At 42.5% G+C, this 144,179-nt stretch overlaps 3 protein-coding genes and 1 long non-coding RNA gene across 5 annotated transcripts; 2 read left to right on the top strand and 2 right to left on the bottom strand.

The window, feature by feature from the left end:
• Positions 1 to 5,496: 5,496 nt before the first annotated feature.
• Positions 5,497 to 55,210, bottom strand: Mccc1 (methylcrotonyl-CoA carboxylase subunit 1). Its single transcript, XM_087899557.1, has 19 exons — positions 55,048 to 55,210; positions 51,927 to 51,973; positions 50,447 to 50,583; positions 47,238 to 47,333; positions 45,326 to 45,447; positions 44,685 to 44,832; positions 44,480 to 44,601; positions 38,184 to 38,295; positions 36,483 to 36,564; positions 26,185 to 26,312; positions 24,066 to 24,249; positions 23,240 to 23,349; positions 20,971 to 21,187; positions 18,460 to 18,546; positions 14,361 to 14,410; positions 11,027 to 11,164; positions 9,830 to 9,937; positions 7,370 to 7,441; positions 5,497 to 6,631 (listed from the first exon to the last, which is right to left on the bottom strand). Exons 1-19 carry the CDS (start codon positions 55,122 to 55,124, stop codon positions 6,518 to 6,520), a joined length of 2,151 nt encoding a protein of 716 aa, XP_087755683.1. The 5' UTR covers positions 55,125 to 55,210; the 3' UTR covers positions 5,497 to 6,517.
• Positions 53,396 to 55,139, top strand: LOC148118836 (uncharacterized). The gene is made up of 2 exons (XR_015735785.1): positions 53,396 to 53,659; positions 54,731 to 55,139. It is a non-coding gene; the product is annotated as an uncharacterized LOC148118836 (long non-coding RNA).
• A 9,974-nt stretch (positions 55,211 to 65,184) lies between the features above and the next one.
• LOC125397489 (ankyrin repeat domain-containing protein 26-like) lies at positions 65,185 to 102,871 on the bottom strand. The gene is made up of 12 exons (XM_048429896.3): positions 102,782 to 102,871; positions 100,052 to 100,195; positions 97,422 to 97,614; positions 91,333 to 91,516; positions 89,321 to 89,458; positions 84,467 to 84,537; positions 83,920 to 84,013; positions 79,746 to 80,036; positions 78,475 to 78,689; positions 76,743 to 76,971; positions 69,450 to 69,495; positions 65,185 to 65,634 (listed from the first exon to the last, which is right to left on the bottom strand). The coding sequence occupies exons 2-12, from the start codon at positions 100,170 to 100,172 to the stop codon at positions 65,579 to 65,581; spliced, it is 1,638 nt and encodes a 545-aa protein (XP_048285853.1). The 5' UTR covers positions 100,173 to 100,195; positions 102,782 to 102,871; the 3' UTR covers positions 65,185 to 65,578.
• Positions 102,872 to 116,023: 13,152 nt separating this feature from the next.
• Positions 116,024 to 139,522, top strand: Acad9 (acyl-CoA dehydrogenase family member 9). 2 transcript variants are annotated; one of them, XM_087899555.1, is made up of 18 exons: positions 116,024 to 116,232; positions 120,594 to 120,687; positions 121,964 to 122,065; positions 123,789 to 123,895; positions 124,657 to 124,757; positions 125,534 to 125,612; positions 126,494 to 126,668; positions 128,270 to 128,343; positions 130,221 to 130,296; positions 131,113 to 131,183; positions 131,379 to 131,498; positions 133,944 to 134,072; positions 135,381 to 135,460; positions 136,169 to 136,295; positions 136,517 to 136,594; positions 137,358 to 137,486; positions 138,098 to 138,170; positions 138,896 to 139,522. In XM_087899555.1, exons 1-18 carry the CDS (start codon positions 116,062 to 116,064, stop codon positions 138,994 to 138,996), a joined length of 1,887 nt encoding a protein of 628 aa, XP_087755681.1. In that variant the 5' UTR covers positions 116,024 to 116,061; the 3' UTR covers positions 138,997 to 139,522. The 2 variants fall into 2 exon arrangements, with proteins under 2 accessions (XP_087755681.1, XP_087755682.1); XM_087899556.1 differs by lacking the exon at positions 116,024 to 116,232 and adding an exon at positions 121,095 to 121,181.
• The last annotated feature ends 4,657 nt before the right edge of the window (positions 139,523 to 144,179 follow it).

Raw genomic sequence — 144,179 nt, 5'->3', positions numbered from 1 at the left:
AGGGGGAAGCATGGTAGCATGCAGGCAGACATGGTGCTGGAGAGGGAGCTGAGAATTTTATATCTGGAACTACAGTAAGCAGAGACATACACTGGGACTGGCTTGGGCCTTTGAAACCTCAGAAACTACCCCCAATGACTCACTTCCTCCAACAAGGCCACACCTCCTGATCCTCCTCAAATAGTGCCACTCCCTGATGACCAAGCATTCAAGTATGAGCCTATGGGGTCACTCTTATTCAAACCACCACAGCTGGGCTTCTGATTCTTTCCATCCACATAGTCTAAAGAGATCCCTTTGCTACCCTGAAAGATCTAAACAGTCTTATTTGAAAGGGGTAAATAGCAAGTAGAAATTTCCATCACAGACTTTGCAGTCCTTCCTCCAGAGATGGGAAGTTTGGGGCCTGGAGGCACAAGCCAGTGTCAGAGCACTTGCCTGTGGGTGCGAGGTCCTGGGTTTGCTCTCCATCGCCAAAAATAAGTAAATAAAGAGTGGTGAAGCCATAGTTTGAAAAGTCATGGTTCCGATGGTCTGAAGGCTGTCATCTCATGCTTGTGGATCTTAGGAGTAACTAACTCTCTAACTGCCTCCTCCCTTCCCATCACTCCTTCTCCCCAGCTTGGGTGCTGTTGTAAAATACAGTTTCTTCAAGTATGTCTTAATGTAACATTTGATTATAAAAGGTTTGACTGTCACTCCTTATGAAGTATATCTAATTTCATAACAAAGGTAGCAGAATTACCACCTAGACACACTGGACCATATGTACTTCAGCCAGCTCAGGCTGTGTGTCTGGGACCCAGAGCTAACCACCGCTGTGTCTGCAGCTGGGAAGTCTGTATCACATCTGAAAGGGTGGAGCTTCACTACTTCTCTAGATGAGCTAAACGCTATGTCAGGTCCCTGACTTTGGAAGTCTGAGTAGTACACTGTGCTAGGGTTCAGGCATTGGGCTGGCCCGTCACCTGGCAGGATGAGCCCAGGCAGTACTCATCCAGCCCAGGGCCCTCTGGCTGCTGCATCAGTGTGTAGTCTCTATGCAGGTGCAAAAGGTCCCTTTAAGAGACAAGCGCCACCATTCCTACTCTCTTCTTGCTGTTCTTCTCAAGAGGCAAGTTGGTCTCTCTCTCTCTCTCTCTCTCTCTCTCTCTCTCTCTCTCTTCCCTCCTCTTCCTTTTATCTCAATAAAACTCTTCACTTAAGGTTTGCTCATATGGCATATTTGTCTGCCCATCGCCTGCTGTGGCTCTCACCCACCACCCAGGTCCCTCTCAGGCAGAAATCATTACACACTGTATGTTAGCACAGAATGGCTTATTTCTCTAACCAATGACTCCACTTGCTTCGTTTGTTGTGTCCAATGTGTGCCCAAACCATATTCTCCCTTTTCTTGACAATTGATTGTATGGCTATGAATTTGTGTGTGTGTGTGTGTGTGTGTGTTGACTGTGTACATATTAGGCAAGTGTTCTACCAATGAATTTCAGTTTACTGTGAGTATGCCTATTGCAGAAGTATATTTGGAGCTTTTTACGAGTAGAATGTTAGATTACAGGGCATGGGAATATTTAATCTTGGAAATGATGTCTGTTTCTCCAAGGGGCTCTAAATGCAAGACAGATTCTCCCCTCAAATATCACCATATTCTGTTAATCCTAATGGTGAGAATAAGATCACTACCACAATTTGATCCAAATTTGAAGCAAGTTTGATTTTTATTGGGGTGCACCAAAGAGCTAGTCAATGACTGCCTTCTAAGTCAGTTAAAGAGAGCAAAGCCCTGAATCTACCTCTTGGGCCCCTTAGAAGTGGTAAAATCAAAAGTAGCTTTACAGAAGGGAGGCAGTGGGGCAACAAGGAAATACAAAAAAGTCTAAAATACAGCATGTGGTCACCTGGCATGTGATTATGGAGGGGTCAGAGAGAATCAGGGAGGGTCATAGAAGTTAGGGTGTTCTTAAGAACAAATCAAGGTCATGGGTTAAGGAAGGAAGGAAGGTCAGGTTCTAGGAAATAGAAAGCAACTCAACTCCTACTAAATAGAAACTTATTTTGTAAAATATAGTATAATGGCCCCTGCCTTCAAAATGGACTCAGGCAGGTTCCTCAGTTCCTTGCTTAAAAAGTAATTCTATATGATCACTGTAATGGTCTGTCCTGTCCCTTTAAGAGGCAAGCCCTGCCTACTCCCCTCCCCCCACTGAGACAAGCAGATCTTCCAGCCTGAGTTCTAGCAGGTAACTGCTGCTGGGCTCCTCTCCTCTCCTCTCTCCTCCTTCAGTTCTCTCTCTGCCTCTTTCTGCTGTTCCCCTCTCCCCTTACCCTTCCATAACCCACTAAATAAATACCCACTCTCTCTGCATGATGTGTCTATCCATGTCTCTGTCTTTCACCCACCATGTGGCTCCCTGTCTGGGACCAGCTGCCTTCATGGCTAGCTGTGGTGTGGCCCACTGTCCACTGCCACTACTAGGGCACCTGCAGCGTTTGCAGCCACTTGGAGAATGGTGCCATTTTATTTTTACCATAACAATCACCACTTGCCCCTCATCCATTTTTCACCTCCTGGCAGGACTTTTCCTCAGCCTCCGTTACACACTTTTCTCGTGTAGCCTGGCCAGCTTGGCGTCTCTCCTCCAGCTGTGCAAACCTGCGCAGACACAGGACACTGGCTCTCTGTCCAGTGTGGTTCTGCTGCTGCCTGACTTCTTAGTCTAAATCCTCCAGCCCTGGGTTTTCCTTAGTGAATCTTACCCCGGTCACATCTGTCACGGAAATGCCCATTTTCATACCAGCCAGCTTCCACCTTAGGTGGCTGTGTGGGTATCCTAACTAGGATGTGCGCTCAGACGTGGAGACCCACACTCTGACTCTCTGGCACCGCGGTCACTACTGTCTTTGGAATCGCTTCCCTGCAGCAGCCTGCTTGCAGGTGCCGCTCCTCCTCCTGCCCAAACTCCACTCCCCGAGGGCTCCACAGAAACTTTCTGCACTCCAGTCTTCCTCCAGGCCCTCGCAGCCCTCTTCCTAGCCCATCCCCATTTCTTTATGTCAGCCACCGTGGAGATGCCTGAGGTTGAGGTCCATAACCTTCCTCAATTGTGCTCCCACCTTACTGTGAGGCAGGCACTCTTATCGAGGATCCAGTCTCTGCCTTCTGAGGGTGGAATTGCAGGCAAGTTGCTCTGCTTACCTGGCATTTTCATGGGCTCCAGGAATCAAAATTCCAGCCCTCTTGTTTTTGCGTAGGCGCTTTAAACACTCTGCCATCTCCTCGGCCCTTTTGTCTATTCTCTATGCAGAACTATTTTTTTTTTAATTTATCCAAATTGAAGGTAAATAACATTCTAGCATGATACAAACACTTTTTAAACTGCACACTGCAGACCTGACTGGGGTGGCTAGGGAGTGAAGACAAGACTGGGCTTAGATAGATGGGACTCTCTGATGAAGAAATCACAGCACTTTGGATACGCAATGTTTATTACATAGAGTTGAACAAGGAGGTGAGATTAGGGTACAAACAAGGAGGCAGTGTTTATGGTATACAGGGGGATGGGGACCAAAAGGTTAGCTAATCTTGGTGGGGGTGGTCTCTGCAGGAGAGCAGGCTGTAAACATCCGGGCTTGGTACCTTTCTCATAGAGGCAGTCACATCTTGCTTCTTCTGTGGCTGGGTCAGGACTGCAAAATAAGCTTTTCTCTTCCCAGAATTTTCCTGTTCTCATTGATCCGCCTCTACTTCCTGTCTGGTTGTCCTGCCTATACTTCCTGCCTGGCTACAGGCCAATCAGTATTTATTTAAAATATAATTGACAGACTACAGACCATTGTCCTACAGCACTTCCCCCTCTTACAAGAACTCTGAATCTAATATATTTTGTTTAGCTTTTTTCCCGACCATTAGCCATAAAAACTTGTAACCAACATTCTAAACAAAGGAAAATATCCATAATCCATTTTTGGGGAATGTGGGCATAGTTTTCCAGGCTACTTCCTGCTGGTTAGGGGTGCTGATAATCTTATGGGGACCTAAAGAAAATTTAGAATTATGATCAAGTCCTGATTGGAGTATCCTGTGAGGCTTGATCATCTCAGGCAGCATCTTGAATCTGTTCTGGATGTAGAACTCAGACATCAGGGCCATCTGTTCCTACTAGAGATTTCTCAGGTGGTCTTCCTTGATCAAACATGATTTCTCTTAACTCAGAATAAATCTATAGCCTCTCATTTTCTGTGGAAACAAAAGCAAAACCTCTTCTCCAAAGTAACATATCTTTTGACTTCAATTTTGAAGTCAAGGTATTTTCAAAATACCTATCTTAGACTAATTCAGCAACATTTATAAGCAAATATCTCTTAGCAGCTGTTGCTCCTTCCTCAGCATTCAAACAATTCAAAGAGAACATTCAAACAATTGAAAGAGAGCATAATAACATACAGTATCTAGACCCTCTTTGTACTTTTCATCTTTACATGGCTTTATTTTAACCTCTATTTCTTTTATTTTTAATTTTTGGCTTTTTGAGACAGTGTTTCTCTGTATATCTTTGGCTGTCCTGGAACTCCCTCTGTAGACCAGGCTGTCCTTGAAGTCACAGAGGTTTGCCTGCCTCTGTCTTCCAAGTATTGGGATTAAAGGAGTGTGCCACCACACCCAACTACTCTCTCTTTTTTTTATCTTAAGGATTCTAAACTTTTTCTTTTCTCTCCCAAAGAGAGAATATTTCTCTCTTTGCATATATTTTCAACACACTGTAAAACATCTAGAGGTTTTCTTTGTCTTTGAATCTCACTTTACTGTATAGCTCTCTTTTTTTGACCATGTGAGTCTTTAATTTGCTAAGCAATATGGAGAGGATTAAAGTCGTGACTTTGGCAGCTGGACCCTGCCCCTTAGCTTTCTGAGATTTCAGCCTCATGGCTGAGGTACTGGCTATAGCCACGTTTATTGCCACAACTCTATGGCATCTCAAAATCCCTGCCAGCAAGCAAGCTGCAGAAGTACTCACAAACCACACTCAAATGCTCTGTAGCCAGACCGCCTGCCTGAAAGAGTCAGAGTTTGCACTGGCAGGACAGCCCAGGAAGCCAACATTTTAAAATGGCGAGGCTTTTTTCCTGCTACAGCTGAAACCAAAAAGCATGCGGTCAGCTTTTCAGCAACACCATTTAAGTGTTTCATGGCAGGACCTCTTAAAAGAGCTGCAAGGTTTTGCAGCTAAAGCTGTGTCAGGAAATCTCTATTAAATGAGAGCGCTTGGCTCCAGCAAGCAGAGCCCACCTGAGAAGCCATGCTTAACTCTATTATTTTATGTCTAGAATTACTTTCCATCTCTCAGGCTTTATGTGGATGCAGTTGTTCACGTGGATACCATTTGTTGACTAAGTTTGTTGTAAGGAGAGGCCCACTTGTGCCTCTGAGCTGCTTGGAAGGCTGCTGGTTTGTCCCGGCCACCCAGCTAGCTTAGCCCCGAAATAACCACACAGAAATTGTATTAATTAAATCACTGCTTGGCCATTATCTCTAGCCTCTTATTGGCTAACTCTCACATCTTGATTTAACCCATTTCTATTAATCTGTATGTCGCCACGTGGCAGTGGCTTACCGGGAAAGATTCTAACCAGTGTCTGTCTCAGGTGGAGCATCCATGGTGACTCTCTCACTCTGCTTTCTTTCTCCCAGCATTCAGTTCTGTTTTCCCCGACTACCTAAGTTCTGCCCTATCAAAAGGCCAAGGCAGTTTCTTTATTCATTAACCAATGAAAGCAACACATAAACAGAAGGGCTTCCTACACCAGGTAGAAGGCTATGGTGGATGGTTTTTGCACACAGGATCAATATACTGCACAGGAAACAAATTCCTTTGAGTCTCACCCCCCCAACCCCTGAAAGGGGAATCTCAATATGGGGGGGGGTGCCATTTTCCTTGAGTCTAACGCTAAGGTCCTTGACCTGGCTGTGCCCAGGTCAACAGCACACATTTAGTCAAGACTTCAGTCACTCGGGTTTCCCAGGCTCCCCACAAATACAATAAAGGCAGAAGACTCTAAAGAGAAATGTTCCAAACACAAGGTCTAGAAACACATAATGCTCATGTCTTAAACTACTTAAGTTACCTTTGGTAGAGTTCAGCTCGGGACCCCTGCCTCTGAAGGGTGTTTCTGTATTTTCATCAGGGTGACTGGAAAGCCATTCCTTTACATGACATTTCCTTCTGACTCCTCTTTTGGTCATGCTGCCCTCTACCCTATTCTTAAAAGAGTAAACATGTAAGATTTAAGGCAAACATTAGTTTCCAAAATAAAAAAAAAAAATACAGCCAAGCTTTATTTCTAAGAAATCTTTTGAGATAACTTGTGAGTAGGAAACGGCTTTCATCCAATCCCATCATCTTATTTAATAGAGTTCCTCTTTCCGGGATCTAGATTGAAGAGGCACTTGCTGTATCCAGGCAGCTTAGACGCTGTGCAGCCGGCTCTCTGTGATGGACACAGTTCATTATGGCGTGCGTTAATCTGATTCCTCTTCCTCGAACTCCACTAACGGTGCATGTCTGTTGGCTTGGGCCCCTTCTCTGAAGAACACCTTTCTTATCTTGCCGTCCTTTGGAGCTTTTATGGTATGCTGCAGAGATACAAAGAGCCATGGTAGTCATGTCAGCAGGGGCCAGGAGAGGCAGAAAAAATGAAAACACAGCTAATACCTTCCATGCTGTGTAGTTTCTCTGTTTATACACATCTCCATCCACAGAGAAGATGTAAACACTTAGAGTTGATCAGAGTCAATACTGCGCAGTAACACCATCAAGGATGTGGCCCGGAATCTCTTGTCTAATGAGCAATCTCAGCCAGATTATACACCATACTTTCATGTGGGAAGCTTACATGAAGTACTAGGACACGGGGCGCCACTGAGTGTACCCCACTAGCTGCAGAGCCCTGGGACCAATCCCAGAGTTACAACTAGGCCTTCCTGTTGGAGGTCCCAGTTCAGTTTTTCTCCGGAAGCAGGTCTACAAAGCTTCCAAAGTGAATGTAATATTTGCCTAGGGCCAGGAGTTGCTGGTCTACGGTCTAACTAAACTAACACTTGTCATCTGTAATTTAACTAGAGAAACAGCGGCAGGGAGTGTTCAGCGGGGATACTGCTGATAACTTCAGTAAGTTTACAAAGGCAGGGATGGCTTCACAAGACAAAAATGTATTAACAGAAGGATGGTTGCTTTAGCTTCTTGAGATTAATGCTTAGCCAGTTCCTGACATTTACTATTTAAAATGTTGTTGCCCATCGAATAAAGCAAAGAACATCTAGGCTGGGCTGCTCTCAAGGCTTACTTAGTCCCTGGACTTGGATTCCACCTACCTCCATCTTCATGGCGATCATAACCATCAGGGAGTCTCCGGCTTTTACTCTGTCTCCAGCTTTCACAAACACCTAGAGATTGAGGGATGCATTAGAACACAGGTCCTTCTTGCTCTTCAGAATCGGGATGTGAACAAATGAAACAGAAGCACATGCCTACATGTCCGTGTCATTTGCCAAGGGCAGATGTAGCAGGTAAACTGGAGACCAGCAGGTCCACCCAGCATTGCTAGCGCCATTGGCTGTACATGCTTAGTCTCTTTAGGTTATGACCTAGCTTTGTCTGATTCAGATGAATGGTTGGTGCTGCTGTTGTGTTTTTCATAAATATAATCAGGACAGACACAGATGTCTGATAGGAAAATGTACGCATAAACGACACAGGCAAGGACGGATACCTGTAAGTGTCTCACAGAGGGGAGAGGGTGAGGCTCTTGACTAGTTCTCTAGTTTGGGAGTTGTTGAGTCTGTGTTACAAATGTATAAATAGTTTTCACATGAGAACTGAATAATTAGCAACACCAAAAGACACCCTTCTCTCCAGTTCTACAAGACTAATGAGCGTGTGTAGGCCAAGTGCTCCTTAGTTAACAGTTACCAAACAGTCTGTAAAGGCATCGCCGGGAAAGTTAGATCTCACCATAGGCAACAAGCATCTCTGAATGCTCCAAAGAACACCCAGTCATTGGTGTTCTTCTTCAGTACAGCCTCACAAAGCCACTGTGTGCCCATCTTCAGATGGCATCCATCACTGTAGGAGGCTTGAGTGAACTGAGGTTGATCTAAGTCTGTCAGCTCACACAGTGAAAAACAATGGGAGACTAAATAACTATTTTCTCTCTCTCTCTCTCTCTCTCTCTCTCTCTCTCTCTCTCTTTCTTTCTTTCCAAGAATGTACAGCTGAACTTTGTTTTTGCAGTCTGATGAATGAACCCAGGACTTCAACCTGTGTGAGGAAGGTTTTACTCTCTCAGCCATGTCTTCAGTCACAGTGGGATTGCTATGACTTAATGTACTGGGGAGACCAGATATCTATCCCCATAGAAATTAGATTGTCTTGTGCTACCATTTGAAGTCTGAATCCTGTTGAAATTCATGTTGAAATATTAAACCCAAGGTTTGGAGCTAGGGTTTCTCGAGAGTGATTAATTAGGTCACCAGGGGTCTGTACCCTCACAGAGAAAGCCCAAGAGAGGTCATGTGCCCTTCAACCATGTGGGGACACTGGGAGGAGATGGTGTGTCCACTGTAACACCAAGAAGCAGGCTTCTCACCAGCTAGTGATCTGAGATTTTTCCAACCCCCAGAACCTTGAAGAATAAACTTACGTAGTTTCAATTCCTCAGAGTATGGAAGTCGGTGCTGGCAGTCAAATGGGCTAAGAGAGCGAATGCCCCTGCACTATCCTTAGACTGCTCAGACCACGTGGTTTGCTGGCTGTGGAGGTGCGTGCTTGTGCAAGACAAGTGCTCCAATCTGAGTGCAGCCCGGCTACATAATGAAACCCTGTCTCAAAACCACAAAAACAAACAGCTTCCTCTCCAAGCTGTACCCCACCCTGAGCCACGTGGATTCCCCAATACCAGCCTTCCAAACTCATTTTAACACATAGGCATTATGTCATTATTTCATGACAAAACTGTATGATGTTACACTTCATATTACAACACCGACTTTAGATAATCTTTGGTGAGTGCTCCATTTTCCTTCTTAAAACTACATTCCGAGTCGGGTGTGGTGGCACCTGAGCAGGTGAGGGAGGAGGATCACCTTGGCCCAGGAGTTCAAGAGCAGCCTGGGACATGTGACACCGTGAAAAGGAAAACTGTGCTTTCATTCACCCTCCTAGCTCTCTTCCTTTTCCTTAGCCCCGGAGACTGGAGCCGAGTGCCCGAGAGGCTGAGCGCCTGCTCTGCCTGAGCTATACTCCTCAGACAGCATTAACTGCACTTATGTTGTGACAGAGCCCGCTATGTTTGCTGTGCAGGCTGGACTCAAATTCAGGTGACCCTTATGCCTCAATGTGCCGTTGCGGAAACCTTCTCCTGGCCTCTGTGAGCACTGCACACATGTGGTGCACAGACACGCATACACCCCCACACATGAATAAAATTAAAATTAGGAAACAAATAAACAACCCTCCCCCAGAAGTCGTGGGGTGGAGCGTGGGTATAGAGTTCTCAACATGTCTGAGGCTCTAGATTTGAACTCAGGCCCATACATGTAGCACACACATGGACACACCCCCCAGAACAAAACAACAGTAATCTTTAACAAAGAAATAGGTACTCGACAATTGAACCACTACATTTCAGTCTTCTTATTTTCTTTAAGTGAATGCTTTTCAATGAGCAGAATTTAGGAGGGTAAAGAATAGACAAAGAAAGGAAACACCAAACTCCAAAAAGACATTTACTAGCCATTTCTGGCATCACTTTATAGATGTGCCCTGATTATTACCTTTTCAATGGTTCCAGTCATAGGAGCAATGGCACCTCCCTGAGTCCCTTCTGAGCTCACTGAAGACAAGTACTTGGGTACTGGGATGCCAATTTCAATGCTGCCTTCCTATATAAAACAATGAACATAGAATCAAGGTCTCATCTCTTTATTTTTCCTAGTACACCTGAGGGATTGACAGCTTTCAAGCTATTAGTGAGAATTAGGTGCCATCAACACCTGGGTTCTAATGAAGCCTAGTAACCTAAGGCTACTAAGTCTCACTCAGTCTCATCTTCCATGACACAGAGGTAATGGCAGAGATGCCTAGCCAGGGACTGAGAATTAAAGGACAGGACTGTAGATGACATAATGGATACTTCTAGAAGTGATTTTTAGTAGCATGCTTACTATGGGGAAGATACTCTACAGTAAGAACTGAAGTCAATTTGCCATAAACATTGTAGTCTTGATATGGCCCCATCTCTCTGATGATGGACGGTCTACTCTCCATCTTGTTGTGACCCTGTCTCTCTGATGGACGGTCTACTCTCCATCTTGTTGTGACCCTGTCTCTCTGATGGACAGTCTACTCTCCATCTTGATGTGGCCCCGTCTCTCTGATGGACAGTCTACTCTCTATCGCCCAGAAGCTGAGGACTCACTGGTCATCAGGCACCAAACCAAAGCCAAGCCAAGCTCGCTCTGGCTCTCTTCTGAATGCCAAGTCATCACCACTACCCATTCACTTTCCTATTACCAGAAGCATCTGGTCCAGACTGATTTCCCAGTTGTCACCTCTCCCCCACCCCAGACTCCAAGCGTCAGGGAGAGGAGTCTGGGTAAAGTTTGAGAGAACGCTAGCACTGAGGCAGAGCCTCTCAAGGAGAGTGCAAGCTCCATTTCTGAATTCAGAGAAGAAAACTGTTGTGTCTAACAGTGAGACCCTGTGGGAACAAAACAGATAAATGGAACTAGAAATGTAGGACCGTGGCAAAGAAATACGGAGGGGGAAACATGATCTCAGTGCTGGTGTGAAATGCTTCTGGTTAATCAATTCTATCCCAACTCCGAGAGGAACATTATCAAGCCCAGACATGGTAATCTACACCTAATCTTACACTTGGGAAACTACGGCAGGAGGATTGCCATGAGTCCTAGCCCAGCTTGGACTGCAGGCTGAAACCTCATCAAAACAAGACAAGAGTGAAACATCACCATGGAAAACAGATAGATGGTGTTGTCCAGGACGATGAACTTGGATTTACTGGCTACTCCGTTAACAAAAGACTTCAAGTAGGTGCAGCCTCCCTCACTGCAAAGATCACCAAGGACTCGGAAGGTCTGATCTCCAATCTGGGGGGAAAGAAAGTCTTTAAAATAAATGACCATGCAGAGCTAATAAAAGCAAGTGTCTTTATTATTAGCAGCTTCAAAGGCGCATTTTTCAAGGGACCATGCAGAACCCCACCCCGAGATTCCTACCCAGAACATTTAGATACAAACAGCAGTAAGATAATTAAAAGAAAAAAAAACTATATATGTTATCCATATCAGCATAATGCTACAGAAAAAGTTCATTTAAGAATGGAAGGAGCAGCATAAAAATGTCCAATAAAAGTACACATCGAAGGGCTACAGAGATGGCTTAGCAGTGCCGAGCGTGTGTAGCTCATACGGGACCTGAGTTCAGTTCCCTGCACCAATGTCATCAGCTCAGTTCCCTGTAACTCCAGCTCCAGGGGCTTCCATGCCCTCTTCTATTCTCGTCAGGTAACGCCACCCAGTTGCACATACCCCTACCCTCTACACATATATAATTCAAAATACAAATAAATAAGTAGAAACTAAACAAAATTATCCAACTCCCCTGGCTATACTACATGCTGGGATTCATTTCTGAGTTCTTAAGTTCATACGGTTTTCCTGTGCCAAGGTCAGCAATGACAGAAAGCAAAGCTAGACGGCAGAGAGGGCATTCCTCTGCACACAGGCTGATTCCACGGGCTTTGGCTGTGAGGTGAAGGGACAGGAACTGGTTACAGCTGTCTTGCTCACAGAGGCTGTGTCAGAAGAGAACTTAGGTCTCAAGGCAGCTGGCAAAGGGATACATTTTCCTATTTCCAAGAGTGTTCTCTTGAATATACATGCAAGAGAAAACTCCCCCCCACACACACAGAATATCCATTTAAATCCATGTTTTCCTTTTCAATTCCTATCATATTAGAATAGGGTCTGTGTCTATTCTTTGTAAATATGCTGTTTGGGCTAAAGTGAAGTAGGTCACATAGCAGAATTTGTATTAATTCTCATCTTCCTGAAGATAAACATGACATTTACTCCACCCTGCAAGCTACTAAAACAGCTATTTGAATATCTGTGAAATCTCAGGGTATAAAAGTTTTGTCTAAAAATTCACAAATGTACATTTAGTCCCATCAGCCAACAGGACAACTGTCAATTTACTAATCAAGGAACAAGAAAGGGTTCCAAACCAGAGGCGCCAATATGGAGGAGGCATTGTGCATGCCTCCAACGTGGGTGACTTCTCGCAGCTGACCTGGTGCGGGACAAAGAAAACTGCTGGGAGATCTAACACATGTAACTGGGAAATTCATTCCGAATTTGAAATCATTCAGTTCATATGAAACGTGATATATTTACTGAACTTGTAGCTCAGTTCCAACTTTTAACACCTTCTTAAGGAGCTAGGCAAGAAGGTCCAGTGTGCAGCACCTGCTACCAAGTCTGAAGACCTGAGTTTCATGTTCGGTTCCCAGGAATCACAGGAAACAGAGAACCAACTCCTGTGAATTGTTCTCTGAATTCTACATGGGCTCTATTTTCATGAGTGAGGCCCACATAAAAGAATAAATAACAATAAGAACCTCCTTAGCATTTCATTTTGCAAATAGACTTATTTTAATTAAGGGCTAGCCTAAGCTTTACCCTGGAGCGACGTGATTTAGATTCCTTGCGTTTTCCAACAGCCATTTAGAGAAACTGCAAAATGAACCTTTTCATAATAGGACAAAGATGCTATCTGACTTTTAAATCATTTTCCCCCTCTTGAGTATGGAGCAGAATTCTCTAGAAGCCATTGGACTTGTGAGAATGTAAAACTTACAATGGTTAATGATGGTTAATGCATTGAGTACTTGTATGATATTAGATTTTATATTTTTTCTAGTTTTCCCACAACGCAACAGCAACAATAAAATAACTGCATTAAAATATAGATACGCAAAGGTCACAGAGAGAAATTTCTCCCAAGAAGACATACCAATGGCCAGCAAAAAAAAAAAAAAAAAATCCATCCTCCTTAAGTCATCTACAAATCAGAGCTCCAACACCTGACCACCTGTACCCATGAGGATGGCTGTTAGTAAACAAGGTGGGGTGAAAGCCCACAAGTACTGTGGCCAGAAAACGCCATGTGCACTCTGGTGAGAATGCAGAATGCCACTGCTGCTCCAGGGAACATGTGGTAGTTCCCCAAAAAATGAAAAACAGAATTAGTGCATGATGCAGCAATTCTACTTTTAGACATATATGCAAAAAATTAGGTGACTTTGCAGAACTACTGTGCAGTCGTTCCTGGTGGCAGTTTTGCAACCGCTGCACCTGCACAAGGCCCGCATAAGACTGGTCTCTTCAACATTTTGTCATGGATGGGGAGAAACCCACGAGTCCCCAGGCCTTCTGGGGAGGAAGAGAAGGAAGAGCAAGGGGATAGTTAATGGTTGCTGGGAAAGGGGCATCATTTTCTTAAGTGATGTAAGCAGTGGTGAGTTGCCTATGGGCAGGCAAATAGCTCTCTACCCATGCTTTCATAAGCAAGCCTAACTAACTCAGTGGATTGAAACCAAGTCAGGACAGTTGGAGGGGGCTAGTTGGGGAAAAGAAAGTCTTGTGGATGGGGGAGGGATAAGAAAGGGCAATGGAAGGGGTATTCACAATACACTGTATTTATGATGGAAATTGTCAAAAAAAATAAAGGAACGAGATAGGGAAGTTTTTGGTTTTACCTGTTGCTGGGTGGTGGCAATGGCTCCACAACAACACGCAGGTATCTGTGCCACTACACTGTACACCTAATTTTCTTAAGTTTTCTAATAGTTCTTTGCACATCTGACCTATCAATAATTTTTAAGTGTGTATAGGATTTCTAAGCCCAAAAATCTGAGCACTGCTATTTTGGTAAAATGTGTGCACATACCTGAAGGGCTTATGAGCCATTTAATTCAAGGCTATTCTTATATTTTTGGTTGTGAGCCTAGCCTTTAATGGCTGAGCCATCTCTCCAGCCCCAAGGCTGTTCCTTTTGCTAGGTTTTTATGCTTAAGGAAATCATAGACAAACCTCGTAAACAAGTCGGAAACAATACAGGGTGAGTCCCTCAAACTGCTCTGAAATAAAAGCACACTACATTCTCATTACAGTTACAATGGTCAAAGGCTTAAGGGGAATTTGAGAATGAAAATCAACCCTATTTAGAATGAGAAAGATAGGATTTGGCTCTGAGCTACAGACCAGAACCAACAAGGCTTACCTGCATGTCATATGACCCATCATGGTTATACGTCACAGCTATGACTGTATCTTTATGGAACAAGGGGGAAATTGAAGAAAAAAAAGACATTATTTCCATGTAAACAATGGAAAAAAAACTCTCCCTCTCAGCTCTAAGTTACTTAGCTAGTTCAAGAAAAGGCAACATCTTAACTCCAGGGGATACAATGTTTTTCTTAGCACAGTCTCTGATCGGGTTCAGCACAGGTGGATTGGCAAACCTTTCTCTTTTGAAAATGGACTTTGAATATTTGACATATTTTCACCTGCACAAAAAGCTGCAGTGATAGTCAGAAAATGTCGTCAACCAGCATCAAACCAGAGAAGGTCTGCTTTGAGACCCAAGTCTCCCATCTGACTTCCTCTGTGGTCTTGGCTCAGCTACCCTTTCAATGTTCCTTCACCATCTGCCACTAAGTGGGTATGGGAACGACTAAGTAAAGGTAAAAGTGCTTTAAAACTGTACCAGACCATAAGAATGTAAGGAATTATTCAGGCTGTACATGAATATGGGATTGGGTGACGACTGTTTTCCAAGTTGGAAATCAGTTTTATGTGGGAGTTTTGGTGCAGTATCTACAAGGCCCTAGGTTCAAGTCCCAGGAACAAGCATTTTTGTGATCAGAACTGTACACATTAACACCATTTCATGGACTGTATGTCCTGGCCATCATCGGATGTTTCCAATTTGGGTGTTTTCATCTTGATGTCCTCTAGAACCCTGATCAGTTATGCCCAGCTGGGTGCCGCTGGCACGGAAATGAACGTCTTTGTTCCAGCACTGACCCTCCCGACTCATAAGCTCCAGACGGGCCCAGCTGATCTGTCACCTGGTTTGAAGCTTTTCACGCTTGCCTTATGCTATGCCTTCTATGTCCAGTGGGCAGTACTTGGCTGTCAAGTTCTTTCCTTCCAGAATCTGTCCTGAGTCTCCTCCTTGCCTTCCTGATACTCTTCCTGACCTGGGCTGACTGGCTCTGAAGACATCTTGGCGCCCTCGCTGCTTCCCATCTCAACCCTCTCATTTCCATACTCAAAGTTACTTTCCTGGTAATTTGCAATTACCAGAAATTTTGAATTACAAAAATAATTCAAGCCAGAGTTAGGCTCCACACACTGAGGAATGTATGCTAATATAACACTATTCCCTGCTAAATTGCCATGACTTATTAAATGTGTAACAAGCTGTTTAAGATTCTCTGGTAGGAAATACAATAACTGGGGGAGGGAATAACAATTGACTCTGTGAAATTATAACCAAGCCTTTACTATAATTCTGCTTGCACCCAGGACACTTAAACACTTTCAATGTTTTGTAATGGAAGAAAATTGATCTGGTGTAATCGGAGGCATTTTCTTTAAAAAATTTAAATTCATAATATGTAAGCTCTCAGCTTTGTTTTCTTCCTATCCCCTATGTGTGGCTCAGCTCTGAGCAAAGGGGAAAATGGTCCAGTTGATATTTCCAGATGCCTCTTGGCTCAGGGTTGCTCCTTCCCCATACTCCTATTTATACCAGCTTCACAGTCCTTGGGGAGCGTCTGCATAGGTCTCTGAACTCAGTCTTTTGAACATAAATAGACTTCTACTATAAAGTATAAAACACCTATGATTCTCTCTTTACCCCAATTTATGAGAAACTCTTCTCTCAAAACAAACAAACAAAAAACTCCAAAAAACAAAAAATAAATAAAACACTGAAAAACTGAAACTGCTCACAAAACCACTATGGCCTCACCTTCAAGTGCTACAACACCCACATTCCAACCATATACAGTCCTAATAGCAGATTCTTACACACACACACACACACACACACACACACGCACGCACGCACGCACACACGCACGCATGCACGCACGTGCTGGACACAAAAACCATGTTACTCTTCTCAACATCTATCAACATAACTGCTTTCAAAATCTTTACACTGGGTAGGTAAAAATTCTCCACCCTATGTATTATAAACAGGCCTCACATTTGTTATTCCCTCCCCCAGTTATTGTGTTTCCTACCAGAGAATCTTAAACAGCTTGTTACACATTTAACAAGGCATGGCAATTTAGCAGGGGGTAGCATTACTTAAGTACGCATCCCTCAGGGCATGGAGTCGAACCCTGGCTTGAATTATTTTTCTATGACCTTTGGAAAATTACTGATATCCGAGCTTTGCCCTTGGTCAAGAAAGAGTAGTTACTGATAATAAAGGTGGCATTGTTAATAGCAAGAATCTTATTGGCCTGTTCTGAAAAATGCAAATGAGATAATCTCTGAAAAATGTATAACACTGTATTAGAGAACATTCAATAAATTTGAGCTATTATTATCACTGAGAACCAACATGGGGCTCTGTGAAACACGGCCAATAGTAACAAGTTAATATATAAAAATTCAAGTCATAAACATAGCATTGAAACACTTGGTCATTTTCACTGAGAAAACTGAAAATTGGTTTTCTTTTAGACTCGTAAGTATGCTGGGGCTTCCTGCCTGGGATCCTGTCCCGGTCACTGCTCATCAGCAGTTTCTGAAGACTCCTCAGAACCCTTCCAGTGACCACCATCAGAATCAGACGTCTTTGTGGAACAGAGCTAAAAGTACAGAGCGAACAGCAATCATGCTGGCTTTCCAGCTACATAGTGACTCATTTATAACTTAAAACATTTTTAATTCGAATAAAACTCAGCACAATTCAAAATACCCCTCCGTGGTTTGATGTAGACCCATGCCAAACAGCACAGTTGCCTCATCTGAGTTACAGGAGACCATGGGATTTGTCTGTTTAATTTAGGTTGCAAAGGCCACTGCAATTTTTCTGACTGCTCCGTGCATTCAGCATGCAGGAGTTGCTAATAAGACATCCTCAGATTCTGGAGGCTGCTTTACAGGGTAATATGAGTAAACACTCCCACCCAGGACGCACGGGCAACCAGTTATGCTACGGAGTAGAGCCGTGCCTGCAAACATCCTTTGTGGAGGCTCGGAGATCACCCAGTGTGGTTCTAGCAATGCCCATCTAGGCTGAGGGTGGCACGATATCACAATGCAATCACTCTGTGATATCACTCAATAGTGAGGTCTGTGACATCTAGAGTCAAAAGGTCATGCTCTCCTCAGAGACTACTGGTCTGCGGGCAGGGAGCTACTCCAACTAGAATGCCTGCTTTTTATGTGAGCTGCCATAGCTCAAGGCCATCTCACGTCCTATATCCAGCCCACTTCACCTACTCTGGCTTCTCACGCTGACTGTCCTGCAGCAGAAGGGACGGTCCCTGGCTGTCACAGGATATGACCCTCTGTGTCCTGCCTGGTCATGATTTATTAACCACTTTCTGCCTTAGGTGCTACCGGCTTCTAACTTTAAAGTGAGTTAGTCTTTACTTTGAGCCTTCCCTAAGTAGTACAGTTAAAAAAATTAAAAACAAAACTACCCAACTGCAAAGTATTAGAAAAAACATGGAGTCGGTATCAAAAGGAGCGGGCATCTGTAACGCCGTGCCCTGGCTGGCTTTCCCTGCTTTAGCTTCAGCATCTGAACATGTGCAGTGATGCCCTAGTTCCTTATTAACTGTTGAGAAGACAGATGCTCATGTGATGAGACACACACTAAATGACAGCTCTGATGACCCATTCCACATGGATCTCAAGGCACAGCCTGAGCAATGGGTGACCCTCTGCCCCCGACAGTTTTGAACACTGTTTTCTTATCTAAAAGCAGCGTTCTTAGAGCAGAAAATCTGCAAGGCAATACAGAGACCAAAGAGCCAAGGAGAAAGGCCTTGCCCCGGGCTCCTCAGGAAGCCTGTGCCTTGGGTTATGCCCCGGGCTCTTCAGAATACTTTGTCATATTCTGCTTCAGTTGTTTGCTAGGTATGTCTTACAGAATATTTTCAGAACACTTAACAGCACAGAACTGGGGAGAAAATATACACTATTAACCCGTGACCTGAGCCGATCAACTCCAACTCGGCCCTCTAAACACTAAGATCTGACTGAGCGTGACCAGGCTGGAGGCGGTTTTGGTTTAATGTGCTGTGTTTCTACACTCTGCATTTCTCTTGTGACGGAACGCTACTCACCAGCTTTACCAGCTCTCAGAGTCATGTTTCTGGTGTAAGAGATATTCAGTCTTCTCCCACTGCTGAATGAAAACGGAGAGAATTGATCTAGAAAAAATTTAAAATGCAACAACAAAATTACAAGTATCGAGCCCCCAAAAATGCATACTTTACAAAAGTGAAGATAAACCCTGGGTCCTTGCTTGGCAGCTCAGCTCTGACTGTTTTAAATTTAAGGAAGACACCCTGACATATATCTTAGGAACTTATGCATGAGAAGTCCCAGCTTCTAAGGATGAATCTGAGTGTTTATAAACCAGCTCTCGCCCTGCCCCAGTCTCTACCGTTCTCCGGATCTCTGTGTCACCGGCCCAGCGCTATGTGCTGAGGTGGACATGTTCTGCTGGATACACCCAGAGGCTGGAACTAAACTGAAGCCTTCTGGCATGGAGCCTGTGACTATGACACTTATAAATTTAAAGAGTAAAGGAACAAAGTTGAAATAGAGCAAGCAAATGTAAAGATATAGTCGTAGGGGGCTAGAGAGATGGCTCAGAGGTTAAGAGCTTTGCCTGCTCTTCCAAAGGTCCTTCCAAAGGTCCTTCCAAAGGTCCTGAGTTCAATTCCCAGTAACCACATGGTGGCCCACAACCATCTGTAACGGGGTCTGGTGCCCTCTTCTGGCCTGCAGGCATACGCACAGACAGAATATTGTATACATAATAAGTAAGTAAGTAAATAAATAAATAAATATTTTTTAAAAAAAGATATAGTTGTATTCTTTAATCTTTCAATACAATGATCTTGAAAAAAATCTAAAATCAAAGATGCTAACAACAATACTACAGTAGGCAGGTACATAGAATGACCCTGGGGCTAAAGAAATGGCTTAGTGGTTAACAACAGCAGCCACTGCTCTTCCACAGGGCCCAGGCTTGATTCCCAGATAAAGGGAGGTTTACCATTAAGTCTGGTCCTAGGGTATCTGATGCCCTCTTCTGGCCCTGATGAACACTGCATGCATATGGAGCACAGACCCAGATATAGGCAAAACACCCATATACATAAAACACAAATAAACTAAACACAAAAAATTAATATAATAATTCTAACAATAAAAGACAAATAAATTTAAGATTATGTTTAATCTGCCATGCGGTAGTGGCGCACACCTTTAATCTCAGCATTTGGGAGGCAGAGGCAGATGGATCTTCTCTGAGTTTGAGGCCAGTCTGTCCTGTTCCTTTAAGAGACAAGCCCTGCCCACTCCCCTCCCCTTCCCCCAAGGCAAGCAGATCTTCCTTCCATTTCCAGCCTGCGAGCTTTCCTTTCCATCCCTCCAGAAGAGGTACCTTCTCTTCTCCTCTCATCTCCCCTCATCTCTCTCTCTCTCTCTCTCTCTCTCTCTCTCTCCCCCTCCCCTCCCTCTCTCTCCCCCCTCCCCCCGTATCTGTATCCCCCTTCTCCCTCCCTCTCTTCTTTTCCCTTCCCTTCCATAACCCACTAAGTAAATACCCACTTTCTCTGCATGGTGTGACTATGGGTCTCTGTCTCTCACCCAGTCCTTGTGGGACTGGCTGACCCCGCCGAGGTCTCTCACCCACCTTGCGGCTCCCTACCTGGGACCCACAGCCCCTCGTGGCTTGTTGCCTGCTGCTGCCTCTTGAGGAATGGTGCTGTTTTATTTTTACCATTACAATTACGTTTAATTCAATGTTTAACATCCTGAGTAAATAATACTGGGGGGGGGCAAGTTTGAGAATGCAGATTTTGTATTAGGTTTTTTTGTGTGGGGGAAACCTTTCAATGCAGAGCTGACTAAGGCTACAATATGCCTGTGAGGTAAGCAGTTGCCAGGAAGAGGTTGGACAAGCACCTACAGCATGCTGGAGGAGAAAAGCTTGTGTGGTAACCAGAACAGACCCTTCCATAGTGCATTCTCTGACAGCCTCAAGGACCCAAATCTCTATCCGGACAGAAACTGAATTACAGGACAGGAAAAACCCCACAATAATGAAATATGGCTAGCGGAAAGGGCTCTGAGTCTCCCATGGCGTAGTCTCTGGGCAACAAGGGCACTGTCGTAGGTGCGGCGGGCACAAAGGGCACTGCCATAGGTATGGTGGGCACAAGGGCACTGCTGTAGGTGCGATGGGCACACGGGCACTGCCGTATGTGCGGTGGGCACACGGGCACTGCTGTAGGTATGGTGGGCACAATGACGCAAGCCACAAGGGGTGGTGGATGTACAAAGTCAACAGGGATCAGCATAAGACAGAAAGAACTAGCATTTGGTAGAAAGAGACCAGTTTCTACAGTGTTAAATGGGCATTAGTTGAGCTACATTCACTGCACTCAACAGTGCTAATGTGTGCACTTGGGATATACGAAGAGTTATTTTCTACACTGAAAAACATCTGCAGTACTTGGATCAGTCATTGGCAGCAGACAAGGCAAGAATGAAACACAGAAAGAGAGGCACGGTGCCTGCTGGTTCACAGAACACAGCAAGGGAAGAGGTGTGCTCTGTACCTTGGGTGTGCAGCTTGAAAGCGCTGGTCATAGCTTTCTCTTTGAGGATGAGCCCCAGAGCTGCCTGGCACACAGCCTCTTTGGCTATGACACTGTGAGTGGGCAGCAGTGTCGTGTGGTGTTGAGGGATGAAGTCAGTGTGCACATTTCCAGCTTCGAACTCTGGGTGACCAGACAGCCGGAGCAGGAAGTCCACATTGGTGCGCAAGCCGACAATCTATGGAGAGAACAAACCCAGGTCCTGCTGAATATGGAAAGAACATATTCAGAAAAGTATCTGCTCGGTGACCCAGTAAGGTGTCATGTGGAGAAGGGTCACACTCACTGTCCCCAGATTTATCACTGTACATCTGGACTTACACTTCAAAATCCAGCTAAAGAAGAGAAACAAGATGTAGGACGTGGTATAGCAAGGGTGTCTAATTGGCTCGGGTTAAACATTTAACTGATTCAGGTTAGGAAAATGATGAATGTTTAAAAACAGACACAAATGTATTTTCAAGAGATAGGAGTTGTTATTTAGAACATTCCACAGAATAGGATGACGGCAAATTCAGGCGCGAGTGTGATACTGGAGAATAACAGGCTGGAAAGAACTTCCTTCCACCACTAAAATCCAAAGTTTACACATGGATAGAAAAATTTTAAAAAAGGAATAACATCAACCCTAGTTTACCGCTCCTCAGAAACAAACAAACAAACAAAAAACCAGATACATAAAGGATTAAAGATAAAGGTTAACTATGGCTTTGGGTTCAAGAATGCATTCCCTCAATCATCCATTCCTTATTTCATTTACTGAGCAGTTTTAGGTGCCAGGATCTGACACAGGCTCTGGGGACAGGGAGAGGCAAAACAGACGCGGCCCCTGCCTTCCAAAGGCAGTGTCAGAGACTGAGGCTGGCCAAGGTGACAGAGAACATCAAAGTGTCCTTTTCTAAATGGGACAACTAGAAATAGAGTCAGGAAGTAAGCAGGGCTGAGGACAGTCAGCAGGTAAAGACGCTCTACAGGGGAGGTAAGAGCATGTCCCTACGTGGGGGCCCTGAAGGGATTGCAAGTAGAACCACAGTGCTGAGAGCCACAGAAATTGCCGCAGGTTAATAACACAATAATTTTAAAATCATGTGTTATAAATCCTTCTATGAAGGGAAATTAAGGTGTTTGGAATTTCTGTACCAAGAAAATTAAGGTGATGGGGGGACAGGGAGAGGGGAAAGAGGGGGGGGGGGAAGAAGTGGAGAGGGGAGGAGAACATGAGGAATTGGAAGTTCAAGTTGGGGGAAGAACAGAGAGGGAGAGATATCTTGACAGAGGGAGCCATTATGGGGTTGGTGAGATACCTGGCACTAGGGAAATTTCCCGGGAATTTACAAGGACTATCCCAGCGAAGAATCTAGGCAATAGTGAGTAGGGTGCCTGAACTGCCCTTCCTCTATAATCAGACTGATGACTGCCTTGTCATCATAGAACCTTCATCCAGTAACTGATGGAAGCAGATGCAGAGATCCCCAGGTCTGGGCCAAGCTCCTGGAGTCCAGTCGTACAGAGGGAGGAGCAATAATATAAGCAAAGGGGTCAAGATTGTGATGGGGATACCCACAGAAACAGCTGACTCTGGACTGACAGCAGGGGAATCAACATAGGACTGAACTAGACTCTCTGAATGTGGGTGACGGTTGTGTGGCTTGGGCAGTATGTGGAGCCACTGGCAGTGGAACCAGTATTGATCTCTAGTGCATAAACTGGTTTTTTGGAGCCCACTCTCTATTGAAGAATACCTTGCTCAGCCTAGATACAGGGAGGAGGGTCTTGGTCCTGCCTCAAAGCGACGTGATCAACTTTGCTGATTCCCCATGGGAGGCCTCACCCTCTCTGAGGAATGGATGGGGAATGTGGTGGGGGAAAGTAGAGGGAGCGGGAACTGGGATTGGTATTTAAAGTAAAAAAGATTGCTTAAAAAATAAAATAATTTAAAAAGGAAATTAGTGTGATACAGAAAAAACTGGATGAAAATGAAGAATAATTTTTTATTCTGAATAAATGAAGACTATAATGAAGAAAACTGCGCTCACTCGTACAGCTGGCCTGATTTCACTAGACTGTGTACTGATGGGAACAGTTTATCTCTGCAATCCTTTCCCTTCTGACAGAAACAAAGCTCACTCAAACCTACACTTGGCCTTGGGGGGAAGGAACTGTTTTGTGTCTGCTAGCGCGAGCCTCTGGGGACGACAAAGGGTGTTGGTATTGACCTCAGCTCACTCACGTTGTACTGATGAAGGCTGTACCTCAGTTTCGACAGGGCTGAGGGGCGATCTGCAGCCCATACCACGAGTTTTGCGATCATGGGGTCATAATGCACCGAGACTTCATCTCCTAGAATTGAGAGACACTGTCACTCGCCAACACCAAAACCCTGAGGGATGAAACAGGCAGAGCAAGGTGTTCTGCCACTTCAGGCACATCCTCACCAACCCTGCGCGCCAGGCACCCCAAGCAGTTTTATATTCCCAGAAACCAAGGCTTAGATGGACTTAAAAACTTGCCCATCTTGTCCTTAAAAGGATCAGTCACAGAGAGTACCAGGTTTTATCACGTGATTCAGTGACACCTGGCTGGTTTTCTCGGGTCTATCTTCCTTTCCTTTCTCTCTTTGAAGGTCAAGGCAAAGCCCTACTCCCTCACGTGAAACCTAGTTTCACTCTTAGCTCCCAAGCTTTCAGTCTCCCGGGCCCATAAGGTAAGAGGACCCATTCCTGTATGTTGTCCTGGGGCCTCCACAGGCACATGTGCACCAAACCACCAAACCCACAAGATAGTTAAATAAAGTGTAAAACAGCAGCAGCAGCAGCAACAACAACAACAACAACAACACACACACACACACACACACACACACACAATGATAATGCAGACTAATCTGGGTATTATGGTGAGATATATTATTCTAGCTTATTGGCAGGCAAAAACAGGATACTCACAAGCCCAGGAGTTAAACCCAGTCTGGGCAACTCAGTCTGGCCTCATCAGAGAAAAAAATAACTTATTGTGAGTTTAATTAGACTGATAGCTTTGATCTCATTTAATGTTACCTTGCCGTACTCCAGTTTCAATCCTCGTAGACATGTCTGCCTGAGGGGTGGAGAGGTGAACCAACGGTCCAGCCCCGGGCATGAAGTTATTATCAGGGTCTTCTGCATATATTCTAGCCTCAAAGGCGTGGCCCCGCAGAGGGATTTCTTCCTGGCTCAAGGGAATCTTCTCTCCTGCTGCAATCTGGTAACAAAATAGTGCTCCTCATGAAAATGAGCGTAGACAATCACTAGCCGACTCCTATGTCCTAGGATATAATCTGAATTCTTATTATACAGACCACTTTCAAACTGGCTTATCTTTACTGTCCCCCCTTTTTTCTGAGGTGACTGGCTTTCATCTGAGTTCAAGAGAGTGGCCCTAGCTACACCTTCAGGCTGAGAGATCTGTGCCATTTTCCCTCTCAGAGAGAACGAAGCATCCGAAAGCCTTGAGGATTTCCTTAGTATCCCGAGCCTTGCTGGCCCTGCACTGTAACCCCATCTCAGCTGTGTGAGCCACTGAACCCTTGTTTTAAGAAGTGTTTGATTCTAGAGGCAGGCCTGAGGCTCAAATTCTTGACTCATCAACTGTCAAGGTCCCCTACTTTTCATATGCATGATTCCAGGGCACCTCGTGCCTACGTCAGGCCCCAGTTCCTTCATTCCTGCAATGTGTCCTTGGATGATTAAAGCTAGCTTCCTTTTCAGAAGCTCCTGCAATTTCCTGAGATCCAGAAACGAAAACATCCCTGGTTTTCTTTCTCATTCCTAAAGGCTCAGGAACACAATTCCTCCACGATTTAAAAGTCCTATCAGGTGTCCAGCATTTTCACAGTGTGACATGATGCTGTCACCTACAAAGTTCATGCCTGAGAACTCCACAACAATGTTAGAATAAAAACAGCAGCACCAACAACCCCTCACGATACTTTAAGTAACTACAATTCTTTGTTGGGCCACACTCATAAGTGTCTTCAGTTGCAAGGAGCCAATGGGATCACTTTGTTATTGCTTCAGGGGGAAAAAAAATCCCTTTTCTTGATTCTAGAAACAAACACACTTGCAAGTTTTCTCTGATACTATTAACGCTTAGTAGCTCACTGTGCCTGGTTTTCTCTAGCTTCCAAGGTCCCTAAGAGTCTTTTGGTTCAATCTGAACCACCAATCATTCACCTGAGAAACGTGACAATATTGTCCACAGAAGTTTTGAAAAGACAAAGTTATCCAAATGTCATGAGTTCATCATCAAAGTATGGAAAAAATAACTTAGACTCGGTACATAAAATGAACCAAGAATCCTACAGAAATCAAGAATATTCATATTAAATACTTTCATATTTTTACAATAGTTACAGATCATGTGTGTGTGTGTGTCGTGTGTGTGTGTATGGTGTGTAGTAGACACATCAACAGTGTCAAAAACTACAACGCTGGCTGTGAATGGCTACTTCAAATTAACACCTACTCATGGGCTGACAGCAGTCTGGAAATGAACTTTATAATGGATTACTCTATTGCTAGAAGACCATGCCCCCAGCTCTTCATTCCCAGCTCCCTAGGTCATTTCATTTTGGCTAGCAAGTCTCGCCTCTAAACTCTAACAGTGGCATGGTCCAGAATGTTGTACCCTTAGGTAGACTGCAAGGCTTGGTCACGGGATCAGGATAAGACACAGCTCACTTGCCTGCAGCCCAAGGTCTATGGGGTCAGTTACCTAAGATGAAGGGAACTGATAATTTGGGGTCTGTGTTTCTACAGTGCCAATAATATTGCAGACTCAGATGCAGTTTCTTTGTTTCGTTTTCAAGACAGGGTTTTTCTGTGCAGTCACGGCTGACCCCGAACTTGCTCTGTAGATCAGGCTGGCCTTGAACTCAGATCTGTCTGCCTCTGCCTCCTGGAAGTAAAGGTGTGCACCACCACTGCCCAGCCAGTTTTTGTTTTCTTTTAATCTTACATTTTCCTGTTCTTATCCCAACCCCAAAAGTGAGTGATACCCTAAGTAGCTTAAAAGTAGTTCCCGACATAATGTCTTCTCAACACTGACCTTATTTCTGGTACTCATGCTGGGCAACAACTCTACCACTGAGCTCCACCCATAGCCCACGACTGCTCGTCACTAGGCAAACCTTCTCACCCTGAACTGCCACTCCACCAAGTCAGTTCCGGTGATCATCTCGGTGACAGGATGCTCCACTTGTAGCCTTGTGTTCATCTCCATGAAATAAAAATTGTGCTCTGCGTCCATAATGAATTCCACCGTTCCTAGCGGGTAAGATGCAATTGTCACACGTAGGCGGTACCGAAGCAGCAGCAAGTCAAGACTTCCTAGGGTGGGGGCTGGGAAGAGCTGAGTACCGAGGAGCACTGGGTGTCCTCCACAGGCTCAGGTCCCAGCACCACCCGGGGACTAACTGACATTTGATTGCATTCTTCTGGCCTCCACAGGAAAGGTACACAGGCACACACACAGGTAAAACACCCACATACACAGAAAAATAAAAATATAATTTGAAAATTCATTAAAAAGATTTTCTATGGTGCAGCACATTGTGTTTTACTGCTGCAGACTTCATTCATGGTATAGGATTTGTATTTCGGGAGGAAAATGCCATATTTTGCAGCACAAATGAGTCTTACTTTAAAATAGAGAACTTTATGAAATGTAGCAATAGAAAATATTTTTGGAATTCTGAGCATATGCTAAGCCCAAATTACGCACGAGTCTTATCTGCTGTACTAATGAGAACGTGTTTGGACTATGAGTTACTGCTCTAACATACCTTCCCCCAGGAGCCTCATGCCGTGACATCCCACTTCATGTGAACTCTGGGTAAGGCATAACTTTCCCCCCTTGATTCCCATGGTTTCCTCTTAAAGTCCTCGTGAGGAACAGGGCTGTAGCTGCATGGTAGATCATGCATCTCAGATGCACTAGGCCCTAAATTCAGTCTTCAATACTGTCCCTTACTCCCGCTTAGAAAAGTCCTTGCTAGGGACACACTGAAAGGCTTTTTAACTGCTCAATATCTAAGCTGCAGGCCACTCTAAGACTACTGGTAATCTATCAAGATCTACAATACTTCCCCAAGTTTTTTCTTAGCAGTTCTGGGAAAGGGCCCCAGACCCTAGTGCATGGTAAGCAAACCTCCCTCAGGTTTATTAGGCTTAATTTTATACAATACTTTAATTATCTTAAGTACAGGTGAGCTGATTTTTGTCACATGAATACAATCATTATGCCAGATTTGTAAGAAATACGTGTCTATATAAAGGAAGACCATCAGAAAATAAATAGGAAAGTAGAATGAACTCCTAATTTTGCTTTAATTGCTTGTTAATTGATTTAATGAACAGTTTAAAATAACAGAAACAGTGAATGTGATTATTTCTCCATATATGTGCTTATATAAAAATGAAGAGTATGATAGCAATAACAGAAGGGATAAAGAAATATTAGAGATATATAATTATTATTATAAAGTACCTGTACTTATGACATGAAACTATAATACTTTTTTAGAAGTTTTCAAGCTTTATTTGTGTGTGTCTATGAGTGGGCGCACATACATGTCATGGCGCACATGGGGAGGTCAGAGGGCAACTTCTGGTAGTTGGTTCTCCCCTTCCACTGTAGATTCTGGGGACTGAGCTCGGATAGTCAGATGTACATGACAAGTGCATCTCACTGGCCCAGGGCTGTCATTTGAGAGATGACTAGAGTTAATCTGAATTAATAATCTGAATGCATATTATGAGTCTTGGGGCTACTAACTGCTGTGTGAACGGAAAAATGGGAATCATATAAAATGCTCAATTAAAACCATGAAAGTAACAGAACTGAGCAGGAAAAATATGAATGGAAGAAAATGAGTAACAGACAAAAATAAGAATGAAGAACAGAAGGGACAAATGGAGACAATGACAGGCGTGGTAGACATCTGAACTACAGCAGCAATCAGTTTAAATTTCTATAGTTCTACACCAAATAAGACAGAAATTGTGTAAGATTCAGAAATAGACCACAACTGTCTATTGTCTACAAGAAACTCAATTTTAGTTTAAAGACTTAACTGATTTAAATGATACTTCATACAAACGATAAAGAGAGAAGCAGCTATTTCAGACACAGAATGTTATCATGGATGAATAATAACATAAGGATGATAATATAAACATGATAAGGAGGTCAATTCTGCAAAAATGCACAACTATAAAACATATGCAGCAAAAACTGAGAACAAGGAGAAATAGATGAATTGACCACAGTTGTTGAAAGATGATAGTATTCTATCAGATTAGGCAGGCAGATAATTAGTAAGGATGTACTTAGCTCAATTGCACCATTAACCAACTAGATTGTTGTCCACGGACCATAACAGTAGAATACATTCTCAAACTTGCAATGATCAGTCACCTAGAATGGCCATGTTCTGGGCAGACCAAGAAAGCAGAGGCACACAGGCCTCAGCACTGGGAGGGAAGGCAGCCTCCACACACTTGAGACTTAGAATGGCAGGAGACAGGAAAATTCCACAGCGCGGTTTCACTAGGGCTATCTGGAGAATATCTTGTCTGAGTTTCCTGGCTTAAAAGTCGAAGGTTCTAACATCTTTCTGTATGAAGGAACCCACAGCAAGGCTTGTGTACATACACTGGGCACAGCCTTCAGAGCTACCTTGAGAATAGAGGAACAATTCGGAAGGGAAATTGCTGAGAGCTCTGTGCTGGGGAAAGCTGGTCTGGACTGGAAGGGAACAAAGGTGGGGAGAGAGGCAGGATGAAAAATGGGAGCTGCGTTTATTATATCAGAGCTGGGTGAGAGCGGGGTGAATCCCCGCTCAGCCCTCACTCCCATCAGGCAAGGCTGACTGACCCAATCCCACCCCAGCATGGAGTCCCCCACCCCATCTGTACCAATTACCGACAAAACACCGTGACCAAGGACCTTACAAAGAAAGGGCTCATCAGGTTTATGGTTCTAGAGGGCGACTGCAGCAGGAAGCCGAAGGCTCACATCTGGAACCACAGCATGAAACATGGAGTGCACATGCAATGGCCCAAGGCTTCCGCACTTGAAAGCTTGGCCTCCGTGACACACTTCCTCCAGCAAGGTCGACTAGGAACCAAACATCTGAGCCTATGGGAGGCAGTCTCATTCAAATGCTCAAAGGAGCCAGACAGGTCAGTGCTGCCTTAAGATGAACTGAGAAAATAAGATTGATCACTAACTACACCACTTCGCAAATCAGTCTGTGATTGTAGGGGGAGGTGGTGGTGAGCAAAACTCAGGAAAGGGCCTGTGCTTTTCCCAGGGGTCACTAAAAGTCTGCTCAGCAAAGGCTGAAAACACTTACTTTACTTCTGACTTCTCAGTTGACTACTTGGGAATCTTATTAGAGAGAGAGAGAGAGAGAGAGAGAGAGAGAGAGCGCGAGAGAGAGAGCGAGAGCAAATTCTCTCTCTCCCGCCCCCCCACCCCTACTGCTTACCAGAAAGAATCTAGAATCACCAGGGAGACAGGGCCTCTGGGTATGCCTGTGGGGATTACCTTGGCTATAATTAATTGAGGTGGGAAGGCTTGCCCATTGTATGTGGCAGCATTCCATGCCTGGCATCCTAAACCACGTAAGCAGAGAAAGGGAACTGCCTGACAGTATGCATTCATCATTGTCTGCTTCCTGTTTGTATATTTAAAGTGACCAGCTGGACTCCTGCTCCTGTAACTTCCAGGCCAAGTGGATGGTACTCTTGAAGTGTGAGCCAGAATAAATCATTTCTTAAGTAACTTTTGTTAGGTTCTGTCACAGTAACAGGGAAAGAAACGATGGTATCCCTGTTTGGTTTGGTATATAAATTATATTAAATATAAGCAAAGACACGCTATGTGGACTACACGAACACTCATGTAGAATATTCTCCTACTGTACAGTTATTAAGAAACCAACCTCTATAGGTGGTGAAACCCAGGCTCTGGGGGTTAGCGACACTGCATTCTGGGCTTTCTCATCACAGTTACTGTCACGGTCCTGGCCTCAGCCGGAACTCCAGCTCTTAAAGCCTCCATCCATCCCTGCACTGCTATTTCTTGAAATGCCAAGGTCAGCAGTGTGGGAGAGAAACCTTGGAGAGAAGGTGGCGTGGCCTGTGTGATAAGAACTCAATGTTCTGGGTTACAGACAGCAACCCCACGCCACAGGCAGGCTTGGGCCTGCGCAGGCTTCCATTCTGCTCACTCTTCTCTCTCTCTTTAGCATGTAATTTTGCCTCTAAAATGTTTTACCTGGATCTTTCCTTCTTATTTACCTTTTATTATTGTCTTTCCTTCTCTCTGGGATGCTAAGGCTTAGGCCAAGATAAACACACATCTGCAGTGTTTATACTTAATTTGATCTTCTTTCTCTCTCTTTTTTCAATTAGGACAAATTTTATTTTCTAAATTCTGAGATCTTATTTTCTAGCCTTGTATACCTTTAATCCCAGCATCTGGGAGGCAGGGGTAGGCAGATCTCTGTGAGTTGGAGGTTAGCCTGGTCTACTTTAGTCTTAGTTAGGGTTTCTATTACTTGAAGAAACACCATGACAACTCTTATAAGGAAAACATTTAATCATGGTGGCTTACTGTTCAGAGGCTTAGTTCTAATCTGGCAGGAAGCAAGTCAGCATGCAGGCAGACATGGTGCTGGAAGGTAGCTGAGAGTTCTATATCTGACTCACAGGCAATAGGAAGTGGGTTGTCTCACTGGGTGTGGATAAAGCATATACGGGACCTCAAAGCCCGCCTCCACAGTGACACACTTCCACTCCAACAAAGCCACACCTCCTAATAGTGCCACTCCCTCTAGGTATTATTTTATTTCAAACCATAACAACACAGTAAGCTCCAGGCCAGTCAGAGCTACACTTTTCCTACATTTTTCATTCCCTTTTAAATATTTTGATTTATTATTCTTTTGTTATTCCTCTTTTGTTACTAGTATTGTGCTAGTACAAGTTTTTAATTAGTTGTTGCAGTGTTTCTGTATCTGGAGGTAATACATTGTTGCTGTTACTATTGTTTTCTTCTCTCTCAATGGTGAAAGCTATACCCTGGTGCCTTAAGTATGATGAATGGATGTTATGATACAGAGCTATATCCCAGTCCAGTTTTAAGAAACTGTGCCTCAACCCAACCTGAATCTTGATGTGTTCATTACTTTCCTTCTTGCTGTGACAAAATCCTTCATCAAACCATCAAAGGGTTTATTTGGGCTCAGGGATCAGGGGATAGTCTGTCATGGCAATAAGGTAGGAGGCAGGAAGAAGAGAACAATGAACGCTGGTACGTTGACCTGAATCCTCCCACTTCAAGGAACTTTATCTAGATACTCCATAGGCACAGCCAGCTAGTCTCTCTGGTGACTCTAGAGCCTGTCAAATTGACAATACTTTAACTTAACAAGGGATTGGTCATACACCAAACCCCAACTGATGACCAAGCCACAGTGAGATACACACAGACACAGACAGACAGACAGACAGACAGACAGACAGACACACACACACACACACACACACACACACACACACACGTCAGAAATATACCTGAAAACTAAAGAAAACTTTTTATTTTATATTAAATTAAAATACAATTAAAATGAATGGATGTAGCAGGCGTGTATGAAAGGAAATGTGTACATGGCAAATGTGTAAGAAAGGAAGAAGAGAATATCAAATTTAATTCAATAATCCAGTAACAGACGTTGATGTGGGATGTCCATCTGTATATGTGTTGCTTTTGTTGGTTGGCTGTTCTGGCCAATGGCTTAGCAAAGTAAAGCTAGGCAGGAAGTTCAAACAAAGATACAGAGAAAGCATAGGCAGACTTAAGGAGATGCCATGTAGCCGCCAAAGGAGAAAGAGGTCGGAACGTTATTGGCAAGCCACAACCCTCAAAGAAAAATATAAACTATTCGAAATGGGTTAGCTTATAGTTAGAGCTAGCCAGTAAGAGACCTAAGCCATTGACCAAACAATTATATTTAATATTTTAGCCTCTGAGTGATTATTCCATAAGCGGTTGTAGGGAGCCGGCAGACAGGAAAGAAACTGGCCCAGTGGGACTGGGCGAGCAGCTACCCAGTTATAGATGTCAAAAACCCCAGCTAAGACTCCAAACAATAGTGGAGAGAGTGTCCAAACTGGCCTTGCCCTTTAGTCAGATCGATGACTCTCTTAAATGTCACCACAGAACCTTCATCCAGCAGCTGATGGAAACAAAGGCAGAAACCCACAGTGGAGCACGGGACTGAACTCCCAAAGTCCAGCTGAAGAGTCGAAGGAGTGAGAATATGAGCAAAGAGGTCACGACCATGATGGGCACACCCACTGAAACAGTCTACCTGAGCTAATGGGAGCTCACCAACTCCAGCCAGAAGGGAAGGAACCAGCATAGGACCAACTGGACCCTCTGAATGTGGTGACAGTTGCATGGCTGGGGCAGACTGTGGGACCACTGACAGCGGCACCAGGATTTATTCCTACTGCGTGTACTAGCTTTTTGGAAACCCATTCTCTTTGGATGGATACTTTGCTCAGCTTAGATATAGTAGGAAGGGCCTTGGACCTTTCCCCAAAGAAATGTGCCTTACTGTCTCTGAGGAGCAGATGGGGGGTGGTGTGGAGAGGAGAAGGTGGTGGGAATGGGAAGAGGGGAGGGAGTGGGGACTGGTATTAGTATGTAAAGTGAAAAAGGAGAGTTTGTGCTCAAGCGTGCCACAAGGACATGTGCTCAACTATGTTCATAGCAGCTTTGTTTGTCAAAGCCAGAACCTGGAAACAACCTAAATGCCCCTCGACTGAAGAATGGATAAGGAAAATGTGGTACATTTACACAATGGAGTACTACATAGCAGAAAAAAATAACAACAGCTTGAATTTTGCAGGAAAATGGATGGAGCTAGAAAACATCATTTTGACTGAGGTAACCCAGACACAGAAAGACAATTATCACATGTACTCACTCATAGGTGGGTTTTAAACATAAAGCAAAGAAAGCCAGCCTACAAATCACAATCCCAGAGAACTTAGACAACAATGTGGACAATAAGAGGGACTTACATAGATCTAATCTACATGGGAAGTAGAAAGTAGAAAAAGACAAGATCTCCTGAGTAAATTATTGGGAGCATGGGGACCTTGGGGTAGGATTGAAGTGGGGAGGGGAGAGGCAGGGAGGGAAGCAGAGAAAAATGTAGAGCTCAATAAATATCAATAAAAAAGTATAAAAAAATAAATAAAGAAAATAAATAAATAAATAAAAATTAATACATCACTCAATAGTACAACAAAGGACTGGAGAGATGGCTCAGAAGGCTTGCTGCCAAGTGTGACAACCCTAGTTCAATCCCATGGTGGAAGAGAGAACTGACTCCCAAACGCCATCCCCTGATCTGTGTGCTGTGGCACACGTGTGTGCGTGTAAGCACACAGGTACAACTATCTGCTTAGCTATGCTCACAACAGCCAAGCTAAGGAATCAGATGAGCAGCTAAGGAAAAGACTGAGACTGGGAAAAGGGAAATCCAAACATGATAGGGTTTCTAGTTCACCCCAGCTAGATGTCTAAGGAAAAAACAAAAACAAAAAAAGGGCACACACGTACACAGAGAATAAATAAGCGACAAAAGACCTGCATGGCAGATCATGGCCACCTGTAACCCGGATCCAGAGGATTAACATGATCTTCTGGCCCCTGCAAGCACCACACACACACACACACTGTGCACACATACATGCAGGCAAACTATTCATGTACATAAAAATAAATCTTAAAAAATTGTAAAAAACCCAAATCGATTGTTGAGTTAACAATACAGAAAAATAGCAAAGATGGAATGAATAACAGTACTTGACTTTAAGACTTACTATAAAGGGTAAACTTAAACCAAGAGTATATGGTATTGCAAAATGAGGATGAATGAATCAATGGACTAGCAAAACAAGCCTAAACGTAGACCCATATAAATATACTAACCTATGGCAAAGGGGCACAGGCAATACAATTGCACAGTCTCTCTATATTGTTGAGTTGGCTATTTGGGGTCCTTTGCCTCTTAATATAAACTTTAGAGTCAGTTTACTGAGAGTCACAAATAACTTGCTGGGATGATGATACTGGAACAAAAACATTCTGAAGAAAAACAAGGAACCTCGACACAGATTGTATATTTTTCATAAGCATTAATTCAAAACAGATAGTATGTCTAAACGTAAACTGCAAAACCACAGCCCTAGAAAAGAACCTACAAGATAAGCTGGATACAGCTCGGCAAACTGGGGAACGCAATGAAACACACACACACACACACACACACACACACACACACACACACACACACACACACACCAAAGGTGCAGCCAATGGAAGAGCTGACAGGTAAGATTTCATCAAAATTGAAAACACACACTCTCAAGAAGATGTTCTGAATAAAGTGAGAGGCCAAGTACAGACTGAGTATCTATAAAACAAATATAAAAAAAGACTAAAAACAGCAAAAAAAAAAAAAAGACTAAAAAATGGATGAAAGACTCTGGAACTTTATCAAAGTAGATATAGAGATGGCAAATAACGATGAGATGCTTCATAAATAACTCAGGAGGGAAATAAAAATTAAAACAATAAGGGATGAGACGTAGTTCACTGGTTCAGCACCTGCCTAGCATGCTCAAGGCTCTGGTCTATCGTCAGAATGCAAGATGAACGAATGAACAAATAAACAACGGGATAGCAGGTGGTCGGCAATCCACAGCACTGATACCCTAGTTTGCTCAAATGTAGCTTGGGGAAGGGTTTAATTCATCTTACAGCTTACAGTCCATCACCAAGGGAAGCCAGGACAGCAGCTCCAGGCAGGAACCCAGAGGCGGGAAATCAAGCAGTGGAGCTTACCAGCTCACGCATGGCTGGCTCACTGGCTTTTTTATATAACCCAAGGATGGCTTGCTCTGGGACGGCACCACCCACAGAGGGCTGGGCCCACCTACATCAATCATTAATCCAGAAAATGTCCACAGACTGCCCCTGGGACAATCCGACGGAGGCCAGTCCCTCAGCTGAGGTTCCGTTTTTCCAGGTGACTCTAGTCTGTGACACCACTGACCAGTACCACTGACGACACAAATGCTGCAGGAGATCTGAAGCAGGAGCCGCTCACTGTTAACGGGAATGCAAGGACGGTACATTTTGCAAGACAGCTTGGCAGTTTCTTTCAGAATAAATATACTCCAACAATTATGATCCTTTCTGTTTATACAAATGAAATGAACATTTATGTCTACACAAAATTCTGTGTATGGATGCTCATAGTAACTTCAGCGGTAATTGCCAAAAGTTGGAAGCAATCAAGCTTATCAATGGACACGTTACACAGACATGGAACGACATTTAGAACGATAGGAAATGCGTATCAAACTGTGAGGTGGCAGGGAGGCAAGTGAAACACAGAGCACCAGGAGGAAGGCGCTATCTGAAGAGGCTTCGCGCTGGATGATTTCACTACGGAAACTCTCACAGAGGCGAGCCATGAGGGCAGCACAAAGAACGATGGTTGCCAGGACTTAAGGCCAAGGAACAGCAGAGAGGATATTATGTTGGTTAAACTATTCTGTAGCATGGCATTAATGCAAGAGTACCTATATATCATTACACATTCATCAAAACTCATAGATGGGTAATACCAGGACTAAGTCCTAAACCAGTTGTTCTCAACCTGTGAGTCATGACCCCTTTGGGGTTGGAATGGCCCTTTCACAGGAGTCCCATATCAGTTGTCCTGCACAACATACATTTATATTATTATCCATAACACTAGCAAAATTACAGTTATGAAGTAACAACGAAATGCTGGCCCAACACAACATGAAGGGGTATTAAGGGGTTACAGCATTAGGAAGATCGAGGACCACTGCCCTAAACTATGACCGGTAGACTAGAGTAGGATGTGAGCCCTGCAGGATCATACAACAAGGTATGATGCTACACCCGTGGAGGCTGGGCGGGCAGGCAGTGTAGAGGTACAACTCTGGCTTTCGGCTCAGCTGTGCTGTGACCTGAGAAATGCTCTTAAAGACTTTTGGGTGTATCTCCATGGTAAAGCTATTGCCTGGCACATGTGAGGCCTTGGCAAAGTTTTTAGCCCTGTAAAGAAACAAATATGAAATATGCTCTAAAAATAAAACATAATCATTTTGAAAGAGAAACAGAATTTATTCATTTTATTTTGAAATAGAAGTACAAGACTTCCACATATCTGATTAAGCCAAGTACTGGTTCGGAAATGTTTGTTCCTTAAGAGTGTATTTCTTACTGCAGATACGGTAAAACATCTAGGAGCCTGATGCAATCCTTCTTGTCTCCTGACACGAGCTAATTTTTGCGAGGAAGTTTTGACATACCTGCTCCCACGTACTTGACAGCCTGAGCAGCCCTGACCGCAGCCTCTCCCAGCCTTCTTCTTACTTCAGGATTAATACCAGGCTACAGGAAGATAGTAAAAATAATTTCCACTAGTACTTGGTCTCTACACATTTTCACCAGAATGTAAAAACAATTAAAATGTATGTTATATAATAGTGTATATTAAATAACTGCATTAAAAGCTAATATACCAATCTGTCTGTCAATATACCAAAACTGAATGCTTCTGCTAGTAATGTCTATGAACCACACATATTACTCAGTACAATTACATATCCTTATCCTGGTGTTTGCATAACAACCTTCATAGCTGTATATAAGATGACAAGGACTGAGCTGGAAAGATGGGTCAGCAGTTAAGAGTATGTATTGTTCCTGCAGAGGGTTAGAGTCTGATTTCCAGAACAAGCATCTCACAACCTGTAGGGGAGTCCAATGGAATCTGACGCCACCTACTTCTACAGGCACTGTTTCCAACAATGTTCTGCACACAGACATTCAAGTAATCACTGCTTAAAAACTAAGCCTTCCTGAAGCTTTTGACACATGACTCAAATATATAATATATTCCACAACAAAAATTCTATTTTGAATAGGGTAAGAGCTGGTTAACTAGAAAGAGCTGATGTTTCAGCAATACAGACAACACATATCTCATCAATGGCAGCTGTAAGCTCCACAGAAATATAAACCTCAAAATAGGAAGCCCTGGCTTTGACCCTCTTGGCAACCTGAACCAGCTAAGGGATAGAAACAGCCCTGGGAAGTTGTCAAATAGAGACTACATTTCCTCCAATGTAACTGTTGGGCAAGAAGCTGACTAACACAGTGGGGAACATGCTGAAACGGGTTAAAAGAAGAGTCTTCTCCATGAAAATGATGTGCAACTGACCAGATCATTCCATTTTATTCATGCAATCAGTCCTAATTAATTACAGTTTAAACTGCTTGCTCACATCACTGTCCAGTTGCTAACTCTTGGTCATATACTTGCACCGAGGTAGATCTTTCTGGACTGTGTCCACAAGGAGCAGGGCTCACCTGTGTCTGACCCCAGAGCAGTAACCCAACCTCACTCCCCAACCCTATGGATCCCAGAACCTATGACCCCAGAACACTAACCCACACATCACTCCTAACCTACGGATCCCAGAACCTATGACCCCAGAGCACTAACCCACACATCACTCCTAACCTACGGATCCCAGAACCTATGACTCCAGAACACTAACCCACACATCACTCCTAACCTACGGATCCCAGAACCTATGACCCCAGAGCACTAACCCCCACATCACTCCTAACCTACGGATCCCAGAACCTATGACCCCAGAACACTAACCCACACATCACTCCCCAACCCTATGGATCCCAGAACCTATGACCCCAGAGCACTAACCCCCACATCACTCCTAACCTACGGATCCCAGAACCTATGACCCCAGAGCAGTAATTCACACATCACTCCTAACCTACGGATCCCAGAACCTATGACCCCAGAGCACTAACCCACACATCACTCCCTAACCTATGGATCCTCAGCTTTGCACCAAAGTCCTATCATTGCCTCACTAGTCAGATGCTAGAGATGAGAGACATTGTCTTTACAGACATGAAAATAAGACTGAACAAGGTTTGCGGTCCAGAGAACCCCGGAAATGTCCTTTCAGATTCCTTACCGCTGGAGCCTCCTCAATAATCTTCTGATGGCGTCGCTGCACACTGCAGTCTCTTTCAAACAAGTACACTGCATTGCCATGGTGATCACCAAACACCTGGACTTCCACGTGCCTATTTCAAAAAGAAACCAATGTGTTACCATACTTCACTAAGGTTTCAGAGATTTTACATTTATCGACCCAAACTGTTGACCAAAATGATCAAGATTTGCTCATCTTCTCTGAGAAAGATATGATCTTCTAGACTCCATGTTGAGGTTATTGATTTAGAAATAGCTACAATGTTGCAGAGTTCAAGTGATACGGTTTCTACGTGTACTACAGACACTACAGAAAATAAATGTATGTATATGAAATGACTGGTAGGTAAGAAGAGTGAAAATTCAGGAGATCCAAAATAGGCATTAACTACAAAGGGGAAAAAAACAAAGACTGATGAAACTGTTTACAAAAATTTACTACAAACTATAGTTCACAAAAAAGTCAATAATAACCAAATTTAAAAATACAAAAAAAACTTTTACAGTCAGATTTTATAAACAATTAAAGACTGAAATCAAAACATCTCATTTATAAAAGAGCTAAAAATAATTAAAAATAAATATAAATCATTAGTATTTCAAGAACATGCTGACATTGAATCATGAAAAACTCAAAAAGGCACTTTAATAATGAGTTTAAAAAAACTATCAAAATTCTGACAAGTCATACTGAGAGTGAACATACGCAATGCCTACACAAATGAGGCTCACACATCACTTGGGCCTAGCTAACAACCCAGGGCTGGTGAAGTCATGGGTCTTGAAGAAGAACCTACAAGCACTGCTTTACTAAACCAGCACGATCCCTAACAACAAACTAAAGACTGGCCTTCAATCCACAGGTAAGTGTAGTCTTGACCCTTCATCAAGGAAACTTCTCTTTGCAACAGATGGAGACCACAACCAACCCATATACAGACTTGTGGAGCCTATTCCCAACGGATACATCTACAAAGCATCCTTGCATCTAAGGCTCAGGCAATACTGTAGAAATGGGGTAGGGATGATTGTAGCTTGCATCTCCTAGTAACGTCAGAAGCTACACCCATAAAGTCTCACAATCTGACTGCCTAAGCATGAGCTGACAATGGCAACAGACAACAGGCAACAGGGGTGGTGGAAAGGACACAAGGCCCCAACTCTACACAGGAACTATGGGAAACTAAAGAATGCTGAGAAAGGGAGACATAGTCTTCCCCAGAGAATAATAGACCAGTTGGTTATCCAACACCAAATGGTTGGCTCTGAGAACATACATAGAAGTAACGTTATACAGAATGACCATATTTAGGTGTATATATACATATGTATATGTACACACACACATATATATGCATGTAATAACAATTAAAAAGAGGCCATGAATTTGAAAGAGAACAGGGGGTACGTAGGAGGGTTTGGAGAGACAAAAGTGAATAGAGAAATGTTGTAATTATATTATAATATCAAAACTTAAAAACAATAATTTAAAAAATAGACACTTAAGAGAAAGAGAGAGAGAGTATTGTCACTGTTTGTGGTCCATGATAGTTGGTGTTTAATCCATAACCAATTGGCCTTGCTACCCTGGGCCTTTGACAACTCAGCAAGATGGCAGGGCATGACAGAGTCAAGTACATCTCAAAGCTAAGAAAGGAAAGTAAGGGGTAGGTACCATTGTCTCTCCCAAGGGCACATCCTCCAGGACTGAAATATCTCAGACCAGGCGTCTCTTCCTCCAGTAAATGTCAAACTGGGGACTAGGCCTTCACACACAGGTCTTTGGGGGGCAGGCATTTCAGACCCAAACTCTAGCAGCTTTCCGCCCATGGCTTCTATTTGCCTTTCGTGTTAAATTTCACAGACACGCGTAAATGCGTTTAGCTATTTATCCAGATAGTTGGTCATTTGTTCTATTACTTCATTTTTTACTTTTTGGATTTTCGAGACAGGGTTTCTCTGTGTAAGAGCTCTAACTGTCCTGGAACTCACAGACATCCACCTGCCTCTGCCTCCCAAGAGCTGGGATTAAAGACGTGTGTCACCACCGCACAACCTATTTGTCCTACTTCTATGGCTGGGTGACTGTCACTAATTTTGGAAAATCCTTAGCAATATCTACTTCAAATTATTTCTTCTTCCTTTCTGTAGTGAAATAACATAGACTATCTTTAAAATACTTCGGTTGTGGGTTTTATTTTTTAATTTTTCCTTGTGACATTTGTGCCTGGGGAATGTCACTGCCATATGTTCCGATCAGTATCTCTTTGATTTGCTGCCCATAATCCAGGCTGCTGAAAACCCACCCAATGTGTTCACTTTACTACAGTGTTTTAGTGTTTAGTATTTTCTGTGTATTCGCTTTCTCCACATCTCTGATTCTCATTCTCCTTTGATCTGCCATGTTTTCTGTTTGCCAGATAAAAGCCTGTAATGAATTAATAAGTTACTTTAAATTTCCTATTTGGTAGAGCTTAAATTGAGACTCAGTTGTTCTGCTGGGTCGCTTACTTTGTTTCTTCAGGAAAAGCTTTTTCTGGCTTCAGAATCCTTTTTTTTTTTGGTCAGAAATAGGACATGATGCATCGATGATAGGTCTGAGGTAAAAAGAACTTCACTGAGGTCTTAGATCAGCCCAGGGGCGATGGAGACCATGTCAAAGTCGCGGGCACCACAGCTGTGTTTTCCTCTCGTGTCTTCCTGGGGTTTCCCAGCCTTCTCTAACTGAGCCTGCACTGCCGCCCCCCGCCCCCTCCCTCCCCCCCCCCCCCCCCCCCCGGGCAATGCACTGTCACTACACTGAAGCTGGAGACATGCCCTGGTCGTTTCTGGCTGATACTGCAAAATATTTTATGCTAAGAAATTTATAGACGACAAAAATTTATTTTTTACAGCACCAAAGGGTGAGAAGCAAAGATGGACACAACTTCAGCTCCCGAGTCCGGTGAGAGCTGCTCTTCATAGTCATGTCTTTATGTAGACACTGCTATCTTATGTGGTAGAGTAATATGGAGATGGGCTCCCTGAAGCCCTTCTACATGAACACTAATTCCATTCGGGGCAAAACCCTCATGACCTAACACACCCACAAGGCCCCAACCTCTCTAAAATGCTTTCTTAGTCCTGGGAGTTTGACCCAAAGCCTTGCAAAGAGCAGGCAAGTGCTCTACCACTGAGCTACAACCAAAATTTTGTCGCCATTCTGGCTGCTTAACTTTCACAGACACACTTGACCATAGCTACATGACAGAAAGCTACTACAGCATTCAATTAAATCAGTTAGCCTACAATCTGTGCTTTTGCTGTGACCTTCATGGGCATCTTCCTTGTTCTTTTCTTCCCTTAGGTAAAAAGGCGGACTAGCTGGCACCTCTCATTGTCTGGGCTTGAGCATGGTTTCTCGGGAAGATACGTTTGTTAAAGAGACTAGAATATTCTAGGCCTGTTATAAAATATGTCGCCACCCCACCCCCCGTTCCTCCAAATCACAAGGTAGATTTTGGTTTCCCATGAATGGTGGTGCATACACCCCAGGGGAGCTGTTCTTTCAAGCTGGTTGATGCTTAAGTCGCCCAACGTTTGTCGAAATCCCTACCAAGACTCGGCTTCAGCAGCTGCTGCTTCAGGTGAGGGGACCCCAGGAGAACTTGAGTTCCCCGGCCAGCCCAGATTTCAGTGTGGTCTGTTCTGTGGCCTCAGCCCTCTGATGAGCCTAAATGGGTCCTTCATGTTCAGTTTTTGTTTGTTTTTCCTGCTTCCTTTGGTATCCAACCTCTTTACATAACAGACATGAAATGCGTTTATCAAGCTCACTGCCTCGCTCATGTCTTCACTGCTCCATGGAAGGAGACACTCTAGCACAGACCCTGAGTTACGAAGCGAACATGGGGGTTCAAGCCACCCACAGCAGCTCTTCTCTGAGTCCCAGAGTGGGAAATACCTTTCCTGTGGTACTTAAAATATAAGGGAAGCTCAAAAAGAAACAGGTTCTGCTATGGTTTCTGCAGTCACCTGGTGGCTCTCCCTTTCTTCTTTCTCAGTGACCTTCCCTTGTGCTAATGTAGAGGTGCTAGAGCCCACTGCAAGGATGCATCTCATCAGAGGCTTCAATTTAACCACTGTGAAGTCTGGTTAGAAAAGAGAGAAATACACACTGTTGGATAGTACAGGAACGCCAGGGTATCGTCAAAGAACACAAAAATACTATTATGTATGTTTATAAGCTATCTAGAATATGTGTTGGGTATAAATGAAGAAGGAATCTGTTTTTTTCTCTCTCTAAAATAATACACTTCAGAGATGGTTTACCATCCTAGTCTCTCAGAAAAACAATAATTCTGATCAGATTTATAAGGACTCTCATGAATTCTCTGGAACTCTATTCAGCAGGTTCTAAAAACACACTGATGACTAAAATAGTCAAGGATCCAAGTATTTTCACTAGAAACCACTGAACAGAAATGCTAATCTTACTTGATGAAGCTGGTGTGGTAGTGCCTGCTGGTAATCCCAGCACTGGGGAGGCAGAGGCGGGAGAACCATTCAAGGGCTCTACATAGTGAGCTCCATGTCAGCGTGTGGCTAGGGCTACATGGGGAGGCCCTGAATCAGATAATCGGTGTTTCCTGTATTGAGTCACACTCACTGGGATGTCCAGCAAGTGCTCCTAGAGTTCTCACAGCAGAGGATGCTGATTCTTCTATTTTATTTTGAAAGCTATTACAAAAAGAAACACTTAGAATCTTCTTTGTGTCTGCCTTCCCACTAATACGAAGCATTATAATATATATTATAATAATATATAATATATTATAATATATTATTATATTATATATAATTAATAAATATTAATTAATATATTATTATATATTTATATATTATATATAATATATAATATTATATATTATAATAACATATTATAATAATAGTACAGCATATGCTGTGCTCTCCTAATTATTGACCTGTTTTAAATGGATTTATTTTTTAACTATCAAACTGCAATTTCATGTATCACATTCAGGTATGGTTCCACTAATTTTTTTAAAAAGATTTACTTATTTTTGTTTTATGTGTATGGGCACTTTGCCTGTGTGTATGTCTATGCATCACATGCATGCCTGATGTCTGGCCCACAGAAGCCAGAAGAGGTCTGGAACTGGAGTTACAGATGGGCTGCTGGGTGGATGCTGGGAATTACACCTAGATCCTCTGCAAGAGCGGTCAGTGCTCTTACCTGCTGAGACTGCTCCCTCCAGCCCTACAGTTCCACCTTTTATACAGCATAAAACAAACCCAAAAACAACTCAGGACCCTCTTTAAAGAGGACACAGTGTTAAAGACAGTCCTTCCTGGGCTCTTTTTAAGGAAAGAACTTAGTGCTTCAAGTTCATTGTGTGCAGGGTAAAGCCTTTCTATGCATGGTTCACAAATGAATTGTTCTTTCCACTTGACTTAAAGGTTTTACATATGTATATTTATATCTAATATATGTATATATTTGTGTGTATATTAAAAATATATGAACTGTGAACTCAAATTCCAGATTTACAACATAGTAGCTAGGCGACCACAGGCAGCAACAGTCACTCTACTGTTTGGTGCCCTGATGCACAAACTGAAAGTAGGGGTACATACCTGAGGGGAGGGGCTTTCGAATTAGGACGATAAGACTACCTAGAATATGAAAACATAGAATCTGGCACATGTTAGAGTCCCCTGTTAACCAGGAGGGCTACTACTTGCTAATATAAAACGATGACAAAAATCTTCATAACTGGCTCTAGTTAACTAACGAATTCCATTGTTTTAAATCACTCAACTAATGCTTGCGGCTCTATAACTACACTGATTCTTAGAATATGCTTATACTGGAAGAAAATCCTCGGTTTCACCGGTAATAGACGGACTCTGGTACAACACTGTCCCAGGGCCATTCCACCTCAAACAAAGGCACTAAGGCAGAGTTAGTGTTTACTGATGCGGGAAGATGCCTGGAAGTTAATATCACTGAACAACATTATGTTATAAATTATTCTATCCAGTTATTTTGAGCATATTTTGATTCTTATGTGTTTACACTTGAGTTTTCTAATAACATAGAAGAAAATATTTAATTCATAGAATACTTAACCCAAGAAAATAATCTAAACCATGACTACAGAGGTAGAACTGGGGAACTTCAAGAACATATACAGTATTACAACATCATAGCTTACAGACTACACATGCATTGCACACATACACCCCAAAGCCAAAAAACCCAAACCAGCAGTTGACCTTGGTGTGTCCACGAACTTCTCGATCAGCATAGCATCATCATTGAACGACTTCTTAGCTTCTCTCCTGGCTGATTCTAACTGTTCTTGAAATTCTTTTTCGGATCTAATGATCCTCATGCCCTAAGAAAGAAAGAATTGTGTGACCACAACATAAACACAGACCTCTAGCCAGAAACGGCAAGGACAGGTGAACACAACCTTACTTTTCCTCCTCCACCACGGACGGCTTTGATCATAACAGGGTACCCGATTTTCCCAGCATGCTCTTTCAGGCACTGGTCAGATTGATCCTCGCCATGGTAACCTTCCACAACAGGAACTCCAGCAGCTGCCATGATGGACTTGGATGTGCTTTAGAGTAAAGGTACAAAGATGTCCCAATTCCGTGGTATCAGTAAATCACAGCTGTTTAAAGAGTCATCACACAAGTAAAGGAAGGACTTCAGGCTGAGACCAATATTACAGCACACACTGAAAGTCCTTGTTACACACTGGCCCTGACTTCATGTGGTAGCTCATCCCACCATCTTCTAACCCTGGACAGCTAATATATATCTTAAAACACTAACTACTTATATATTTTCCACAGTTCAGTGGAGTTTTCCTACATGCCAGAAGAGCAGCAACGAGAGTATAGTTTAGAATGCCTATTAATGGAGCTGGCCAGATGGCTCAGGGGGCAAAATGCTTGACCTGTGAGCCTTAAATTTGGCCTCAGAACCCATGTAAAGGTGGAATGTTTGCATGTGCACGCGCACACACACAAACACACACAAGTAACAATAAATTTAAAAATACCTGTTGTAATAAAATAGACTACTTCAATTTGTCTTATAATGCTTACCTCTTTATACCCATATCTCTAATTGCAGATGAAGGAGGACCTATAAAAATAATTCCCTCTTGCTTACAGAGTTCAGCAAATTCCATGTTTTCTGAAAGAAACCCGTATCCTGGATGGATGGCCTACAAAGGAGAGAAAGCTCAACTTACTGGCTAGCAGAGCTTTGGTGCTGCCGGCGCGCCCTCCTCTGTGGGGATCCAGATGTGGCCAACAAGACACAAGGCCTCTATCATGACATGCTCCCACAGAGATGTCTAGGACATTCACACTGAAATTTGGAAGTCTGTTTTACACCACGAAAGCTTATTCCTTTTCTCACTTGATGCTGCCTCACGTGTGCTAGGCAAGTTGTCTACTGTGGAGTTTCCCTCAGCCTTGCGCCTTTTATTACAGAAATAAGTCACAGCTTACAAGGCACCAGCTCGAGCAGTTCTAAGCACAGGATTCACAGCGAGGATGCCCTCCTTCTATCATCGTCACCTGTCTCCAAAGTCTCACCACCGTCCCAGACTAATGAACGAGCAGCCGCTATTTTTCTTTGTATTTCTGTGAACTTACAAGTCTAGATATCTTCTGTCCATGGAGTTCTTGTCTGTCTATGGCTTATTTAACTTAGCTGGTTTCACATCCATGTGGCAACTTGTACCAGAGTTTCAACATTTTTACTGCTAATATTTCATTACATGTATATTCCAGATTTGGTCATCCACAAATCTGTTCACAGACATGTAAATTGTTTCTACTTTTTTATTATTTATAAATAATATGACTGTGAACCTGGGTGTACAAGTATGAACCCCTAGTATAAATTCTTCGATATATACCTAGAAGTACTAATATTAATATTAGTTATTATTGATATTAGTTGATATTAATATTAACTAATTAATATTAAGTATTAATAGGGTAGTGAGATATTTCAGTGAGTAAAGTGCCCAGTGAAAGCCAGACAACTTGAGTTTGAGACTGGAAGCCATAAAACAGTAGGAAGAAACTGACTCCACAAAGTTGTTCTCTGACCATCACATTCACAAGTTTCCAAGCCCTACATCAGACACACACACACATTTACAGGCATATTATACATACATATATACACAAACACACATAAATAAAAATTTAAAGTGGAATTAATGAATTGTGCGGTCATCTCTACAACAATCTATCTTTACATACACAATAAATGTTTTTTACCTTTACACAAACTTTTTTAAAGTTTTAAAAATTGAACTTTAAAAATATTTAAATCAGAAAGTGGCTATTACTCAATATACATTAAATTTAAAAACACACTTAAGACATAATTTTCCTTTTTTAATTTAAGGCATATATTTGGTTAAAAGAGTAATAGTTATTGAACAGTTGTTATTACATCTTTTGCTGTGTGTGTGTGTGTGTGTGTGAGTGTGTGTGTGTGGTGAGGCACTCATGTGGAGGTCAGAGGACAATTTGGAGGAATCAGTTCTGTCCTTCCCCTTTACCTGCTGAGCCACGTCATCCACCCTAGAACAACCCACACTTTGATTGAGAACAGCAGTGCTATTACAGACAGCAAAGGCATGTAGCCTGGGAAGAGGGATTTGTTTGTTTCTGTGCAAAACTGACCTAAACCCAAACATCTCATGTTCAAAGTACCTGAATTTTGAGGAAGAAGAGCTCAATTCTCTCTCAATTCTAATTTATGGTTTTAGATTCTCCCTCCATCTACTTCCCAAAAGAATTCAAGTGCAGAGGACCCAGTAAAAGGCTGAGGAAGGAGAATGTATGCAGAAATGTATATAGTTTCCAAAGATAACTCAATAATCACACATAAAAACTGGCTGAAAAAGGAAAATGTCCATATAGAAGTAACTTTACATAAACTACACAAAATTTATTTGCTTTGCATTGTAAACTTTTTCACAGTTCTTACCTGTGCTGCAGAGCTCTTGGCCACTTGAATGATTTTTTCCATCGCAAGGTAGCTCTGCTGAGATGGAGCAGGGCCAATGGAATATGCTTCATCCGCCTGTTAAAGACAGCATTACTAGCCTCAGTTACTTGTTGCAGAAGATTTGTTTAACTAGGCAAAGACATGCTACATTTGTAAATGTTCTAGAATATTACTTTAACTATGTGAAGGTGTGTTACACTCGTCTCTGCTGCCTTTGTTAACAATGTAAAGATGTGTTGAATTTGTTTCACCTTGCCTGCCTAAGGCATCTGATTGGTCTAATAAAAAGCTGAATGGTCAATAGTTGAACGAGAGAAGGATAGGAGGGACTGGTGGGCAAAGAGAATAAGTAGGAGGAGAAATCTAGGCAAAAGGGAAGAGAAGAAGAAAAGGAGGGAGAAAGAGAAGGAAATGCCCAAGGCTATAAGCCAGGAAGGCGCCAGCCAGCCATGAGAAGCAATGAAAATAAGATATACAGAAAGGAAGAAAGGAGGAAGGAAGGAAGGAAGGAAGGAACGAAGGAAGGAAGGAAGGAGGGAAGGAGGGAAGGAAGGAGGGAAGGAAGGAGGGAAGGAAGGGAGTAAGAGAGAACAGGGAAGAAAGGAGGGAGGGAGGGAAGGGAAGGGAAGAGAGGTAAAAGTCCCTGAGACAAAGTGTAGATAAAAAGAACAGATTAAAGTAAGAGCTAAGGACAAGTATTCATAATTAATAGTAAGTTAATAAGTCTCCATGTCATGATTTTGGAGCTCATTAACAACCCAAAAGAAAAATCCTGATATAATTACTATTTAAAATAAAAACACTGGGCACAACAGACAATGACATGAATAATGTAAGATGAAGAAGCAGAAGCATCCAGTTTGGGACTCAATCCTGCATATAAGGAGAGTCAAAATTCAATTTTCCCAAATAAACCACATTCTATAGTTAATCACAGAATTATAATGATCTTAAATGTACTTAATGTCCAAAGTTATATTCTAAAAACACATATAAAATACATTAACAGAAATATGTAGCAAGAAAACATTAAAAGTTCATATAATCTCTCATAATTTGTGCATTGTTCTGCACTACCCTTTATATTTTTTCATACAACCAAAGCATCCTTTGCAGTAGACCAAATAGGAAGCATGTATCCATTTATGTACATGTGCGGAATGCCTACGGCGTGCCAAGCTTTCAGAGGGAAGACGGCCATTAAACCTTAAACACACAAAAGGAAATCACGACAAAGGCCCTAAAGGAGGGGGCAAAGATATAACAGCAGCAGAGAGACCGGCTCTGGCCTGAGGGTGGCAGGGAGAGCTAGCAGGGGCGATCAGGGCGGGAGAGCTAGCAGGGGCGGTCAGGGCAGGCTCCTTGGTGTTGGTAAGGACTTGGCCTGGGGATGGATGGAGAAAATGGACTTAGGAAAGGGATTGGAGAGATTCCACGGAGAGAACACACTTATGTGGAGGTCCTGGGGTGGACAGAAACCTGGTCTGTGTAAGTGGCCAAGGATAACTCATGTGGCTGGCCCATAGTGAATGAGCGGTCAAGGGACCCGTGATAACACAGATTTCACAAAGCCTCCGGGAAGTAAAAATATTTGGATTTTTTTCCTATTAGAACTCATAATGAGATTTGGGGGGAAAATACAAAAGGAAAAAAAAGCCGCAAATCATACTTCAACTTCACAAAACACAAGTATGTCCTCATTCTGAAAAATACGGACAATAATACAATGGCAAACTGGCCTTGGGTACCAGCCTTTCTTCAGTACAGTCCGCTCCAGACCTATTCCACTAGAACTAATTTGGAACATTTTTTCATATCCATATTTTTAGTTGTTCACATAAACATCAACACACACAGTCTTAGTTGTACACAAATAGAATCACACTATTTGCCTCTTCTGGAATTGTGTTTTGGGGTGCTTCTTTGCTAGCACACACATGTACAGCTGTGTGGAAGAGTTACACAGAACGGAGGTACCACACCTCATTTAATCATAAGCCTCTTCACTTGAATGTGAGTTGTAGTGGCACATCCCTGGACACAGACATGGCTAAAAAGTTCTTCATATAACTCTGTGCATTTTTATGTGAATGTGCCCCCATCCACCTTGGAGCCACAGACAAGCAGAATGTTTGTAGGACAGGGTTACACATGTGTACCTTTTAAAGTTCCTGGTTCATCAGCACTGGGGTTTCACTAACGAACATCTCCATCAACACACCAATTCTACCTATCCTCACCAACACCAAGAATTAGCTGTCTGTCTCTTAAAGGATCATAATGCAATTAAACTGTGTGAACAATTTTGGTTCAGAACGTGGTCTGGCTGACATGCAAGAAAGAGATCCTAAGAGGACCAGGAGGGAACAGGAAGAAGGCTCAGAAGGCAACGGCACTCTCCAGTCAAGACAAGACAGTGGCCTGATTTCTGGTGCAGGTGAGAGAGGCCAGGAGGAAGTGGGAGGAGCGTCTGGGAAGCGGAAGCAGCAGCCCTTAGTGCTCTCTAAATAGTGAGGGATGATGTGTACCAAGTGGGGAGAGGAGGGGACATTTAACCATGCCCAGGTCTCTGCATCATTATTTGCATCAGCAGAGGCATTGGCACTGGGAAGGGAAGTGTGGAAGACCATCAAGCTGCATGTAATAAACAGCTAGAGTTCAGTGTCAGGACATACTGGTTTGCTGTTTGACAAACGGGCAGCTCGGTGTTCCTGGACACCTGTGTTCAAAAGGAAGGCTGAGCTACAGACAGAAGTCTGGGAGTTTTCCACAAAGTCAAAGGGATAGGTCAAATGCTCTAGAATAAAAGAACGCAGAGAGAAAGGAGGAGAGCCAAGACAAGTCTCGACATCAGAACTTCAACATTAATGGTCGAATTCATACAAGTGGGTGGGATCCAGAAAGGACACTGAGAAAGGAGAGAAGGTTCAGAGACCTGAAAGGCAGAAAGAAAACTTATTTCTTATTTCTAACAAGACAGAGTAGTTTATTATGATAAAAAGTAAACAAGACCAAAAACAAACAAACACAACAAAAAGCCATCTTAAGCTGGTCCAGGAAGTTGAAACCCACTTACAGGAACCTGGTTAACACTTGTAAGCAACAACTGCCCCCGTAAAGAACTAAGCTGGACACAAAGATACATGCGATCTCTAACAAGACTCTGTTCCCAGCTTTTAACAGCATACCATATCTACATGCATGGAGTTCCTGTCGGCCTCACTGTAAACAGCCACAGACTGTATGCCCATCCTTTTGGCTGTTCGCATCACCCTGCAAGCAATTTCTCCTCTGTTTGCAATGAGGACCTTGGCAATGCTTCTTCCTGTTAAGACACCATGAAGCAAGACACAAGTGATATTAGGAAAGGAGAAATTAAAGTATGTTACTAGTCAGCTCTTAAAGGCTTTGATGAAACTGGTACACTGAAGCCCAAAATCACCCTTAGCATTAGACAGTGGATTTCTTTTCTGTTCACTAAAGTATAATATCTCTATTAATCAAACTCAAGCTACTCAATAAAAGTTACATAAAGCTTAAAAAAAAAACAGATTATTTCTTCATATAGAAGAGTTCAGGCATTGACATCCAGAAACACGTGTGAAGGAGACATGACTTGGTTCTCAGTTTTTCTTCTTACTGTGTCATGTTGTTACTCTCAAATGCCACCCGTTCTATGTGGGTAACACCTGTGCTCTCAGCGGCTCCAGTTCGCTCATGTTTCTAGCTCTCCACAGTCAATTCCTCTTAGCCATCTCCCCAGAGGGCTGTTCTCACCCAGTCAGACCAGTAGGCTTCTCAAGGCTTTCCCGCACTATTGCCTGACGTGTTGCTGGCTTTCATCCCTTCCTGGTGCTAGAACCCAGTCTAAGCCAAATCAAGATCTGCGTTCCAAGTACGTCCAACGGCACAGGCCGCTTCCTTGCCAATCTGCATAATTCTTCCAAATTTACTTCTTAAAAAGCTATTCATAATGATTATGCCCTGTTCACACACTTACGATTCATCCATAAGATAAACACGTATGTAATCACATTTTATAAAGAAACGATACAGTATAGTGGGTCACAATCCCTATACTATCATTTGCACAGTCACCTGATGATAGATTTAATTCTGAGTGCCAAAGAGATTCACTATTTCCTTTTGTTTCAACCATGGTAATAAAATTGTCTGATCTAGAAAAATATTATGAAAAACATTTCTATCATCATAAATGAGATAAATGCTGACAGTTTAAAATAAGGTTTTTCTTAAAAAAAAAAAATAAGATTTTTGGCCAGGCAGTGGTGGTGCACGCCTTTAATTCCAGAACTTCAGGAGGCAGAGGCAGGAAGACCAAGCCCAACTTGGTCTACATTGTGAGTTCCAGAACAGTCAGGGCTATGTAGAAAAACCATGTCTTAAAAAATAAATAAATAAACAAACAAACAAAAAATTGAAAATGTTGTCCATCATTACACAACAAAATTCACACTCAATAACAAAAAAGATTTGACATAAAAAGCAAGATTTGTGACTGAAGTAATTAATAAAAAAGTTATAAAAATACCAAAGTATAAAGGCTTGCTTATGAGAGGCTAATTCTATTGTGTACAAATTAAAGATTACATATTTCTTTTTCTTGGCTCACATCCTAAAGCAATGCTAAACCAAGTCTGCCAGTACCTGGGGTTGTCCCATACTTCATGGTTCTCTGCTTCCAAGCCCATTCCCTATAAAGATAAACCCAAATGGAATTATAGTTAATCAGAATATATTAGATCAGCTACTGCTTTTTCAAAACTTAGAAACAAGTTCAGATATGGCGGAAGGTTAACCGTAAGCCCATTAGCAAGGTGATTTATAAAGACTCTCCATGGAAAAAGACCTATCTAGAACCTGGGAGGCTGAGTGCTGGCCAGGTTCCCTGTGTGTCAAGGTCTTTGAATGAGTCACCTATCCTGTCTAACATCTGAAGCTGGCACATGGCCAGAGAGACAATTAAAAGGCTAAGGCGCTTTCGGCTGTTTAAAAACCTTTTGTTGGACTGTAAGTAATAGTAAAATGTAGGGATATTTTGTTTATGTTTTAACAAATAAAGCTTGCCTGAAGATCACCCAGCACACACACACACACACACACACACACACACAACACACACACACACACAGAATTGTCAAGGAAGATTACTCTCACTCTGCATTTTGATGTTATTTGTTCTATTTTATTAAATCAAATATGCTAATCAAACTACAGTTTGAAAAAACAAATTGAATGCAAACCTCTGATAAGACAGTATTGATATAAAGCCAGAGGAATTAAAGGGAGGAAGCCGAGCAAGGGTAACAGAAATAAGGAATGTTGGCTGTGGCCTGGTCCCCACTGTACTCTTCAGCACTGCTTGCACACAGTCAGATCACCCTGGGGTGCCTCAATCTTTTTTTTTTTTACTAATACCCTCCAACAAGGAACATTAAACAGTAAGTATAAATTTTACAAATAGATGAATTTGAGTGTTAAAGAGCCACAAACACCTGCTAGTCAAGTGCTTAACCTATAGCTCCCATTCTGTAAGAGGCAATCTTGAAGATACTTCTCAGCTTTAAAGAATACAATTTTCCAAGCAAAGCCATAGCTGTATATAGACGGATGAGCTTAGTTCCTTCATAAAGCACAAAGATCAAAGTATGCATTAGATATTATTTAACTGCAACAATATACATATACACCTTACATGTAAATGTACAACCATCAGGACTAGTATTTCCCAAGGGTCACTTGAGGCACACTGCACATTCACTGTCCTGGGAGGCACACTGCTATGGGATAATATTCTTGTACACTGTAAAGGTTTGTCACTCGTATTAGTTTAATAAAACACCGATTGGTCAGTAGCCAGGCAGGAAGCATGGGGGGCGGGGATGGCAACCAAACTAGAAGAATTCTGGGAAGGGGAAAGGCAGTCTGTCACCAGCCAGATGCAGAGGAAGCAAGATGAGAATGCCTTACCGAGAAAAGCTACCAAGCCACGTGGTTAAACACAGAGAAGAATTATGGGAGAATTTAAGTCTTAAGAGCTAGTTAATAATAAGCCTGAGCAATAGTCCAAACAGTTTACAATTAATAGAAGCCTCTGTGTGTTTCTTTGGGTGGGACTGAGTGGCTGTGGGACCAGGCAGGACAAAAACGTCTGTCTACACACACTTAATCAAATGCTGTCATTCTTGAAGCCTATTGGGAAGACACACATCTTTGGCATGAGAGCTTTGCAGTTGGCCTCTCCAGGAGACTGGTGCTGTCGTATATCTTTCCAATCCAACCCACCTCACATTCTTGACCTTCAAGAAGGAAGACATCTTTTCTGATTTTTATGAGACCTTTTCCAACTTGGAGCACTGACTTCCCTTTGACCTGTTCAGGTAAGTTAAGGTTTAAGGCCTTTCCAGGCAGTTGTGCCTATGAAATGGCAACTTCGTAATGGGACTACTGACAGCCCAAAGCATTTTCCTTTCAGCTAGTAAAGACTGAGACGGGACAGGCAGAAAAGACATAGTCCTTAGAGAATCCTCTCTCCTGACAATGTTCTAATTGTTCTACCCTATTATTTACAGTTATTTTTGCTACATCTTAAAACATTTGGTCAAGAGAAGTAAGTTGCTGCCATGAGAGAATGGCACTGATTAAGACAGCGTCTGTTCTCATACCTAGAATCGTACTACTAGGGATCCTTTTCTCTGAAATTAGCAGAAACATGACAGGTTAAAAAAAAATCCCACGCTGGGAAGATTTTTAATTCTGGAAACTATTAACAGGCTGACAACTACCGAAGTTTTTTTTTTATAGACAATTAAGCAGACTTCGAGATAATGAGTCAGAGGCAGTGCTTGGAAACTAGAAAAGAAAACAGCATTAGCACTAATTCCACCATCTTTCTTACCTAAAATACGAGGTGAGTCTAAGAATTCACTGAAAAGTCAGGGTATCTACCTCTGTTTGGTGAAGAGAAAAGCGTTGATTCTTTAACTAAATCAGGTTAAATGGACCACATTTGGTTAAATTTTTATCCACTTGTTAATTTGGACAAAAGAGAGGACTAGTATCATATTAATATTATCACCACTAGATACGAGCACCATTACCTCCTCTGTAGAAGAAACTGAAGCAAAGACATAAGATAACTTGGCCAAGTTCATACACACAGTGAGCAGCTGGGGGTGGTAGGGACCAGCCTTCTGCCCGCAGGGCAATCTTGCCCTCAGGTGGGTACTGGGAGGCTGCCATTGTGGGAAGGAACGGCAATGAAGAAGCAATCTTCCTACACAACGGGTTTTCACTTCACAAGTTACTGCCCATGAAGCGTGGAACTTCACAACTAAAAGTATCTGGGGTTCAGTTAGTCATCTGACAGCTCTGTTCAAACTTGTGCATGGCTTTCGACAAAACTCCGCAGCCCTCTGTAAGGTGGCTCTCATTAATTTGATTCTTTCCAGCAATGGGAATCCTGTGAACTGCACTCAAGATGAGAGAGCTGAGCTGAAAGGGACTTTGGGAAGGGGGACCTGGCCCACGCCTCCAGCTGTGCACTATGCGCTAGGAATAGCCATGCGGGGTTCCAAATCCTGCAAGCTCAGAGAGCCACCTCAAACGCCAGAGCAGAAACCAGCCAATGACGAGGGACCAGGGGAAGAGCCAACCGGCTGAAGTGGGACAGCGCCCACCAAAACCACACAGACACTTAAAGGGTCGCTCACGTGACCCGGCGCCCCCGCAACCCGGCCGCGCACGAACCCGCCGCCCCCACAGTCACCTCGGCTGCAGCAGCAGGATCGGGACCCGTCGCAACTGGTTCCTGTCCACCACAGCCAGCAGAGCCGCCGCCGCCATCTCCGCACAGTCCGGCTGGACACCAAAAGCTGCCCGGCGTCCTCGTGAAAGCGTCCCTCCCCTCTTGACCGCGGTCGACCACCGTTGCACCGAAGGCTAGGTGGGCGTCTCCGCGGGAGCCAATCACAGGGCCGGATGTTTCAAAGGCACCGATTGGCTGATTGTACTATGACCCCCGGGTGGTTGTGGATTGAGGGGCTGGGCTCCCGCAACCCTACTCTGGGGGCGGAGCCAGCTCGCCACCTTCCTAGGAGGGCGCAGAGGAAAGCGGAAGACGTGGAGCCTTTCTAACCCCCACTCAAAGTGCAAGCGTTCTCCATGAACATTAGGAAAAAGGGGACGTCGAAACTGAGTGGCAGAATGTCTAGAAAATAAAGACATAGTAAAAATATCTGTAGATGGTTATTGGAGACAGCTGGGGAAAGGTTCATGGGGGGCGAATACATTGTAAAACAGACAATTAAAGGATTACAATTACAGAAAGAAACCCGGCATAGTGTCACATTTTGCAAACCCAGAACTAAAGAAGCGGAAGGATTGTGGTGAATGGAAGCATTGACTAGACAGTGCGTTACAGGCCAGCCTGAGCAATACTTCAAGGCCCTCCCTCAAAAACCATAATAAGTACAATGTAAAAGGTAAAAATGAATGCAGAAGGAAAACAAGGGTAAAGACGAAAAAAATTAATGGTTTCATAGAACTAATACCTTTGGACTAATCCAGCGTGAGAGCCAAAGTTACATTTTGAGTTTAATTTTTATGAGATCTGAAGAGATCCACAAAACAAAAATGCTTGCGTTTGCACTCCACTAAACAAGTTTGCTTGACCAGATGTGCTTGATCACACATGGGCGGAAGGCTCAGCCAGGGGAATATGTCAGGATGTACGATCGGACCTGATGGAAAATACTTAAGCCCCTACGAACCATGCCCTGGGGCCATTTTCTGGAAAACCAGTGATGGACTTGGCTAGATTAACCTGGCCAGTATTTAATTAATGCTTCAAATTCGACTTTAAACTGTGGTAATGGTCTTAGTCTTGACTGGTGGGTTTAACATCAGGAACTCAGAAAACAGGTAAGAGAACAGTCAATCAGAAAAGAAGGGGCCCAGTGGAGGCAAAAGGATCAGTTCAAGCCCATCCTCACCTACCCAGCAAGTTCGAGGCCAGCCTGGGCTATGCCAGAACCTGCTTTAAAATTTAGAAATCTGTTCTGACACTTTCCAACTTTTAGACGCTCAGGATACAAACTGGCTTGCCTATGTTTTCAGGAAGATTCCTAGTGATCAGGCCCGCTGGCCAGCACAAGAGCCCATTCGACTGTAATTCAGCACTAATGAACTCCTCGCTTGAAAGATGCTCATGAGTGGAAGGACATCTTTGTTTTTATTGATTTTTATTGAGCTCTCCATTTTTCTCTGCTCCCCTCCCTGCCTCTCCCCTGTGGAAGGACATCTTTTGTTTAATAAGTTTAAACTTTTATCAGTAATGTCATCAGATAGTTCTAAAACCTCCCTGGGAATACTGTGCCATTGCCTTTTGTGTGTGGCTACATACCTTTCCCCCCCCCCTACAGAGTTATAAGAACTCTATGTATTCAGTTCCTTGTTGCTCATGTTTCCTCAGGTTTTAATTGATTTGTTTATTTTTATGCTGTTTTGGGTGTGAAGAGTCCCAGAATTGTAAAATAAATGACACACTGTTTTTCGGGGATGGGGAGAAATTGGTTCTATCTTGTACCTACAATTAATGTAAAATATATAAAAATACTAAACTAAAGTGAACACGACCCTCAAATAAGCAAAAAAAAAAATAGAGGGAAAAACTAACTTGACGTTTCTTTCTTTGGTTTGACAGGGTCTCTCTTTATAGCCCTGGCTGTCCTGGAACTAACTATGTAGGCCAGGCTGGCCTTGAACTCACAGAGATCCACCTGCCTCTGCCCTCTAAGGACTAGGACCGAATATGTGTGCCACCACACCCAGTTTTGATGTGATATTTTTAAAGTAGGAAAATCACATATATAGAAAATAATAGATTACCAAGAAACTAAAGTCACTCAACTTAAACAAACAGGAAACTAAATGGATGTTACAAGAAAATACAATTTACTCAGATAGATCCCAGAAATAGACAAAGTCTAAGCAAATCATTAGCAGCGGGGACCTGGACTATATGATCAACAAATAATTCTTCCTGCCAGTCCACTCTCCTCTTCCCCTCTACCCCCAAATGATGAAAAAAACCCACCTTCACTTGCAGAGAAATTCCATATAAATGATAACTGGTTCACTGAAAAGCAATTATTTTTTTTTCTAGAACACAAAAAGATGGAAAATTTTGAAGTTTTTTTAAATGAAGATAATGATGAAGCTAAAATCAATAAAAACATGTTCTTCATACACATAATGGTAACCCAATGCCACTTATGGGTGTTAATGGGAAATCCTATGTAAATGTTGCTAAAGCACACAGTGCCATATAAAAAGGTGAATTTTACTGTAAGAATGGGTTACTACTGAGCAGGCACCAATCCAGCTGATTGTGTTGGTATTTGCGAGAAAAGGAAATGTTCTGTTCATACTTACTTGGCCAGTGTTTGACAAAACCCAGTCTTCCTTCTTTGTTGTAACTCAGTAATTCAAGAGTTGGGGGGTTGGGCTCTCTGGAAAAGAATGTTGGGTCGTTATTAATGTTGCACATTCAATACCAAATAAGCTTTAAATGGACAAAAGCTTATGTGTGCTTGTGCAAATACACACACATGTACACATACATATATAACTTTGTTATCCTTGCCTCCAAACATTTTAATTGCCATAAATTTAATTAAAATATACATTAAGCATGTTTGGCACTCTAAACTTTCCATAATCTCAACACCACAGAATACACATAGTTTACTACATGGATGTGGGAAGTCTAGTTAGCATATTATACACTGCTCACCGTGGCAACCCATTAGGAAAATGTGCATTGTGGGAAATGCACATACTGACTTAGAATCCTAGCTTTTGAATCTCAAATTGCCTCTGACATTCAATATATTACAGCAAATAAAAATCACAGTATATAATTGAAATTTTGGTTAAAAGTGTCTGATTCTTAGGTATTTTGGATAAATGTGCACTCTGCTTGGAATAGCTATCCATGGAGATATAGCAACACACTTGGCAGGCACTGATAGATAAAATTACAGAGATAGGGTGAGGGGAGCATGCAGGCTATGCCAAGGCAGCCAGATGCACCTTTGAAGACAAATGAGTGGTCCTTTCACAGGGGGCGATGGAAAGAGTCAAATGCAACAGAGAAGTCCAGTTCAGGTGAAAGCCAAATGGTCGGAGCAAGAGCTGCAAAGGGAGTTTGTGGCCAGCCTGGGCTCATGAGACTCTCTCAAAAGATGAAATAGCCAGGCAGTGGTGGCACACGCCTTTAATCCCAGCACTTGGGAGGCAGAGGCAGGCAGATCTCTGTGAGTTTAAGGCCAGCCTGGGCTACAAGAGCTAATTCCAGGACAGGATCCAAAGCTACAGAGAAACCCTGTCTCGAAAAAACAAACAAACAAAAAGAATAAAAACAAATAGATTTTCTTTTTCTGTTATTATGTGACAGGTAAAGTTCCATTTTAAGTTGAAATTACTGTGCTTAAGAGATCTGTAAAACTCCAATTGCCCAAGGACAGATAACTTCCTGGAATTCTGGGAGCTGTTTTCCGTGTAAGATAGATAACAAGCCCAGTGTTTTCACGTTTGTAAACAAGGTGGGGTTGCCGCTACAGGACAGGGTGTACCTGATTTCTCATAGGTGCCAGGTACGTAGTCAGAAAGTATGTCAGATGTATGCTTGCCCTGGGTTGGATGGAGGTAGGAAGTACTTGTGGGTTTTGCCTTTATAAGCACTGGATTAATAAAACTAACTCGCTTCCATTCTCTGGGAATCCCAGGCATGAACCTGGCCAGTGTCCATTGTCCCACCAGTATTAAATAAAGCTTGCTTCTCACTTGGCTCTAAAATTGTGGTTCCCGGTTGCTGGTGCAGTTTGAGGAGATAAGTTTGAGGTAGGTGTCACCTTGCTGGAGGAAGTATGTCACTGGAGTGGGCTTTGGGATTTCAATACCCAATACAATTCCCAGTTAGCTTCTCTGCTTCCTGTTTGCTATTCAAGATGTGAGCTCTCAGCTTTCTGCTGCCTGCCTCCACGATTCTCTACCGCGATGGACTCTAATCCTCCTGGACAGAAGCCCCAAGTAAGCACTTTCTTCTGCTTTGGTCACGGCAGTTTAACACAGCAATAGAAAAATAACCAATACAACTATATACTTTCCTTAATATACAAAACACCTCAGATGAACTGAGGGAGAAAACCCTATAATGCAAGAGAAAATGGTAAAATGTAAAGAGTGTAGATTAGAAATGTTTATGGATCACTTAAAATTCTTTAACTCACCATTACCTCATTGCCCCTTGTGAGGACCTGACTTTGCAAACTCCATTTTAAAGAAAGGGCTCCATTTTAAGCCATAGAGTGGGGGAGAGGGGCAATCTCAGCTCCAGAAATATGTTGCAAAAGTGGAATTTGAACAGATACCCTATAAATAGCCAATTAAGGAGCTAGGGACCAGGACCATAAAATTTAATGAGATCCAGATGTTCCTAGGAGGCTCTTTGTTAGTGTTTCATGTCCCCAAACTGGCCAGTGGTTTCAGAAACTACCTTACCCTATGCCCTCCTTACCCAATCCCAAGACAGCAGGACATGAACTCCCCTGATTACGCCAGTTCCCCTTTAAAAGTTCTCCCCTCCCCTGACTCACCATCACACACTTTCCTCCTCCACAATGCTGGGGTGCTAGAAAGGGGTGGTCTAAACTCGGGTTTGTAAAATAAGGACCCTCGTGTAATTTGCATCAGAAACCGGGCTGCATGAATTCATTTGGGAATTAATAACTTGGGCATAACTCCCTAGCACTGGCCAACCTAGAGCAAAACAGGAAACATCCCAGCTCCCTTCCATCTGCCAAGGCTTTCCCCCTAACTCCCCCAGCCTATAGGCAGACAGGTGCACCCCTCCAGGGTAAACCTGTGCTGGTAGAGCCACTCATTTCCTTGATTGTCTTTTCTTTTCGCTGACCTCACAGTAAAGGAATGTGAAAAGCAGTCAACTTACACCAGCCGAGGGAAATACGGTTTAAAACGGAGCTCAGATACCATTCTGCATCTCACGTTAACAAATACAGGAAAGGCGCCTTGCACAGTATAACTACGCAGAGGCATGAGACCATTACACTTACTGATGCAAGTAAAAAAAATAACAGTACTGTCTACAGAAGCAGCAGATCTCCCGTCTTAAAGAGAATAAGAGATATTTTGTTCCTGAGCCATTTGGGTGAGCATGGCTGAGGACACAGATTCAGACTTCCCCAACTCCATGCTCTAATGTGGAGGAAGTTTTATGGAGGTTTATAGTTTTACAGACCAGAAAAGTCATAAACCGAGACAAATTTAAAATGAATTAGAGGGGACTTTAGAGAGGGTTACAGCGAGAAGGGGAGGCTTTGCTACAGGCCTAAAATGCCATCTGATGACATTCTTGCTTTTGGGTTGGTGGGAGCCAGTGCTTTGGCTAAGCCAATAGATTCCAAAAGCTTTTGTGTGTTCCCCACAAGATTTTAGTTCTCACACAGAGGTGGTCAAGGAATGGCTGACCTGAGAATTAAAACCAGCCCAAAATAAGGTCAATAGCCTCAGGGCCCCTAGCGGTCCAATCCTCCCGGGATTGAAATTATAATCAGTCTCTGCAGACACAGTTTCTTTCTAGGAGTTTTCAGTTTTGGCAGTATTTATAGTTTTGCTGTTGTTGTTGGTGGTGGTGGTTTTTTTTTTTTTTTTGTTGTTGTTGTTGTTGTTTTGTCTTGTTTTCTTTTTGGTTTTGAGGCAGAATTTCTCGGTGTAGCCCTGGCTGTCCTGAAAATTGCTCTGTTGATCAGGCTGGCCTCAAACTCCCAGAGATCCTCCAGCCTCTGCCTCTGGAGTGCCGGGATTAAAGGCATGTGCCACCGCTGCCAAGCAACACTATAAAAAATTGTCAATTTATAACCTGACCTACCAAATTATTTCTTGACACTCAGCACACAGAGAAGACAGGAGCTGGCCACACGATCACTATTCTAAGCTAGTGCCCTGTACTGCAGGTGAAAGACTCCCCGCTGGGCGTCTTCCCTCGGGAAGGACCCCGTGCCCAGAGACCAGTCGAAAACACGCAGCCGGATGCAAACAGCAGGAGGTTTATTGGTGGATACATAGGTACCTGCGGGCGACAGAGTCTCTCGGGGACTTGCGCGCCTGCAGGTTGGGGATGAGGGGTTTTTATAGGGGAGCAAAAGCGCGGGTACAGAAGCAGAAAAGCTTTCATTTCATTAGTCAGTTCAAATAAGGCTAAGCTGAGTGGCACATTCTTGACCTTTTACCTAAATACCAAGGAGGGGGTTGTCCAGACCCACCTGGATACCAAGGAGGGGGTTGTGCTACCTGTTTTTCTTATCTCTTCCTGCCTTCCTAGCTTGGCTGGCGACTCGATGTCTGATTTGCACAGCCCCTAGCTTGTGACGAGCCTCGCTCTGTACGTGACTCAGGCCTCGCAATCCTCTCTTCCTCCCTTGAAGTCTTTGTTCCTACTCATGTCAGTTCATAAATCTCCTGTCCTGCTGCCAGATAAGGCTGTCCTCGTTCTAATCTCAGGTGTCTTTGCTTTAGCATTCTGGAGGTCTTGAATTAAGCCTGTTATTTGTTCAGCACTCTGGAGGTCCTGACTCCGGAGGCCTTAATGGAGCTTGCTATCTGAAAACCTTTGCAGAGCGTTATAACTGTGGTTAAAGTTAAAACCACAGTTTTAACTGTGACCCCAATGAAGTTGGGGTCCTTCACAGGAACTTACACGAGGGGGTTGAGCCTCGTAATACCTTAGCAGAAATTCAGCTCAGCAAGGAAGACTGAGACGTTGTGATTACTGAGTAAGTACTAGAGCTAGCAGCATAGAGAATAACATAGGAAAGAAAGATTGGAAATAAACAGAGTATACCTGAGACAATCCTGCATACAAATACAAATGTGGGAGAGACCTGAAGCTCTTGGCTCCCACTAGACCTCTCCCCAAACAGTGCCACCAATTGGGACATAAAATACTGGGAACGATGGGGAACACTCCTTATACAAACCTCTGCACTTGACTATTGGTGTGAATGGGGTATTGAAAGCACCCACTCTCACTTCGTTGGACCTCCTCTGTGGTTTTAGATCTAACAATCTTTCTTTTATGAAGTGGGTGCCCTTGTGTTTGATGTGTATGTGTTTAGGACTATAGAATCCTGTTGATAGATTTTTTTTCTTTAATGAGAGTGGAGTATCCTTCCTTACTTCTTTTGATTAATTTTGATTTTAAATCTGTTTTTTTCAAATATTGGAATATGTTTAGTTTTTAGTTACATTTCGTTTTTACATCTTTTACTCTAAGGTGATGTCTATTTTGATATAAGACATGTTTCTCAGAGGCAGAAAAAAATGCATCCTCTTTTCTGACCTCATCTTTTTCTCTCTTTTTTATACGGAATTGAGACCATTAACATTCACAGATATTGAAAATCAAAGTCAACTTCTATAACTTTGTTAATGTTGTGGTGTTTCTCATATCTCTTTGATTCCCTGTTATGGCATTGTTTATTTCTTTTCTGTGACTCTTGGGTATTTATCCTTCTCTTCAGACTTAAGTGCTCCTTCTGGCACCCTCTGTAGTTGGCTTAGTTGTAGCAAATTCCTTATCTGCTAATAGGCCAAGCAGTGTTGTAATTAATATAGTTTCTGTGTGATTATTCGGGTTGGGTGGCCAGGAAATGAACAAAAACAATTTCCACTTACACTGCTCTTAAGTTTTTGTTTCTCCTTCAACTTTCAGAGACTTTTGCTAAGGGTGACAGTGTGGTCTTTTACAACCTGGGATGAATATTTCCTGAACCCTCTGGCTTTTAAGTTTTCCACCGAATAACCAGGTGTTGTTCCAAACAGTCCAGCCTTTTTAAGTGACCTGACCTTTTCCCCTGTAGCTTTCAATTCTCTTTCTGTATCCTGTGTTTTTAATGTTTGAAATATAGCATGTCAAGGGAGTTCCTTTCTAGTCCTGTAGATTTGGTGCTCGGTAGGCTTCCTGCACATGGGTGGGCATCTCTGTCTCTGGGGATGTCTTCATGGTGGTTTTCTTGTCTTTCTTTGGTGCCAATCACCCAGGCAGTTGGCAGGGCTGGGTCTCCAGCCTTATCCTGATGTCTCCAGACTCTCCCACATTCCATTCATGTTTTTAAAAGTTTCTCATTGATATTTACAGAATGAGCCAGTTCATCAATTTTGTCTTCCATTTCCAACTCTGTTTTTCATATGAGCGATTTTCTTAAGGCTTTCCACTGAGGTCTGTAATTGGTTTATTGAGTATTAGATTTCCAACACTATTTCAGTTAAGGGTTTTCATTAAAATTTCAAACTTTATTTTCATGTATTGGATCAACTTATGTCATTTAGCCCTTTGTTATCTGTGAATTGTTGGACCCCGGTTAGAATCATACTTTTGAATTCTTTGTCTGGGAGTTCCTTCACGTCACTTTTATTTGGATCATTACTATGGGACTTGCATTTTTAGAGGTGACTATTTTTCCATGTTTTTATTTCTGCTTAAGGATTTGTACAACTTTCTAGTTTCTTGGTTGAATTTTCTCTTTTTTGTTCAAGTCACCTTTCTTCTTTCAGCAGTGGTGTTTGCCGTGCTCAGGAGGAGTCTAACTCATACCAGGATTGCTCTGTTTATCATGGTGTTCAGGGCAACTGCCTCTATTTCATGTCTTCTGTTCTCTGCTGCAGTCTGGTGCCTTGTGCACTTTGGTTAAGAAGCCTTAAACAGTCTTCCCTGGCAGTGTGGGCTGGCCACAGGTCTGCAATTAAAGGGCCCCAGTCAGACAGCAGATGAGGCTTTGGGTCCTTTTTTCACATGTGGTGGCTTGAGGGTCCCTGTAAGAAGTGGACGTGCGTCTGGTGAGTCCGACAGAGGGTGGGGCCCTTGCAAGTAGCTGCAGGGCAAGGCCTGACCTAATGGGTGGAGCTGTGACAGGAAATGAGGTAGGCAGGGTCCATGCCAAGGGTGGAAACTGGAGTGTCCCTGGTAGTGGATGGTCTGGGAGCAGGCTGCTCCCAGAGGGAGGGGAAGTACTCAAAGGAGGTCGTGGTACCTGGCAAATAGTCACAGTACCTGGTGACCGGAAAGGAGGAGGAGAAAGAGAGCACTGATAGCCTAACTGGCGTGCACTAGCTGTGATAGCCAGAGTCCCTGCTGCAAGCAGACCGGGATGGGGGTGAATCTGAAAGGCAAGAAGACCTGACGATCTGAGAGGAAGCTGTGGTCGCCGTAGGTGAGGGACTTGGGTGACCCCAATCCTGAAAGTTCGTGCATCCATGTTCATTAGAGGTATTAGATGTCTCTAGTAGACAAAAGATAATACTCTTTTTTCCCATAGGGTATTTGTCTGGTTTGGTAATAGAGTAAAACTAGCTTTTAAAAGGAGAATTTGGAAATGTTCTTTATTTTCTGCTTCATGGAATACCTTAAGGAGTACTAGTGTTAACTCTACTTTGAATATGTGGTATAATTTCATGTTGACTCCATCTGGCCCTGGACATTTTTTTGTTGGAAGATTTTTAATTACCTCTTGCAATCCATTGGGTGCGATGTGTCTATTTAAATTATTGCTTTTCATCTTGATTCAGCTTTGGTATCCCATATATAGCTAGACATTGGTCCATCTCTGTCAGATGCTCTGGTTCGGGGGAATAAAGATTTTAAAAGCAAGTCATTATGACTTTCTGAATTTTCACAGTGTCTGCTGCGATGTCTCCCCTTTATCCTTGATTTTGTTAAGTTGGATTAAAATGTGCTGACAATGGCTATGATACCAGTATATCAGGATGATATTTAAACTATATATGATGGTATTTAAAATATATATTAGTATATATCCATGGGTTGATAAAAATTGGCAAATAAGTCTTCACTAAGGTGACATTTAATCCCACTAAAGCATTAACAATTTTTTCTCTGTGTGCCACTGTGACAATTAGCACTGCAGAAGCCTGAGTGCATAAAATTCCATGGTACATGTGTTAACTTGAAATATATACTTAAAAATTAGTTACAAATACCAAAAACAGTTTAAAATATTTAATTTTTACTACCAATCTCTGATGCAAAATATTCTTTAATGTTTTACACATATTGGAAAATAATAAAAATGTTTTATGAACAGTTAAATAACATATTAAAGGTAAAATATTATATTTTAAATTATGTGTGTGTATATGTGTGTGTGTGTATTAAGATATCTACACATTCTTCTGATAGGTCCGTTAGGAAGACTCTGACTTCACATATGAGTGAATTCTAGAGAAGAAGTTCTATGAAGTCCAGATTCAGCAGTAGCTGCAAAGAAAAAAAATCTCTATGTCAAAGACTTTATAGTGAATTAACAATGAGTTAGCTTTAAAAAGCTTTAAAAAAAATCAGTGTTAATGAAGATAAAGTTAGCATGTCCCACTGCTGCAATTGTAGCCTGACTGCCATGGGCTAACTAACCTCTTTCTGACTGGACTTGAGGCCTGTACAGAGAAGGAAATTCAGTGCCTGGTACTATAATCCTGATCAAAAACTTTTGGTTGGTATCTTAGTTAGAGTTTCTATTGCTGCGATGAAACACATGACCAAAGCAACTTGGGGAGGAAATGGTTTATTTGGCTTATGCTTCCACATCACTGTTTATCACTGAAGGAACTCAGAACAGGAACTCAAACAGAGCAGAAACTCAGAGGCAGGAACTGATACACAGGCCATGACAGAGAGTGCTGCTTACTGACTTGCTCTTCACGGCTTCCTCAACCTTCTTTCTTATAGAACCCAAGACCACTAGCCTATAGTTGACACCACTTACAGTGAGCTGGGCCCTCTTCCATCAATAGCTTGTGGTGATGTTTTATATGTATTTTAATAAATAAAGCCTACCCAGGCGGCGGTGGCGCTCGCCTTTAATCCCAGCACTCAGGAGGCAGAGGCAGACGAATCTCTGTGAGTTTGAGGCCAACCTGTTCTACAAGAGCTAGTTCCAGGACACGCTCCAAAGCTACAGAGAAACCCTCTCTTGAAAAACCAAAATAAATAAATAAATAAATAAATAAATAGAGCCTGAAGATCAGAATGCAAAGCTAAGCCACTAGAAGTCAGGGAGTGGTGGCATGCACCTTTAATTCTAGGACTCAGGAGACAGAGATACACAAATCTCTGTGAGTTCAAGGCTACCCTGGGCTACACAAGATCAATCCAGAAACAGATCCAGGTAGTGGTGGCTTTAATCTCACTCCTTTGATCCCAGTGTTTGGAAGTCATACACCTTTAATCCCGGCACTAGGGAGGTGGAGACAGGAAGGGATATAGTTGAGCCGACATAGGGGAAGAGACAGGAAGACACTGGAGTGTGGAGACACAGTACACTCCAGGCAGTCTGAGGATCGCCCCTTTTGGTCTGAGCACTGATAGAGGTAAAAGATCTCTCTAGTGGCTTACTGCTCTGCTTCTCTCATCTTCAGCTTTAACCCCTGTATCTGTTTCTAGGTTTTTATTATCCATGCTACAATAGCTAATTAAGAAAATTCACTACAGGCTTGCACACAGCCCTGAATTCTAGAGGCATTTTCTCAATTGATGCTCCCTCCTCCTTGATGAATATACCTTGTGTCAAGTTGACCTAAAACTAGACAGCACAGCTCGGCAGGCCACAGATTGGAGGGCAGACCTGTTTTGCTAATGTTCATTATATCTGTAACCTTCTAAACAGTTATGTTTATACCCAAAGACCTGGGCTGGTCTCAGCAGTCATCAGAGAATCTTCTATCTGCAGTAGACAGTAGTCAGTGGAGAAATGTAAAACTGGTCAGAGCCCTGAGAATAAGAGACTGAGTGCTCAGTTCTAAACAGGACAATCCCCCAAGCCAAGACTGGGAATAGTGCAAAAAAGAAGGTGGAAAGAATATGAAAATAAAAGGATGGGGAGGGGTGCTGTCTTCTGGACAGGAAACACCTATCATACTCATGAGCTCACAGCATATGTGCGTACCTGCACAGGACCTAACCAAGATCAACATCTGGCACAGATGGGGCAAAGACCTACTCAAGATCAACATCTGGCACAGATGGGGCAAAGACCTACTCAAGATCAACATCTGGCACAGATGGGGCAAAGACCTACTCAAGATCAACATCTGGCACAGATGGGGCAAAGACCTACTCAAGATCAACATCTGGCACAGATGGGGCAAAGACCAACACAAGATCTACATCTGGCACAGATGGGGTTAAGACCTATACAAGATCACACCTGGCACAGATGGGGCAAAGACGTACCCAAGATCAACATCTGGCAAGAGATGGGACTGATAACTTCCAGGCTCTGCCCCTTACTGAGGAGTTATTGATAGTTGATAGCTGCTAAAGGGAAAGAATCATTCCTTTGGGGAAATACGGCCACTAGGAAGATTCTTAGGCTCCAGTGAATTGCTCCACACCCGTGAACAGATGGGCAGCACTAACTGAAGTTGGTGAATTATAAAACAAAGAATGAAGATGGAAGGGGACATATTGGGGGAAAAATAAGGGAAGCTAGAGAAAATGAGGTATATAAAATTTCTTATATACCTGTATAAAATTCTCAATAATAAGAAAAAATTAAAATATTACAGTAGAAATGACAAACGAAATTGGCAATAGTTATACAATTAATTGCCAGGGTGACTAAATAACAGTACATCTGGTTTTCCTGGTCTTCAAGTATTCTTCAAGAGCTGTTTACTAAGGCGTTGTGACACGCACAGGTAAGACAGGTGAGGATTACACAGTCTGTTCCTCCACGAACAAATACGATAATGCTAAGAAAAAGAACAGGTGACTTGACAATGTCCATGTACTCACAGACACTTTGACAGGTACAAAACAGAACACTTCTCGAACAATCAGACTCAGAAATCTTTTGCGTCAGTACGGCTTTCTGGTGGACATCTAAGAGCTGATATCTGACGGGCGAGAAGAAAGGGAAGAGAATGAGCAGAATGAGAGAAGAGCACGGAGCGGGCAGGAGGAGCGCGTGTGGAGTTCAGAGCGGGCTGCCTTGGCGAGGAGTGAGAGCCGACAGGTAGAGGTAAGTCTGAATAAGTGGATTTGGATATTTTCATTTGATGATGAGGAAATTTAAGATTTCCTGAGGATAAACGGTAAACAGTTAAGGAAGTAAACGCTGGGAGATTGAAATGTACTTGTCAAGTCACAGTTTATGAAGTGTGGCTCTTTTGCTGTTGCTGTTTTGATTTTTGACTACATTTAGTAAATAAACCTTGGTTCCTTGGTCGTAACTGAGAAGATTACCATGCCATTGCAGTTTTACTTTTAAATTATTTTTTGAGATTATAATATAATTTTATCATTTCCCTCTTCACTTTCCTCTGTCCAAACCCTCTCATATATCCCTAATCACTCTTTTTCAAATCCATGGTCACTTTTTCATTAATTATTATTACGCACATACATACATGCACGTATACATTACTAAATACATAAATACCACTTGCTCTGTCTGTATAAGGCTACCTGTATGTCTATTTTCAGGGCTGACCATTTGGTGTTGGACAGCCAACCGCTGTGTTCTTCCCTGCAGCAGAATACTTATTCTGCTCTTTCAATTCCTTAGCTGCCAATAATCCCAAGGGTCTTTGGAGCTACGCCATTGTCTTTAAGGATAGGTTTTACAAGAATGGGAGAAATGAAGAGAGTGGGAGCCACATGGTGCATGCAGAATACAGACGTACCTGTTGTATCATCTAATGCAAGTGTGGTCATGACTCTTCATCTAGTTCATATCCATATTTCAGAAAAGTGGTGTTCCAGGTTAAATGAACCCTCATATTTTAGGCTGACCACATTACTTTGTGACTCTTATCAAAATGTTACTCTTTATATATAAAAAAGTATCTGTTTAACCTGTTTAAGGCTTTGAGGAATTTAAAGTAATAGGAAAGGAATAAATAACAGATGAATATATTTTCATTAAGAATGCTTGTGTTTTGCACACCTTTCCCTTTGTAAGAACAAATATCAATGTAGAAGCTACCACTGAAAGAGATACTGTGAGCTATTTTTACTTTATTCCAGGAATCAGTTAATTAATCCAAATTTATTGAATCAAAATTGACACCTACCTTGTCTTAATTCTCTAGTTATACTTTGCTCCCATTCCTGTAGCACCTGAAATCAGTCAAATATTCGTTATAATATTTAAATTAAGCAATAAACAATACAATGGGGACTATATATCATTAAAATGTGGCCAATGAGCATTGAGGTAACACATGCCTGCAGTCCCTACTTACAGGAGGGTGATGTAGGAGAAAGCTGTGAATCCCAGGCCAACCCGGGATTCACAGTAGTACAAAGGTCAATTGGATTACATAGTGAGACTCTGTCCTTAAAAAAAATTAAATACAGCATGCATCTATTCATTCATTTTAAAATGTGTATAGAAAATAAAAGAAAAATATTACCCTTAATTGAGACTTTTAGGAGTATACTTAGCTAGAAGATGTCTTTAAAGTCATAAGTAAACTGAAATCCCACTATGCTCCAAGTTAAGTACTAGGGACGACGTGCGGGCCTGCTGTAGATTCATCAATGCAAGTGTGATCGTTACCCCTCATCTAGTTCATGTCCATGTTTCAAAGAGTTGTGTTTTTAATACAAAGGTTAAACAGATCTTCATACTTTAGGCTGGTTGTATTACTTTGTGATTCTTAGCAAAAATGTTTCTCTTTATGAAAAGGGTATCTGTTTAATCTCCTTTTTCACTCCGGTGTTTTTTCCCTTAAAAAGAACTTTACATTTCTGACTATTAGAAAATTAAAAACTGAGGCTGTTTGGGTAAGATGATGGATTAGAAACTACCTCCATGTGCTGCAGGGAATGAAAAGAGTCCAAATAGCAAGGAATGGACTAATCCAGAGACAGCGAGATTGTCAAAGCACTGGAAACCACAAAGAAGACCCTTGAAAAGCGTGGAGAAACAAAGGGAGGCAGGGACAAAAGAAGAATGATCACATACTTCCCAATTTTGAGGGAGGGGGTGATCAATTTCCTTTCAAAAGGTAGACGATGTGGCCCTGGTGAAAAGAGACAAGTGGTCAATGCATGTGACAAATTCATGCTTCCTGCAAACTTTCAGCTTGGAAGAAACAATCATTCTTCATGTGTTTGGTCAAATCAAGAACAGGTCTGTTTGTCATTCCCCAAGTCTCAGAGAGCTGTGGGAAGTCATCATCTTGAGAGGGAATCTAATTGTTTTTAAGACTAAAATTTTGTAGGGTCCTTGTATAAAGGTACAAATACATGTGAAGAATCCCAAAGCCAACCCCACAGCCAAAATGTGAGACACAGAGGCAGGAGGCAGTCATGGAAAGAAGTTGGGCAGGATTCTGACATGCCAAGAAATTCAAGCAGCATGAGGGTTTGTATAAGCAGTCTGCCCTCTGAGGCTAGGAGGTAAGCCTATCATACGGAGATGTCTACAGAATCTCATCGGTCAAGCCTGAGATCGTTAGATCTCCCAACTCTGAAGCCACCGATCACTTGAGATCCATGGGTGATCCAACTGAAAAAGGTGAAATTTCAGTGGAATAGCAGCTCTGTTGTCTTGTGTAGGAAGTGGAGGGGGTCCTGAGTGAATGAAGTCCTGAGTGGATGCATGCTATTACCACATCAAGGACTCCTTACACTCTGGCTCAGAGGGATGGCAAAGCCTTCCTTGGAGGACTAAGAGTGAGTGTTGACAGTGTGTGCAGGAAATGCCCATCATAACCTTCTCCTCCTGGACTCCCCTGCACAGATTGTTCCTGCTAATAGTAGCTAAACTTGTGATCCATTTATAAACCGTAAACCCTGCCTCTTGTTTATAAAGATGCAATAACCATGTCTTCACATTTAGCTGTTTGTAATAACTCTGTTTCTTTGTTCACTTCTATGTAATAAATATGTTCAGCTTCCAGGGTGCTGCAATTTCTCCATCAGAGAGCCAAGCCCACCCCAACCCAGCAATTTCTGTCTAACAGATATCTGACACTTAATATTTTAGGGTCAGCACAAGCCTAAATGTAAGAAAAAATAATAATCTCCAATTTCACGCTCTCTCCACATCCCAAGTTTGGAAGACTTAAGTTTTAGAGGTCTCTAATGTTCCAAGTGTACATTTACAAATGACTAGTGACTTCTAAAAGGAAAATACAAACAATGGGATGAAGAAAGGACATCAAGATGTAGAAAAGGATAATATAAAGTAGAAAGACAGCTACATGGAAAAATTCATCAAGGAAACATACTTTCAAAAATTATGTAAATGAGAAATTCAATTAATCAAAAATAAATACAGTAAATAATTGCTAATTAAGGTTACTATAGCCAGCAGAGTAGGAGATTAACAGAAAACAATATTTAAAGACAAGCACAAATTAAGATGATCACCAAGGATCATCAGGATCACCAAGCCAGTACCTAGTCACCCTACAGGAACAACTGCCAAATGATAGGAATCCTCAAGGCTATGTAAGAACTGACTGGATTCCTGTGGAAGTGTTAGATGTGAGGTGATTTAAGGAAGTGATAGTATCAACCTTTTGTGAGGCAGATGTTAAATTCATGGGCAACGGTGACAGAATTATCCCACAAGACTGGAAAGATTTGGTTACAAACCTGGTCCTTAATTGCAACGGAACCATTGAACAATGAAGTAGGGCTAGAGGTATGGACGTTTCCCAAGACCAACTTCTTGGCGGGTGGTGGTGGCATATGCCTTTAATCCCAGCACTTGGGAAGCAGAGGTAAGCATAGTCTTTATGTCACTTACTAATAGTCTTCCTTTCTGAAACTTCTTGACCCAGGATCCCACAGTTCGAATCACCCCCAGCACTGTCATCTGTGTTCCTACTAGGATGGCACAGTAAGATCCACTTAAAGCATTCGGCTGCTTTTCTAGTCCAAATTTCCAAGGTCTTCCAGATTTCTCCAACACATACCACGGTCAGGTCTATGAAAGCAATACCCCAGTTCCTGGTACCAACTTAGTTCCGTATTCTGTTGCTGAGAAGAGACACTATGGCAAAGGCAATTCTTATAAAAGAATACATTTAACTGGGGCCTTGCTTAGAGTTTCAGAGGTTTAGTGCATTATCATCATGGGGAAACTAGTGGCATGTAGGTATGTGCTGAAGCTGGAGCTGAGAGCTACATCCTGATCCACAGGCAGAGAGAAAAAGACTGGGTCTAGTGTGGACCTTTGAGACCTCAAATCCCACCCCCAATGACACACGTCTTCCAAAAAGGTCACACCCTCCAAATCCTTTCAAATAGTCCCACTCTCTGGTGACCAAGCATTCAAATATACGAGTCTATGGGGCACTCTTATTCAAACCACAAATACTAAGCCAGAAAACTCTTGATAGCAATATGGGACCAACCAACAACAACAAACCCTGAACCATCACACAAACAACTTACAAAAGCACAATATTATGGGAATCAGAAAAGCCTCTTTCAATAATAATCCTGAGTATAAATGATCTCAACCCACCAATTAGATACAGAGATGGTTGGTTTAAAAAAAACCTCTTAATTATCTAAACACTTTTCTGGCAAAGACAGACTGAAAGTAAAGTCAATAAAGTCAATATGCAAAAATGTAAATCAAAGATATGTAAACCCAAACCAATAGGAACAGCCATAATGATAGCTGATAAAGTGGACTTCAAGCCAAAGTTTATTCAAAAGTGACAAAACGCCACACACATTTTTAAAATTTTTTGTTGTTTTCCCCATTTCTCTCCTTACTCCAACTCCATTTTTCTTTTAACTTCATGGCCTCTTTTTCTTTTTATTTTTACACATATATTTTCATATAAATTTATAAATACAACCATTTGAAACCCTTTAGTGTTGCTCACATGTGTATGTGTTCAGAACTGACCACTATGCTAATTTATCAGGGGGCTTGTTCCTGGGAAACATGGATTCTCTCACTCTGAGCAGGCATTCATTACCTGTAGCTCTTCATCGAAAGGTAAGGCCTTGTGAGAGTTTCCCTAGCCGCACTGGCATGCTAACTGGTATCATTTTTCAGGACTCTTGAGATTCACGGGTACAGTTTGCCTTCATGTGGAAGACAGCCTCACAGCAGATGCCGCCCGCTCTGGCTCTAACAATCCTTCCGCTCTCTCTTTGGAGATGCTCCCTGAGACTTTAGTGTACTCAGCTGTTCTAAGTCAGTTGTGGGTTTCAGTAAAGGTCTTTGTCTGCTGCAGAAAGGATTTTCTTTGATGAGATAGTGAGAGCTACTTTTAGTTGTAGGTATAAATTGTTGAGAATGAGTAGTGGACTAGGTTTCCATTACCATGCATGAATTCTCTCCTATTTTGTGGACCTTAAAGTCCAATTAGATGACCCTTGATGTTGCTCCTAGGATATGTGCTACAATTACACCTTGTGATAGTTTGAACGAGCTATCCCCACAGACTTGGGCATGTGAATGCTTGGTCCCCAGTTGATAGCATTGTTTGGGGAGGCCTAGGAAGTGTGGCCTTATTAGAGGAAGTGTGTCACTGGGGGTGAGTTTTGAAGTTTCAAAGACTCTTACCATTCCTAGTTCAGTCTCTCTGCTTCTTGTCTACAATCAGGATGTGAGCTCTTAGCTTGTGGCTCCAGCCATCATGCCTTTTGCCACACCTGCTGTATCCCTGTGCTTTCAAAGAGTCATTCATACCAACATTCCTCAAATTATTTCACAAAATCATAAGTGAAATAAACATTTCTATTTTTAAATGAGGGAAGTGTCATACTGCTATCAAAAAAAAGACTGAACAAAAAGAGAAAATACTGGGCTAACTTCTTATAAGATGAAAAACAAACGGCTGAGAAACACTTTTAAAATAGTAAACATCCCTACCCATCAGGGAAATAGAGATTAAAGTTACATTGAATGGCTAAAACCCCAGACCCAAATGTTAACAAATGGGGGGTGGACGTAGTGAAGTGGCAGCAGTTATTCACTGCTGTTCAAAGTACAAGCCTATGCAGTCGGTAGAGAAATGAAGGTGGAGGCTGTTCAAATAGCTGAACACAGACCTACCGCACGACCCAGCTAGACCAGTCTGGACAAATGTTCACAGGACTCTGTCCTGCTACAGAGACACTGTGCACCCATGCTCCCTGCTCCTCTATTCACAACAGCCAGCACATGGAAAGAGCCCAGATGCCCATCAGGTGATGAATGGACAATGAAAATGTAGTATATTTGCACAGTTAATATTAATCAGCTATTAAGAAAAACAAATGTGTGACCTTTTTATTTGCAATGTTTTTGAAATGAAATTCATAGGTAAGTGAGTGGAAATAGAACAGTCACCCGAGTGAGGTAACCCAGGCCCAGAAAGATAAACACCACATATTTTTTCCTTATTTATGGATGTCACCTTGAATCTTTCAATATACACGTTTCATCTGGAATGCCCATCAAGGTAAGGAAATTACTAAGGGCCTATGAAGAGGCTTTCAACAGAGGGGATATATAAAGCAGATTTATGAAAGGTTAAGAGGGAATTATGGGTCAAAGGGGTTAATTTTGGGTAAAGAAACAGAGTAGGATAAAAGAAAGAAATTGGGAAGGATAAATAACACTAAAGGCTTAAAGAATTCATATGAAAACTTACCAATGCAGACAGAAAAGGGTCAAAATGGGGAGTTATTCTATAGCACGGCAACAATGCCCCTACTTGACACCACAGCCTGACAAATAAAACCCAGCCCAGGAATGAGTCACTTCTCTACAGGTTGTTTGTTAGTAAGTCTCCAAAGAACCCCCACATTACAGGTTTTGATGAAGATCTTGGTTATCCCCAGAACTTGATGGTAGACTCTATTGCTGAAGACACCACATGCTTGAGTCATAGAGCATGGAGACGTCAAGATGGTGCTGACCTGGAAGCTTTACCCATACTGGCCAGCTGTCACAGTGCTGGGACATGCTGTGTGTGCTACTACAGGGGGAAGGTGATCATCACTCTTACCTGTCCATGAGACCCTTTGATGTACATAGAGATTGGAAGGTGATCATCACTCTTACCTGTCCATGAGACCCTTTGATGTACATAGAGATTGGCCTGTCAAGGTATTGTTCACTGGTGCAATTGTGGCACAAACATTATGGGAGTAACCAACCACTTTGGATTTAAGTACTGTTCAAGAAGATAAAATCCAATCTGCTACCATTACTGGCCCGAGAACATTTGACTGGGCAGGTTCCTGAGTCCTTGGAAAGAACCTACTATTGCTCTTCCGGTAAATGGACACTGTGTTAAACTGACTTCGAATGTTTTACCATTATATTCATAGATTAATGCATCTCTTCAACCCTCATGAAAAAGTTTTCTATTTGCTATAGATAGTGATTAACATAGAGACTCACAACAAGCCAAGGTTCCAGGAATAAGATCCTGCAGAATTCTTAGCCCTCAATGGCACATTTATACTGCACCTTCTCTTCCCAAGGCTAAGGGACCACGGCAGAGGGGCATAAAGACTGCAAAACCAAGAAGAAGTGAACGAACAGAAGGGACCAGTATGTTCCAGACAAAGCAGCCAGCGACACACACAAACTGACGGTAGTTATGACAGCATACACAAGCCTGGTACACCTTCAAGCAAGAAGAAATACCACGGCAATGGGAAGTGGACATGAAGTTCCACTTCTGTCAGAGAAACTGTTGCAGCTGACAGCTGCTGAGAGTCACTTTTCTTTAAGATTGTTGCCACTGATAGGTTCACTATGCTGCACATTCATGAATACATAGACATTAAAATTGGAATGATGGATGAACAAATGAGGGGCCAAACACAGTTGAGTGTGTAAGGAAGGTGACAGTGGAAAGTTCACAAGGAAACACTAAAAATAGCAAAGGAAGCAACCAATGATGGCAATAGGAAATGAAAGGTTGTCACAATGCTTATAGGCTATCAGAACTAATATTGTGAATTTGGCCATGATATGGAAAGCAAATCATGAGTCAATGCAATTCCATTAAAATATTAATATTTTTCACTTAACTAGGAAAAAGCCTGGAACTAATATAGAAGCACAAAGTAAAATGACTTACAAGGAAAGCCCAAGCATTTTAAAACAAACCTTTGGTTTTCGCTGTCACATTCCTTTTCTAAAGAGTGAGCTAATACGGCTTTAAAGAAACTGCAGTCTAGCGTTAGTTACATCTGAGACTCAGATAACAAATGAGTGCTGCGTGGGAATGAGCTTCTGAGCTTCTGAAAATCATTAAATTTCTGCTTGCTTTCTTTATGAGCATACACTGTGGTGTCCACTCAACATGCATAAACCAACTTTTAGTATTATCTGAATGAAAAAGAACTACACCAGAACGGAATCTAAAGCAAGTAAAAAAGATTACCTTAGTCTTGCAGTTTTCCTTGGTCTCAACTGAATGCCAGAGGCTTGAGGTAGGAACCATTACATTTTCTCCAGAGAAACTTCTTGCAATGAGAAGTCTATTACTGAGGTCTCTAGGACAGGAGGACTCCAGCACGGATCTTGTGTCAACGGTGCTGTACTGAGAAGCTCTACTCTGCTTCCTCTCCAGCAGGAGTTTAGTCTTCACCTCTGCTAGCCTTTCATCTGTTCTAAGAAGAGTGCAAGACAAGTTATTCACACCTCATTTTCCTGAGTGCATCCTCAATAACCTACAATTCCTCCTCAAGCAGTATCTTAGTGCTCAGACTGTGTCAGAGCGTATACATTGTATCTAAATAAATAGTTTAAACTGCTTTAAAGCAGTACATGTATTTCTAGGGAAATTTCTAACTAGCAAACAATCCAAACAGTGTAGAAGAGATGTGTTGCTAACACGCGGCTCAACGGGTAACACTGCTGACTTCTGGAGAAGCCCTACGCATTCGATTCCCGATGTCCCTAGAAACACGTGAAAGGGGGACCGTGAAATGGTGAGTATGCTAGTTTGCCCGGCTTTAATTGTCAATCTACTTCGTGAGAACATTGAAAGTAAGAGTGAGAAAGTTAGAAATATATGTATTTGGCAAATCAATAAAAAAAACTATCCCTTAAAGGCATTTGTCTTTTATTATATGTACATTCTGGCCATTTTAGGTGTGTGGCAGTGAAAACTAACTCAGAGGAATCATTTCTAGAAGAGGTGGCTGAGACGGCGATCGTGAACAACTTAAGCACCTCCAAGGACAAAGCAGCCATGGCACATTTACAAGACCACAGAGGTAGACTCTGCCCTTGGTGTCTCACTCAGACCTACATTGAATCAGAAAGTGTCTTCCTGTCTTTCCAAATTACACTTTCCTTATGTTTTCCTGGGACAAAACTGTGCTTTCGGGACAGTAGAACACGCTAAAGGACAGTTGTATCTAGGGACCCTCATGAGGTATGGGATAAAACCTAATAAAGGAAAGTTAATCTCCCAGTGGCTAGAATGTGTCCAGCGCAATGATAATAGTATAGCATGACCCACGGACTTAAACTGTAATTTTCCAATCTTGTCAGTGTTTCTTTTTGAGAGGATGCTAACCAGAAATTTGGTAACAAGAGTTTATGAAGTACACAGCTTTAGAATATGCAGGTTAACTATAAAGCAGGATAAAGAGCCATGTGGAAGAAGAGGGGAAGATAGAGTTGACATGGATGAAGTTATTAAAATTTTAAAAAGGAATATGTGTGCGCTCACATGTAGGTGATTCCCTGGACCTGGAATTATGGGTACTGTGCAGTGCCTGATGAGGATGCTGGACACTGAGCTCAGTTATTTTGCAACAGCGGTATGCACTCTTAGACACCGAGCCATCTCTCCAACCCCTTAAGGATAAGTTATTTTGTTGATTTTATGTTCTGAAATTATATTCTCTTTTCCTGTGAAACTTTTGCAGGGGAGGAACTGCCTTGCCAGGCCAGCACTCTGATTGGCTGCAGCACCAGGCCAGCACTCTGATTGGCTGCAGCACCAGGCCAGCACTCTGATTGGCTGCGGCACCAGGCCAGCACTCTGATTGGCTGCAGCACCAGTCTCTAAATTTACATCCTAGAGTTTCTTTCCTTATCCCACATGTGTCCTGGGGACAAGTTAATGAGTTTGATTTATCGTCCATGATGTTCTGACTTACTTGCTTAGTTTATTTGACAATGATTTTCTAATTTTGACTTCTTGCAGGTAGAGTTGCTTATAGTTTTCTATTTCGATTTGATTACAATCTACTTGATTCTTCATTTTAGAGAATTCAGATTCCAGGTCCCTTATTCTGAGCTCCATCTGAGTCCGCACTGAAGCGTTCTGCTTGTGCCTTAGCTTCTCTAGCTTGTCTTCACAGGCTGCTTGTGTCTGTGGGGAATGCAAGGGAAAGCAGTCTCAGAATGACTAGCTCAAGCAGTTGTCATGCATCTGTTCCCTTTAGTTTTGACCAATTACCTTACAGATGCATTTTAAATATGTAAAATGATGCTAAATTCTAAACATTTTTCATAAATACAAATTACATTAAACTTGAACTTAAAGTGGAACCATTCATTTCTCTGTTACCATTATACTATTTGTGGTGCTGAGCATTGAATGCATGTGCTTACCATGTGCTCTAACCTCAAATCAGTATGCTATGCTATGCTCAGACTCACACGATCTAACAGTTTTAAAAGTGGAATACAGTTACTTAAGTAGAATTCAAAGTGCAATTTTTGTGCCATATTTTTTTCTCCTTAAGTCATGTTTTGTGCCAGCTAGCCTTCAATATCAAATGGTTCTCTAAGAAATAGTTTTACATGATCATTTCGGTTATACCAATGGGACTATCTCAAGGGAAAAACATTTATTATCTCCCTTCCGAAATTTCTAATATAATAATTTTATTTTTGAGTCTCGTAAGAATGTATTCTTAATGTATTTTGTCATGTGCATCCCCTCTCCTTCCTTTAAGACCTCCTACATTTAATTTCTTCTCTTTCTTTTCTTACATATAGTAATGTACCAATTTTGTGCTGTTCATATAGTCATGCCTGTAGGGCTATCTACTGGATCATGATTGACTTACTAGGGACTATAGCCTATGAAACTTACTCTCTCTTCCCTAGAAGCCATCAACTGTCCATAGTTCCTTAGTTAGGGGAGGGGCTCACGATCCCCATCCCACTCCATGCTAAATGTTGACTGGCTCCATCTCGTCCAGGACTTCTGCAGGCCATCACATCTGCTATGGGTTTGTGAGTTCCATTGGCTTGTGTCCAGAAGACACTGTTTCAGTCTGTTCCTCCCTAACCTCTGACCTTTCCCACTATTTCTTTAATAATTATAAAACAGACTTCTACAAAAGAAGTAGAAGGAGTACATGCAGTGTAAACACTCAAAATATAATTGCAGTGAAGAGATATAGTGTAAGTAAATAACCTGCAAAAATAGGTTGATTTGTTTTAATTTTTCCACTAAGTCCTGCTTTGTTCTCTCTTCAATTTCCCATTTATACTGTTCTATTTGACCACATTCTATCATATTCTTTTCCATGTGACTTTTGAGGTTAACTATTTCTTGTTCTAACTTCTTTTTATGCTTCTTTAATTTTTCACATTTCTTTTGCACAATTTTCATAGCCAGTAACTCCTGCCGAAGCTGCTGATTTTCTTTATGCAGATGTAGACATTTGGAAGACGCAGTTTCCAGTTTTGCAGTAAGATCATCATTCTGTGGACACAAAATCATAGCTTTGGTGCTGGGGAAGTGGGTTGGGAACAGTCTAAGAGAAATCTGACACAATTTTAGTTGCAACAAAGTATCATTATTGAGTCTTACAACACCATTGTTACTCAGAAAGTCAACAATAAAAACTTCACCAAAGTCATAAAAACACGGTCTTCATATTCATTATCTTTGTTACAAAAATTTAATTTTTCTACACTTTTGTCTTAACATGAAGTTACCCCTTAGAAGACGGCACCTTATAGCGTCTATCTTCACTTTTAAAGAAGACAAAAGGATATTACACGGTGTTCAATAATTGGCTCCCAGATGAAGGAAAGTAATATATAAGACTCTAATGAATTTTATAAATAAAGATTCTAATGTCAATAATTCTTTCCCAAACTGCAAATGTTTACTAATATTTGAATTACGTGCCAAAATGCAATGATTCTCAAAGATGAGAGATAAAAAGATTGAGAGACACAATCCATATTATTTGGGGCATAAGAATGATTTAATTCGGTAGCATGATACTGAATGGTGAGGAAACTTAAGCCACACAATGAATCCTAATGCAGACAACCCTGCCAAAGGCCTAGTCAAAATTCAGATTCTACTGCTAAACATGTGTATAAACAAGTTTTGAGATTATTTTAGTGCCTAATTTCTAGTCATTGAAGTTGATGCTAAGTGAGCCAGCCAAATAAGTCTAACTTAAATGTAGATTATAAAAAAAAATGTTGGCTTTGAGACATTGAATTTTGAGGTGATTTCTGACACACACAAAAAAAATGGCACAGAAATGTGAGGTGACATGTTGCTGAATGTGAGGAACTGGGACACTTAGGGTGACTTTGACCTGTGGGTAGGAGTTCAAAGTGGTTAATGATTCTAGTTAATATTCCTAATTTTTGAATAATAAATAGAAAAACTCTCATTACTTTTGATAAACTTAATAGGCTTAGGGTCCTATTATTGTCTCTTCACTTTCCGACCATTAATACATTTCTGTATGATACTGATATAAGAGGCTACCTTGAGGCTTTCATTCTCAGCTAACTTATTATTAATAAATTGTCAAATTATGTGTATTAAAATGTAGTAAGAGAATGAGACTATATAAAATCTCAAAAATATTTTTCAGTCATAAGATAGACCTGTCAACACAACTCTTAGTGGGTTTTTTCAAGGACAGACCCATTTGTCAAAGGCCCATCCCCAGAGATTTATTTTCCCCAAGAAGGCCTCAGATTTTATGCCATATTCAGCTATGAATTCATGGATGCACTATTATCTTGTTGCATTTAGGACCTCTATGAACCAATCACTGATAAATGATTGGACCCATCAGTGAGGGCACAAGTCTTCAACATATGAGGCTTTTTAAACTATAATATTCTCCCTCTGGCCCCTTAAGGCTTACATCCTTGTCATAATGCAAAATGCATTTAGTGTACATTCAAGAATTTTGACAACCTGTTGTTAACTAGTTAGTTTCTGAGCTGTAAGCAAACCCTTAGGTATGATCTGAGCAGCGTGTAAGGAATTCAGAGAAACAGCATCTTAGGCAGTCTTGTGTCGGAAGTGTGTCTAGCTGTTTTCACTTCTCAAGTCTTTTTAAAAGGAATTTACCCTTCTATAACTTTAATGCCTTTACTGGTGTGGTGGTCTTGTTGATAACTGAGATGCCCTCAAGAAAATCTTTCTGATTGTCCTGGTGAAAACCATCTGGCTTCTTTTTTATATAGTTATTTTTTGCTGTTGTTGGTTTTGTTTGTTGTTTTTGGGTTTGTTTTGGGTTCTTTTTAAAGATGATCTTATTCTGTAACCTTGGCTGACTGTGTAGAGCAGACTGACCTAGAACTCACAGATCCACCTATGTCTCCTTACTGAGTGCTGGGACTAAAGGTGTGCAACACTGTGCCCTGCTCCTTGGCTTCTTTTTAAACAGTGTTTATCTCTGCAGAGATCATACCTTCTTATTCCCAGTTTTATACAGGTAAAACTGACCAAACCACAAAATTTTAAAAATTGTCCAATCATATTTTTGCTCCTAGTTTTTATTTAGTAAGCACCTGCCTGAAACCATCTAGCAATGGTAGTGCCACAGCCTGAATGTCAGGCTGCCTGGAATCTCTTCTTTTGCAAGTTAAATTAATTTATCACTTTAAATTTGGCTTCATATAGTCTTAGGCCATGAACAAAAGGAGAACATGTTCCTTTCAAGAAAAAAAACATGAATGGCCTCTAGTCTAACCCACAATGGAGTTTATCTGAAACTTCATGAACACAGCCTATACTTTACACATTTTAGTCTTCTGAGCTCACAGACAAAAGTTTCCTTAAAGTTTCTATAAGCTTCTTTTTCAAACGTTTCTACATTTCTCACACAAACTGGTTCCAAGGGCCTAAGAACCACAGGGTGAGGTGTTTGACACAGCAATTCCTCTGCTTCTTGGTGCTCACATTCTATTGTTCAGGTTTCCCTACCCCTGGTACAGTTAATTAGAAAAAGATTTATTTCGGCACATGGCTTCAAGGATTTCAGTCCCCAACCACTGGACCCTGTCATTTTATGCCTGAAGTGAGGCAGAATACCATGGCGTCCTGAATGTGTTACTGAGGAGAAATCTCAGTTCATGGCAGTCATGGAGCAGAGAAACAACGATGAGGCTAAGGACAGATGTGCCTCTCATTACTCTTCATCTAGACTCAGCTATGAAACAAGAGTGTATTAGCCCATTAAAGAAATTAGTGGCATCATGAGCCACTTACCTCCAGTGATTGGATGATCAATGCTTCAGCATTTAAGTCCATGTGTGCATGAGCTGGGAGCAGGTAGAGTGACTGCATATCCAACTGCGACAACTGCAGTTTATAATGGAATTGTAAGAGTCCGGTAATTGTGACTTAAAAAACAGCTACTGAGAGCAACGACTGCACTGCTCCAGTTTAGTGTTTGTATTGCAGACTCATGACCTGACGTTCTACAGGTGAGAGCGTGAGTGACACAATTCTGCTCTGCTTGGGAAACACGTATAGAGTTTTTAATATACGATTATATTGACATACCGAACAACATCTTTTTTCCTAGATTGGACTTTGACTAATAAGTCTTTGACTAACGATCACAGATGATTACAAAAATTTCTTTTCTAGAATCCAAAGATTCCACTGCCCTCTGGGAAAAAATGTTTATATAATGACCTAGTACTCATTCCTGATGAGATATCCGTTATAAGAAATTCATTGTCAAAATCTTGTGGGGAAGGCTTAGATTAAAATAGGTATCCAAAGTCTACATCAAATAATTACTTTCCTATAATTTTAAAAGCTTTTCTAAAAGCCAAGCAGAGATTCAATCACAGCCTCAGAATGCATAGTGCAAGTGTGGTGTGTAGCTCGGTGCTCATAATGCCTGTTTTGCATCTGTTGGGTCACAGGTTCAATCCCTATGCAAAACATCATAATAATCATAGCAGTAATAACTGCATTAATAAAAGAAATGTATTCCTTTTGTACACTGTATGTAAATTTTACACATTATTTACTAAACAATCTTGTAAGAGCAATACTATTTACAATAATCAAAACATGGAAGCTGCCTACACGTCCTTCAGGGGGTGAGAGGCTAAAAATGTAGGACATACAGATTGGCTTTAGACTCTCACAACATTTTAATTTAAAATTTGCTACCCAGACCATTAATTTTATGAAGTCAGCGAACTTCTGCAAAGAGGAGTATGTGTGTTACCAATACAATTGTACATATTGGTATGAATATAGTGTGTTCACCAGTGAAACTGTTCTACTGCCTAAAACATTCCAAATACTAGAAAAATAAAACTTTATTTTCATTATTATGAGAAATAAGGGAATAACTTACCAAAATTTTACCTAGTAGGTTCTTCTTTAACTGTTCAATTTTCTCTGCTTGCTTTCTTGCTGTAGCTTTTAATTTGCAATTTTCAAGTCCAAGTCTATTATAATGTACATTTTAAAATAGTTACTCTCATGTGCCAATTTTAAAAACATCTCATAATTTCTCAACAAACATCTTGAGTAATAATTGTTTAAATTCTTAAGAATTAAAAAGCAACTGGAGGCAGAGGCAATCAGATCTCTATGAGTTTGAGGCCAGCCTGGTCTACAAAGCTCTTATACAGACAGGGAAACCCTGTCTCAAAAAACGAAAACAGAACAAAATAGTAAAATAAGTATCATTTTTCTAGTTATGTTTTGTAGATAAGATGTAACATTTATGTAAAATGTGCAAAAATTATTATATTGCTGAACTGCGCCCCAAGCCTCAATTGTGCATTCCAAGTAAATTAAGAATAACTTTCATAAACTGTCATGACTGGCATAAATCTCAAAGCACACTATTTATTTGCTTTGTTAATACTCAAGCCATTGTGCATGCTGCTGTGTACCTCTGAATGCAGTCGTGCATCTTCTGAATGTATTGTGCAGGCTCTATCTGTTGATCCAGTGCTTCTTGCAACTAAAATAAAGGGAAACATCCTTCACTAATGATCAGGAGTAAACATGCCCACTCTGGGCATTGCTGTCAAGTTTCAGTAGACACAGTAGCCCTTCACCTGAAGAATGTGTTAGCTATTTTTTGTTGTTGCAACTGCAAAATTATCCAAATTACCGCACACAAATCCAACAGAATCTCTTACAGCAAAATATGGGGATCTTAGGGTTCACAGAGCCTAGAAGTCCTTTAAAAATTTACTGATGCCTATACTATGGCTGAAAGGAAATATTTTTGAGTTATGTGTTATCATATTAGTTACTTTTCAAGTCACTATAACAGAATACCTTACAGAAATAATGAGGAGAAGCCATGGCTCACTCATGGTTTGAGGAATACATTCCCTATGTCTGGCAAACACTGTTTTTGCTGCAGGTGCTTGTTATCTTGGCTCTTACATTTTTCTGTCTCCCACTCTGCAGTGAATTCTGAACCTTTGGGAGAGGGAGTGTGATACAGACATCTCATTTAGAGCTGAGCCTCTCACAATTCCTTATACTCTGCATTTGACTGATTGTGTATCTCTGCATTAATTGTTATCATCTACTGCAAAAAGGAACCCTACTTACAACATTCTTGGGCTTATTTAGCTCTGAGCTACAAATTCTCCCATATTCTTCAAGCAAACCCGTTCCAAAGGCCCACAAACCACATAATCGGGTTTATTTCAGCAATAACTCCACTTTTTGGTACCAATTTTCAGTGTTAGTTTCTTTCCTCATTGCCATGGTATAGAACCTCCCAAGAAGTGACTCAGGAGGAGAGAAATTTATTTTATCTCAGTTTTATGGTGGGGAACACTAGTCAGCTGGGGCTCAATGTGTGGTGGCAAGCATTTGCAGCACAGCTTGCTGTATTTCTACCAGTCAGGAAGCAGAGACTAGAAATGGAGCAAGGCCAGCCTACATACCTCAAGACCTGCCTCCCCGTAACCCATACCCTTCATCTAGGTCTCACCTTCTCAAGATAACTTACCACAACAGACCAAGATTTTTAAACATATGCACCTGCAGGAGACATTTTGCTTTCAAGCCATAACAACGCTTAAGACAACAAAATTGATAAAATGGAGGAAAACAATACATTCCCCATGGAACTGTTGTGTTCCAAGGACTACCTCAAGTGTGATCTGAAATGTCCATACATATATAAATGAGTGTGGCGGTTCCAATCATGATAGTAATTTGAATGATATATTCTTTGTCTGTGCACAAGTCTGAACACTGGGTGAAAGTCCAGATTCAACCGTTCCTAGCTATGGGCTCCCAGGTAAGTTATCTTTCCACTTCTGTTTCTCTGTAATGGACACAATAGTAGTACAGACTTCACTGGACAATTGGGAAGGTTAAATGACAGGATACACATAAAGAACTTCAACAGGTTGATAGTATAAATTACACTATCAAGGTATTATTATTATATTTTATGCTTCTTAGAACTTGGTGTTCTAGGTTAAGAGGTATGCCAGTGGATGAAATAACCTATGTGAAGTGAACTAATCATTCTTTCCTTCTAGAGAGTGTAACAAATGGGGACTAGGAGGCCCAGAATACATTCTGAAAACCCCACAAAGCACTAATATCACTAACCTTTGCCCACTTATCAATATTTACAACCCATTTGTTTTCGGGACTCCTTGGTGGGCAGTGATGATGAAACACAAGGCAAATGCTGCCTCTTGGGTTGAGGACTATGCAAGGGGCATGGTCATCAGAGGCAGGCGAGAGCCAGTGGCTAAAAATATTGGACTGTAGTAAAATTCCTGAATCAATTCATTCCCAGGCACTGTTCACGCTGGGAGGCTTTCGTGTGCACTCTGATGAATACTGAAGACTATATGGAATGATGGCACATCAGCAAATCTGAATCCAGAGCATTTTAGATGGCAAATTACTATACAGCCATAATTTCCAGCTCCAGTTGCATAATAAGAATGATGGTGATTCTCATTCTTTATCCATAGTGAAAAAATGCAAAACAATTCTTCACTGTTAAAGTGAATGCTATTAATTTTATATTTAATTACATAGCCTACTTAAAATGAGAGCCTAATTATGTCACTGTCTTAAATAAATTATTGCTATCGTATGAAGAATGTAATTTTTTCTTTTATTTATTAGCATATTTCACTGTACATAGTGGCAACTTTCAAAAATACATTTTCATTTGTATATATCATATACTTTAGCTATATTTAACCCCAGGCAACTCTGTCCTTTTCCGTCTTTCTCATTCCCCTTTAGGCTAGGATAGCTCCTTCATTTCCCAAAGTTGTCTTCTTATCACTTACATGGTATTCGTATCTACCATATAGATAAATATATGTATATGTGTATATATATATAATTTTGTTCTTTTGTGGCATAATAACACTCTACAGTGCAGCATGCCATTTTCCCCCTTTATCTGTTGATGGACATCTAAGTTGGTTCCTTAAATTAATTGCTGTGAATAATGCCACACTAAATATGGCTGTGCAGGCATCTGTGTAGTCTTCTGACTTAGACTGGAAGAGTTAATCTTAACCTAACAGCTGTTAAGTGCACATATTTACATTTATTTAACAACGAGACATCTAGCTTTGTGTGGTGGCTTATGCCTGGAATCCAGGCATTCGGGCGGATGGGACAGGAGAATCACAAGTTCCAGGCCTACGCAGCCTATATATTGTGCTTCAGCTCATCTTGGCTGCAACATGAGACCTTGTGCTTCCAAGCAAGCAAACGAACACAACTGGTCAGCAAAAGCAAGAAGGGAAATGATCAAAGCAGCCTAGGAAACTCTAGAATAAAATCCCGTAGTAGGGAGATATCATATTGTACTCCATAAATGAGAGTTCTCGGCAGCACTTTCAGTCACAGCAGGGTGGTGGTTTGAGTGACAATGGCCCACATATTTAAATGCCTGGTCTCCAGTTGGCAGAACTGTTTGGGAAAGATTAGGAAACATGCTATTCCTAGTTAGTCTCTCTCTCTCTCTCTCTCTCTCTCTCTCTCTCTCTCTCTGTGTGTGTGTGTGTGTGTGTGTGTGTGTGTGTGTGTCTTTCTCTACCTTCTTCTCATGGATAGGCATGCAAGCTCCCAGCTACTACTTCAGCGCCACGTCTACTGCCATGCTCCCCAACAGGATGGACATGGAATCAGCCTCTAAAGCTGTAAGCCCCAATAAAGCCTTTCTTCTGTAAGTTGCCCTAGTCATAGTGTCTCTTCCCAGCAAAAGAGAAGCAACTAAGACAGCCAGCAAGTGGACCCTTGACATCTCTCAGCCGGTGAGTGGGTAAGTGGCACAGAAACACAATAAACAGAAGGAAAACGACCGACACCTGAAATTATATAAGTTGCATTATTTTAAGAGAAATAAGACACACAAAAGGACTATATCTGGGACATTAAAACGACATTAAGGAGACAAGGAACAAATTGGTGGGTTGTTAGCACAGAAGACAAAGGAGGGACCAGTCACTAGAGGTTTCCCAGATAAAAAGTGTATGGATTCTTTTTCAAAGTAATGAAAATGCCCTAAAATTGCTTGTGATACTGGAAGTAGTTATGAAACTGTGTGTATATTAAGAAACCGTGAATTCTATATGTCAAATGTATAAACTATTTAGCATTACATCTGTTATATCTAAATAAAGTTGCTTTTTAACACTCCAGTGACAAAATCTATTTTTAATTTCTCATTGATTTACTTTGAATATAAGTATTAAAAACTTGTTCCTACTATTTATGTGCTTCAAAATACACCTAGAATGAAAGGGAAATACCTTATCTTTCACATCCTTTAAATACCTTTGGAGAAGGGTATAATAACTATATATATATATATATATATATCTTTCTATAGTGGTATATACCTTTCTATATATACCTTTATATAAGGGTACATACCTTTCTATTGTGTTATCTTTATTTAAGGGTATATACCCTTACATAAACCCTTTATATACCCTTTATATAAGGGTATATACCTTTCTATAGTGTTATCTTGAAATATCTGTATGGAATAAATAGGTCCAGCTCTGAGCTTAGGGATCTGCCTCGCTGTGAGAAAAACTGTGCAGCAAACACCTGGGCTCCAGCCACCACACTGTAGAAATCACAGCACAGAAACCAAAGTTTTTGTTCTAGGTGAGACTTAGCTTCAGCGGGGTTCTCTGTCTACACTACAATGTATCATTGCTGTCAAAAGCTCTTTGTGCTGAAATAAAGATTTGGAGGGAATCTCTTCTGGAAAAGAAGGAAATGATGTCTGAAACATGATCTCTGCTGATTGTGCCTTTCCTCCTTATCAAATGTTGGGACAAATAAGCAGATCTGTCCATTAACAGATCAAGAGGGAGAAAACACAGTCCCAATGCAGATGATTGATACATTGTTATCAGTAACAGTAAGATTTTTGTGACCATGAAAAAATGAATCCTATGGGAAATACTAAAGCCCTTGACCACTGTGAAAGACATTACTCTATGCTGCCTAAAATTGTCATGAATGAACATTTAGACAAGGCCACTGTGAATTTCATTACTGTATTGTAAACAGTTGGACTTGAATTAACATTACTTTATCCAACTTTCTGAAAAAGCCATTCCCATATCAAATTGTGTATTAGTAAGTATAGCCACATAGAATTTTGAAAAGTGCTCTGTACTTTTCATGAGCCCTTTAATTGTTTTTAAAAGCTATGCACACATACAAATACATATACAGAGACTAAAGTCTAAAATGGAAGAGACTGAAGACAGTACCTGAGAACTGATTTTCTCTTGTGCCATTTTTAGCTCCTTTTGTTTGTGAAGATGATTTGCCAGAATCTGGTCCTGCAGGATTCTGGCATTCTGTTCTTGCAAAAGCTGCCTCTCAATGTCATTCCGTTCCTCTATAGCCTAGACACATTTAGAGAAGGATTTATTCTTATACCACGTGACGAGATAAGGGGGGAGGGGAGTCTAAAACCATATTAAGGGACAAACTTTGAAAAAAAAAATGTTCAAAAAGTGGATCAAATCCACAAGAACCTGTCTCCCACATGAATTAGTCATCATTTAATCACATAAATGATAGCCAGCTTTTTTGGCAGTAAAAACAAAACAGGTGGCAGAGTGCTTGCATGAGGCCCGGGGTTCCGTTCAGAACACACTATAAAATCAGAAATTGTGGCACGTTGCTGGTGATGCAAGAACCCAGTGGGCAGATCCAGGAGGATTAGGAGTTCAAGGTCATTTTAGACTATGGGTGAGCTCAAGAACGTCAGTCTAAAGATACTTGAAGATGATACTGGAGCTCTGAACGGACTCAACGAAGGTCTTCAGACCATTAGCACTTCATAAAATGGCCATGTAAGTCCAAGACCATCTACTTGGACTTTGATCAATAGGGGAACAGGGAGGACTTAGAGGCCCTAGAGAATATCTAACCCAGAGCCTTTTAGCAGACTTCCAGCCTTAGAGACCCTCCCATTCCAAGGGGTTGCTTTGGCTTTCTTGCTTTCTCTATTGCTTGGTCTTTTGCTTTTTCTTAGATGCTCACTCAATTCTTTGTTCATCCCAGGGAATGAGCTTGTCAAGCCCCTTAGACAACTTCCAGCACTCTGATGACACAATTTTTATTTAGAACCTAAATAGTATTGTCATTTACCACATAATGATGTAGGTGGGTCTTCTGCCTATGTGTTACTTTCATTGGTTAATAAAGAAACTGTCTTGGCCTTTGATAGGACAGCAGCTTAGATAGGCGGAGTAGACAGAACAGAATGCTGGGAGAAAGCAGAGTCAGGCAGACGCCATGATTCTCTGACCCCAGACGGATGTAGATTAGGATCTTTCCTGGTAAGCCACCACCTCGTGGTGCTACACAGATTAGAAATGGGTTAGTCAAGATGTGAGAGTTAGCCAATAAGAGGCTAGAACTAACGGGCCAGGCAGTGTTTAAATGAATACAGTTTCCGTGTAATTATTTCAGATAAAGCTAGCCGTGAGCCAGGCAGCGGAACGCAGCCCACCACTCCTATCACTAAAACATAAGAAAACACAGTGGTCCTGTAATTAGACAGGAGATAGCTGCACTTTGGTAGTGTGGGCAGGACCCATGGTTGATCACCAACTAGTCATGTGACCCCCTCCCTGACTGGATAAAAAGTTCTTAGGTAGAGCCAAGACAGCATGCACAGGACATATAGATTTCTCATTAGCTGGGCCCATTATGTGCACAGAAAAGACCAAATCCCTGGTGAGCCTACTCAGGCTCCATTGAATTCTCTCTATAAAACCCATGAAAGACAAGGCAACACAAACGATCAGAGCAGCACAAGGGTGTTTCTCTTTTGGAGCCTGTCCTAGTATGGTGAATTCATTCTCAATTTTCCTTAATGAATCTGTATTTTTTTTTATTTTTCTGTGTCTACATTTCCTTATTCTTTGTGGGCATGAAACAATGAACTTGGAAGCCATTGGCTCAGGGTGGCTTTGAACACAACTGAGTTTGCATGACCCAAGCCTCCCTAGTGAGCATAAAAAGAGAGCCAAGGAAGTCTCCATTCCACTCAAAGACGCCATAAGGCATTGCCTGGGTGATGAGTTAGATGGGTTACACTTGCGTGAGTGCACACTTTTGATGACTGCAAATCAATATGTATTTCTCAGATCAAGTCCCATATGTAAGTAACACACGATTGTGTATGTTTATATTCAATATATCCAAAGGGATAAACAATATTGATAAAAACAAAACCAAATTTTATTTATATATATGATTAACTTACTTTATTAAGACTATTTCTCGCAGTCTTCAATTCCACATCCAGTTCTCTAACATGTATTTCAAGTTTTTGTTTCATTTTAATTTCTTTATTATACTGCTCTTCTTTTTCTCTTAGCTGCACCTTCATTTTTTCATAAACCCAGTCAGCATTTTTTCTCTTCTCCTCCTCTTGTTTTAAAGTAAATCTGCAGTTTAAAAATGCTTACGTTAGGAATGCATTTTGTTAGAAAATGTTAGCTTGCTAGGCTGATCATTTATTTAATTTTATCCTAAAGTGTCTATGTTCTAGAGTATTTTTGAACCCTCCTCTGAAGCACTCTTATTTACTGTTGCCCCTTCTGACGTCACACCCTCCATTTCAAACACACACAAACTGGGTATAGGTTTTCAAGTAGTTGGCCGCCTCAAGACTAGTCAGGGACAATATCAAGTCAGACACCAACAAAGGCAGAGAGTGCTGTCACCTTCATCAAGGTGACATACTTATCATAAGTACAGAGTGGCATATAGTTGCCACCTTACAAAATTTAAAGAAATCAGAAAGGAACCTAAGTCAAGGGTTTTGTCTCTTATAGCACACCAAAAGGGGGGGGGATGAGATGCTTTCTGTCCCTTGTCAGCATTTTTGCAATGCACAACACAGAACTCATGACTTGAATTTTATGTAGGTCATAAGAAGGAGGTGCTTTGGGCCCATTCACTTTTCACTGGACTCCACAGCAAATCCTATGCAGTGTAAACCATTGACTTTAGTTCTATACAGAAGCAAATGCCACACACACACACAGACACACACACACACACACACACAGACCCATGGATGCATGCACAGATGTGCACACATACATGCACTCACACATGCATACACATGTACACATACATGCACACACACATATTCACAAACACGTTATATTGATAAACTGCCTCACCAAGAAACTGGATCTGGAGATGAACTGGCCTTCCCACTCAGATACATGTCTCAATCTGTCCTCCTAATCTCCCTCCTGGGTCAGGCTGCCCCCTTACTGTGACAAAGAAAAGGAGTGCAACAAAGCAGCCCAGGAGTAAAGATCCTGTGTTCATAAGAAGAGCTAAGGAGTAAACCATTCCCAATGGAGATTACTGCTGTCTCGAAAGAATGCCTACCGAAGAAAGTAGCCATGTTCTATAATAGTAAGAATTCCTTATGGGATGCTCTATGTTGTCACAGCAACAAAAAGTGACTAATACAAGTACATAGAAAGTAACAACATTTATTTAAATACTGAAGAATCAAACCATCAGGATTCATCAAAGGGAAAAACCTACTGAGATCCACTCCCAGAACTCTTTGTGTTGCCTTTACCACCCCACTCCATACCAGTTTCCACATCCTCCTCCAGGGTCTAGCCTGGTGAGTACCCCCAATACTTGTCTGCCACATCATGTCAGATAGAGCCTGGGTCCTACAGCCAGTGCTCTAGCCAAGTCTGAAGGCCCATGACTTGTAGTAGAGACCTTGAGGCTTTCACAAGGGTCCCCAATCCCATGACCTGACCTAGTCCCACAACCTCCTCCTGTACTACAATCAACATCTAGTCTTCCACCAAGACTTAGTCTACCATCATTCATGCGGTCTTCACAACCCCATGCCATGTGCAGACTACCCACGTCCTCCTCCAGGGTCTGTCCTGGTGAGTACCACTGACCTCTTCATCCACACCCTCTCTACCGACTACGAGGTTCAGCCTTGCTCCCACAATGAGTGCACCAGCCTGGTCAGGCCTCCGCTGCCTTCACTGCAGAGGATCTCTAGGCTTGGTCCAGTATCCTCCATGCCCAACTGCCACACAACACAACTCTCCCAGGTCATGGCCAACTCTCCCGTTCAGACCTATCTATCCCCACACTCTCAGCTTGGAACAAGAAGTACGTCCTGTGTACCAGGCCAGTCTCCTCTGCCTACCTGTGGCCATTGCAATCTCTAGATCCAAGCCTGCTTTGGTATCTTCTCTCCAAAATCCACCAGTGCTGTAGAAATGTTTGCCCATGAAACTTACCTAGATGAACTCCAGGACACAGAAATTAAAAGAAAAAGTATAAAGCTCCTCAGAGAATTCAAGCAGTTTAAAGAAAACACAAGAAACCGTTCAGTGAAATCAATGAGAAAGAGCTTAAGTGGTGCCCAAGAAAACACAAACATAATAGGCTGATGGAAACGATGAGGGCGATCCAGGACGTGACGGCAGAATTAAATAGAGAAACAGAAACACCGACGAGAACTCAAGCGGAAATGAAGATGGAACTGAAAACTCAGTAGCTCAACTAGAGAACTCAAAGGAAAGCCTAGCAAATAGAATGAATCAAATGGAAGACAGGGTATCAGGTCTGGAAGATAAAATAGAGGATCCAAACCAAATAAGCAACAAACATGAGAAAATTAAAAGCACAGGAAAAAGCTTTTGAATTATAGGCATACTTGAGGGAGACAAATCCCAAGTCAGTGGCATAAAGCATGTATTAAATAAGCTCATAGAAGAAAATGTACATAAACTAAGAAAAGACACACCCATATGAATATAAGAAGCACACCGAACACAATATAGACAAGACCAGAAAGAAATCCCCATAGCATACCATTCTTAAAATGCTAAGTAACAAAGAAACTGTATTGAAAGGTACAGGAGAAAAAAATGCAAGTTAGATATAAATGGAAATCGATCAGAATGCAGTTAATTTCTCTATAAAAACTTTCTTAGCCTAAAGAGTCTAGAGCAATGCACACCAGGTCCTAAAAACAAAGGACAAAAACCTAGACTAATATATTTAGCAAAACTATCTACCATGATTAAAGAGAAAAGCAAAACTTTCCACAACATTATCTCCCAATAAAAATGTATGTCCCAAAATTCAAGCCTAAAGAAAATCTAGGAAGCATTATTTCAGGGTGAAGAGAATGAACATAGGAGAGAGACTGTGAAAAGGAATACAAAGTGGTAGCTACTAAAACAAAAAATGCCGCCAAGAATACAAACAAGACCAAAAATCAACAATACAATTACAACTAACACACATTGAAATAGCAATGGCCCCAATTCTCCAATCAAAAGACACAGACAGACTGAATGGATCAAGAAACAAAACGCACATATCTGCTGCCTATAAGAAACACAGCTTAATTTTAAAGACAGGTATTGCCTTTAAAGACAGGATGAAAGACTGGACTGAAGTACTCTAAACAAATGGGACCAGGAAGCAAGAAGGTATCACTATCCTAACATTTGACAAAATATCATCAAATGAAACGAATCAGAAAAAATCAAGGGAACATATAAGCAGGAAGACATTACTATTCTAAGCAGATATGCACCAGACTCCGGGTTACCCAATCTCAGAAAATATCCGTAACTGGAAGACACAGATTAATACCAATCCATCAATAGTAGGTGATTTCAATATCCCACTCTTTCCAATGTACAGGTTACCTGGACAAAACAAAAACAGAAAAACATCAAAATTGATTGCCTTCACACATCAGAAGAACTTAACAGATATCTACAGCATATTCTGTCCAAACACCAAAGAATTCACATTCTCGCCAGCAGTACACGGACACTTTCAAAAAGCAGACCACATACTGTAACACAAACAAATGCGTTCATATTCCTAAAGATTGAAATCACTGCTTATAGCTTATCTTACTAGAGTGCAATAACCTTAAAGTTGACAGCAAAACAAAACACCTCTAGGAAATACACACACCGTGGATATTACAACATTCATGAAACAATGAGTGTGCCAAAGAAGAAATCAAGAAAGAAATAGAAAATACTTTCTGGGACTGAGTGAAAATGAAAACCTCGGGGACACATTAAAAGCAGTCATACTGGGTAATTTATTTATTTTTAAATCATATTTTTATTACTTTATAAATAATACCAATCAAAATTTCCACTTCCTCCCCTCCTCCCCCTTCCTTTCTCCCCTCCCCCTCCAGTTCTAAGAGAGGGCAGGGTACCCTGCCATACAGGGTAATTTATAGCTCTAAGTGTCTACATTAAAAAAATCAAAAAGAGTGCAAACAAATAGCTTAATGATGTAACAAAAAGAGGTGGAAAAACAAAAACAAATCATATCCAAACCCAGTTTATGACAAGAAACAATAAGAATCAAAGCTGAAATTAATGAAATAAAAACACAGAAAACAATACAAAGAATCAACAAATCTAAGAGCTGGTTCTTCGAGAAGATAAACAAAACTGACAGACCCTTGATTCAACTAACTAAAAAGAAAGAAAGGAAGGAAGGAAGGAAGGAAGGAAGGAAGGAAGGAAGGAAGGAAGGAAGGAAGGAGACCCAAATTAACAGTCAGAAATGAACATGGAAATATTACAACAGACACCAAAGAAATTCAGAATATTATACTGGAATATTTTAAAAACATGTACTCCGTGAAGTTGGAAAATCTAAAAGAAATGAGTGATTTTCTAGATTCAGCCAAAATTAAATAAAAAAGAAGTCAACAACACCAACATGACCAAAAAAATTGAGGAGATTGAAATAGTAATAAAAAGCCTTCCAGCTAAGAAAAGTTCAGGACCAGATGCGTTCACAGCAGAATTCAACCAGGCATTCAAAGAAGATCTAGCCGGGCTGTGGTAGTGCACACCTTTAATCCTAGCACTCAGGAGGCAGAGGCAGGCAGATCTCTGTGAGTTCAAGGCCAGCCTGGTCTACAAGAGCTAGTTCCAGGACAGGCTCCCAAAAGCTACAGAGAAACCCTGTCTCAAAAAGAAAAAAAAATCAAAGAAGATCTAGAACCAATCCTTCTTAAATTATTCAAAATGAAGAAGCAGGGGAATACTCCCAAAATCGAGATTCTCTCTCTCTCTCTCTCTCTCTCTCTCTCTCTCTCTCTCTCTCTCTCTCTCTCTCTCTCTCTGTCTCTCTTTCTCTCTCTCTGCATTTCTCTTAGCTCAGCCTCATCTCTAACAGATTTTGGGAACGAGCCTTCCTAGTACAGTGGAACACAAAATAATATTTATGACTTTTAGCACAAAATGTACCTCTTGCTCAAAAGATGAACTCTGACCTGAAGCTCCCCTCCCAAAGCCACATCTGACTGACTTATTCTGAAACTGTGGAGAGCTAGAAGGTTGCAGATCACGTTTATTATGGGATATCTTTCACTTCCTAAACAACCATGTACTGTCCTCTGTTTGAGTGAACATCTCTGACTACCCAGTGAGAGCCTTTTTAAAAGATACCCTTAGACTTCAACCCAAAGGCTAAGAATGTTAGCAGGTAACATCTTGGTTCACAGCAGATACTTTTCTGCTTTACGTAACTGACTACTTAATGTCTCCACCAGTTGAAGTGGGGGTGTCTCTGACTCTTTTCCTCTTAGTGAGTTGCCTCATCCAGCCTTGATATGACAGTTTGTGCCTAGTCTGAACGCGTCTTGTTAGGCCATGTTCAGCTGACATCCCTGGGAGACCTGCTCTTTTCTAAAGGGAAACAGAGGCGCAGTGGTGGATCTGGGAGGGGGAGGTCGGAGGGGAACTGGGAAGAGTGGAGGGTGAGGAGGCTGTAGTCAGGATGTATTGCATGAGAAAAGAATAAATAAAAATGCCTTAATTTATGACTTTCTCCTTTCTTTTACTATAGAAGTCCACAAAATTGTGACCATATTGGTATTTGGGGCCATGGCTACTTACATTTGTCTCTAGAATAAACTGTTATTCCCTCTGAGGTGATTGCTCATTTTTTGTGTCAATGCCAGAATTTCATATTTCGCAAGACTAAGAGTGCTGTCTCAATAGCTTCCACCCTTCCTCCTCCTTTCATCCTCCTGACTTCCCTCTTTCCTTCATCTTCCTCAGCAGTGTTTCCCTATGTAGCCCAGACTGCCGTTGGCCTTGAGATTTATTTCCTCTGCTTCACAAATGCTGGGATTACACACACTACCACAACCAGCTCAAAATTTGATTCCCCACCAACATTGAAGTTATGGGGATTAAAACCTAGGGCCTTACACATGCTGGGCATAGTATTCTACCACTAAGCCACAACCCCTAACCTTTAGACATCTTTAACATTGAGCTGTCATACCTTAGATTGCAAAGTTCTTGTTCCCGCTTTATTTTCTCATGTTCGGCATCTGATAGCTTCTTATGGAGTCCACTCACTTCATTTTTCACAGTTCCAAGTTTTCCTAAAAGTGCTTTGCAGTGACTATTCTTAAGTTCGATTAACCTTTTATATGAATGAACTGTGTCTTGGATTTTTAATAGGCTACCAGAATCTGAATCAGGGAGACACCAACATGGAAATAGAATAGGTGAGTACATTTTGTATAGGAAGGGCAGCACGTTGCCACATTCATGCATTCTCAGACTGAGTAAATATAAGGCAAAGAAAGGGCATGAAGCAGCCGAGTGAGAAGAATCACTTTTCCTGCCACATAACACGATAGGACAATTATGCTTAGCATTAACTAAATATTTCACAGTAGCGAGTAGACAGAACTCTCGATGTTCTGACATCTAAAAAGTGACAAAAGCAGGCTGGAGAGATGGCTCAGTGGTTAAGAGGACAGGCTGCTCTTCCAGAGGAGGTCCTGAGTTCAATTCCCATCAAACACATGATGGCTCACAACCATCTATAGTGAGATCTGGCGCCCTCTTCTGGCCTGTAGGCAAACATCCAGACAGAATGCTGTGTACATAATAAATAAATAAATCTTTAAAAAAATATCTAGTAATCAAAACAGTGTGACACTAGTATAAAGAAAACCAAATAAATCAGTGAAGAACAACAGAACCTACAGGAACATATTGAACATTTAAAAACAAGCACAAGCTACCTTGGAGGGGCTCAATGAGAGCACTGGGGAGAAAGGACAGACTTTCCAACATGTGGATGAGCAACAGCTGGATACTCGCAGCCACAAAATGAACTTGTCTCAAATCTTACACTGTGTATGAAAATAAACTCAAAATGGACCTAAAACCTCTACACAAAGACTGGGCTAGATGAAGATTATTAGCTATGACCCCCAAATCAAAATCCATAACTGAACAAAACATAAAATGGATTTTATAAAAATCTAAACTCTTGCCCTGCAAAATACCTTTACTAAGGTTAGGGATGCAGTTCACTGTTAGAATGCTTGCCTAGTATGTGCGGGGCCCTGAGCGCATCCTCCAGTATAAAAGAAAAAACAGCACTTAAGAAAGATACTATAAAGAGAATACATAGACAACCCAAAAACTGTGGGGACAGCTGATGAAGGATTGATATCGAGAACATATACAACAAACTAAAATCAAATAAATAAACAACCTGGATTTCTAATTGTCAAAAGACTGAGGATAAATTTCCCCAAAGAAGACATACAAATGAAAATAAGGATGTGGAGAAATGATAAACATTGCTATTGACTTGTGTTATATGTAATTTGTGTTATATGCATTACAATCCATGGGGAAGGTTAAAAACAACTGACAACACCTATGCTTCTGAAGGAGGGAATGGAAGATGATAAAAACATGGAGATGGTTTTTTGAGCTCTTAAGTGTGCATGGAAACAGTGTTGTGAGGGGTAGATTTGGTGCTATCTTGATGTGGCGCCTAAATGTGTGTTTAGCATATGTCAACATGTTTAACAACATGTCTAAACTTTTCAAAGGATACACTTTGCAAACGTGCAGTTCACACACACACACACACACACACACACACACACACACACACACACTTCACTAAATCTATAAGAAAGAAAAAGCTCCATTACAAGAACAAACTTCTGAGGCACAAGATGGACACACAAGCATGCAGTATAAATGAAATTAGAGCAATTGTTGGATCTTAAGCAAGGTGTTGACATGATTGTATCTTAATTGCTAACAACACATGATTAGGGCTGTGAAGTAGATCTTGGTCTCAAGAGATGGGTGAGGTTAGCAGAGAAACAATTCCAAAGTTTTTCAGGTAGAGACGAAGATAACTATAAGGCCCTGTCTTCCCTGTTCCTCGAGGTCAAGCACAGGATGTGAGAATGGTTTACGCTAACCAGCCTAGTTTCCTCTGCCAGCCGGAGGGGGAGGGGATTAGTTCAGAACCTTGTTTCCCTCTTTGGTATGGTAATTTCACCTGCTAAGGAGGGTTCTCACAGGTGCCCTGAATCTCCTCCTATCTGTCTGTCAGGGTTCCCAGCTCGGTACCCCCTGCCTGGAAGCTCCTGCTTCCAGGCGCTCAACACCGTGATCTCACACCTAGCTGGGAGGAGGTTCTCCACTTCTGGGGCCAAAGTATTTAACCCTGAATTAAGTTTGAATAAATGGGCATTCTCCTCTGGCGAATGACTCGAACTCTCTGTATGTGTGTGTGCGCGTCTCCGTTAAACCCCTAGGACATTATCCAGCTCGTGGAAGGTATGGAGTCGCGGTCCATAGCAGGTGGGTGGTGATGCAGACCCCGTGGCGTGGAATGATCGCCACAGATAACCTGACCTAATCATAGTAAACACTCAAGAGAGAAATAGTGGCTTTAAAATCCTAGGCCTTCCACTCACACTGAAGCAGAAGGAATAATAAAGTTTCTGGCTAACCGTATATGAGTCTCATTCTCCTTAAATGTATAGAGCGTGCCCCTGCCATGCACTAAGACACATCAGTGCTCAGGGGTGCAGTGTTAGGAAATGTGTACAGCTGCTCCTCTTCTAGGTGCGGTGGGCTTACCTTTGCATTCCAGGTTAAGATGCTCAATTAGTTTTAATATAGCTTCATAATTAGGGCAAGAAAACCTGCCGTACTCTGAGGCTGTTTCAGATGACTGAGTTAAGTCATCAAAATCTTCCATCGCCGGTGGGTTTTCTTTTTGACCTTTAAAATAAATCATACCAATTCAAAATGCACTTTAATAATTTTATTACATACTATCAGCACAGAAGAGGCAAATGTCCACACTTTTTTTTATAGTTAGAACCATAGGAATTTCTGAAGAGAATTGATGTTTTTGACAGGAGGAAGCTAGCTATCAATGAGACAATGTTTCTTGATCTCATTTTAAAAGTTAAATGACTTCACCTAACACTAGATTCTTTTTGCCATATCTTTCATAAGGTATCTTTTAATATTGCTTTATTAGTGAATATTAGCATTACAAAATGCAGGGGTTTGTTATGACGTTTCCATACATGCATATATATATGTATATATATATATATATATATATATAATATTCTTTCACTCTATATTCTTTGATCCTCTCTTACTTTTCTTTTTTCCCTTTTCACATCCCTGGAAGCTTCCTTCATTTGAAAAAAAGCATAATTCTGCATTTTATAATGTATTCTAATGAGATATTACTTTGTTTATTTTTACAGCCTACACTGTTGCCTTCAGTGTGGCCCTTTTGGATCACAAACCCATAAAATCCCTTTAAGACAAATGGTAAATCTATGAAATACAGAAGAATGTCTATATTTGTATCATTTTATATAAAATCACATTTATCATATGTGTTCACAAACCATTTAAAAGTAACTTCATATAAGGGTGATTTCTTTATTTGCCCCATTGATAATATTTGCAAACTACTGGGAAACAATGCAAGAGTGACATATCTGTACCAGAAAGAGCAACACTAAGGGTCAAGGGCTAGTATTACTAATAAGATGGCAAAATCAAACTTTCAGTATAAGTAAGAGGAAAACAACATTAGCTTCACTATTAAATAGACATAAACCAGGCAGTTTGCTGTTATTGTCACGTTTTATAAAAATAAGCTTTTATGAGAACCAAACTCAATTTGGAAAATATTACTTAAATTCTTATTGGGGGAAACACTTTTAATTGGTAGCTTCCTCAGGAGCTACTATGCAATTACTATGTATTATTCCAAGCACTGGGCATGTGTTGTATTCGTCTCAGTCTCACAGAATTGTGAGGTGAGTTACACATTAGTTACATTATGAAGAAATGAATTAGAAAAATTCCTGAGGTCCTGGTTCAGCAAGATGGCTTAGCAGGTAAATGCACTCAGCTGCTGCCAAACCTGAGGTCCTGAGGATTCACAGGATGGATAGGGAGACCTGACTCCACAAATCGTTCTCTGACCTTCACATGTGGCAAGTATGTATCCTTTTATCTATCAGTGTAAAAAAAAATAATAAAGAAAGAAAGCCCAGACCACTCACCCAAGCAGATCAGTGGCTACACAAGAATTTCAGCCATGGATTCTGACTCCAGAGCATGTTTCGTAGTATGTTGTGATGAAGTATCTCCAACAGTCATATACTAGCAGATGAATTCATATTATCACGCCACTTCTTGTTACAATCGATAATTTCTGAATCTTGCAAATATTTGTGTGTGTGTTCATGTGCAGACATGCACATATATGTGGTGTATACACATATATGAACACATGTGAAGGCCAGAGGTCAGCCTGATGGTCTCAAATATTATTCCCTACCTTAATTACTTAAAAATATTTATTTTGTGTTTGTGTATGCATGTGTGCCTGGTGCCTGCAGAGCCAGAGAAGGTGTCAGATTCTCTGGAACTGGAGTTAAGGACGCTTGTGAGCCACCAGGTCAACGCAAGCAACTAGTGCTGTTAACCCCCACACTGTCTCTCCAGGTCCCTTAATTAGTTTTTAATTTTACATGTATGTGTATTTTACATCCCTGAATATAGGACTGTGTACCACGTGCACACTTGGTGGCTGGGAGATCATAAGGGAGCATTGCACCCACTGAAACTGGAGTTACAGGCAGTGGTGAGCCGACATGCCACCGCTGGGAGCCAAGCCCAGTTCTCCGCAGCAACAGTGCCAAGTGTTTCTACCTGCTGATCTCTCTGAACCTCCCACCTTATTTTTTTAAGACACTGTCTCTTGAATTTGGAGCGCACCATGACTAGACTTAGCTTTTGGATCTAAGAGTCTCCTGCCCAAGCCTTCTAGTAGCTGGGGCAATAGGAGCATCACTATGCCTGGCACTTTTATATGGATGCTGGGGACCAAAACTCGGGTCTTTGTGCTTGACAAGCAAACACTTTACCTACTGAGTAGTATCCTCACCGAATCTTGAAAATTTTTAAAAAATAAAGTAGCAATAAATATAGGCAGTGTGTGGGAGCTCACTTTCTCCCTCACCCTCAAATAAATTCCTCAATGGGCATGTTTTTAGCTAAACAGCATGCACCACAAACTCATGCACCACAATCACCCATCGTCACATCCAAGTAGTGACACTGTTGGGGCTTTGAAACTCATGGCCTATGCTTGACCCAACTTTACTTGTTGATTACACATAAACAAAATCCCCCCTTTCCCTGGAGTCTAAACAATGGATAAACGGAAACACCTGAATTTTAGTGTCATTTACAAAATCACAACTTTGAATTCATTTCAGCGCACTTAGTAAGTTTTTCCAAAACCGTATAGCAATCCATATTTCTCACCTCTTTGCCGGAAACACAAGAGCGTACAGCCGCCTAGTTTAGTCTTGTCCTCCAGCCAGGAGGGTTCAACCGTCCAGTGATGGCTGCCGGAGGAAGGGAGGTTGATGGGGGCGGGGATACGGCTGGGCGCAGAGGCTTCTGGGGGTCCTGACAAGGATTGTCCTATGATAGTTCTTGGTACTTTCTGCTTCCTTTGTTGCAAGGGGATTAAATATAGCACGTTTGTAAAAATTCTTCAGTATTTTCTTGTTAATACAAATATTTACTTCATGGGACTATTGCTTTTATATTTACTTGAGCTTTGTGTATGACTTTGTTAGACTTTTTTTTTTTTTAGCACCAGGCAGTATATTCTTTGCTATTTCTTAATGTGATTTTTAATGAATACAAAATAATTGAAAATTATTTTGAAATAATTCCATTTATTAGCAGTTTGAAGAGGAATAAATCTAGAAATCAGTAAAAAAAATAACTACAAAAACCTAAAAACACAAGCTAGAATAATATACATTCAGAATAAATAGTCTTGAAGAAAGCAGGGAAATTTTTTTTTAATTCTAGAATTAAATGAAAACAGAAGTTGGTACAGAAAAGTCAGTTCTAAGTGAAAAGCTCATGGTTGTGATTGCCCATATCAAAAAATCAAAGAAATTTCTATAATGACTTAATGTTCTTCCAGGTCAGTGGTTCTCAACCTATGGGTTATGACCTCTTCGGGGGTTGAATGATGACCTTTCCACAAGGGTTACCTAATGTCAGCAGAAAACACATTTATTTACATTATAATTCATAAAAAATAACAAAATTACAGTTAGAAAGTAGCAATAAAAATAATTTTATGGTTGGGGATAACCACAGCATCCATAACTGTATTAAAGGGTTGCAGTGTTAGGAGGTTGAGAACCAGTGCTCCAGGTCTGACCCACAAAAGACAGCACTTAAAAGGCAGCAGCAAGGGAAACAGGTGTTCATGGCTATCCTTTCCCCATTACAGAGTGATTCTGAAGCCAAGTGGAGCCACATGTGTGACTATTTCAAAAGCAACAACAAGAAGACAAAGACACATAAGGGAAAACTGGAACTACTAGAAAGAAAGTAATGATTAAGGCAAAAACTAACAAAATGGAAATGAAAAGAACACTATCAAAGGATCAGCGAAATATAGATTTGGTTCTTAGAGACTATAAACAAAATTGAGAAGCGCTTTATCAAGCCAACCAAAAAGGAAAAGCTCCATTAATAAAATTAGATATGATACTAATAGATACACAATAGATACTAATGAAATCCAAAGTTTTTGTTTTTAACATGACACGAATTAGAATTATTTGAGAAGAGGGACCCACAACTGAGAAAATGCCTTTATAAGATAGGTCTGTAAATAAGCCTGTAGAGCATTTTCATAATTAGTGATTGATGTGGGTGGTTCCAGCTCACAAAATTAGGTCCTTTAATGTTCCATCATGAGGCCCCATGCCCCCTCTGAGGAGCTTTTGGCAGTTAATGGTTGCTGGGGAAGGGGCAACAGTGTTTTTCAGTGATGTAGCCACTGGTAAGTTTATGTGCAAGCAACTGTTTCTACTTGGTGAGGTATGCAAACCCGTGAAAGACCTGAAAGCAGGAGACAGAATAGACAGGAAAAAGGAAGAATCAGTGAGAGTGGGATAAGAGAGGGTCAAGAGTAAATAATATCACAATAGATTTCTATATACACATATGAAATTGTCAAAGATAAAAAATTAAACAAAATATTCAAAAACTAAATTCAACAACACACTAAAATAATCCATACACCATGAACAAGCTGCTTTCATTCCAGAGAGACAAGGATATTTCAAAATATACAAATTAACAAATGAAGTAAATAATTACACTCAAGTATAAAATCATACAATCATCTGAATAGCTATAAAAGAGGAATTTGAAAGATATCAACATTTCTTTATAAGCCTTGAAGAAAGTATCAGCAGAAAAAATGTACTTCAACATAATAAATGCTATCTACAGCAAACATATTAGAGAGAAAATACTGAAATCATTTCCTCTATAATCAGGAAAAAGTCAGGGATGCGTGTTTTCATCGCTTATTCAACAGCACATTGAGGCTTTAGAAGGAACAGTGGAGTGGAGCAGGAGAATGGCAGTAAAGGGAGACAAGCGGAAGGGAAGTTTCCTCTGCTTGCAGAAAATGTAATCCTATACTTCAAAGATCCTCAGCGGTCAAGAGAAAATTCTCAAGTCCTCTAAGCACTTCCAGCAAAGTATCGGGACACAAAACTAATACAAGAAACCAGTGAGGTTTTTTTGTTTGGTTGGTTTGAAAAGTCTTTTTATTTATTGAGAAATTCATACAATACATTTTGATTACATTCTTTCCCTTCTTCCAGTTCCTCCAAAATCCCCCTACCATGTACCCAAATTCATGTTCTCTCTCTCTCTCTCTCTCTCTCTCTCTCTCTCTCTCTCTCTTATTTTTATTTTTTATTTTTTGGTTTTTCGAGACAGGGTTTCTCTGTAGCTTTAGAGCCTGTCCTGGAACTAGCTCCTGTATACCAGGCTGGCCTCGAACTCACAGATATCACCTGCCTCTGCCTCCTGAGTGCTGGGATTAAAGGTGTGTGCCGCCACTGCCCGGCTATTCTTTCTCTCTTAAAACAAACCCAAAACCCAAAGTCTGGAGTCTGGTTCATGCTGGCTGAGTGTTCCTGAGCCTGGGATCTCTCCTGGAGTGTGGATGACATAGGGTCATTCAGCCACTGAAGAAAACTGATTTTCCTTCCAACAGCTGCTGTCAGTGCACACAGACTCTCTCCCCTATCTCTGAGCTGAGATTTCATCTAGCTTGAGCTCGTCAGGTCTTGAGCTTGCTACCACAGTTTCATGTGCATTCATATGTACATCAGTCCTTGGAATTGTTCACTGCCATCTCTTAACATCTTTCCACTTCCTTTTACACTTAGATCCCTGAGCCTTGAGAGGAGGGGTTTGAAAAGGGCTTCTCATTTAGGGCTGACTAGCTGCATCTCTTTGTTAATTACCATCTCTGGAAGATGCTTCCCTTGTGAGGGTTAAGGGACACACTGATCTTTGCATAGAGCAATATGCCATTGAGTCGTTTTATTGCTATGTTCATTTAGCTATAAAACAGCAGGAAGTTTACAACCCATCTAGTCTCACATTTTGGCCTCATTCACAGTGTCAGATATGGGTTCAAAACAATGGAGCAGGTCTTAAATCCAATCAAAAACTGGTTGAATCTGTAGATGGTTTTTGGTAAGACAACTATCTTAACACTATCTTTCCAATCCATGAGCATTTCCATCTTCTGATATTTTCAATTTTTTTTCAGTATCTTAGAGTTTCACTTTACAAATATTTCACTTATTTTCTTCAAAAGAAAAAGTTATCCAAATTAATAAAATTAAAAATGAAAAGAGAGACATTACAACAGACACTAAGGAAATTCAGATAATCATAAGAATACATGTAAAAACCAGGTGGTGGTGGCGCATGCCATTAATCCCAGCACTCAGGAGACAGAGGCAGGAGGATTTTTGTGAGTTTGTAGCCTGGTCTACAAGAGCTAGGTCCAGGACTAGCTCCAAAGCAACACAGAGAAACCCTGTCTCAAAAACCAAAAACTAAAACCAAACAAACAAACAAAAAACAAAGAAAGAAATAAAATTTGAAGAAGTAAAGAAAGTTTTGCCTAAATCAGGATTACAAATTGCTCCTGAAAAAATACAAAGAGGAGATTCTGTCAATTACCTAGATTATAAAATAGGTTTATAGGAAATTAGAACACAAACAGCACAAATTAGGAGAGACTGAATGAAGACTCCTAATGACTTTCAAAAATTGTTAGGAGACTTTTCCGGTATACAACATTTCCAGTTGAGATAACACCTGATCTAATAACTCATTTAAGCAAAACCCTAGATGGTGACAAAGACTTAAACAGTTCCAGGGAATTAACAGCTGAAGCTGAGAAAGAATTAACAGTTGTTGAAAAGAAATTACAGGAGGCACATGTTGATAGGGTAGATTCAAATCTTAATTGTATTCTAGTCATATTGCCTTCCGGAAATTCCCCTACAGGAATTTTAATTCAGAGGGAAGATATTATCTGAGAATGGATCTTTTTACCACATAAACCAAGTAAAAAATTAAAACTTACATGGAAAGGATCTCTGAATTAATAATAAAAGGAAAATTGAGACTTCATCAACTAGCAAAAATAGACCCAGCAGAGATTATAATGCTTTTTATTACTAATGAAATTAAAAAATTATGGGAAAACAATGAACCCTGGCAAATAGCTTGTGCTAATTTTTTTAGAAAAAATTAATAGCAATTATCCCAAAAGTGACAAAATTAACCTTACAAAGATAACTATTGGAATTTTTCCCCAAACTGTACATGATGCACCAATTACTGGGGCCATACTATACTGATGCAAGTAAATTAAGAAAGGCAGGTTACAAATCAGAAGGTTTGAGTCAGGTGGAACAAAGCTCTTATAATTCTGTCCAAAAGACAGGATTATATGCTATGCTCATGGTTCTAAGGGATTTAAAGAACTTTTCAATATAGTTACTGATTCACAATATGCAGAAAGAAGTGTCTGCATACTGAAACTGCTGAATTTATACCAGATGATAGAGAATTGACTTCACTATTCATTCAGGTTCAAGACATAATCAGGAATAGGCTTTGTTCCATATACATAGCACACATCTGATCCCATATGGGTCTGCCAGTTCCTCTAGCACAAGGTAATGCAAAAATTGATTGATTATTGATTGGAAATGTGCTGAAGGCCTCAGAATTTCATAAAAGACATCATGTAAATAGCAAAGGTTTAAAGAAAGAGTTTCCTATTGCATAGCAACAAGTTAAGGAGATTATAAAGAGATGTCCTACTTGCTCTTTCTATAACCAAACACTGCTGCCTGCAGAGAGTAACCCAAATGATATTCAAAGGAATGAAATATGGCAGATGGATGTGTTCTACTTTGCAGATTTTGGAAAATTAAAATATGTACACCACACCATTGACTCTTATTCAGGTTTTCAATGGGCAAATGCTTTGAGCTCAGAAGACTGATTCAATAATCATACATTTATTAGAAGCTATGGCTATTATGGGTATACCTACACAAATAAAGACAGATAATGGTTCAGCATATGTATCTAAGAAAATAAAACAGGTTTTTCTTAATATAATATAAAGCGTATTAGAAGTGTACCAAACAATCCTACAGGTCAGGCAGATATAAAAAGATCATATTCAGCTATAAAGGGCATGTTAAATAACAGAAAGGGTTGGAAAATACCCCCAGAAATAGATAACATAGGCTTTATTAACCTTGAATTTGTTTAATGGTACTGAGAAAGGAACAACGGCAGCAGAGAGACATTGAATAATAGAAAAAACTTCTCAGTTAAATCAGCTGGTGTATTTCAAGGATGTGTTGACCTCACAATGGAAGCCAGGAGATGTGTTATATTAGAGAAGGGGTTTTGCTCTTGTTTCCACAAGTGAATAAAAGCTATGGATGCCATCAAAATTAATAAAGATTCAGTTTGAAAAGGAGAAACCTCTTGAGAAAGAGAAATGACAGCTCGACCATAGAGGTGACAACCATACAGGTGGTAAGGAAACTTCATAAGGGTCGGGTCAAGGTTCTGTTCTTGTCTTTGCAGGAAAATACTCATTTTCAAAACGAAGAAAGGCCCTGGAAGTTTGGATGCCTAAAGAGGGTAAGATAGATATCCAGAAATGATCACCAAGCAAAAAGAATTATGATTTATTAGGACAAGTCATCTGAAGGATAAATGTTTCTGAACGGATCGTGTGCTTGTGTGTGTGTGTGTGTGTGTGTGCATGTGTGTAATGTGTTGTGATAGGTAAAATGTGGTGTGTGTGTGCATGTGTGTGTGCATGTATATGTGTGTAATGTGTTATGATGGGTAAAATGTAGGATGTGTGTAGGATGTTTGCAGACAGCTTAGACATTAACATATAACCATCATATTCCATAGGTGTGTAATGGACTTAGTCAATGTCTCTATATTACAGTTTTCACTAATAAGGTTCCCATGAAAGTCATTAAACATACAAAAACTGATGTTTTTATTAGTAGAGACCTTAAACAGGATCCTAAACCCTAAGTTTAACCCTAAACTACTAATCCAAATACTAAAACCTCATTTACCCATGCCTAATTCAAACTCAAATCCTAACCTACCCTAATTCTAACACTAATCCTAACCTACCCTAACCCTAACAAAGCCCTAACTTACCCTAATACCAACTCTAACCTACCCTAACCCTAACATAGCATAACCCTAACCTTAACATACCCTAACCCTAACCCAATCTCTAACCTACCCTAATCCTAACCATAACCCTACCCTAACCCTAACATAGCATAACCCTAACCTTAACATACCCTAACCCTAACCCAATCTCTAACCTACCCTAATCCTAACCATAACCCTACCCTAACCCTAACCTACCCTAACCCTCTAACTCTTATTCTGCAGAGGAGCCAAGGACATGGGAAAGTCCCAGCCCCAAGGCATTGCCTTTAGGAGCCTAACCACAGAAACTTAAACTTGTCAACTATAATTTATGCCTTTAAAATAAAAATCTAACTGGCAGCTATGCTTCTGTCTGGAAAATTCCCACTTCCCTGCTTGCTGGCCCCACCTTGTGGCTTTTAGAGTAAGATGGAAATGCAAACTATCCTGGCGTCAGTGACATTTCTCTTCCTTTCTCAGCAGTATCACAATGCTCCTTACAGAGAGATTCCAGCAACAGAGGAAAGCAGGTGGGTTGCTGTGTCAGAGATATAGCCTAGCCTACAGACTGAGTTCCACGCCAGTTGGGGCTGCAAAGTGAGAGCCTCCTAAAAACAAATAAAAAAAAAAAACCTCTGTTGGAGATTTCTATAAAGAATCTTTCATTCCTTGCCCATGCTGTTTTATGTTCAAGAACGCAGAGCAAAGCACTTTTTTTTTTGAGACAAGCACAGATTGAGACAGATACAAAGATGTAGAACAGGCACAGGCAATAGAGGCAGTTCAGATCACACACACACACACACACACACACACACACAGAGAGAGAGAGAGAGACAGAGACAGAGACAGAGACAGAGACTTCGCTGTGGTAATCTCTAATAGACTAACTGATGTATTGTGATACTAACATGAGATCTTGGAAATAAAGGGAGAGAAGTTAGGGTTTAATAATGATATGCTGGTGTCAAGTTGACAAGGAGTCAATTATGCTTGCTAGTTTGTCAACTTGACACAAGCCAAGATCACTTGGGAAGAGGTAACTTAAACAGAGAAAATGCCACCATCAGATTGTCCTGTAGGCACATCTGTGGGGGAAGCTTCCTTGATTATTGATGGTTGTCCTGCTTCCATTCCTGCCTTGGCTTCATTCAGTGAAGGACAATGATTAGCATACATTAGACAAACACTTTCCTCCCCGACTTACCTTTTACCAGTGTTTCATCAGCAATAGAAAGTCAGACTAAGGCAGTGCTGATCAATTAGCCTTTTAATACTATTTCTCAGCTGATGGTGGGCAGATTCTCTACTTAACTACAAAATTCCCTATCTCATCCTTTGATTGAAGAGGAAATTCCGCATTTCCAATAAGAGTTACCCGGAATTCCTGTCGAAGGGAGCTTAAATTCATTAACTCTCCAAGAAGACATAAATCTTGCAAGACTAAAATGCGAGGTTTAAGTAAGAGTAACATTAAAGTGTCGATCAGTGATCGCAGAAAAGATGAGGGCAAGCAAAGTCATGGCCATGCTTATTTTAGAAGAATCATCCTTTGGGGGTGCAATCACTTGGATTGTGTCCTTTTTTAAAAAAAATTCATATTAGTACTTGTATTAGTCTGAATGTAAATGACTCCTTTAGTCTCTTAGGGAGTGGCACTAATAGGAGGTGTGGCTTGTTGGAGTGGGTATGGCCTTGTTGAAGGAAGTGTGTCACTGTGGGGATGAACTTTGAGGTTTCCTATGCTCAGCATGCCTTCCAGTGTCTCAGCTCAGCATGCTTTCCAGTGTCTCAGTCAACGTCCTGTTACCTGCAAGATGTAGGACTCTCAGCTCCAGCACTGTGTCTGCCTGCACGCCGCCATGCTCCCAGTCACGGTGATAGTGGACTGAACCTCTGAACTGTAAGAGAGCCACCATAATTATATGTTTTCACTTATAAGAGTTGCTGGTCATGGTGTCTCTTCACAGCAATAAAAGCCCTAACTAAGACAGTAATGATTAAAGTTTCTATCTCCTCTCCTGATCTCCAAGGGGAGAGGTTTTATGGAGACATCCCATGTAGAACTAAATGCTCCATGGATCCTCCCTCTGCATAATGTCTGGCTGTGGGTCTCTGTGTTTGTTTCCATCCTCTACTTGAGGAAGCTTCTCTGATGATGGCTGAATAAGCCACCGATCTATGAGTATAATAGAATATCATTTGGAGTGATTTTATTACTACTTTAGAACAAAAGACCAGTAGTATTTGATTTTACCTTAAGTCTCTGGGCTATCTAGTCTCTGGTTCTTAGTCAACCACACAGTGTTGGTTATGGGTTCTATCTCATGGAATGGGCCTTAAGTCAAATCAGACATTGGTTGATTGTTTCCAAAAGTTTGTGCTACCATTGCCCTAGAATATTTTGCAGGCAGGACACCATTGTAGACCAAAGGTTTTGTGGCTACATTTGGTATATACATTTCTCTTTTGGTATTCTATGGAGTGGTACCTATCCAGGAAATTATGCATTTGTTTTAGATTTCCTAATTTGGTGGCATATGGGCCTTCAAAGTATGTCTTATGATTTTGATTTTCTGAATTTCCTCAGTGTCTGTTGTTACATCCCCCTTTTCATTTCCAATTTTGTTAATTTGGATATTCTCTCTGTCTTTTAGCTGATTTGAATAAGGTTTTGACAATCATTGGTTTTCTCAAAGAATGAACTCTGTTTCATTGATTCTTTTATTTTTTCTACTTTATTGATTTTGGTCCTGTGTTTATTTCTTAGTGTCTAGTCTTTTGGAATGTGATTGTTCCCTCTTTTCTTTCTTCCTTTTCTCTTCTTTTTTCTTTTTCTTTTTTTAAGATTTATTTATTTATTATGTATACAGTGTTCTGCCTGCATGTATGCCCACATGCCAGAAGAGGGCACCAGATCTCATTACAGATGGTTATGAGCCACCATGTGGCTGCTGGAAATTGAACTCACAACCTCTGCAAGAGCAGTCAGTGCTCTTAACCACTGAGCCATCTCTCCAGCCCGTTCTTTTTTCTTTTAGAGATTTGAGGTGTGTTGTTCAGATGGTAGTATGAGATATGTCTATTTTTCTGTTTTGTTTTTAATCTAGTAAGTTAGCACTATGAACGTGCCTTAGAATAGCTAAATAGCGTCCTGCATGTTTGGGTGTGTTTCACACTCATTCTACAGTGTCCCATGTGTTTAGGTGTGTTTCACACTCACATTATAGTGTCCTGCGTGTTTGGGTGTGTTTCACACTCACATTATAGTGTACTGCGTGTTTGGGTGTGTGTTCCACATTCACTTTTCTTTAACTGTAGAAAGTCTTTAAGTTCTGTCTTGGCCTATTTTTCGTTCACTGGATTCGTTCTGTTCCCGTGAGTTTTTAAGCTTTCTGTTGTTGTTGCTATCAACTCTAATCAACGCTGCTCTGAGAGGATTATTTTGAGTTTCTATATCTTTTGAGACTCCCTTTGTGTCCAAGTATGTGGTCCATTTCAGAGAAAGTTCCATCAGGTATAGAGAAGAAGGTATATCTTTTGTGCTTGAACAAAATGTTCTGTAAATATCTTGTAGGTCCATTTGGTTTATATCTATTAGCTCCAGAATTTATTTGCTTAGTTTTTATCTGGATGGCTTGTCTATTGGTGAGAGTGGGGTATTGAAGTCTCCCACTATCAGCCTGTGAGGGTCAATATGTGATTTAAGCTATTGAAGTATTTCTTTTATATTTCAAAATTTTATTCCTTTTATATACCAACCACAGTTTCCCCTCCCTTCCCTCCTCCTGCTCACCCCCACCTCCCGTTCCTCTACCTCCATTCACTCCTCAGAAAGGGTAAGACCTCCCATAGGGAGTCAACAAAGCCTGGCAGGACTAAGCTCTTCCACACTGCTTTAAGGTTGAACAAGGCACCCCACCACAGGGAATGGACTCCAAAAAGTCAGTTCATGCACCAGGATCCTGGTCCTGCTGCCAGGGGACCAAACAGACAAAAGACCAAGTCACACAACTGTCCCCCACATGCAGAGGGCCTAGTTCTGTTCCATGCAGGCTTCACAGCTGTCAGTTCAGAGTCCATGGGCTCCCACATGCTCAGGACAGCTGTCTCTGTGGGTTTTAAAGGATTTCATTTACAAATGTGGGAGCCCTGGTGTTTGGGACACTTGAAATACCACCTTGGTGGAGTTTTCCTTTGAGGAGTATGTGGTGTCTTTCCCTATCTCTTCTGATTAGTTTTGGTTTGAAATCTATTTTGTTAGATATTAAAATGGTTACACTAGCTTGCTTCTTTGGTCCATCTAGAGCCAACCCCTAACCCCCTATGCTAACCTCATGAGACCCCCTCAGCCCCCAGCTGACCTTAACACCATAACCCCTTTGTCTTAGGTGGCTACTGCAGTAATGGCACACCATGACCAAAAGCACTTGGGGAAGGCAGGGTGTGTTTACACTTCTACATCAGAGTCAGTCATCAAATGAAGTCAGGGCAGTAACTCAAGCAGGAACCCAGAGGTGGGAGTTGATTCAGGGGCCATGGAAAGGTGCTCCTGACTGGCTTGCTTCTCATACTTTGTTCAGTTTGCTTTCTTATAGTGTGGAGGGCCGCAACCACATTCTCCATTACTTTAAAGGGCAGAGGCATATTGACCTCTGTGACTTCAAGGGACAGAGGTAGAGATTGACCTCTGTGACCTCAAGGTGTGGTAGTACATGCCTTTAATCCCAACGCCTGGGAGGCAGAGGCAGATTGACCTCTGTGACTTCAAGGTGTGGTAGCACACACCTTTAATCCCAAGGCCTGGGAGGCAGAGACAGATCTCTGTGAGTTCAAGGTGTTGTAGCACACCTTTGATCCCAGCATTGGGGGGGGGGGGGAGGCAGAGACAGTGGGACTATAATGCGCATGTGCTTGGTAACTTTCCACTGCTGCGTCCCTGCCTACTCCCGAGGCGTCATCTGGGTTGATGGGCAGCGGACCAATCCAAGAGTGACATGTCCGAAGCGAGGACTGTTTCCTATATAAGGGATGGGTTCCCCTCATTCTGGGTCTCCGCTTTGGAAGCTTATGCTCTCTCTCTCTCAAGACGCATTAAAGCTTTTCTGCAGAAGGATCCTAAGTGTGCCGTGTCGTTCTTGCTGGCGAGACGGTAGCGCGGGACATTATAGAACCCAGGACCACTGGCCCAGGGATAGCATCACCCACTATGGGCTGGGCCGTCAGTCACTAATTGGGAAAATGCCTTTCAACTGGATCCTATTGTTAAGAATAACCTCTCCACTGGTGCAAAGAACTCCAATCAAACCAGATTAAGCCAAATTAAATGCCCGAGTTTAACAGACGTCGGACTCCTGGGTGGCCAGGAAAGCATGGTGGTGAGGGAAAGACAAAGGGAGCACACAGGCAAACCCAAGACCACGTGTTTGTCTTTTCAGTGCGAGCTTAAATACCCTGTGGGGTCAGCGCATGGCAGGCTGGGAGTTGGAGTCCAAGCGCAAAGCACTTGGCAGGCCGGGAGTGACACTTCCAACTCAATATTGCACCTATGAAGGCATTTTCTCAATTAGGGTGCCCTCCTTTCAGGTTTCCTCCCAGTGTGTGTGTCAAATTGACATGAGACTAGCCAGCACATAGGGCAAGTAGTTATTGGTTCCTATGAACAAGGTATGGCCTGGTGATGTAACATGACCCCAAACCTTAGTAGCCTCCAAGACCTTAACACAACTGATGCCATGTTAAAGGCACCATTCTGACCTTTGAACTCAGCAACATAGGCTCCAACACCTGCCAAAATGAGAACAAAGACCAAATCCATGAAAGACTTAGTGCATAGTTCCAGGACCTGGGAAAGTCCCTAAATGTACCAACCTTATTTTTCGCTTCTGTAGTTTTGATTTTTGATGACTAAAATGTGTCAAACAGGATGTGCTTTTTGTGCATAAAAGGCAAGGAATGATGAGGCTCTGGGTCATATGATTCGAGCAAGTTCCCTGTTAGCCCTCAGTTGGCAAATAAAGACTTTCTATTGGCTTTAAGAGTCCAAATGTTTCTGAAGGAGTTACCTTGCAACAGTGGAGGTTACGTTGGTTCACTGAAGGTGACCAGCCCAGAAACAAAGACAACACAGACGTAGGGATAAACCCTGATATGAGAGCTGGACCCAAACCTGCCTCACCTTACTTCCTCGGACACATGACTTTCGTGGTGTTTATTGTTTCATAGGGGAGGCCACTGACACAGAGGAAGTGGCTTGTTCAAGGAGTGGTCCAGAGAACAAGCGTCTGACAACTGTGGTCAGTAGGGGCCAGGTTTGCTGGTGCACAACCCAGGGCGTGATAGACTTAGGAAACTGTACGCCTTTAGTGCTTCATGTAACCTCTCCTATAAAAAGGGATCACTCCACTAACACAGTTAAAAGGATTTGGTAGAGGTGGGCTGGTAAAATGGGGCGCTTGTCGTTTTATTATACTCATTTGGTAATATCCTAAGTCCTGTATTAAGAGAGACGAGAACAAAGAAAAGCTGTGTTTCTATTTGCCTAAATCAATTCTTCTACTTAAGGGACGTGATGAGGATGAGCACACAGGCTCCCATGTTTTGGGAGCCCGGATGGTACTTTAGCAACTTGACTTCTGAGTATTTTCGTTTTCTTCTTGGGAAAATAACATGAAAAAAAATGCCTAGCCTGTTTGAATGATTAAAAGAAATTACAATTTTTAAATTACATACTTAGAAATTACACATAGCAGTGCTTGACGCAGAAGACAGCTCGTAAACACATTTCGGACCAAACTGTCCAACAGGATTCCTCCTCAGGGCCTCGGGGTCATCTTCAGACGCTGCAGTGCGTGAGTCCTCAGACTGCGCAGACTAGCTTCCGGTTGCTGAGGGATTTTCGGCCGGGGGCAATTGCGTCATCAGGAGGCGCGGCGAGACTTCCGGTGACCTGAATCTTGGTGTGAAGAGAAGCAATGTCTGGCTGCCGGCTCTTCTCTCGTCGGGCAGCGGCTGTGGCCGCGGCGGCGACTGCAGTGCGAGCTTCCCGGGTGCCTAGGGTCTTCACGGCGACGCACCGCCCGCTGCACACCAGTCTGCGGAGCTGCTCCTTCGCCAAGGAGCTCTTTCTGGGCAACATCGAGCAGGTACGGCAAGTCCTGGCTGCCCTCGTCCTCTGCTTCTGCCTTTCGTTGGTGCCCGGCCGGAGTGCTTAAAAGACAAACACCTGAGAGGCTGAGCTCGCGGAAATGGGGCTTTGATCGGGTCGCCGAGATTTTTGTTTTGAGGCAGGACCTCAGCAAGTATTAGCCCAGGCTGACTCTGGACTCACTTCGTACACTAGGCATGCCTTGAATTCGTGAGTCTCCTGCCTCAGTCTCCAGAGTATTGGTGTGCAGTCGTGTTCCATCACACCCACCTTTCTAGCTGTTCCTTGTCAAGGAAATATATGGATTCCTGGAAGAGGTGATTACGAAGACATCTCCTTTTTCACAAATGTGATTTCTAAACAACTCAATCAGTGCCGCTTCTCTGGCTTCCCTTCAGCTCCGAAACTTTCTCCCAGGTTCCTTTCCCTTTTCAGAGCTCCACAGCCCATCTTGTAACAACCTTCAGGCCATCACCTTGAGAGTGAGAAGGATTGTCAATGAATTTGAGTTCGCTTCTTTTAACTATGTGCTCTTTAGAAAATCTTCTCACATTGACTGACTGTATTACAGCAGAATCTAAGACACGGACTGGGAGTGGCCGTCTTGCTATAAAGTTCAAAGCTAACATTGAAGTGAGGGAACCATTTTTCCCACAACTTGTGACGGAAGGTGTTGTGCCTTGGATTCTCGTGCCTTTCAAAGGCATGGGAAAGAAAGGGTCACCGCCTACCATCTTTTAACCTTTAAAAACCCTCCCCCATCACATCGGCTTTGCTTCCAGTTTTACATTTATGTAGTTGGTGAGAATCCCAACGGGTAGCTGTCCTCCCTGGTGTCATCGACACCCTACTCCTATAGTGAACTGTCTACCCCTAGCAAAGGCTGACCTGGCCTTTAGAGCTCAACTTTCTCACTTATTCAAGGATAATGCTGGTTCTTGAACCTGTGCCCTCAAGCTTTGTCCCAACAGCCAATAGTGATCTCAGCATTGCCTGATCTAAGTAATCGCTTGTCATTCCTATTCCCACCTGACCCACCATTGATATCTGATGCAGAGAAGTGCACAATGTTTCTTCTGAACGCACTTCAGGCTTCTGAGAAACCACTTTTTCCTTTATCTCCTTTTGTTAGTTCTTTGGCTTCTCACTCTGTAGACGTTGGCCAGTGTCTCTGGGATCCCAGATGAAGTCAGGGGGGTTTGTTGTTGTTTGTTTTGTTCTCTTTTTTTGTGTGGAGGTAGTGGTTGTGTTGATTGCTTGTTTTGACAAGGTTTTGCTGGAACTCAAGATCCTTCTACCTCTGCCTTCCTTCCTGAGTGCTAGATTGCAATCATATGCCACACCTAGCAAAGAGGAAGTTTTCTAAAGTTCAAGTCCATGTTATTTCTTTTCATCTACAGCCAGTCCCTTGATGAACTAATTCAGTGTCCTAGCTTTAAATGCCACCTCTATTATTATGGTTCAAATTTATTTTTCAACTTAAGAGTTCTTCCCTTAATCCAAACTCTCCTCTTAGATGTGTAATAAGCATCTTTGATAAGCATGTATAAAAATTCTCCCCTGGATTCCCCCCACTCTTGCTTTTTCCAGAAGCCTGTTTACTGTAATAATGGAAGCTCTGATTTAACACATTCTCCAGTGACATCCTGATTCTTCTTATTGTCATAGTCCTCATTGAATCCTATAGTAAGTAAATCTTTTCTTTGTCTAACTTCAAGTTTTATTCTGAACCTGACCACTTTTAAGCAACTTCACTGCTACTTCCTGGATCAGGCATCTGGGCCTTGATAGGACAGCGGCTGTGACACACTTTAGAGCCTTCGGGGGTGTGGGGTTGGGGGAGGGGAGAGTGTCCCAGTGACCCATGCCAATGACTGCCACAGGATCAAGCTGGAGGCTGAATGGGTGAGGTTTATGTGACATTAGCATTAGTTACAACTACTTGACTTTTGTAATTGACTTCTATAGTAGAAACACTTGAATAACAGGTTCTGTTGCTTTACGGACTTGAAAGATGACTTGAAAGATGTGAATTGAAGTTAAGCTCCCCTCCCATGGTGTCCCTCATTCAGTTTTGTCTCTGGTTACTAGTGAATGTTTTCCTCCTGACCCCCATCATCCCCCCCTGAAGTTTTATTTTTATGTTGTTTGTTTTGGTTTTGTTGGGGTTTTTTTTGTTTTGTTTTGTTTTGAGGAGGTTGTTTTTGTTTGGTCATTTTGTTGTTGAGACAGGGTCTTGTTGTGTGGCCCTAGCTGGCCTGAGATGCACTATGTAGTTCAGACTGGTCTTGAACTCATAGGAGTCCACCCGCTTCTACCTTCTTGGTGTTGGGATTAAAGGTGTGCATCACCGTGCCTTGACCCCTGAAGTTTTTAACACTTTATGTCTGGAGACCAGCTACCTGCCAGATTTTCTGTTCTTGCCTAGTCTACCCACTGGAATCAGAATCATCTTCCTCTCACACAGCCATTTGACCAAGACTAAGTGATCAGTTGGGTTGTGAAGGTGATGGTTTGAACTTCTGCACTCCCAGGAGTTGGCAGCCATGTTCCGAGAGCTGCAGACAGATGAGAGGAGCCATGTTTCCCTTTGAGTCGACCTTGATAGTGGAGTGCTGGTGGGTAGCAGCGTATTTCTTTAATAGATTAGAGACCAACTAGCCTTTTGTCCTTGGCCAGAGAGGTACAGATAGATTCTGGAGCATTGCTCATGTGGAGAATCAAGCACTTGAGCAGTAGGGTAGCAGGCAGGGAAGAGTGAGGGCTCCCCTGTGATGAGGGGAGCCAAATAGATGGGAGACTCCTGAACCTGGAAACTTGTGATCTGTCCCTGTTCAGCAGCTCTGGGTCCAAATCTACATCCCATATCAAGCAGCTGTAGGGACGACTGGAGCTCAAATGGTCACAGGCCCTCAAGCCATGTAGGGTGATTTCAAAGGCCAGCAGGAGACCCTGGCTAGTAGAAGTCAAGTCATTCTTCAGGAGAAAAGTGTGATTCTTTGAAAGAAGATGGCCCCCGGAGGTTGTGGCACTAATAGGGGGTGTGGCCTTGTTGGAGGAAATGTGTCACTGTGAAGGTGGGCTTGAGGTCTCATATATGCTCAAGATATCACCTAGTGTGACAGTCCACTTCCTGTTGCCTTCTGATCATGATGTAGCCAGCACCATGACTGCCCACATACTGCCATGCTCCCCGCCATGATGATACTGTACTGAACCTCTGATTTGCCACCTCAATTAAATGTTTTCCTTGTAAGAGTTGTCGTGGTCATGGTGTCTCTTCACAGCAATAAAAACCGTCACTAAAATAAAGAGTGGTCATGAGAAGAGCTGGAGTCTCACACAGACATGGTTACTTCATGGCCCAAGTATGTCCTTTCTGGCCCTTACAGCTGCTTTCTCTGATGAACAGGATTATGTGTAATGTGGGAGAAACCACACTAATAGAGGACATAAAAGTTGCTCAGATCTTAGCCACATGAGTGGCTAAGCTCAGGTTGAGCTCTTGTCCTGTGACCCTGCTACCTCATGTGTTCAACACAGGGAACCAATATCCAGAACATAGGAAAGAGCTGCTCAAGGGGGCATATATGGTGATTGGAATATGCTCTTGTTATGGGGAGCTTGCAAACACACAAAGACTGATGTCCGTTTTATTGAAGAATCCGCACGTCTATTGTCTTGCACAAGATTCTCAAAGGAATCTTGAGGAAATGTGACCTGCACACTGTTGGTGAGAAAGTGGAAGTGCTACTGGAAACTGACCTCAACATTAGTAAACAGCAGGGGATGTGAATGTCAGTCCCAGGCTCCTTGTTTATGGGGCACTCTCCGCCCTTGTTATTGATGAGGAAACTTGAAAATGAGGATTCAACCCATCTGCATGCGGAGGAAAATCGATACAAATAGAGTCTTAGACATAAACCCCGTGCCTGAAGTACCATATTAGTTCTTCTTTCTGCTTCTCTCCTGGGACCCAGTGTAGAAGACAGCACATTTCCCTCCCTTCTGCTGGGCACTGCAATGAGAGGGGCTGGACATCCATTGTGACTGCAGTGAGAGGGGCTGGGAATCCAGTGTGACTGCAGTGAGAGGGGCTGGACATCCAGTGTGACTACACTGAGAGGGGCTGGACATCCAGTGTGACTGCAGTGAGAGGGGCTGGACATCCAGTGTGACTACAGTGAGAGGGGCTGGACATCCAGTGTGACTGCAGTGAGAGGGGCTGGACACTCAGTGTGACTGCAGTGAGGGGGGCTGGGAATCCCGTGCGACTGGAGTGAGAGGGGATGGGAATCCACTGTGACTGCAGTGAGGGGCTGGACATCCAGTGTGTCATACTTGTTTTTTCCTTTTCAGAAAGGAGTCTTCCCATTTCCTGAAGTTAGTCAGGATGAGCTTAATGAAATCAATCAGTTTGTGGGACCACTGGAAAGATTCTTTACTGAAGAAGGTTTGTATGGTTTTCTTTATCATTGCCATTTCCAGTACACAGCTAATTGGATAGCTTACATTAGAAGCACCTTGATGTTGTTGTTGTTAAGTTAAAAATAGTTTCTATTCATAATAGAAAATTCAGGAATCACCCAGTTTCTGTGGTAAGGAACTCCTTTGAAATGTTTCTACCCAGCTGCAGGCTGACACTTGTATATGACATGCTAAAAGTGAGAACTAGAAAAGATGAATGTAGCTGAGGCCAGGTAGGTCAGACTTGCTCATCACATACTGTGGTAAAGGCTGTCTAAGATGGCATATTTATTTCTAAGGTTAAGTCTAGATCTTTGTACTGGGTGTTTTATGAATCGTCATGATCTGTGGTCCAGCACTTTCTTGGAGACTGTATGTTCTTGTTTCTTCCAGGGTAACGTCCTGGATAACTCATCTAACATCACAGACAGGATACTGATATCAGTACAAGCCAGCTGACCAACATGTACTGGTGCATGTGTATGTGTTATCATATGTGCTGTTGTGTGTGTGCAGTCATGAAGGTACAGATACAATTAGATTGTGAGGATTCTCATGCCTCCTTTTATGACCACACGTTACCTAGCTTCCACAACCTCTTGAAACATTTCATTACTTATTTCTCTCGTCACTGTAATGAAGCTGCCTGGAAAAAGCAACTTAGGGAGGAAGGGGTTATTTTGGCTCATGTTCTGAGACTGTAGTTCATGGAGCTGAAAGTCTGGTGACAGAAACAGATCTTTGTGACTGCTCCGTCTCACACCCAATCCGAACCAGGAGAACAGATGGTTCTGAGCTGGTACTCAGCTTGCCTTCTTGTCTCCTCTTTTAATGTAACCCAGAACTGTAGCCTATGGAATGGCACTGCCCATAGGGGAGGGCCTTCCCTCCTCAGTTAAACGTTCTGGAAACTTCCTCAGACACACACCCAGAGGTTTGATTTCTAAGTAATTCCAAACTCGGCTAAGTTGACAAATGCGTTGAGCCATCATAATAGCCTCCAGGAATCTGTGTCATAGAAGTCTGTGATGACACTGCTGTTTGACATGACTCGGTCACTTGCACCCGGGTCAGGAGAAAGACTCACTTGGCACTAGTGACCTAAAGATATGAGCTTCATGGCATGACGCCAGCCACTTCAGGTTGCAGATGTTTTCTGCCCCTGGTATTGGTATACTATACAGAACCACTCTGTATACTTCTGTTTGTATGAACATAGCTTATCTGTTTTCTTGCTTAATTAAGATATTTGTTTTTCTCAGTGGACTCTCGAAAAATTGACCAGGAGGGAAAAATTCCAGTTGACACTTTAGAAAAATTGAAGAGCCTGGGACTTTTTGGGATACAGGTCCCAGAAGAATATGGTAAGTTAGAACAAAGGCCTTTCAGCAAGAGCTTCTCCCAGTGGCCTTTCTTTAAATGCGGTCTTCCATAGACTTGAGTGCTGAACGGTGTGTAAAGCTGTGGTTTTACAGCTTTCACCGCCTGTGCTGTGGACGTTTGCCAGGGCACCCTCCGGGTATGGCAACTGAAAGGTCCTTGAAGTGTGGAAATAGTGCCCTGGTAACCCCTTCTGAGTTGGACAGCTTTCCCGGCGCTGGGCTGCTTATTTGGAGATGTGCTATTTGGCATATTTCCCAGATCACAACTAATGATGCCATTACTGAGTTTTACACTGCAAACTGTAGCAAATGGGAGCGTTCTTGGTCTTCTAGTTCCTTACCTATTGTGTCTCCAGATACTAATGTGTAAGCTCCCTTTTACAGCAGAGGGTGGGCCCTCAGGTATACAGCATAAGTTCATAGTCGTGCCAGATCTGGAGCTGATCCAAGCTGAGACACAAGTGAAAAATCCAAGGAAACTACGGGTGGTGCCTAATTGCCTGCCTTGGCATCTTAACCTGGTTAACCTGGTTGAGTGATGGTTTTAAAACTGTTAACTAATGTGCCTTCCTTGAAACCTTAACATTTCTCAACCACATTGCCAAGTATATGGAAACTTTACTGTCTGCAGACTGCATGAAGTATGCCCAGAGCAGCCAGCCTTACATCTGTGGCGTCAGCACTCTCTTTCTTCACAGAAATAGCTGGCTTGGCCTCTACATGAAACCGTTAGAGAGGCAACTCATCCAGTGGGCATCAGGGCTGTGTTCTCAAGGCACAGATGTCACCATCATGTGCAGCCACACCAAATAGTAGAGTAGAAAGAAGGTGAGAGTACCGCAGCCCCCTCGCTTCATTAAAGAAGGAAAAGCAAGTGTTTGATCAAAGCAAAGATGGGGAAGGAAGGGTGGTTGTGGCTGGAGGATCAGGAAGTGGGAATGCATGGAGGCCTGACATTAAGACACAACTGTGGAGGTAGCCTCCCTGGGTGTGGAGGCTTGCCGCCCCTCAAGGGGGCTGTGCACTCTTACCCTCACTGGATGGCTTGGCTAGTTACTGTCTTTAGAACTGTAGGCCTCACTTCTGCAAAGTGGATGTGGACACCTCTGGAATGTGAAGAGTAAATGTAAAGTCTGTAAATTCATTACTGTTTTTAGTCCCTTTGTCTTTTAGTGCTAGAGCAGCAATTCCCAGAGAGGACCAGTTTTATACTTCAGGAAGCATTGGCAATGTCAAGGCACATTTTCGGTTGTGGACGCTGTGGGTATAGGGAGATTTGATATGACATCTTGTGGGTGGAGAACAGAAAGTTGCTCAACATAGGGCAATGTCGGGATGGTTTGCACAGCAGAAGATGAACACTGTCTCAAGGGTTGCAGTGCCGCAGCAGAAGAGCCTTGATCTGGGCCACCTGGATTGTAAATGTCTTTCTGGTAGAAGGGGTTTGCGACATACGCAGTGGCTTACTGTTTGTGTAGATGTCGATATTAACTCAGCTTCGTATGTGTTTTCTTGAAGAAAATCTCAGAAATCTGAAGATGTATACAGAAATACTCTGGATAAGATTATAGAGGATAATTTCGTTGTGCTACTTTCTGTTTTTTAATTTTCTTTTAAGGTTTCTGCTGTTACTTTAAAATTAGAAAAATAAAATAAGTCCCTTTTCCCAGTTGGAGAGTCAGCTAGACTGGTCTGTCTTTCTTAGGTGGCCTAGGCCTCTCCAACACCATGTATGCCCGGCTTGGGGAGATCATCAGCATGGACGGCTCCATCACCGTGACCCTGGCAGCACACCAGGCTATTGGCCTCAAGGTCAGTTGTCTGAGGTCCTGTGTTGGGCTTTCTGGAGGAAGTCGGAGACAGGACTGCTTCTGTGACATAAATGGGTTTGATCGCTCAGGGTCTAGTGGAGAAGCCCAGCTACACTTGCATGTGAGACAGGCTAGTGCTGTCTTTGGAAATGCACCCCTTCCTGTCCTGTCTGCACACATACCTTACCTGCTCTCTGAACTTAAAACGTAGTGGGAGGGACAGCTTCAAGGGCACACAGTCCTCAAGAGTTTCCCATTATCCGGGTCAGTTCTGCTGTATACAGGTGAAAGACAGTTAAATGGACTCAGCGTTCAGCTTTGCAGTCTAAGATTAGGTGTCCAGACTGCAGTGATTTAGCAACAGGGTTGGAGTTGGGGAGCACAGCTTTGAAACTGTACATTTCCATACTGGATGAAGTTCTAGCACCCCCATGTTTTCACACTCTATCATCCAAACCTTCCTGTCCATAAAGGAGAAGTCCTCGGCTTGTACATAATATCTGACCCATGGTCTCCCAGAAATGCCCTGGGATAAGCAGGGATGAAAATCCTAGGTGTTGGCTCCAGAGCTACCACTGTGGCTGAACCTTGGGCATAAGTAGTGGGCCTTTCCTCAGCAGGTTGGCCTTCTAAGCAGCATCTGAGACTGCCGCCTCTGAACTCATACTGTTTTCTCTTGAGGGAAGTAAATATTGTCAACAGAGGGGCTGCCCTTAAAGACACCTCATTCTCAACTTTAGTTGGTCTGTGTGTTTCATTTAGGGGATCATCTTGGTTGGCACTGAGGAACAGAAGGCCAAGTATTTGCCCAAACTGGCATCTGGGGAACACATCGCAGCCTTTTGCCTAACAGAGCCAGCCAGGTCTGTCTCCTCAAAATGTCACCTGTGTACTTGGCACCATCAAAGGTCCCTGGGACATGGAGCTTGTGTGGAGTAGCTGGTTTGTATTTCCTTCTCTCTGCAGCCTTCAGAGAGTCAACAACTATTGATACAATAGTTATCTTCTCTCTGGCCCATTGAGACTTACAGATGGCATTCCTACAGTATCTACTAAGTCAGTGTTTGTGACTCACAAGCCTGTTGACGTATAGGGGTGCATTCAAACTTGAGTGAGTCTTTCAGAGCACCTGGGGTGGATGGCAAGTCCACATTTCCAGTTTAGGAGCTGAAGCTCAGAGAGGTTGTAACCATTCCAGGGTCACACAGCAAGGACAAAGCAGGCCTGGGCAAGACTCAGATTCTGTTGCAAGTCCAGCGGGGCCCTGTTTAATCGTGCTTCCCTTCACCTGAAATGCTGAACAGGCTTCCTCCTGCTGTGGCCGAACACACACAGAGACTCTGCAAAGCGCTTGTGGAGCCATTCCCATGTGGGCTGCAGCCCAGCCTGTCCCCACTACTACTCTTTTACATGTTATCCACACAGACCGCATTGGTATAAGTTATACTGGAGTGTTCCCTCTGCTTCCAGACCCTGACCGTGTTCCTTGTTCAAGCATCAGAGCTCAAGTGGAACAGACACTTTTTTTTTTTTTCTGACTCAGTATTTTAAAGGCCTGTCTTATTTCCAAGCCCTCCGAAGTATTTTAATCTTACTCGCAGTATTGTTCCCCCTCCGTCACATAGCTCTGTCTTTGCAGTGGGAGTGATGCTGCCTCCATCCAGACCAGAGCTACGTTAAGTGAAGATAAGAAGTACTTTGTCCTCAATGGCTCCAAGGTATAGCCATGAGTAATAGCCTCAGTGCCCTGTCTGCTCTTCTGCACATCATGCTGGCCGTGTGCCACTCCCTTATCTGAACAGCCCGAGGCACAGCTGAGTGGCTGGGCAAGACCCTCAGTGGCAGAGGCAGGACTGGAGCAAGGCCGTCTGACTCTATAGTCCCCTTGAGTCTGTGCTCACAGCTGCTCTCGTGTGTTGATTTTCAGTTCTGGTTCCATAGAACTTCAAAGATGTAAAGTGTAGTGCGGTGCACTCATGGCCCTGGCACCCGCTGGAAGAGTGCACACTCACGGCTGGCACACTTCCTCTGCTGACAGCACCACCTCTGGGTGGCATCTGGAGATTTCATCAAGGACTACTTAAAGAAAGAACACTGAAGTGCCATTAGCAATTGGGGGAAAGGATAATAATGGCCTCTTACCTAATTAGCATTCAGATTTTCCTGCTCATCTCTTACTAAAAAGTAAATAATTCCCGTCCGTTGCAGTCCACAGAGCACTCTCTCCTCATCCCCACTTTCGCTCTTTTGGTTGATAAGTAGATACAGTGCATAAAACGTGTACCCTTGTGTTTGTGCAGCAGTAATGAAAAGGTTCCTTCTTACTTTAAGTCTGTCAGTGGTCGGGTCTTGGTGGAGCTCAGAAGCCATCTTAGTGACGTTAGCTATGCTCCAAGTCCTCTGTCCTGGTTCCTGAGAGCATCCCTGCTCTGGAGAGACCTAAGCCGTGTCTGCTCTTGTGCCCATTCACACAGGCTTGGCTTGTATGGGGCTTTCTCCCTGTCTTCCCTGATGTAGAACATCTGTGTGTGTGGCCTGAAATTCAGTGGGTGGAGCTGAGTGGTGTCTCTAAGGATCTTCTGTATTTTCCTTTCCTCAGGTTTGGATCACCAATGGAGGACTGGCCAGTATTTTTACTGTATTTGCAAAAACTCAAGTGGTTGATTCTGATGGTTCGATAAAAGACAAAATCACTGCATTCATAGTAGAAAGAGACTTTGGCGGAATCACTAATGGGAAACCTGAAGAGAAATTAGGCATTCGAGGCTCCAACAGTAAGTAGTGTGGCAGATCTGCATGTGCACGAGTGTGACAGACCTGAGAGACACGCTCACTGTCCACTCTGATAACGATAATGGAAAATGACATCTACTTACTCGTGGTTTCGGATAAGCATTTCCGCATAATCAAATTAAGAATGCAGTCACAACCTATGCTCCTTGGTGCCTTCAGCATTGTTGATTCTAGGTGAGTGAAGTCAGTTGGAATCTCAGCCTTTATGGCGCAGTAGTGCATGTCACACAACCACGGTGTCTGGAGTAAACATCCTCTGGCAGGCCAACCCATCTTTTTTTCCTGGAATCTCCTTCCTACTGTGCAGACCTGCTCAGCCCTTGCTTCAGTGGAGGCTAGTGTCCTGTTTGTTGCTCCATTCACCCAGTATGGCCATAGCATTCTTAAACTATTCTCGTGGTGCAGTTTTAGAGTGGCCATCCTACAAGGGACTGTGTTCCTGCACATCAAGACCCACATTTGTGTACCCTGTGTCTCTGGAGCTGGGCATGTCAACAGTGTCACTTACAGCTGGGAAGCTGGGGCCACAGCAACATGCAGGACCCCAAAACAGGGTCCAGGAACATGAGATGAGGTCAAAAGAAAAGGCTTAGCTTCCCCGAACCCAGTAGAGTAGCCTTGCAAAGAATGGCCAGATCCTCTAGCCCATGTAGCCAGCCCTTCAATATGACCAGCGAACAGAGAGGTCATGTCTTGTGGCATTTCATCCCCACACTTTGTCAGAGCAACAGCTAAGTGAAAAACCATCAGGTCAGCTTATGGCACTTGGCCTGATTGTCCCTTGAACCCTGACCTTCCATATCCTTAGTCTCTCTGGTTCAACAAGCGAGGAGTTAGGTTGTTTGTGTAGCAGAACATGCAAGCAGTGCTGCAGGGAATATTGTGCGAGGGCACTGTTCCAACCCTGCCTCACCCTGTGAACCTCGCTTTCTCACTTTGTGTCACTCACATTAACCAGTGGAGCCTGTGTTTCTTTCTGACAGTAGCCCTGTCTGTCAGACGCTTCAGGATTTAGCTTGCAGCAGTAGGATTTTATTTCTTTGGGGGATGCTATAGTCTGAAGGGTGCTGATGATTTGGTTTAGGTTATTGTGTGTCTGGACACATATGACTAGCTGCATTCCATCTGCTAGCACCACACCAAGCTGGGAAGATGCTACCCCATATACAGGGGTATGGCTGTGTTAACTATAGGGAACAAGAATACTGTTGAATCTGGGTAGGAAGAAATGCTGGTGTGCTCTATTTGCCTTTCTGTCTTTGACTAGTTTGGTCCTCTCAGCCTTTGTTAAATGTTGCCTTAGAAAGCTCTGGCATAGCCTTTCAAAGGATGATAGCCGCCCTTGCAGCCCCGTCTCTCTGTGCTGTGCTGTTCATCTCATCATAGCACTGGTCATGCGACCGTGTCCCTGCGTTTATAGATTGTCTTTCTGGCCAGAGAGTGAGCTCTGTGAAGGCAGGAATGTGGCCTTTCTTCCCTGCTCTTCAGGATGCTAAATGAGTGACTTAGTCACAGGCCTATGGGTCAGGAGCTCAGTGGTTTGCATGTGTTAGTCACCATCTTTCAATTCCATGTGATTTAGCATGTGAAGTCCATTTTGAAAATACCAGAGTGCCCGTGGAAAATGTCCTTGGAGAAGTTGGAGGTGGCTTTAAGGTGAGTTGAAAGCCAGTCTCATGTAAGTGCTGTGCCTTTTTCACATATGAGTCTCATGTTCTGCTCTATTCTTTTCCCTAGCATGTGAGCCTGTGCTTTATCTGTGACTTTGTATGTGTGGCTCTTAGGCGTAGGACATCAGCACTGTAGAGACTGCAGGGGTGACTTAGAGGAGGGGCTCACTAGGATGAGGAGTCTATTCCCCTCGGAGACCTTCTTTTTCCTGAGTGAGGAATGGATTTTTCTTCCCTAGTTAAGTATGAAAAACAGGCTAGTGGGCTCTAGAGAAGCCCAGGTTCCAAGGAACCTGCACCCTGGGTCTTAGGTTTATATTTTAAAGATTTATTTTCCTGAGATAGAATAGAGTAGTAGTTCCAACTGGCCTGTAGTTCCAACTGGCCTGGAGCTCACTATGTAGGCTATACTGGCCAGAGATCCACCTGCCTCTGCCCCCCTAGTACTGAGACTAAAGGCATGTACCACCTATTCAGTTGGATTTGTTTATTTCTATTTTATGTTTGTATGTGAGTGTCTCCTTTTGTGTATGTGAATTGCATGTGCGCCTGGTACCTGCAGAGACCAGAGGTTTCTGATCCCCTAGAACTGGAGCCACAGGCTGTTGTAAGCCACCCTGTGGGTGCTGAGAACTGAACCTGAGTACTCCTCAAGAGCAGCAAATGGTCTTAGCTCCTGAGCCATCTCTCCAGCCCCAAATTTATATTTTATTGAGAAGTATTTTATGTGACATTTAATTTGCCATTTTAAAATACACGTGCCTATCATTTTTAATATATTGTCTGTTGTACTTCTAATGCCATGCTTCCAGTTCTACCCCCATCTTTTGGCAACTGCTGTTTTCTTCTGTTCTTCTTTGGGTTTGTGGATGATGAGCTTTTCGTGTGGCTGCTGCTTTCGCAACATATTCTCAAGCCATCATCCATGTCACAGCATGAGTCCGCATTTCCTTCCTTTGTATGGGTGGATAATGATCTACTGGCTGAGTAAACCACATCTTACTCATCAGTTCATTAGGCTGAATTGTTGTCGCTTTGGGGCTAGCACTGTTGTGTTGTGAGCTTTCATCTTCAAGGTTTTGTTTGGAAAATATGTTCGCAATCCCTTTGTGTGTAACTGTAGTATCAGAATTACTGGATGTGTGGAGACTATAGTAGGTCCTTGAAGACCTCTTCCATGGTGCCTACAGTGTGCAAGGGTCCCCATCTTCCCCAGCTCTTGTGTTGTTGTCCATTTTTAGAACTAAGCCTGTGGCTTCACTCAGTTGCTTCCCTTGAGAGCTCTCTGGTTGGTGAGGAGACCCTGTGACTCCAGATGAGGTGCACAGCATGTGAACCAGAGCTGTGCACCTGTTCACTGTTCTGGATCAGACAGAATAAAGGGCAGGGGAGGAGGCTCCTGGCTGCAGTCACCAGGAGCATCTCTGTGTCCTGAGAAAGTCACAGTTCTGCTCTGAACACAGACACCTGCTTCATCTGTAAAATTTGGGTGCTGAACCCAAAGCTCAGCTGGAAAGCTCTTGCTGCTTGCGGCATTCTTACATCAGTCTGGGTTTCTGTCTTTCTGTGCCTGCCCGTGGACGAGGAGTTCTGACAGGTGCATTTAGAGTGTGAGCAATGATGTTTTCTGTGGTCAGAGCAAGGCCAGTGATGTTGACGGGAAGGTACAACAGTGACTAAGCCACCTAATGTGAGGGTTAGAACTGCTTGTGTCTGTCGTGGAAACAGGCAGAGGGATTAACTTGGTCTGGATGCTGGCGTAGAATTCTGTAGACACTAGCCTTTGCTTTCTGAACACAAGTCAGTATGGATGGCTCCCTCGGCCTCCTTCAGTCCTCTGAACCTTTTCTACCCTCCCTGCAGGTAGCTATGAATATCCTCAACAGTGGGCGATTCAGCATGGGCAGTGTTGTGGCTGGGATGCTCAAGAAACTGATTGGTAGGTGACGAGTTACTTAACTCATGCTGTGACAAAATACTTTACAAAAACAACCTTAGGAAAGGTGGGCACACATTTGGACTCTTCCCTCTATTTGGTTAGTAGAGAAACGGAGGCCCAGAGAGGGCGGTGGTTTACACAGGCCCATGCATCATGACCCAAAGGCAAACCTACCTGTTATGCTCAGACTCGTTCAGCATGCTCTGTGCCTCTCATGAGTGAGAGTTCTCACAGGCTGGAAACATGTGAATGCAGGAACAATTGGAGACCAGCTGCAACTGGTTCACACCAGAGGGCATATTTGGAAACAAGTTGTAGGCAGACAGAACTAGAAGTCCTAGTGCCTGGGGTAGTAGGTGAGTGTTCCTCTGAGCTCTGAGAACCTGGCACTGTAAACAGCCGTGCACATTGAGGCCCCAGCCAGAGCTCTGGCGTGAAGGTACCCGTCATGTTGTGGTTGGGTTTCTGTGGGCCCTCTTCACATCTTTCTTGGATGCCCTGTGCACCTGGCTTACACCTGATGCCTGCAGCCTTCCTCTTCGTGTCTCCACAGTGTTTCTGTGAGGAGGGTGGTGTGTTAAGGGAGATAGAGTGTCTCCCCCCACACCTTCATAGCTGACTCAGCCTTCTATGCTCTTACCCTCCTGCCTGCTGCCTATAGGCCCTTGAGGACCAAGAATGCCCTCTCCAACCAGCTACCAGAAAGTGGGAACCAGAAATGCTGGTTTAGGAAATACTTTCCAGAGTTCAAAATCCTTTTTTGTGTGTGTTTGTTTTGTAGTTTTTGTCTGTTTTGACAACTCTTTTCTTCTTCAGAACTGACTGCTGAATATGCCTGCACAAGGAAGCAGTTCAATCGGAATCTCAGCGAATTTGGTTTGATTCAGGTAAAGAGGTTTGCAGTTGCTGGTTCACTGTGCTATGCCTATGGGCAGGGACATAGGATGAAGTGTATACAAGGCATTATTGCCACTGGGACATCAAGGCTTCTGATGTAATTTGCTTCTTGGGAGAAGAGTTAGGAGATTCAAGCCTATGCACGTGCAAATTGCTTCTTGATTTTGTTTTTCTGAACATTTCAGGAAAAGTTTGCGCTAATGGCTCAGAAGGCATACGTAATGGAGAGCATGGCCTACCTCACCGCGGGGATGCTAGACGAACCAGGATTTCCCGACTGCTCTATCGAGGCAGCCATGGTGAAGGTAATCCCAGCTCTACTAGAGCTAGCCCTTGGGGGAGATGCAGCCTTTCTGATCCATGGCATTGTCGGCCATCTTTCTCCTCCTGTTAGGTGATAGAGCGACTTGACTTGACTTGACACGTGCAGCTTCCCAGGTTAGCAGGGCCCTAGGGTGAAGCTGGGAGAAGTGAGGCAGAGTGTGAGTCTGCAGGACAGCTCAGTGTTTCCCAGTGTGGATTGTGCCCATTTTTACTGATTGATCCTAGTCGTAGCAACAGGAGAAGGCACAGAAGTCAAAGCTATATTTATGCAAATTATCTGGGCTCCCCTGAGGAGGAATGACATTTTTTCATTTTAATAGCCTTTCTTCTTGGTCAGAACGTTGTCAGTAACATGTCTAATGAGGTAAAAAGAAGGCACTGGTCACAAGAATTGGATTTCTTTGGTGTGTAGAAGGGCCAAGCTGGCTCTTAGGCCATGTCCTGAGTTCCCTGAATGTCACGTTTCTATCTTAAAGGGATCTGGAAACATTGCAAGTAGAAAGTGCTCTGGAGTCCAGGGCAGGCCCATGTCTCTAACCTGTTTCTGGGCTTCCTCAAACCATCCCTTCTCCAGGTGGCTCCTTCCTTTGCTGCAATAAGGTTTCTCCTAGCTTCACCTCTGGGCCATAACTTTGTCAGTTAAGAGGGTGGGGTAACATTGGTACTGCTTCAGTTGGATACCTAAGGGTTAAACAGGCAAATCTGGGATCACGAGTAGACAGAACCTGGTCCACAGCATACAGCAGTCACCGTCTTTACCTCTGTGGCATTGGGTGCTTCCTGCTCTTCTGTTCAGCTACCTTACTACTGAACCCATTGTCTTTGGGCCATCACTGTCAGCTGGAACTGTCTCCCTCGGCTCCACAGAATTTTTTCATATGCTTACTTTAAGAGTAAGAGCCTATAAGTTCATTTTCACAACCCTCTAGCTTTGTTCTGTTTTTTAAAAGTATATTTAATTTATTTTTTGAGAATTTCATATAATTTATTTGATCATATACTTTCCTTCAAATCCCCCTAGATCCTCCCCCATTTCCCTACCCACTCAACTTTATGTTCTTTCCCTCCCCACGGAGGCTGGTTTGTGTTGTCCACATATTGAGCATAGGGTTTGGGTGGAGTATGGGTGCTGTGCCAGTGTCATTCCATTAAGAAAACTGATTCCTCCTCTCCCAGCAGCAATCAGTTGCTTTTTGGCTAGGGGCGGGAATTTGTACCCGCCTCCCTTTCTCCTTGTTGGGATTCTGTCTGGCTTGAATGTGTGTAGGTCTTGTGCCTGCTGTCATAGTCTCTGAGTTTATATGTGTATCAGTCCTATTGTGTCTGGAAACTATTTCCTTAAAGTCATCTACTACCCCTGGCTATTCTAATCTTTCTACCTCCTCTTCTGCATCCATCCATCCCTGAGCCTTAAGAGTACAGCAATGGTAAAGGCATTTAGGGCTGAGTACTGCGGAGTCTTTCGCTGTCTTCACATTGTCCAACAACCCCCCTTCTAATTAACAATCAATTGTCCATCAACCCCCTTCTAATTAACAATCAGTGATCTGAATAATCCACAGTAAAAGGTAATTGTGGCTTTATTTACTAAGTTGCTTAACATGGAAAGCTGTATCTGAAAGGACAAAGAGATCAACCATCTTGGGTTTTCTAAACTGGGCAGTTTCCAAGGATATGGGTACTTAAAGTGTTGAAGTCAGGAAGATTTAGGGAAAGCACAGTTGGCCATTACCTGCAAAACATCAGAAGTAAGCACTGGCGCCTGCACTCAACTCCCGAGTTTGCTGTTTCCTGACCGTGTCACCCAGAACAATTCACTTAGTATCTCTCAGCCTCCATTCTTATCTATACAATGGAGGTAATAAAAGCACCAACATAAAATTATTGAGAAAGCTAAAGATGCTAAAACTTACAGTGCCTAACATAACATGTCACTTCTTATTAGTTTTATAATAACAAGGTTTAGTCAAGATAAACAGTAAAATTCTTATAGAATAAGCACAAATATATATGCATGTAGATACCAATTTCCTGCTGCTTTTGTTTGGGGTTCTGTTCAGTAGACAGTGGCCAGGAGAGCAAAATGGAAGCCCATGAGGGTGACAAGAGAGGCCACACTGACTAAGAAGGGGAAATCTGGGTAAATTACAAAGCACAGGAGTTGGCACAAGAGGCATGACAAGTTATGTTGGGAATGGAACACACAGGCTGGTCACTGGTCCAAGAAGGCGAAAAAACTTGCCTGTGCTACGTGGAAAGTTTCTCTCTGAACCACTCATCTCCAAGCTAGGTTTTCCACACATTCTCCAACTGTATTCTGGGCTTCAGCTCTCCATAGCTTAGGTTTTGCTCTTAGAAGACCCAAGGGGATGAATTGATTGTGGGGCACACCCACCAGGCTCTAACCTTGTCTGGGTCTGTGGCAGGTGTTCAGCTCCGAGGCTGCCTGGCAGTGTGTGAGTGAGGCTCTCCAGATCCTTGGGGGCTCAGGCTACATGAAGGACTACCCCTATGAGCGTATGCTGCGTGATGCCCGCATCCTCCTCATTTTTGAGGTGAGTGTCCCTGCTGACCGTGCTTCCCTGTACTCCGCTTAGTGATACCCCTGTGCTCCTTTCAGCCTTCCTAGCCCTGAGAGATTGCTAAGTCCCCAGAAATGACCTAAAATGACAGCAGGCTGTCCTCTGGTTGAACCCTCAACCACATACCAGTGCTTCCACCCTCTCTGGCTTTGTAGAGAGAATTCCAGCTGGGAGAGCCCAACAGCCCCTTCAGATTGCGCTCTTGAAGGCCTTTTCCACTGGGCCCATAGCTTCCCGGTGACTGCTGTAGTTTTGCCAGGGCAGGATTCCAGTCCCAGCTCCCACTCGGCTTCCGTCCCGTACTCTCTAGGCTATGCTTTCCCTCAGTGAACTGAAGCTGAGCTGACTCCTGTTGGCTCCAGTAGGAGGTCTCCTTGGTCATGGTCATGGTCCCAGTCAACATCTCTGCCTTATCAGCCAAAGTCTAATAGCAGAAGGGTTGGCTCCTCAAAGAACCAGTCATGTCTAAGTCATTTTGTCTGGGGGTTGCCTCTCTATTGGCCATTCCTGCAGGGAGAGGTCTGGATTACTCAGAGTTCCTGGCAAAGTGGTGTAGTCCAGCAGAGTTTGCTCTTGGGGCCATAATTTATAGAAGGGTGAGGAAGTTTTAATGTGAGGCAGACTGTTCAGAGCTGGGGGCAAGAACCACAAGAGCTCCTATGCCCAGCTTTTCCTCCCAGGGAAACGTCTCTCTCCTTGGTGCCAGTCCAACTACAGGATGGTGCTGGCTGTGAAGCTTGGGTCAGTAGCCTATAGCTTCCTGTTCTATAGTAGAATTGTGTTAGAAGCCTAGTAGCTGGTATTCTTGCATGGAGAAGCTGTGTGTGTGTGTGTGTGTGTGTGTGTGTGTGTGTGTGTGTTCCCCTGAGGAGCTTCAAGCTACTACTGCTCAGCTGTTTGTAGCTTCCCCAAGGATTCTGATCTAAGATAACCCACAGAGCCATGGGTTATCTGTTCCACACTTTGTGTGGTCATCACATCCCTTTCATTGCCCAGAGAAACCTGGCTTCAATTTTAATAAGGTTTCTGGGACCTAGAAAAGGGTATGGACTATGCAGGACAGCTGTGAGGTAAACATCCCATTGGGAGGACATATCATCTGATCAGCCTTACTACCCTTCCCATGTGTTGCCTAACACCAAGCCACAGCCCGCTTCTGTGCCTTGTTCCCAAGCTGCTTCAGTGGCAGCCTCTCCCATCTGGACAGTGGGTAGTGGCTGGATTTGTCCAGTCACAGACTGCACTGCTGGACTGCTTTGACCTTCACACTTCTGGCTGCAGGGAACCAATGAGATTCTTCGGTTGTTCATTGCCCTGACAGGCCTGCAGCATGCTGGACGCATCCTGACCTCAAGGATCAAGTATGTGCTATTTTCCCATCTGTTACTGGTCCCTATCTGTCAGCAGAGGCCAGAGAAAAGACTGCCCAATCTTGGAACAGTGGGTGGGTAGTGCAGCCTGCACACAGGCTCACTGCAGAGCTGGCACAACAAGTACAGTATCATTTGCACAGTGGTGACAGGGTTCGGAAGGCCACACCTCTAACTTCCCCCTCACCTAAAGCAACAGGAAGGGCAACCTGCCCAAATTGTTCTCATTGCCTTTGGAGTCACACTGTCCTCCAGGCACATTAAATTCTATCATCCTTCCCTTGCTAATGTTCCTCTCCCACACTGGAGGGTACCTGGTGTTTGGAAATGTTTATTATGTTGACTGAACTACTGAGCCATCCAGAAGCTAAGGAGTGAGAGGTGCCCCACTAACAGGTTGCAAGTTTGAGACTAGTTTCCCTTCTCTGCCCCTCTTTATCTCCTCTGGCCTCATTCCAGGACAGAGCAATCAGGCCCCTGCTGGAGCCCACATATAGGCTGCTTATAGGACTTTGTAGACTACTTTACTCTTTGAAAGGTGACCATACAAAAGCTTCCCCCTGCCAGGAGGAGAAAGCCACCCTGCATGGAGCCCACATGCTCAGCTATAGAAAAGCCCAGAGTTCCATGTTGCCATACTATTGGTCAGTGAGAGGGAGCTGTAGAGTCTTAAATCACGAGAATGTGAACTTCCTGCAGAGAGCTTAAAAGAGGCAATGTGACCACAGTCATGGAGACAATTGGTCGAAGGCTTCGGGACTCACTGAGCCGAACTGTGGACCTAGGACTGTCAGGCAAACCTAGCGTTGTACATCCCAGTCTTGGAGTAAGTATGCCCAGCGCCTGTACTTCACATTTGAGTCCCCTCCTGCCAGGTATTCCCAATCCAGAAGGCTGTGGCTAGCATCTGGGATCCTCCAGCACAGTTGGTATACTCAGGTGCCCCACTCCATCTCTGCCCTTTCACTGGACCTCCAGACTGAATACTAGGTGGGTCAAGTGGAACATCGTGGGTAGAAAATCCAAGTCTGTCTTCTTCGCTGACAGGATAGTGCCAACAAGCTTGAGGAAAATGTGTATTACTTTGGTCGGACTGTTGAAACCCTGTTACTCCGTTTTGGAAAGGTAAGTGACTCCTGCCTGGGCATGGGATACTGTAGACAGAGACTGCTTGTTCTTTCCCGGCCCCCATACCTGAAATAATCACACAGAAACAATATTAATTACAATACTGCTTGACCAATCACTTAAGCATATTGCTAGCTAGCTATTAAATCTTAACCCATTTCTATTATTCTGTGTATTACCACAGGTTGTGGCCTACCGGTAAAGTTTTAGCATCTGTCTCCTTTGGCAGCTACTTAGCACCTCTCTGACTCCACCTTCTTTCTCCCAGCATTAGGTTTAGTTTTTCCTGAGCCTTACTGTATTCTGCCCTGCCACAGGACCAAAGCAGCTTCTTTATTAGCCAATGGTAATAAAACATATTTACAGCGTACAGAGGGAAATCCCACATCAGGATACTGCCTCTCCTACTTATACTCTCGTGTGGTCAGCAGCCATGGGTCCACTTTGGGCTCATTGCCCACCTGTGAGTCCAGGCCTAGAACAGAAATCTTGATATGGATGGGGCTGGAACTGCTGGCCAGCACTGCCTGTGGAGGGGCCCTGCTGAATTAATTATTCACAGTGTTCTAAGTACCTTCCAACCAAAGAGTGGCTCTCTGGAATACCTGGAGGGCCCACCTACCTGAACTCACGGAGCTAATGTCTGTGGGGAGTCTTGCTGAAGGTGATGTTGAGTGCACTAAGCTCCAGACAGGCTTCTGAGCCCAAGTATAGAGAGGGGAAAACATCATTGGTCACCACTCCAAACCTCTGTCCCCAGACCATTGTAGAGGAGCAGCTGGTGCTGAAGCGGGTAGCCAACATCCTCATCAACCTGTATGCTATGACAGCCGTGTTGTCACGGGCCAGCCGCTCCATCCGAACTGGGCTCCCGAATCACGACCATGAGGTAAGCTGCATAGCCCTGCACAGGAAATAGTAAACAGAAGCTTTAATGAGTTTGCCAGGGCTGTGGCTACAGGGGCAGGCCCTTTATCTACTGTGCTTTAATGACGCCTGGAGGAAGAAGTTGGGTAGTGTGGCTTGTTGGGGAGTCCTGCACTAGAGAGGCTGAGCCTCCAGCCCCAAGTAGGAGTTGCAGAGATGGGTGGGTGAGTTTGCTGTTCTGTGGCCATGTCAGTGCTGCTCCTGATCCTGGCCTTTAGTCTCAGGCAGGAGGCAGGGGAGTGACAAGCCCACTCTCATTCCCTGCACTTCACTTTCCTCACCCTGCAGGAGGAATTAAATTGGTCACTAGCAATTCCTGTTTACCAGGCTCTCGGCACACATTATTGCAAATAGCCCACCGGTGCACACGTCACAGAGCCGGGAACATCTCAGAGACCCCAGGGAGGTTGCTTCTGCTCAGGCTGGGTTTGGTCACGGCGCTGTGGAACTTCTGAGCCAGGCGTTCTTTCACAAGATGTCACACTTGGTGTGGCAATAGGCTGGATTTCTCTTGAGTTTAAAGATCAACTTCGGGGCTCTCAGTTGCTGTCCCTTCTGACTTTGGTCCTCTAGGTTCTGTTGGCCAACATGTTCTGTGTGGAAGCTTATTACCAGAATCTCTTCAGCCTGTCTCAGCTGGACAAGTGTGAGTAAGACGGCCTATGGGAAGCAGGCGCCCGGCCCAGCCAGCATCGATAGCTCTTGGCCTCTATTTCCTCCCAAAGCTTGCTGCCAGGAAAGTGGTTCGGGCTCACAGGAGAGGGCTTGCTAGTTCAAGTACATCCCTACATACTAAGGCCTCCTATGTAGGATATGCTGGTGTCTGTTTAGGAGCGATCCTGAAAGGAGACGACCATTTTCCTTGTCTTTTTAGCCGCAGACTCTAGCCAAAACAGAACTGCAGTATGCTGCAGAGGTGATGAAATGACTTCTCCAGAAGTCTTGGCCCTGGAAGACAGGTTACTTCTCATTTGAAATGCTTTTTCTCTTTAGTAACTGCTTGTCCTTGTTTTGAAATATGACCAGGTTTACCTTGGCATGACAGTCTGAAGAGCCTAGCCCTGTTGCCAGTTAGAGCAGAGAGGGCCATTACAGCCCTTACTGAAAATAGATAGCCTGCAGCTGTAGAACCCAGCCCAGGGGCCCTACATGGCTTGCAGGACTGTGATATACTGTGGAGCCTAGTGAAATGACTTTCCAGGGGCCAGTTAACAAGTAGGGCCTTCTCACATAAGACTTGGGGATCTAAAGGAGGGTATCCTTGGGTACAGTTAGTCCAATGGGGAACTAACTTAGGTAGAAACACACTCCTTGAACCTCTTTGTATTACCATGTTGCAAAAGGTTTACCTATGCCACTGTCCTCTTACAGATTCTCCAGAAAACCTGGATGAGCAGATTAAGAAAGTGTCTCAGCAGATCCTTGAGAAGCGAGCCTACATATGTGCCCACCCTCTGGACAGGACATCCTGAGGCTGGGACAGTGCCCTTGTACCTACTACCTAGTCCAGGTTAACATAATTCAGCATCTTCAGAAGACTGAATCCTTGATCCTTGTGGACTGTGTGTCATTTGTATTCAGTAAAGCAATAGTATGAGCAAAATGCAAAAGAGTGGTAGGTAGGTGTTGGCCTGTAGGCCCTGCGTCTCAGAGATACCATCTTGGGAAGGAAGGGAAGGAAGGAAGGACCAAATTGCTGAAGAAAGCTGGAACCAGATTAGTGGTGGCTCCTATGTGTGGCTACAAATGATCAATGATCTCTGTGGAAATGGCTCACTTCTGTGGCACAAAGTTCACAGGGAACAGGGTGCAGGTAGCCATTCCTAATAAACTGTACACTGAAGAAGCAAGCTGAGTCCATATCACCTACTAAAACTGCGTATGGTCTGTGTTAGGAACCTTCTAATAGAAAAGAATGTAAAGTATCACTATTCATGTCCCATCTTCCAATCATGAGGGTATCTTAACAATAAAATGTCTTCTTGGGTATTGTAGAAATCTGTCACTTCCTTTGTTAGGATTATTTCAAGAGGTTGGTTAGTTTTATTTTAATAGAATGTTATTTATTCTTTGATAGGTCATGTAAATAATGTATCTTGGTTATGTCTACTCCAGCTCCCCCCTTTTATTCCTCTGACATCCCCAACATGCTCACCACCATACTTCTTTTTTTTTCCCAACCCACTGAGACTAATTAATGCTGTGTGAGAATGTTGACTTGTTGGCTTGCTCTTGTGCATAGATTCTTTCCAACCCTCTCTTTAGCAACATTCTCTGGGCCTTGGAAGGGGGTTGATGTGAATTGAGAGCCAAGAACCCAACAGTCCTTTCTAATGGCCTGAGCTAATAAGTTAAGTTTTTTCACCTTCGTCTATAGACTAAGCAAAATGTCAATTTAATTCCTAAAATATACCAACTATAAGACTAGAAAAACACTTCAAGAACATGTACATCTGGTTCCAAGCACTTACCATAAAGTACAGTAGTTTTTTTAATGTATGATTGGAAGGCATAGATGAACAGATCAGTGGAACAGAACAGTCCCAAACTGCCCTACTTAGTCTTGTCAATTGATTATCAAAGACCTACAGACAAATCAATGCAGAGAACAGTCTGTCCCACAAATAGCTACAGAGCAATTCTGGAAAAAGCAATCCATAAGGAACCCAAATGGATGAAAAACATAAACAGCATTCCTAAAAGGGCCTTAAGGTAGAAATCTCGTGGACCGAATTGTAGAAAGCAGTCTATATAGCTATGTTCTTGCATAGAGCATGAGTCAGAGTCTATAAGCACACGTCCAGGAACATTGAGCTGTCGTATCACCACGGACCAAACATTAGAGATGCAAGAGCAGAGACCCTTTCTAGTATCTCTAGAGAACTAGAGTTCTCAACCTTCCTAGTGCTGCAACCTTTTAATACAGTTCCTCATGATGTAGTGACCCCCAACCATAAAATTATTTTTGTTGCTACTTCATAACTGTAATTTTGTTACTATCTTGTAGCAAATTATAATTGAGTTGTAATATAAGTATATGATATCTGATACATGGCCCCTGTGAAAGAATTGTTCTTTGGACCCCAAAAGGGGTGGAGACCCATTGGTTGAGAACCACTGCTCTAGAGGGAGCACAGGCCTACTGACACTTAAACATCCGTGGACTTCAGAATCAAGGTGAGGACATACAGCCCCAGAAAGAGATGGGTATTGGGCCACCTGTGACTCTGGTTAATTCACTTTGTCCTAGTATAGATAGCAGAGGCTCCTGAGGACTGACTGCTTTCAAGGATTCAGAGTAGTTTATGGGAATAATTTAATACAAAACTGCCCTTTCGGCCCTCCACTCCATGGTCCTCTGAAAGCTCCCTGCTTCCAGGGAATCCGTGGATGGTTTTCCATCCTGCCAAAATGGTCCTCAAACTAACCAGAATCTACTGGGAAGCCCTTAGTTACAGCTAGCTATAAGCATAGTCCAATGACTGCCGGATTCCTGGCATTCCACTTCAGGGTTTTATTAGAAGAATTAGGTTCATGTATGTCCATAAAACTTGTACACTCTGTTGTGGTTGGATATTCTTTTTTTTGATAATTCATTACCCCCCCCCCCCCCACACACACACACCTTGGCTTTGACTTTTCTCTTGCTTTCTTGTTGAGTCTTCTCGTGGTGCTGCGGATCAAGCCCAGGACCTTGTGTGTGCCTGGCAAGCACTCTACCAAATATTTCTTAAGTTACAAATACGTGTTTTAGGACTGGCAGGGAACACTGAACAGCGCCTGAGTCCTGTAGGTGGAACAGCATTCATACGGAATTTAGAGCTGGCAGATGAAGCCTTTACATAGCCTGGATGCTCACTTACCGAATAGGGACTCCAAGGCTCTGTACTTGACATACAATGAATTCACTTTCTAATATGAGGTGGTGGTGTTCTGTGTGGAGAACAATCATGACAGACGTGCCTTCAGTTTTCATTGAGGGAAGTTACTAAGGATACGGTAGCCAAAAGTTAAAAAAAAAGCCACAGATCTTGAGATCCAGCCACTTATGTCTGTAAGGTTTACAGGAGAGCAAGACTAAGGAGGCCAAAGAACAAAGCTTTATTGGGGCTATTCTTAAGGGCATAGTGGATTTTGACTCAATCAATTTGCCTTCTCTCAGTTTCCAAAGGTGTACTAATTTTTACTTGGCTGTTCCTCCTTTGGTCGCAGTGCCAGAGGCCCAACACGGCCCTGGAAATGAGGTCCTAGAGGACGTTCTGAGGCAAACATGATAGATTCTGAAATGTGAGGGTATGCTGACTAGATTTATTTCAACTTGACACAAAATAAGAGAGGAGGACACCTTGTCTGAGACATAGACTGGGCTGTAGGCCTGTGCAGCTTTTTATTTTGTGTATGTGTCTGCAGTTCTTTTTTTTTAATTTTTTTAATTTTACATACCAACCAAAATTCCTCCTCCTCCTCTCCTCCTGCACCCCTCTCTTCCCTCCCCACCCCATCCACTCCTCAGTAAGGGTAAGACCTCCGATGGGGAGTCAACAAAGCCTGGCACATCAAGTTTAAGCAGGACCAAGCCCCTTCCTCCCTGCGTCAAGGCTGAGCAAGGCATACCACCATAGGGGATAGGCTCCCGAAAAGCCAGCTCATGAACCAGGAATAGATGGTCAAGTTGGGGGAGCGGCAGTGGGAAAGCAATGGAAGAAATATCTTAATAGAGGAGGCCATCGTGGGGTTAGTGGGGAAAGCTGGTACTAGGTAAATTCCCAGGAATCTGTAGCACAAATAATAAAAACAGAGTTCATCCTGAAGACCAGAAAAGCAAAGCAGCCAAGCCACTAGAGGGCTCTTACCTCTATGAAATCTTAGGACAGAAAGAGAATGAATTCCTGTCTTGTCCCACCTTATATTCCTCTCTAGTGCTGGGATTAAAGGCGTGCACCACCACAACCTGGTCTCTATGGTTAACTAAAGTAGCTGCTAGGATTAAAGGTGTGTGCAACCACTGCTGGCCTGTATGGCTGACTAGTGTGGCTGCTTTGTGTTGGCCTCAAACTGCATCTTCAGACTCCATCTTCTCCACCAAGCCTCAGACTACACTGAGCTCCTGTCTCCACCTCCCTAGTGATGGAATTAAAGACGTGTGATTAAAGACAAGTGCTGGAATCACTGGGTAAGCTCTATTTCCCTTTTAGACAAATTCCGTCTTGGCCTTGAACTAACAGAGATCCTTCTGCCTCTGTCTCCTGAGCCCTGGACTAAAGGTGTGTGCCACCATTCCCTGGCCTTTAGTGGCTTAGCTCTGCACGCTGATCTTCAGGCAAGCTTTATTTGTTAAAACATAAACAAAATACCACTTCATGCCCCTTTTGTCTAAAATAAAAAAGGCTATAAATAATAAAAGAATATATATAATAAGTACAATAACTATATACAATATATACAGGCAATAAATGCATCAACAATGTCTAGTTCAGTTGCATTTGACAAATTCAGAGAAAATGCACCATTATCTATCCTATCCTGGTGAGTCTAAAGTGTGGTACATAATTCACTTTCTATTCTATCTTGTATTATCAATTCAAAATTATATTTTTATATCTCAACTTTATATACTTTACATTTCTTTAGTGAATTTCCTTTTTGAGTCTAGTCTTCAACTACCTCAGAGACCTGAGATAGAAACAATATTAACTGAGTAAACAAGAAGTGTGTGCAAACAACTTCTAAAAAATGTGAGAAATGACAAAAACAGCTGGCTGCCTGGACAGTCACCCAAGATTCCTTTGCAACATTGGGGCATCTATCTTTGGTCAACTATCCTAGAATACTTGACAGACTTTTCTATGAAGCAGGATTTTTGAAGGACTGTCCTTCCTTTTCTTGACAGTGTTTGGCACTCACTCTCCTGTGTCCTGCTTTCAGTTAGGACAGCACACAGTCAACAGTGGAGGCAAGAGCACTTTCTTGTCCTGTGGCTGTTTTTCTTCCCTTGCATCAGATTTACATGTATCGGGCATCTCTCATATAAAAGCATTTCTGCGAGATAATGTTATTTGTTTGCTTTAAACTGAAGTAGTTTATGGCCCTCATCATGTTAAACTAACCCCAGAACTGTATTTTACCTATATGAAGAAGCAGGTTCTGTTGGTACCAGTCATCATACCTGCCTTGGTGTGCACTGCCCCTGCATGCGAGGTCTTCAGACATTTCCAAAGATTTCCGCCCAGTGCAGGGGATCCATCTTCACTACTGAAGCACTAAGTAGCTGTAAGTGCTTTCTGCCTATGTCCAGGCTCTGCTTCTCTGAGCTAAGAGCCAACTCTGCAGAAGCAGAGAGAGAGACCTGAGCTGGAGTGAAGGACTCATTAACTTCCCTGTCAAGGAAGCAGCCCTTGGTGTGAGCAGTTTGAGCCCAATGGGGAAGCATGTGCTTTCTCCAGAGCTTCATGAGCCACAACATGGCCACATGGTGGCTCACAACCATCTGTAACTCCAGTTCCAGAGGATCTGGTGCCCTCTTTTTGTGTCTATGGACAGTGCACATGTGGTGCACAGACATATGACAGGCAAAGCACCCATACACAAAAATCTTTTAAAAAGGAAAGAGTCAGTAAAGACTAGAAAATAAAGACAATTGACAAAACTTTAAATA

This window comes from Myodes glareolus, chromosome 20 (assembly GCF_982192425.1).
Source record: "Myodes glareolus chromosome 20, mMyoGla1.1, whole genome shotgun sequence".
Classification (NCBI taxonomy): domain Eukaryota; kingdom Metazoa; phylum Chordata; class Mammalia; order Rodentia; family Cricetidae; genus Myodes; species Myodes glareolus.
Note: the sequence above shows the minus strand (reverse complement) of the source record. Positions and strands in the feature narration are given on the sequence as shown.

Coding starts and splice junctions, on each gene's coding strand:
- Mccc1 (XM_087899557.1), bottom strand. CDS start 55,124: ATGGCGGCGGCGGCTCTGCTGGCTGTGGTGGACAGGAACCAGTTGCGA. Junction 50,584..51,926: donor GAAGTATGGGACAACCCCAG/GTACTGGCAGAC, acceptor GTGTCTTAACAG/GAAGAAGCATTGCCAAGGTC. Junction 9,938..11,026: donor CCATCTATCTGTTTTCCATG/GTGATGTTTCAC, acceptor TGTTTTATATAG/GAAGGCAGCATTGAAATTGG.
- LOC125397489 (XM_048429896.3), bottom strand. CDS start 100,172: ATGGAAGATTTTGATGACTTAACTCAGTCATCTGAAACAGCCTCAGAG. Junction 84,014..84,466: donor ATGCACGACTGCATTCAGAG/GTACACAGCAGC, acceptor ACATTATAATAG/ACTTGGACTTGAAAATTGCA. Junction 76,972..78,474: donor TTGTCAAATAAACTAAGCAA/GTAAGTCAGAAC, acceptor CACTCTTCTTAG/AACAGATGAAAGGCTAGCAG.
- Acad9 (XM_087899555.1), top strand. CDS start 116,062: ATGTCTGGCTGCCGGCTCTTCTCTCGTCGGGCAGCGGCTGTGGCCGCG. Junction 116,233..120,593: donor TTCTGGGCAACATCGAGCAG/GTACGGCAAGTC, acceptor TTTCCTTTTCAG/AAAGGAGTCTTCCCATTTCC. Junction 134,073..135,380: donor GCATCCTCCTCATTTTTGAG/GTGAGTGTCCCT, acceptor TTCTGGCTGCAG/GGAACCAATGAGATTCTTCG.